The 142,120-nt window shown below is 44.6% G+C and overlaps 15 protein-coding genes across 17 annotated transcripts; 10 read left to right on the top strand and 5 right to left on the bottom strand.

Annotated features, from left to right (window-relative positions):
• Positions 1 to 22,836: 22,836 nt before the first annotated feature.
• Positions 22,837 to 24,185, bottom strand: LOC128298204 (fork head domain-containing protein FD4-like). Its single transcript, XM_053033949.1, has one exon. The coding sequence runs from the start codon at positions 24,183 to 24,185 to the stop codon at positions 23,013 to 23,015; it is 1,173 nt and encodes a 390-aa protein (XP_052889909.1). The 3' UTR covers positions 22,837 to 23,012.
• Positions 24,186 to 59,720: 35,535 nt separating this feature from the next.
• On the top strand, positions 59,721 to 61,004 carry LOC128298156 (fork head domain-containing protein FD4-like). Its single transcript, XM_053033897.1, has one exon. The coding sequence runs from the start codon at positions 59,721 to 59,723 to the stop codon at positions 61,002 to 61,004; it is 1,284 nt and encodes a 427-aa protein (XP_052889857.1).
• A 24,835-nt stretch (positions 61,005 to 85,839) lies between these two features.
• Positions 85,840 to 88,845, top strand: LOC128310208 (uncharacterized). Of its 2 annotated transcripts, none has more exons than XM_053046793.1 (4): positions 85,840 to 86,377; positions 87,495 to 87,679; positions 87,818 to 88,019; positions 88,293 to 88,845. In XM_053046793.1, the coding sequence occupies exons 1-3, from the start codon at positions 86,098 to 86,100 to the stop codon at positions 87,980 to 87,982; spliced, it is 630 nt and encodes a 209-aa protein (XP_052902753.1). In that variant the 5' UTR covers positions 85,840 to 86,097; the 3' UTR covers positions 87,983 to 88,019; positions 88,293 to 88,845. The 2 variants fall into 2 exon arrangements, with proteins under 2 accessions (XP_052902753.1, XP_052902752.1); XM_053046792.1 differs by having other exon boundaries at positions 85,842 to 86,377; positions 87,818 to 87,919.
• Positions 88,846 to 90,098: 1,253 nt separating this feature from the next.
• LOC128298583 (alpha/beta hydrolase domain-containing protein 17B) lies at positions 90,099 to 92,489 on the top strand. Its single transcript, XM_053034352.1, has 4 exons — positions 90,099 to 90,409; positions 91,131 to 91,766; positions 91,841 to 91,973; positions 92,045 to 92,489. Exons 1-4 carry the CDS (start codon positions 90,396 to 90,398, stop codon positions 92,126 to 92,128), a joined length of 867 nt encoding a protein of 288 aa, XP_052890312.1. The 5' UTR covers positions 90,099 to 90,395; the 3' UTR covers positions 92,129 to 92,489.
• Positions 92,490 to 93,801: 1,312 nt separating this feature from the next.
• Positions 93,802 to 103,454, top strand: LOC128298916 (endochitinase). The gene is made up of 8 exons (XM_053034725.1): positions 93,802 to 94,022; positions 99,688 to 100,362; positions 100,435 to 100,632; positions 100,688 to 100,981; positions 101,042 to 101,502; positions 101,839 to 101,903; positions 102,030 to 102,630; positions 102,702 to 103,454. The coding sequence occupies exons 1-8, from the start codon at positions 93,939 to 93,941 to the stop codon at positions 103,309 to 103,311; spliced, it is 2,988 nt and encodes a 995-aa protein (XP_052890685.1). The 5' UTR covers positions 93,802 to 93,938; the 3' UTR covers positions 103,312 to 103,454.
• Positions 103,455 to 104,137: 683 nt separating this feature from the next.
• Positions 104,138 to 105,444, top strand: LOC128298915 (endochitinase-like; the record flags this gene model as incomplete). Its single annotated transcript, XM_053034724.1, has 2 exons — positions 104,138 to 104,757; positions 104,838 to 105,444. Coding segments are annotated over 2 exons (1,227 nt in total), but the record flags the coding sequence as incomplete, so codon positions are not given.
• A 727-nt stretch (positions 105,445 to 106,171) lies between these two features.
• Positions 106,172 to 107,685, top strand: LOC128298912 (endochitinase-like). The gene is made up of 2 exons (XM_053034720.1): positions 106,172 to 106,806; positions 106,868 to 107,685. The coding sequence occupies exons 1-2, from the start codon at positions 106,172 to 106,174 to the stop codon at positions 107,493 to 107,495; spliced, it is 1,263 nt and encodes a 420-aa protein (XP_052890680.1). The 3' UTR covers positions 107,496 to 107,685.
• Positions 107,686 to 108,528: 843 nt separating this feature from the next.
• Positions 108,529 to 110,006, top strand: LOC128310669 (endochitinase-like). Its single transcript, XM_053047365.1, has 2 exons — positions 108,529 to 108,659; positions 108,744 to 110,006. The coding sequence occupies exons 1-2, from the start codon at positions 108,614 to 108,616 to the stop codon at positions 109,940 to 109,942; spliced, it is 1,245 nt and encodes a 414-aa protein (XP_052903325.1). The 5' UTR covers positions 108,529 to 108,613; the 3' UTR covers positions 109,943 to 110,006.
• Positions 110,007 to 110,799: 793 nt separating this feature from the next.
• Positions 110,800 to 118,737, top strand: LOC128309617 (protein starmaker). Of its 2 annotated transcripts, none has more exons than XM_053046052.1 (12): positions 110,800 to 110,827; positions 111,374 to 111,482; positions 113,420 to 113,506; positions 113,568 to 114,184; positions 114,471 to 114,965; positions 115,023 to 115,214; positions 115,381 to 115,809; positions 115,956 to 116,277; positions 116,374 to 116,546; positions 116,918 to 117,109; positions 117,184 to 117,447; positions 117,517 to 118,737. In XM_053046052.1, the coding sequence occupies exons 2-12, from the start codon at positions 111,422 to 111,424 to the stop codon at positions 117,925 to 117,927; spliced, it is 3,243 nt and encodes a 1,080-aa protein (XP_052902012.1). In that variant the 5' UTR covers positions 110,800 to 110,827; positions 111,374 to 111,421; the 3' UTR covers positions 117,928 to 118,737. The 2 variants fall into 2 exon arrangements, with proteins under 2 accessions (XP_052902012.1, XP_052902011.1); XM_053046051.1 differs by having other exon boundaries at positions 115,023 to 115,256.
• Positions 118,738 to 118,810: 73 nt separating this feature from the next.
• On the bottom strand, positions 118,811 to 119,416 carry LOC128309618 (protein Abitram). The gene has a single exon (XM_053046054.1). It carries the CDS (start codon positions 119,414 to 119,416, stop codon positions 118,853 to 118,855), a length of 564 nt encoding a protein of 187 aa, XP_052902014.1. The 3' UTR covers positions 118,811 to 118,852.
• Positions 119,413 to 119,815, bottom strand: LOC128309619 (COX assembly mitochondrial protein 2 homolog). Its single transcript, XM_053046055.1, has 2 exons — positions 119,643 to 119,815; positions 119,413 to 119,571 (listed from the first exon to the last, which is right to left on the bottom strand). Exons 1-2 carry the CDS (start codon positions 119,721 to 119,723, stop codon positions 119,413 to 119,415), a joined length of 240 nt encoding a protein of 79 aa, XP_052902015.1. The 5' UTR covers positions 119,724 to 119,815.
• A 321-nt stretch (positions 119,816 to 120,136) lies between these two features.
• LOC128297847 (Golgi SNAP receptor complex member 1) lies at positions 120,137 to 121,371 on the top strand. The gene is made up of 4 exons (XM_053033553.1): positions 120,137 to 120,286; positions 120,357 to 120,628; positions 120,720 to 121,012; positions 121,088 to 121,371. The coding sequence occupies exons 1-4, from the start codon at positions 120,268 to 120,270 to the stop codon at positions 121,188 to 121,190; spliced, it is 687 nt and encodes a 228-aa protein (XP_052889513.1). The 5' UTR covers positions 120,137 to 120,267; the 3' UTR covers positions 121,191 to 121,371.
• Positions 121,372 to 121,585: 214 nt separating this feature from the next.
• Positions 121,586 to 123,372, bottom strand: LOC128298599 (tetra-peptide repeat homeobox protein 1-like). Its single transcript, XM_053034369.1, has 3 exons — positions 123,361 to 123,372; positions 121,941 to 122,336; positions 121,586 to 121,876 (listed from the first exon to the last, which is right to left on the bottom strand). The coding sequence occupies exons 1-3, from the start codon at positions 123,370 to 123,372 to the stop codon at positions 121,586 to 121,588; spliced, it is 699 nt and encodes a 232-aa protein (XP_052890329.1).
• A 3,632-nt stretch (positions 123,373 to 127,004) lies between these two features.
• Positions 127,005 to 128,160, top strand: LOC128298626 (tetra-peptide repeat homeobox protein 1-like). The gene is made up of 3 exons (XM_053034396.1): positions 127,005 to 127,019; positions 127,093 to 127,769; positions 127,848 to 128,160. Exons 1-3 carry the CDS (start codon positions 127,005 to 127,007, stop codon positions 128,158 to 128,160), a joined length of 1,005 nt encoding a protein of 334 aa, XP_052890356.1.
• Positions 128,161 to 132,263: 4,103 nt separating this feature from the next.
• Positions 132,264 to 132,739, bottom strand: LOC128298624 (larval/pupal cuticle protein H1C). Its single transcript, XM_053034395.1, has 2 exons — positions 132,728 to 132,739; positions 132,264 to 132,593 (listed from the first exon to the last, which is right to left on the bottom strand). Exons 1-2 carry the CDS (start codon positions 132,737 to 132,739, stop codon positions 132,264 to 132,266), a joined length of 342 nt encoding a protein of 113 aa, XP_052890355.1.
• Between the last annotated feature and the right edge of the window lie 9,381 nt (positions 132,740 to 142,120).

Below are 142,120 nucleotides of genomic sequence, written 5' to 3'. Positions count from 1 at the left end.
ATAGATAATAATAAGTAATGTAGATCTTAAGAAAACGTGGACATAACACCGTTGGATTGGTTAGTCACGTCAATTATTTGATATAGCTGCATGTCTTCACATGCAAAAAATAGGTCAATTTTTTTTTTATTTACTCAGGAACGGCCAGACCGTATTGCTAGGTCAAATTTTTATACTAAAAACATTAGTTTAACAAACATGTGGAACATTTACTCAGAACTAACCAAGAATATCTGACATCTTTGCTTTGTAGTGATCTTGCAAGTAACTCAACAGAACGTGTCTTTCCGATGTTCACTGTTGGACTTTGGCTGAGAGGTGTAATGCCGCGTAATGCCTTGTCCAATAATTCATCATAATTCAAGTTCAGGGGTAGTCTCTTATCTGTTGCTATGACCTATAAATACTAAGCTATATCCTTAGTATACTACAGGAAGCATTTGAGTTGCTTCACTCCATTGGAGCATCTTCTACGTCTGGTATATCTATGTCTAAGTGATTCGAGAATATACCCAAATTGCAAAACCGTGATGAGAACCTTTGGACGTGCCACAGATGAGTCCTCGTCTATGGTAAGTGTGTAAATACTCTTATAATATATGTTCCCCAAAGTTCCTGTTTTGTTCTTCGACAGGCAGAAGGAAGATTTTATACGGAGTGTCACAATATCAATGCTATGTTTGGAATTGATGTTGAAATTATCAACGACTTCGTAATAAGATGTCGACTTCTATACCAGATTAGCCATCTGAGATCCTAGAGTACTTGTTTAGGAATTCTTCAAAATTGCGATTTCGAGTTGCTATTCAACCCTTTTTAAAATTTCTGATACAAAGAATAGCCCCAAATCAATATAGATTGGTTTTTTGACTCTTACACAGATCTGGATGTTGAATATTAATAGATCATTCCTAACATTTCTGAACTAGACACTGAACTTTGAATCTAGACTTCTCCAAAAACCAAAACGCAATCCACCAATCTCTCGTTTCTCTGGTATGCGCATGCATCGCATACCACGCCGCAGAGAAAATACACATCATCGGCAATTTTCAACACGAATGCTAACACGGTGGAGCAGCACCGAACACGGGCCCCGAAAATGCGCATACCCTATTGATCCCCTCCATAAGATGCATCATAACCCGAAACCCGTCGGAAAACAAATTATAACACTAGAAACAAACAAATAAAATATTAAAAAGCCAAATTATACCATGCCGACCCTTTAATTAGGAATCGTTTTCTCGTTCGTTTGATAAATTGGATTTGAGTCGCGCACCACAAAAATACACACCGCTACAAGAAATGACGCTAGCGCACGCACACACACGCACATATATATCGGTCATAATTTGATTTTGTTTGAATAGTGAAATCGGACCTCTTTCGGGCTTCGATTGCCCATCATGTCCATCCTGGTGCCTTCGAGCGATCACCACACTCGCGGCTCACATTCACACCCTCCTGAACTGTAGGGTCGGGGGCTGCGAGTTGGAAATGGACAGGAGGCGACACACATAAGCCTTTTGTGTTTTGCCGCATATCTTCTATTCCAGGTTTTCTCCAGCACATATCTGCGGGGCAATTATTCATTTCGGCTGAGCAGTTCTCGCTGAGCGTCGATTTCCTAAACAACCGACCAGATCCTTGGTACGTCCTTTGCAGCGGTTTCCCTCCGCACCTTCGCCGTGCGCGCCAAATGGGAGGAAAATCGAAAATTTAAATTAGAACCGAAGCCTATGATCACCGCAGGGTAGAACCGGTGAAAAACGGAACACCGAAGAACGAACAAACGAGAGGATCGCGAGCGGTTAAGTAGTGGGGGCATGGGAGAAGCATGAGGATCAGCGATGGGGAGGCAGGAGGTGACAAAGATGCTGAACCATTTAGTTAGTGCTTCGGGTTCCGAAAAGGGATGATGATTACTGTTGCGTGTTTAAAGGTGTGCGCTGTGTGTTTCGTGCACGTTACATTCTCTGCTTCTGCCTCGTATGGAAAGGGAACAATTTCAGGACGATAGGCAACACAGACACGGAGTGCGGTAAAGTCGTAAAACAAACTGACCGAGAGTTTTTAAAAGCTTTAATTTTCGGTTTTTGGACGGCGGTGAAGTGTCGGCGACCGACACCGGCCGGCTTTTCTTTTCCCTTGCTGTATCCCCCCAGGGGGATGAAGGTTTGTGTGTTTGTGTGTGTGCTTGTATGACGGCGGCCGCGCGGTCCCTTTTTGTAAAGTGTGAAGAGTGTATGTTTAGCGCACCGAAACTGGGGCACTTCATGGGCGGAGTGGCCGGGGGACGTGATCACGTGGGGAGGGGATGTTCCGCCCTGCGGGCCCCATCGGGAATTCGCTGCCTGATCAAGCGAGTTGAGCGAAAAGTGCTGAAAAGACGGATTGACTGACCTGTTTGTGTAGTTGCGAGCTGTGCGCGAACGGAAGAGAACGCTTCCACCGCCAGGGAGCAGACATTTTCGCCAATTGCCAAATGATTTTGCCGCGTTAACTGGTCAAAAGATCGAACGAACGCCAAAACCGGAAAGGACATGGGCAGATTTTCTTTGCACGGGGTGCGGTGCAATTTTTCACCACCCTGTGCCGATGTGTAAAGTGCGCGCAAGGTGGTTGTGATATATTTGGCAAATAAATTTCATACATTGTATGTATTTCGGGATGCACGAAACACCCCACCACCGCGGTATGAGCAAATGGGTTGTTTTTGGGGAAATATAAAAATATAAAATTGCCCCGGCACGCTCTCTGTAAGCCAATCAATCTCCAGTCAGGGTTGCAGTCTGCAGCCGGCCACACAAGGGTGCTACATTGGGCCTTAATAGGCGGACAGATGGACCTCGGGAGGTGGGGGCAGGGTGTCCGCAGGAGAGGAAAGTCAAATAAATTTTCTCTTAAAACAGCACATTGCACAGTTTTATTGACCGAAACAGAATGCAATAAATCGCACCGGAAAGCACCGGCACTCAACGTGTTTGACAGAAGAAGGAAGGAAGAAGGTGTGGCCATACGTTTGAAATTGGATTTGGTTTAGAATTTGTATTAAATAAAATGCTAGAAAAGTTACTGAAGAAAAAAACTCAATAGTTGATTTTCTACAACATTTCTAGGAATATTTATATCTTAGCAAGAATATACTATTCATTCAAGTGAAAAACTATTGGAAAACATAAAATCATAAACATCAGTTAAAAACATGAAAAAATGGGAAAAAATAGTAAAATATATTAAATCTGTAAGCAATTGTTTAGTAACAAAATATTAAAATAAAAAATCAAAAATCTCAAGAAATGCTGAAATTTTCCATTAAGGAAAATCATCATTTTTTAAAAATCAGTGTACATCAAAAACCAATAAATACTTTAAGAAAAGATCATATGACTTATAGAATACATTGTAAATAACTGAATAACATTAAACTATCATTTAAATAATTTATTTTCAAAAATAATGCTGTAATATCTTTTCGACTATTAAAAAAATACCAATTTGTGAGGTTATTTTCCTAATCATTATACATATTCTGTTCTAATTTCAAAATTACACAAATTGCATTATATAAAAAAGTAAAAAGTATAAATCTATTGCGTATATTCTACTGCGTATTGCGTATAAAGTATATTCTATTTATTTTATAAGACATTTAATGCAGAAAGCAATACGATTTTACCATAATATCACAAAACTTCAATAAAATAAAATATCCATTGTATATTGAAAAATACTCCCAGCAGTAGTTAAAAGGAATAAACGTAAACCCAAAGTCATGAATTACAAAATTATTAAACTAAAGAATATTATGTAAAAACTATAATATTCCAAAACTAATACTATATGTACTTATCTAAACGTTTAAATTAAAGTATATAAACCGAATATAACACAGATTAATAAAGGTATTTTACAAGCATATAAAACTAAACAGATACACATAATTCCCGTAAAAATGCATTTATAATTTCATTGTGATTGTAGTATTGTTTTCCATTAGCATTACATTCCTGGCACTATAGAAAATAAATATTTATCAAATCATTTCTTCTCAGTGTTGTTCAGAGAGTGCTCCACAACAAACCACAACACCATGTCCACTACTATCAGCCACTGCAGCAATGATTTAGGATGAGAAATAAAACTACCATACGCTGCAGATGGTGTAAGGTGGCAAATATTAGCTCATGCCTCATGGTACCACCCCATGGGCCAAAGTGGGCCATACCGCAGTAAAACCCAAATGGAAATGTAATGAGCCATCACCAAAAAAAAAGAGCCATTCCGTACCGTACCTTGCCGTTGCGGCCCAAGTCAGTCGGCACATCATCCCTCGGCTACCGCAGGGAAGTAAGACGTTACCGATTAGGCACGGAGTATGATTAGGGCTATAATGTCACCCACCCAACAGGCGAAAACATTTATTTCCTCACCGCCGCGGCACGTGCAGCCGGCGTACCCGGTGTGCTGTTAGAGAGCGAAAGAGAACTGTGGCCAGCCAGCAGCTCATAAATACTGATGGTGTCGAAAGAAAAAATCCAACACTGGTTTCGGCGTAAGCGTAAGTACCATTACACACTCCCGTCCCAATAAAACACCGCATTGCGTCAGGGAGGGCGGTGGCGGCGGCGATGATGATTGCGTCAATTTGTCACCGATCTATGGATAAGTGTCCTTTTGCGGGAGGGTGAGCTCTTCGATACGAGTCAAATGCATCACACCCGGTGCGTGCGTGCGTACGTTCGTGCGTGCTGTAGGAAAACGTTTTTACTAGCAACATTTATTTGAACTACGGCACCGCAATGCTATGGGCCGGAGACAAAACCACAACCACTGTCGGATAAAGTCCGACAAATAGATTGCTTTTTAATTTGGTTCCAATTTTGGTACGGTCTCTCACTTTCTCTCTCATACCGGTGTGAGTGTGAGGGGACGCTATTAAATTGTGATTAAGTGATTAAAACACAATAATGCAAATATTTTCCTATTTTTTCCATGCTTCAGGCGCGACCTCCCACGGGGAGCACAATTGTGCTAAGAGCAAAAAGCTGACCCAACGAACCACAACGAGAAGCCAGAGGGACCACAGATGGAACAATCAGAAACGATCATGGCTATGATGATCCGTGTGTTTGATGATGAGCCTGATAGGTGTAGGCAGCGCCATTCGTTGTATGGAGTTTCAACCGCTGTCCGACATTTTCCGATGCATGTCAAGCGTTTTTGAAAGCGCAGGGAAAGAGAATGAAGATAGGAAAATGCGAGGGAATGGTAATCATCTAAACGGAGCGCACAGCTTGTTTACGGCAATCATTATTATTATCAATTTGATGTTTACGCATGTTGCGTTTTTCCTACCCAACTACCAAAAAGGAAAAATGTTCCCCATGTACCCTTCGTTTGCCTTCCCGTTTTTGTTCACACTCTTTGTTCCGTTCCTCATTAGAGCTTATTATTTTAGTTCTGCAGAGCGATTACAACAAAACACAGCACACGAACCTGCGAAAGCAAAGTGGGTTTTACTGTTTCGGTGTGCTTGGAACAGCTAAACTGATGTTGATTAATACATTCTCGTTTCGCAAGATGAAAAAAAAAACATTACATATTGTCTATTAGCTCAGCGTGTTGTTCAATTCGACGATCGCTATTTAATTTGGTTAAATATCATTTAATGGCGTTGAGCGTTAAGTACGTGTCTTTATTATTGTTGTGCCCTGCCGTACAACACACGCTTATAGCCACGTCAAAACAGCATGTATGCTTTGCGCTGTGAGCTTTTTCTTTAGACAACACCACCGAAACGCTACGAATTGTGAAGAATCTTGCTTCTGCTCGCTTCACCATAAACGGTTCCACTCGGACGCCCAAAATCTCCTCGGCGAATGGGCGAGGCTTGAGGCGGCCGACAGGGGGGGTTAAGTAAAAAAGCACCAACAATAAATGTTGGATTATGGTTGGTGTTTTTTTTTTAAAAACTCTACAGTAAAGCGATCATAAATTGGCAAACCACACACCTTGATTTTTCCTCCGTTTACGATTCTGCGCACTGTGCAGCAGTGGGGCTTTTGTTTTGCTGCGACTGCCATAAGCCCCGCGCAATGGTTCTGCACTCTCTCTCCAGGCACGGGGGTCGAATGTTGTTCAGTTTTATGGAATGGCTGTTCTTTTTTTTTGCCAACCTCCGGATCGTGTACTTTAACGCTGGAAAGCAGCACCACAGAGTGTGTACACACCGGTCGGAGCGATGTTGGAGGTGTGAAAACAAAAATACAACTCTAACAGAAGCTCATAAAATCACACGATATTGCTTACGGTGAGGGTGCTTCTTGGATGTCCGTGAAGGGGATAGCCGTGAGGGTGAGTAGGCGTTGGTGCGGTCACTCCGTACGAAGATCACGATCGTTGGTCGCGCTACCACCAAGGGCCCCCGGAGGTGCTTTACTTTTCCTAGCAGGCGTGCAATTCGCGTCCGGCGACCGTAGGAGTTGTATAACAAACAGGCATCAGCTAATAAAACAAACTGCCTGTGCGAGCCGAGATGGTTCGCTCACTACGGGTCCGGACTACGGGCGAACCAACAAACGGTTGGATTCGATTAATGAATTAGTCTTTATTACGTGCTCTTCTTCATGGGCCCTGGTTGAAGCCCGGCCCGGGGAACCCATTGTTTACTCGTTGACTCATCGCAAAGCCCACCAACGGAGTACCGGAGCTGAAGACGCGCTGTACGGATTGTTAATCCGTCAGTCCGTTGGAGTTTATAGCTTCTGAGACGGAAGCTTTCGCTCGGCAAAAATTGCCCGCAAAAGTTGCCAACAGTCATCAACCGGTGTCCGTGGACAGGTCGCGGTTATATGACCCGAATGTGTCGTCGTGGCGAGCTGCTTCCCACCAAACTGGGAAAAACTAATGAACATCACAATGTTCCTGTATCCGGAGATATCCGGCCAGTGATTGACTGAAATCAGGACACAGGTTGGCAAATTAGGCGACGATCATGTGATGAAAGCATAGTGAACAAGAACCCACCATCACCGCGCGTCACTTATGAGGCGGAATTATTGAAACAATGGGATATTGTGTGAAATCATCTGGGCAAAATTGTTACGCATCAGCGTTCTGGAAAGTCTGATATGAGAGAGATCTACGAATATTCATATTCATTCTTCATATTTGACTGCAGGGTCGTCAACCCTAACCAATAATACCATACAGGTGGTACAAGGCTATGAATTTTCAAACGTATTACCAACACTTTTCAGTCTCTTCTATTCGTTTATACGATCGAAGTATTACCTAATAAACTAGAATCGATAAAGGAATGTTCTAGAATTCAGCTTATAGACGGTAGATCTGGCAGTTGTAACATGCTGGATACAGCTTTGACATGTTTATTGATCTGTCACTATAATGTTTCAAATGTCTTAATCGATTGTATCGTATGTTTGCTTCATCTGTCAAAACTCTTGAATTCGTCCTTTATTGCCTACTTTTATTCGCTTTCTATTCTTCCAAACATAGAATAGAGCTTTGGGGAGATTTGGAAGATTCAACAAAAAGACTTGCTAAACAGGTCTAGTGTCTGCAGGATTAGTCCCTTTAAATGCACCATTTCCACGATTATCTCAATTAATATTCGCTTTAGTAACATACAATAATAAAAAATATCCAAAAATTCCCCATTTTTGAGAGAAAAATATGAAACTTTGGCCAAAACTTCAACCACGCCAAGCATACAATCATTGTCTTTTGACACGAACCCTGAGCCCTTTCATGTAAACTACCGATAAGCGGCCAGATAGCCGTGGTGAATCGAGCATAATTTTCTCGTTTGTCACATGTTGTGCGATGCCACCGTCCACCGGTCGCTACTCTCGTGTGCATGTCTTCAGTTATCCGAAATCGTGTGACCTTCTGCTATCATACACCTTCCATCTTGTAATGCCGCAAAGGAGCAAGAGAGAAGGGAAGACAGCCAGCGAGCGAACACGCACCACGGTCCACTCATTTTTGCCGTCGGCCCAAATTAAATTATTATATTTAAATGCGTTTATAAATAAATTTTACACTTCAACTGGTCATTCGACGCGGTCATCGTGTACGGCATCATCCTTTTGCGGCATCCCATTCTGGAGATAAAGTATGTGTAAAAAATGGAATAAATATTCATCGGCATTACATTTCCCCCAACTCGGCTGTGGTTTTGCTTGGCACATTTTAATCACCGTACTACTGATATACCCGCTGCACAAACACAAGCTTAAGTGGTTGATTACGGTGCGTTGCTTGCGAGCTCGGATCGATTCAACATTTGCTGCAAATCGGCCGGATTCGATGATGGGTCTAACAAATGCGAACCCCAAACCTGGCGGTATCGTTTGCCATCACAACAACCGCAACGTGCGGCCATTTGGGCAGAGTGTACTCAGGGTGGAGGAAGATCCATCCGCAGCAGGACAATTACTTTCGGTCAACATAATTGGCATATTGGTTTGCCCGGATGGCGGCTTCCGTACTCGTTGTGGTGGGACTGTTTGACAGTTGTGAGCCTTTTTTTTGGGTTCGTTACAATGCTTGAAATTTAACGATCTCTTTGACACCTCGAGGCTCAATTTACGATCGAGGGTAGCGCAGGCAGGGTTCGGGCAAGACATTCCCCGGCCAGCTACCGCAAATTAATAACGCAAATGAGCGAATCGATCGAGATCGGAAAAAAACGCATCATTTTGAAGGGTTCATTGCATTGGCCGGTATCATCGACAAGCCGATGGCAGTTTTATGGTTGATTTTGTGCGTTCCTTCGTGTTCGGTTAGCAGATTGTGCCAGCAAACGAGATCGCTTCGGAACGAAACAGATGGGGATCGTAGCGATCGTATTTTTCCCCTTGCGATGAGTAGAATGCGAAGGTTAGTGTGTGCGGTATAATCGGCTTACGGGCGTCAGTTCTGTTTGTTTGATGCCAATAAATGATGTTGTCAACATTACTTCATTTTTCTTTCAGTGCTTCTTCATTTCTTGTAGGATTATTTTCATTGTTACTGCATTGTTCCTGCATGTTCATATTATTATTTGATAATATCTCTTATTTCTCGAATATTTCTACCTCAAAACTACAAATTAAAAAACCAAAAAGAAACACATTTGTGCCGCTAATGACGTGTAATTGCATCGTAAACAAAAGAAAAACGAAACGTAAGCAATAAAACGGTACCATATCTTTAGGCATCCTATCAACAAATGCCGAACATTCATTTTTATTTCATAGCCACCGTTTAGAGCGCGGGATTCAACCCCAAACGCGACGGGCGTATGTGGACAAACAGAAAGTCGGCAAAGGCGCATAAAGATAAATAAAACAAAACCCAGCGCGCCACAACATCGAAACGCAAATACACCTGAGGCTCCACCTTCAATTCGTGGTCGGTGTATCGAGTTTTCCAACTGGTTCGCAGTTGGTGTAAAAACGCCGAGAAAGGGGGGTGTAAAATCAGGTGGAGCTTACGCAAGCTGACCACGACGGAGGGGGGATGATGAAACGGTGCATTAGAAAGGACGCTTAGATATCGTACCGGTGTGTGTTAGTGAGGGCCCCGATACATACGGAGGGTAAATTTAGAAAACAGATATCCTTTTCTTTCCTTTACCTCCCGAGGGTGGTTGGAATCCCCCCCCCCCCCCCCCCAACCCCCGCAAACTTACCCACTCTTGGTACATATTTACCATGCGTGTGGGTATATGTGTGCTTTTATTCCCGATCGGCCGCAGCAGAGAAGTAAATAAATTTATGGTCAGGAATTATTTAAAACGTAAAGATAATAGACTTCTGTGCGCTGCAGTTCGATAACCGACCGAAGCCATTCGCGGGTGGGATGCTTAAGGTGGATAATTGATTTAATTGATGTTTTGTTTCTTGAAACTGTAGGTTCTAGGCCTTATTGTTGTGTGGTGAGTTGTTCTGTTTGCTGTTTGAAGTTGTGGTTCAGTGCAGCAATGTAGATACTTTTGTAAAGTAAATTTGTTTAAGCAAACATTTGAGGGAAGGAATATTATTACATTGGAACAGCTGTGCAAATTATTGAAATTATTTTCAAGCTGTGCAGGTTGTATACGTTTGTTTAATTTCGATTAAATTGTATGTGAGGAATTTGGAATCACGCAGTATATCCTGCAATCTTGTGCTATCCAAAGTGTTCGTCAAATTCTTTACAGATCCTTTTTGTGTTTAAGCTCTGTATTAATTGCGACTGTCCTAGTTTAAATTATATTCAATTCAATGTCTCATGAACTCATGAACTATATATTCACTTATCGTCTTCCAAGTTTATAGATGTATTCTTATCGTGTTTTTTTATATGAGCCATGACATAGCTGAATGAAGGCACTGTGTTTATTTTTAAATAAGATGATTTGTGACTTGATTAAGACTTAGTCCATTCTAGAAAAGTTAATTCTGAGGTATCTAGTACCCTTCTGAGTATAGAACTTTGACGGTTTTATCTTGGAGTCAGAGATATTACAGATTATTAGAGAGACTACAAGTTTAGTCTACATAATCTTAAGTAATTTTCACACATAAATGTTTGAAGAATTCTTAACACTGTGCAACAGATAGCGTTACATAAGAGACCCTTTTGCAATGTGTTATCAGTGATGAACGGACCCGATTTGTTCAAGTGTTCATTTTCACATTTTCTTAGCAGTTCCTATTATGGTTAAATATGCCTAAAAGACGTTTTTAGTTAACAAGATATTAAATAGAACTCACAAAGAAGAGAGAAATTCTTCAGGTGTGTCTTATCTGGGAATCAATTCTGCGAAGCTTTAATGTATCGTTTTTTTTTCATAATAAGTATGGCCCGTACGTTCGCAGTCATTAGCTTTACAAGCAATAGTCAAATGATATTACAAGCATCATTAAAAATATTATACAATTCCAGGATTTCGATTGATGGATGACTGCGGTGATTGTGATCAAAGTATTAATTTAATGGAATTTTTACAGCAAAGTCATTCTACGCCATGAAGATACAAACAAAGAGATATATGCAAAGAAACAAGGAGTTTCGTAGAAAGCTACAAAATCGCCAAGTTATTCAATGACTCCTTGAGTTTAAAGCAAAAAGAAAAAAAAGTTGAACAAATAATTAGATTAAAATACGATAGTTACAGTACACGTTCGAATTATCTCTAACCGATGTTCAGTCGCGATCAAAGCTTCTTCAGCCTGCTATTCTTCGGCGCAACAGTGCGTTAAATAAGTAGCTCCCGATCGTATCTAGCTCCGTGGGTCGTGGTCTACCAAACCGCCGGCCACACTTTAATCGACATGCAAATCCGGTCGGCTTCCATGTTCCGCCATTTGCTCCGGTGGTACCAGTGCTGTTGCCACACGAGCAAATGAAGCACGGCAAATTACTACTTGCCCGGTTGTGTATGCCAACCTTGCAACTTGAAGCATGATAAATTGGGACCGGCCCCAAATAGAGTCGCCATCACCGTTGCTTTTGTGGCCGCCGCAATGTTGACGTTTCAATCTACACGAACCACCTTCTACTATGACAGGTATCTAATTTGCATCCCATCATGTACACACACACGCTCTCGCTCTCTCTGTCTGTACAAGATAGATTGGTGCATACAGGAGCGTGCTTCTGCACCTGAGCTCAACTTCCGATCCGCTGATAAGATCGAAAATGTCTGCAATGGATGTGGGATGGCGCTAGTACTGGTTTCTTTTTCTTACTCGTAAACAAGCTTAACGCCATTTTCGATAAAGCATATCGATCCTCTCTCTCTCATTTCCACCTCATAATGACCCTCCTCGTCAGTTCCATGGGCGCTGTTAGACATCAAAAGATATCGGTGCCAGATCAATGGGATGGCGAAAACCAATATTGATTTCATGCATTCTTCCAGCATGAGATGACAACGCATCCGAACGAGAGAATGAACGATGAATGGTGTCCGCGGATACATTCCACCCAAAAAAAAAAGAAGCTAAACAAACCAGAAGGATGAAGGGATATAAAAATAAACATACCGATCGAATGGGCCCGATCGAACGAAAGGAAGCCAACATGAAAGCGAAAAACTCCGAAAAAAAAAGATGAGTTGACAACCGGCATGAACAAACAAAGCATAAATAATAACAAAAGTATTAAAGTATGCTACGGATTCTTAAGCGATTCCAAATCAAACCGGACCCCGCCAAGGCTCGAAAAGCGTGGAGAAACGGTTCCTGAGAGCTCCCAATGGCCGTAGCGTGTGTGTGTTTTTTGTGTTCCTCTTTCGGGCGTCTCGGTTCTTTTCGGTGGACTACACCGGTTGTGCGCACGGGGCAGCACAGCGACAAAACCAGTTATGCTGATTGTGCTGCCCGTTTGCTGCCGCCGATGTGCCGCATCAGCAAATTATTATAATCTTATAATTTATTTTAATAATTTTATTACATTTTTATTCCGATTTGAACGGCGATTTTCGGCGTTTTTGTTCTGTCATCTTCAATCGTTTGGACAAGAGGCTTACGTGATCCTTGTGTGTACAGACGTGTTTGCGCTTATTTTTGTTGCCAGAGCGCGTAGGAGATGCTTGACCAGGTTCGAACCGAACTTTAAAATGAAATTTAACAAATAGAAAAACAAAACAGGAAATTCTTTAGATTTTTGTCAATAAAATTTAATATTTGAAGTAAAATAACAAAAAAGAACGGTTTGAAAGCACGATTCTCCAAGTCCAAGTCCAGTTGTCCAAAACGTTTAGCTCAAATGAGATCGTTCATGATGCGGTACGAGCTGTGGAGCTGTCTCTTTCTATAAGTAAAAGTACATCACAAGTGAATGATGCGATGCGGGTATTGTTGACAGGTTATAACAGAACAAACCAAATGTCCGGCCTGTCAGAAACATAATTTAGTAATTATGTAGCGAAATTAATTGGCTATTATATTCCGTTTTTCCGTCACTTTGTGGCTTCTTGCCAGCTCTTGCCACACTGCGGTACTGTCAACTGAGCATCCCTACCATTGGGAAGGGGGATTTCTCGCTCGGTAGTTAGGATAAGTATCGATACTTAAGGGACGCCGCTACCGTGGGTCAGTTTCAGTCAGGAAGCTAGAAGTTGAAATAGGAAATAAGGGATGTTGGGGTGAAGTTGTTTCATTATGACGCTTTGCTTAGGAAGAAACCCGCCTTGCGGTCTAAAGTGGCCTTTCGTTTCTGGAGAGCTTTGTTCCTCAAAAATAAAAAAACGGGCACCCAAACTACTAATCTTCCTCTATTTAAGAGCTGAACCTGAAACATATACCCTCATGCAATGCGATGCAACTGCCCGGACCGGACGGTAAATGATATCTATAATCGATTACAATTTAATAGACTATCATCATCGTCAATTGTTATTACTTCATTCCGTGCCGCAACGTGCTATTGCCCCGACCGCTCAAAAGCCCAACGTTGCGTGTCATCGTGCCGTTTTGACGATTTTGTAAACACGTTTTTAAAAAACATTATGCTGTTGCGGTTACATTCTGGCCGGATGATAGATGATGGGTGGTGGAGAACATGGTGTGAGCCATTCTTGCACGTCGGCTAAACGATGCAGGGAAATTGAATTGGACCTACAAAGTAGCGTGTGTTACTCATTCCATGTTCAATGTTATAATACTCTGTAACACACTCTTGGTGTGTGCTAAACTTAAGATTTTAAAAGAATAAAGGTGATTGAGTTACTTGCGAGATGTTTAAATTTCCGCGAATATATCTCGGGGACTAACCGTTATTATCTTCTACAATAAATGAGATTCGCAGAGATAAGATGATCGCAGGAGGCGATTCCATTCGGTGCTGGATTATCCGTGCTGCGTGGAAATTACAACCATTTGATATGTAAATATTAAAGGCTGTACAAAATCCAGCTCAATAAGCTATGTTTGTGGAATAAATCTACACACTTTAAAGATACTCTACCAATCATATATTTAAACATCATCTCAGTAGAACGTCAATTATCTGAGATCTGACTGACAATACCCGCGGTTTCGGATTATCCGGTCAACTTCTCCAAAATGACTACATCATAATCGTGTCCAATGTTTGTAACGAAATTTTGAATAATTATTTTTAGCGTTGTGTTGAACTCAACTGAAATTTTGAGCAATTATTTGTAACTCTTATCCTTGTTCCTACTCCAAATATTGCAGGTGAAGAGTTTATACACCTACCCGGAACCCGTCTGCTTATGCAGGTATTCCACTGTATATTTCATATAAATTTCATATAAATCCTTCCAATATTCTAGTACCTTTAGCAATATAAATTAAATACATTTCATATGAAACCTATATCCCTATATTCCTATATCCCATTACCTTAAACTATAAGTTAAGAACTTTTAATTACGCGTAATATTTTCCACGTAGATTCCAATCTAATTGCACCGGTTAGGCGTTAACTTTTAAATACAGAATGAAACAAAACCACATCAATATTGATATTCCTTCGAGGGGCCATTTGTTGTAGCGTGTTACGAGCGGCCAAAGCGAACGTCGCTAATGAAAATGGCGCGTAAAACCCATCCCCGTAAGCCTCTGTTGTCTGTTTGCGGTTATTTCATTTAACCGGCCTGCCAATTCGATCGTACAGTAGTTTGGGATACATTTAGATTATCCCACCCGCTTCTTCGCCGGATTCCCGGTCCCGGTGACTCATAAATAGTGGGATTATAGCCGCGTTCGCTGCAGCTTCCTCCCTTTTTCCGTTACGAGGGGCGAAAAAAAAAGATGCTCACAAGAATCGGACGGCTTTTGACGGACTAACTCTATTAACCTTTCAGCGAACGTTTCGTCCCGGCGTTTGTTGCATTGTGGTGCCGCTTGAAAGAATTATCGTGCGCCAGAGCACGGCCATGATTCAACCCATCCTCGCCCACCGAGAAGTGGCAGGTGAAGCTGTAGCCTCAAAAATGTTAATAAAAACAATCCTCCAACGCTTCACCATTAAAGTAAACAAATTGTCAGCAAAACAAGCATCGCAACCAAACGGACACAGAGGGGGTACCGGCTGAAAATTGGCCGTGCAGAAATATAACTCAAACAATGTACTACGCTGCGTTAGTAGTAACGATCGTGCGAAGAAGAAGAGGGGGTTTGGCGAGGATCGTGTTTTGGGGGCAAAGTTTTGGGCTTTTTTAAGTCTCCACCATCGTCATCAGCACTTCATAAACATCGCGGCCCCGTCGATGGAGACGGTGGACCGCAAAAGCAAGAAACCTGTACAAACACAAGCTGCATAAGGCCTGGGTGTACGGAGCAAGTCCTTTCGCAAGCCGTTTTGTATTTCGCCTTTTTTTTTTAATTTTCGCACCACCAGGTCCGGGTAGATAAAGTTGACTAAATTATTGTGCAGTAAATATCGATAATTTAATTAAAATTTTGACACCAAATTGAGGAATAAATTAGTGAAATTACGATCGCGGTACGGGCAGCCTTCCTATTGCTTCCGTTGGGTTGTGAACCCGCGGTAAAATGATTTTCCGAACCGCGTTGAAAGATGTAAAGCTGTGTTTGCAAAGGGGGCCTCCACGAAGCGAATTCGACACAGGGCGTTGTGTTCGCGGATGGAAAACGGTTCCGTACGGATGCAGATTCGCGGCGTTTGAACTGTGTTGACCTTGGCTGTGTGCGCCTGATCTGGCCCCAAACATCAATCTTTGCTCTCCCGTTGGCCGCAAGGGGGGAACCAAAACCCGATCTATTGCGCTCGTCACTCGTCAGGCCGTGAAAATCCCCGGCACGGAAGGCAGTGTTTGCTTTCGTTCGAGCTGGGTGGTGGTGTGTACGGGTACAACTGGGCGAAGTTTACGATCCCACAGCCGCTGGCGAACCCGGGTGTCATAAAGTAGCCATTTCCAATCGCCAACGCTTGGAGCGGGGTTTATGTTTTTTTTCTCTCCACTTTACAACCCGGCGAGTCGGTTCGCGAACAACCGGTGAGCCAGAACTATGCGGAACGAAAGTTACTTTATCGGGTCTAATTTTTAGTGCCCGGTTGTTCAGCGGAAAAACATGTTTGTGGGCTTGGGAAGATTTATTCTTGCTGTTGCGTTCTACTGTAGCAGCAGCGGGATGGAAATTATTTGTTCTGTGGCCTTTCGTTAACCGTATGCATTGCTGCACGGGGCGAATTGAGTTCTTTCGCTGCGGCACTGAACTTGATTGAAATGGTAATCGGAGGCTCGGAGCAGTCGGATTCGGATTACACGACAAACATCCAGACCCGGGCCCGGCTGGACCAACACACCGGCAAAACAATTCAATCGGCCGGAAAATGTATCTCCCTGTGCACGCAGAGAAGCGATGTTCTGCGAACATTCCTACCGGTCGCTTTGGTGGATATCGAACCACTTTGAAGCGCACCGCAAGTGTGGTAATGCGGTCGAAATTGCAGCAAACTACTGCACGGTGCAGCAGCATGAAATTCAAGTTACGGCCGGACAAACGCCGTCGGACGCCCTCCCCTGCCAGCCAATTAGATTGCTTTATTAACCTTCGAGGTGGCGAGCGAACGACACTTAACCTGGGTGAACGGGTTGCCACCGGTACCACCCCACGCCCGTCCGTGAGATGTGCACCGTGGTTGCCCTTTTCTGGCCAGGTCTGCACACGTGTACGTGTGCGCCAGAGCCCTTTCTATAAATCATCGGTCGGCGTGTCTCTGCGGCCTGCCGAAGGGAGGTGTGACACTGACATATGGGCAATTGAGCGGGGTAATTAAACGCGCTTAAGCGCGTTATCAAGTGACAACCATTTATCACCTGCCAAGTGACACCTAGTGGCTGCACCGCGACACGGGTGCGTAACGCCGGGATGAAGGTTTCCGCTCGATCCCGTTCGGCCAACGTTCCGGCACAAGTGGTGCGACCTTTCTCTATGTCCAGTGGTTAGCAACAAATGAAAAAGTCCACCACTTTTTGGTACAAAATCAAATTTGCTATAAATGATTTATTACATCTTTACACTTAAATCTACAAATGTTTATTGCAGTTAAGTGTAGAATTCTGTTGAAGATTTGAGGACTGTATCACTTTGATATTGTAGATATCAGTGCCTTCAGCGATTATTCACAGATTATTATTTACTGCAAGAGAAGTAACTCATGGGAATCGTATTTAAGTTAAGAAATTACTTGTAATTCTTGTATCAAAAGAATTATGTTCAAGCGAAGAAATGGATGTGAGGTTTTGTTAAGTAAATTAGGATTTTTACAAGAAGCACCAGAAAAATATTGTAGATATACGTTTAGCAAATTAAGAGCGGTATTTTCTAAAGCAACAACCGAAAAATCTAACTCAGTATCATCACAAGTTAAAGTTCATTAATTGGTGGGATTTGGATTCATTAGGGATTTGGTGGGATTAGCTTGAGGGTTGTTCATTGCGAGCTGTGCAATGTATCAATCATTAAAAAAAATCGTGCATTTGCCGACCACTGTCCAATTTCGATCGCCTACCTTCACCCTCATTCCGCGGTCCGCAGTGTGTGTTGAAAAAAATGTGTATCTTTCGAACTGTTTGGCTAAATTTTTACATACGAACCCATGTTCTGCCTGCATCCCGCTTCATGATTGATCCCCACCCTCTCGTCTGCGCGCGCACGAAAGTGCTATTAATTAACATTTTTTATTTGATTTATTCCCTCCCTCTCGCTCGCTCGACGGCCTGACGGCGTGGAACGACATAAAGAGTACCCGTGGAACGACATAAAGAGTGTACCGGCGACTTATCGAACCGTTCCAATCTCATTTATGAGTGGTCGCGTTTGTTCAACGATTTTATTGCGACCGTGCGGCGTGTTGCGGCCTCTGACGCAATGAAGTAGTGGTAGGCCGAAGAGAGGGTGTGCACACCCTTCCAGTGAGCGAGAGCGACCGATTTGATTTAATGACTTGTTTATTTGCATATTTATTAATCTCATCTATTCGATCTATAAACACACAATCCCATGGGCTGCGATGGCGAAAGCGGCTCCATATCCGAGCGGCGTCCGAGGGTCCGAGATCGGCAGATCGATCGGATTTCGTCGATCGATCGATTCTTGAAAAGTGGCAAGCAATCAGTTCGCGTTCTCGCATGCGGTGGAACCGCCCGTGCGCCGCGTTATGACGGCCAATTTTCATAAATTTTTCGAATTAAATCGATCCGCCGCTGTGCGCTGATCGCGGGGACTGTGGCTTTGATGATGCTGCGTTGGGCAGCGACATGAGCTGGGCCGTCTCTAATTGATTTCTCGTTTCGGGAGATCGTTTGATGCCCGGCCACGATGATTGAAAGCCGCGTATTAGCGGGCGATTTAAAGTGAGTGTGTACGTGTGTCAGATCCGCGGGAGACTGCGTCACTTAAAACGATCATCCGATAGGCATCGTAATGTGAGTAGCTTTTGGGCGGTCCTGTCAGTCAGCCGCACCGTGCTGCGATGGGTTTCATTTTGCGGCCGCGGAGGCTTCCGTTGCAAACACCGATATATACGGCAAGGTGTTGCTGAAACACCTCGAAAAAGTCGATCACTTTGTACCGGGTGTGCTCGCTCGATGCGACTTTAATGGGCCGATTGTAAAACAAACTTCTAGCAAAACCCCATTTCGATCCATTTGGTGCGGAGATCGGTGTTTTTTTTTGTATTGGTGATACAAACGATCACGCACGATCGAAGCAAAACTGAGCGCGGCCCACCATCGTCCGACCGCGGTGTACAAGTGCGCAAGTGTGCACACGGTCGAAGATTTATGTCCGATAATGCTAGGGTTCAATCTGGATAATTAATTCCTCCCGATACCCCACCGTTCCACGTCCACATTCTCACTTTTGGTGTTGGGGCGCTATTTAAATAAATCGCATTTAATTTGTTTTCGCAATTGCATTATCGCGGGCAGAGCGCCGAGGTGTGAGCGCTACTACCCTTTGCTTGTTGCAATGTGCTGCTGCTGCTGCTGCAGATGTTGGTGGAATGTAAATAGTAGTAGGGAACTGTGCAAATGATCCACCGGGCAAAAGTGCCGTTGCTGTCGTTGGGAGAGCGTCGATACGTCAGAGAGACGAGGAGTCGGGTGCTATCGAGCAGGAAAAGGGTAAAGAATGCACAGAAATAATAAGACGTTTCACAGCGACCCGCATCGATATCAGGTGGTGAAGATTGTTGCTGTTGTTGCTGCTCCGCCGTGAAACCCCATTCTGCTGTTTAATTCGTTACCGGGAAGAACGCGAAACAAGTGTGAAGTTGTATCGTTTTGTAAACGTATGGATGTTCAGTCACAGACGCACACACTTCATAATAAACAACGTAACGCCGCAGTTCTGTAGATTTTGACGAACCTTTCACACACTGCGCGCACGACACCACAGCTGCAAGGCTTATTAATCGGAACGCGTCTCATTACACGCGCGCTATCATTCTTATCCTTGAGTCTGGGCGTGTAGGAAGTAAAAGTAGATTGTCACGTACATCGCGGTCGTCCTCGGTACAATTTCACTGCCGCGGTGCAGGTCGGGAATGCAAATTACCAGCCACGGAACAACAGCGATATCGATATCGTTAACCGAGCTAGAGGAAATCGTGGGTACGATCAAATTGGTGACTTACAAGCCTACGCCGGTGCCGGTGGAAACAAACACGCCAGTCGTTGTTGGCTTGGGCGTAAGGTAATTGCTCTGTGTAAACATTGAACCTTGCTAACTGCTCGGCAATACGGGGAGTCAGCAATTAGAAGTCGATGCGCCGCACAGCTAATGATAACCTTTTCGTGTGGGGCGAGAGCGTTGGTGATCGGGAAGGGGACGGTGATGATGCTGGGGAACTCGCCACAATCGGAAGGTAAATTTAACGATACCTACTTATAATTGTCGATCGAGTGACAGGTTTTGATCGGATTCTGCGAATGTGTAAGGTTATGGGTTTAACGCTCATGCATTCGAACCGTTCGTTATCGAACTCGTGATTGGTTTAGGAAAAACCGTCTTATAGAAGTAGAAGTAGTCTTTTGACTTCACATTTGACTGCTTAACCGTTTTAGGTTTTGTTTGCATTGCCTTATATTTGATAAAACTCTGTAAGTTGAATAAATAAACATCGTCGAGGAAGAGAGCAAATCCGAGCTGTCAATTTTTGAAAAAAGGCAGATATTTAGTTGGAAGTATGAGAAAAAACCAGCTTCATTATAAAAAAAAACAAGGGGGAAACACAGGGGGGACCGCTGACCGTTTTTATTGTTTATTGGTTGTAAAATAAGAGGAAATTGTTTGAAACGCAAAAGCTCTCTTAAAACTCTAACAACTTCTATTAACAAATCCTGTTGAAAATATCAACTGAATAATTTCATAGATTTACAAGAAATTCTGTAAAACATATTAGCAACATCCATTCTGTTGGATATATTTTAAAAATATTGCCACATTATTTAGACATGATTATCAAATATTCTGAAGAGCAAAAAAAAATGATTCATTGTGGAAAATGTTGAAGTACTTAACCTCAATAAACTGGCATGATTAGTCGAGACTTTTCCGTACGCTGTATATGGATTTCTGCTAAAATCTAGGCATTTTCTGAAATATATTTTAAAGGATGACATCATCCTTCTTTTCAAAAGTTCTTTTTGATAATTGTGCAAATAATAGATATAAATACTTGTTTATTTATGTTGTTATACGCAATTTTCTAAAGTTAAATAGCAAAAACAAATGATTTAATTGCATTCATCAACAAAAGTTTCGCTGCGGTTGGGAAACAGTAAATATCAACGTTGCCGGAAGTGAAAAGTGTGGCAAAATAAACAAAATCACTAGTCAAACATTAAACCCTCGCCCGTTCGCCGATCCCCCTCGCACCCGTTCCGTTCCCACATCCAAACCAACGCTTCGGTTGCCATTTGCCCTTAACGAAACATTGTTTACCTTTTAGACAGGCAGCAGGCAGTTGCATAAAATCAATTCGCAAATCACGCACACCCTTTGCCAAACTGTGCGCCTTGAGTGTTTCTTGTGCTCCAGTTTCTGCTGAAGCTTACACCCTTTTCGAACGCCGTAACTTTCGGAGTACCTTTTTTAAAAGGCACAATGACGTGGCGTTTGCAGGTGCAGAAGTTTAAAAGTGATTTTTTAAACAGGCTTATCGGTTTTTTTTCTATGTTTGATAATGTAATCTATTGTAGAGGATATCAAAAAACAACATACTTGTCATATAAAATTGAACAATTCTATTCGCAGCATGCTAAATGTTTTACATGCTATTTCTTATAGAATCATTAGCCATTCTTTATTCGCAAAACAGTGCGTGTATATACATTTTTTTGCACCCAACTCTAACTCCTTTTCAACGGAGCATTCCACCCGAAACCAGACCATTGTGAACGTGTGCCTTCATTGATTGATCCCTTCGTAAACGTTCATGCCCTTTTCACGCACGTAAACCGTTACCGTCCTTTAAAAACTCGTGGAAACAGCGTTTTTTTAGCGAGTATTGGTAGACTGCTACCCCTTTTCTTTCCTCCATCCTTTTGCCATTGCACTGAGGCAAGCACGGGTAAGAACATTTCAAGAATGTCTAAAATAATGAACATTTCGCTACCCCCTACCGTGTTTGGAGTACCAAGGACAAGGATCAGCTGGTAGTAATAATGGCAATAACAAAAAAGCAAGGGGGTTTGTCAGTTGTGATGTGGGCGTCATGTGAGGTTAGTGTTTATTTTAAAAACATTTCTAACACCGGGGTAAAGAATTATCTGTTTTGTCAAACGGCTGAATATTTTCTGTGCATTATTATCGTGTGTCTATTTATCTTTCCATCGTTACAATGCAGGGCTCGACGTTGAATGAATCGTGTGAAGCTCCATTCATAACGTTTCAACTTCATCAACGGTCCGGTCCAGGTGACAATGAGTTTGTCAGAGAAGTTTATTATATTTTGCTTGGCGGAGAAACAAGGAACTAAATGAATGATGATGCCACCAGCGGTGTCATATTACACCCAGACCTGCAAGGGTGCAATTGAAACGAGTAACACATCACTTAGGGTTTAACAATGTAAGCGGGTAAAGATTAGACTAACTGGCACCCAGTGAGCAATGTGACAGGAACAAGGTAATGATGAGGCAGCAACCATATTGTCCTGCAGGGAATTAGAATAATGTCCCGGTGGGCATACAAAGTTATGAGCGCCTACATTCATGACTATTGGCAATTATAGAGTGACAAGAACTCATGAGTGTCGATCATTCAAGGATCTGTTGAGTGATTTCAAACAGACAAATAAAAACAAAATATTCGAAAATGTTTTAATTAAGCAATTAGAAGATTTTGATGTCTTCAATAGATATTTTAGAATTACAACAGATTGCGAGTGTGTGTTACTCATCGTTTATTGGACATTTTATCTTTTAGAAATCATTTGTTATTTATCCTACGAAGAAAATTCAACAAATGTTTTGGTCCATTCCTTTGGAGCAAAATCGTTCTCATCTTCTCGCATCATTTCACATCAGATTTGAAATTTTCAATTTATGGTAAAATAAAATATATAATTAATTTGCTTCAAAGAACAATAATAGAAGAAATGCGAACCAAGAAACCTCCCAAAACAAATGAAAACAAAACAAACAGAACGAAATGAAAAACTACCGACGGGGTTCGTCTCTTACCTCCATCGCGAGGAATAAAATAAAGTTTTATTTACGGTATACATTTCCCGGTCGGAAAACTGCTGCTGCTTAACTAAGCACTTACAATCGAGTCAAAAAATAAGATCTAATAATAATTACGCAGGAAAAAAAAACATCACAATTCAGTCCAACGGCCCAGTAGAACCCGGGTGAGCACCATGTCTTCCTATTGCCAATTTGTCGAGGTGTGGGAGATGTGGTTTAAAGCTGGTTCACTACCGTTCGATGTAACGAGATGGAGCTGGTTCTGGTCCACTTCTAACGAGATCGTTCCCCCGGTGTTAACGCACCCAAAAATAAACCCTTAAGCGATTGCTAGCGACGGAGGTTCGGGGCGCAAACCTTGGTGAGCTAGCTCGTGCGGATGTAGATGGTGCGATGGTCCGGTGACCGCCGTTGCCGAGGACACCGGCAGATGGGCAGGGTAGAGATGGTGCAGATGGTGCGGATGGTGATGGTAAGAGGCGCCCGCGTGGAGGAAATAGGTGGCAGGCGATTGCATCTTCCCGAGCGGTAACAGTAGCGGATGTAGCGGCACACTTCCCGTGTAGGAGCTTCCGAGTGCGGCGGCTGCTGCTGCCGCGGCTACGGCTGCTTGATGCTGTTGGTGCTGGTGCTGCTGGTGATGTTGCACGGCTGCCGCATACTCGTTGAACGCGGTCAGATTGCTCATCAGCTGCTGCTGACTTAGATGGCGAAGGTGTTCCAACTGTTGCTGTTGCTGCTGCTGGAATTGATACGGCTGCGGACGGTCCGTACTTTCTTCGGAATCGGACGAGCTGTCCGGTTCGATGAGGCTTTCGATCGTGAAGGATCGCTTTGGCTTGGGGTTGCTTACTGTCGTCGTTGCACCGCTGACCGCTGGCGGTAGGGAAGCCACGCTGACAGGTGATTCGGATCCGCCGCCGCCACTGCTGACCGGTTGGCCAACTCCGGCAATGTCTTCCGGTGGTGAGAGGGGCGGTGAGATGGGCGCATATACCATGCTGGGTGAGAGGCTGGATCCGATCGGTTCCGATAGGGGCGGATAGTAGGCGGCCGGGTCGTGATGGTACGTCGGTGCACCACTCTGTGCCATGAAGAAGCGGTTCATGTTGGCGAGGGCGATGAATTCTTCGTTCAAACATTCCTTGTCGTTCTGGTGCAGCTTGAAGCGTTTTCGCCGACGGAGCAAGCTGCCGTTCTGGAACATGTCGAACGCTTTCGGGTGCAGCGTCCAGTATGCGCCCTTGCCCGGGCGATCCGGGCGCCGTGGCACCTTGATGAAGCAATCGTTGAAGCTCAGGTTGTGCCGGAGCGAGTTCTGCCAGCGTTGGGTGTTGGTGCGATAGTACGGGAACCGGTCGGTAATGAACTGGTAGATGTCGTTTAGCGAGAGCATCTTTTCCGGCGACGACCAGATGGCCATCGCGGTGAGGGAGATGTACGAGTATGGTGGCTTCTGATCGCCGTACGAATCACGCGATGGTCGTGGCATTGTTTCGGTGACTGGACAGCTCACAAAACACCGCGCACACAACAAGACTAGCAGCAGTAATAGTGGATTTGGCACACACAGACGAATTGCACACTGTTTTACGAAAACTATTCACGGACACTCTTGTATATTATCTTGCTTTTGTTCTCACACTCCACACGCTAAACAAACGCACACACAGCCCCGGAACAGTCTGTAAAGCGAACTCTTTTTCGGGAGGATAAACTTCCCTATTGCGGGTGGATTTATAAAACACGATCGATCAGCTTCAATGTTCGGCACGAAAAAATAACTACTGGAAATCCTCAGTGGCCGTGCGCAGCGAACGCTCTCAGGTTTCGACGATCCGTTCACTTCTGTTTCTCGTACACAACTGACGAATCGTGCAGCATAAAAACATAACGTAACATACATAGAACTGGTAGGTGAGTAAGGTATATGAATGGAAACAGAACGCGTCAGCCATTCACGAATTGGAAGCCGAGCCCCTACCACATCCATTCATGCAGCCATTCGCGCGCCTTGCTGGAAGCTACGCCCACTTTCACAGCAGGGTAGCTTCCCCTTCCTTTTTTCTACCCCCTCGGGGGTGGTTAAAGGAAAAATGAAAACTAAAAACCCTGGTAACAGCGCAAGTGCAACTCGGACTGTAGTCTCAGGGCAAATACACGCTTTATTCCATCAAATATTTGCCTTTTTTGCAACCTTCCTTTGGAACTGTGTGGTGGTAGTTGTGTGCGGTGGAAACGACGTCGAAACAACACACATAAAACCACATCTCTGAAGGAACGTTTTGCGGGGTTGAATAGCGAACGGGAGAAGGAGAGTAAAAAAAAACGAAGTTGCTTAAGTAAATTACATGATTAATTATGAATTTACGTTTTATCGTGGATAATGATTTGTAGAAAATTTAATGATTCTCCTGCTGGACGGCGCGCTCCCGTTACTGTTACAGCTGCCGTCGAGCGAAGGTCGCACTACTATGCGGTTGATTTTTTGTATTGTTTTGTTCGTGTGTGTAGCCTCCTCATCACGCGGGTTTTTGGTTTTTGGTACGGACACCGATTAGGTCGATCCAAGTAGGAGCAGATTTTTTTTGTTGCTGATGATGTGCATCATGCTAAACGGAATCGCAGGCAAGGCAAAACAAAACAAGCCTAACACACAAGGAAAAAAACCTTAAACATCTTTAACTGATCGTTTCAGCGCATACACAACCTCTTAACGTGTATGGCGCGCAATTGAATTGAATTTTCTCTACCACCGTACCAGGAGCCCACTTTGGTACACATGAGCTGCTTCTATTTGAATTACGTGGTAATTACCTGTAAATTTAAAATCAATTAGGCTCCAAACGGGGCTTCTCCTTGCATCCACCCTGCCACCACGGCAAAACCCTCCCAAAAAAAACCCCAATCGTATGGTAATTTGGTAAGCCCTTTTTCGAACAAATGGCGCGCAAACGATACGATTTATTCAACCGTTAAAGAAAGCGAAATAAAAAAAAACGAAGGATAAATTAAACGTACTTAGTGTGGAAAATTCTACACCGAACGAACGAATATATATGCGTGTTTGTTGCTTGTTCGTTCTTTTTTTTTACAAATATTTAAATTAAACGCTTTGAGTTTGCCGACAAAAGCAGTAAAACAAAACGAAAAAAAAGAACACAAGGATGCTCATTTGTTTTCCATTAGTCGATTGGATACAGTGAATGGGAGCGGGGGGCAAGAAGAAAATGGCGAAACTAAAACAAAAGCGCTCTGCTCCAGCCACCCCATCATCCCGTCCAGTGTTCCACACGGCGCCCACGGACAACGGGGGTTTTTGGTGAGTCGAACAATGAACCGCATTCGTGCGCCGTTTGTGGCACAATCGCAAACAGGTGCCATTTTATTCTTTTTTCGGTGGAATTCTTCTTAAGAAAATGAAGTCCACTTTGCAGAGCATGTGGAGAAAGTTCATTTCATTCTTAAACGGTTGAGATACAAACAAAAAAAATGCATGACTGAAAAGGAAAAATGGTCGTTTAATTGTACTTTTCTTTGCTTGGGTGTGTTGAACCATTCAAATACCGCATGCTAACGATCGATCGTAAATATTTACAATGTGGGGATTTTCCCGCATAAAACCAAACTTCAGCCATGTAACGTTTGGGTCCCATTTGCCAGCGTCCGGAAGGTACGTAAATGTCGCTAGATAAACATGGCCGGGTAGAATTATTAAAAATCAGCATAGGAGCAGTTATTACCTCCTTCCGTCCACCTTATTGCAGGTGGCGACAACTTAACACCGGGAATTTCCATTTTCCAGCGAAAGAAAACAACAAAAAAGTGCCCTCCAGTGCCATTCCGTTGATAAGGTGTAGCATACACTCCCAACGTGCGTGGTACCCAAGGACTTCAGGTGTGTCTTTTGTTTTTCCCTATTTTTTGTGCTGCTGCAATACGGGGGCGTTAAAGGACACAGCGTAATGATTACCCCTAACCACCAGGGTGCTCATTCAATATTGCAACGTTTTTATTGGACATCGGGGGTTTTCGTTAATGGCCGAGGGGTTTTGTAACGATCTTCGGAAAGCTACCGGCGCTAGATCCGGATGCATGTTGCGGATCGGCAATAATGTAATGGGTTTCAAAACCTTTACCAATTCATTCACAAATCGACAAACGATGGACAAATCGAACGTACCTGCAGAACAGTCTGCACATGTCCCAATTTTACAGCCATCTGGTCGGTCCAGACCAAGGTGACGTTCTGTGTCACACCTCCAGAAAACGGAGCTAAGTTACGGAGCTGTCCTTTGTTTCTTTGTCCTCCCGCCAGGCCACAATGAGCAGAACCGCAGCAAAGATATTCAATAAATTAGAAAACTTATCGTCGTTGTGGTCTGTTTTTCTTTTGAGAACCATTTTCAAACCTTCTCAAAATATGGGTCCTGCCAACCCACCAGGAAATTGGGCGAATTCGGAAACGGAACGGACCCGAGAACCACGCTTAATGGACAAAACATTTCTTCCGCCAACACGTCACCCACCCAACCCACACCATTCGGTGCGCTTGGTTGCGTTTCGATTCGTTGGCGGTGGTTTTTGGGTCCATCGCACTAACACGGACCGTTGCACACGTGGACCGCCGCCGCGGTCAGTGTCTAAATCTATTCACAAGTTTGAGGTTATGTTTTGGGCGTGGGGTTTTCTGCTGCTTTGCTTGGGTGTGGAATCAAGAATGAGGTGAAATATAACAATATCTGTTGCCACTCGTGCCCGGTCTGTGCAACACACCTTTAAGATTTAGTTGGAAGTTCTGGAAGGAACCATGTGGCATCTGCAGAGCGCAAATGTGCATATGCGTTATTTCCAGGAACTCTGGAATTGTACGGTAAATCTGGCAAATCCGGTACTGGCCAGCCGACTGATGAATGTGAAAGTAGCCTCGAGCTTTCGGAGCACATTAGAGACATATTCTACGGCTGGCTAGCAGTTCTGGCTGGGTGTGCCCATTGTAATGCAGTAAAGGTAGTGTTACAGTTCTGATTCAACAGACGGAAAGACAATCGAATTGCCCTGAAGGAATCAGCCAGGGCCCACAATTCCGAATGTTTTATTCAAATCGTAAATAAATGATTCATACCAGAGACGCCAGACGGTTCCATCCTTCCAGAAACGGTACCAAAACGCGCTCTTTTGTGTGGTGTGTATTGACAAATATTTTGATTTCATGTACCGCACCGTTGGTTTCGGAGTGGTTCTTTGTTAACTTCTGCCCATTCCGTCCCTTTCGAACCGTGACAATCGCTGCAAGCCATAACTGATGTAATGTAGCACTGGAACTGCATTCGAATTGATTTCATCTGCCCGTCCAGGCAGGACAGGCTCATCACCCTGGGCCAGAGTTGTACTAATTACACGCCAAAATACCCATGGCTAATATGTGAACGGAATCGGAAGCTGCTGCAGCTGTTGCAACACACACACTCTCTCTCTCCCATCTGATTTGTCCTTCCGTTTCGGGTGACTATTCACTATTCATTCTTAACGAGAGAGACACAAAGAGAGGCTCCTGTTTTTCGTGGGACCACCACCAATCTACACGCATCTTACGGATGTGAGAAACGAAATCAATGCGGCTACCAATTTTCAACAGCCGTCAAGTTCTAACGAACCAGCAAAATGACCCCGAACCTGCTTCTCGACGAACCCTGCTGCTGCATAGTTGGCCGTGAGATCGATCCACGCAATCGATTCTTCGGATTCATTCCCTTCGCTTCTAATCACGCCAAACGAAGCATGTAAACAGGAATTCCAGCCCACTTCGGAATGGATAGACGGCTACCGATCGGCCCCCGCCGTAGCGATCGATCGAAATTGATTCAATTAGCTGGTCTGATCGGGTGTGAAAGTTCTTTGAAATTTTTCGCGCCTTCCCAACAACGCGCACACACATTGCAACATGCGCAAGGAAAATCGCTTCCACCGCGGTCCATTACAAAGCGAGACGCAAGGAACCGGAACGGGATGAGTGAGCGACCGCACAACAACAGCGTGGTGGTGAGGAGGTTTTGTCCCTTTTCGGAAACCCGCCGACCAGCGTAAGGGCGAGGATGAAGAAGGTTTAGAGGTTCGAAACTTAATAGCATCGTGATTTTTTAATGGCATTTTTATTTGTGGCACTAGCCGTTGAAGCTTTTCTCTTTATTTTTCCACCCCGAAATGGGGGTTTTTCCCACGAGCGAAACGCGAAGGAAGACGCTTTCGTGGCGGTGCCGAGAGAGCGAGTATTGCTATCGATTGTTGTGGCGAGTGTTTGGGCATTGTGAGTTGTTTGTGGATTGTTTTTATTTTTTTTTGTACCACCATCTAACACTCGATTGGCAATGCTTTGTTCTTGGCCGATTGAATTCTTATTGTTGTTTGAAGGCGACCATTAAAGGAAGCATGGATGAGGCACACTTGTTTGGCGCTGAAGGCAGAAGCGCACTCACAATATGGCCGCGCGATGCAAGCGGCAACCAGCGGTGGAGCATTGCGTGACGGTGGAAAAGTCATCATTGCCATTACGATCCCAGGCGGGGGAAGGCGACGACAGATGGGACGAGACCGAGTGACGAGCTTAGAATATTGCTCTGGGAATGGAAAAATCGGGGCCATCAGCACATTACAAGAAGCCGAACTGCTACAGCGCGATAGTGTATTAGTATCGCTTTTCACGGAATTCGGTTCCAGGTCGGTTCGGACGACGATTGACATGGGAAAATGTTTGTCGTTTCGTGGAAAGTTGCTCGAATTGTTTTCTCGTGCGTTGTTGACGTTTGTGAAACAACAAGATCGGGAGCACAAACACATGCGTAGGTGCAAACATGGGAAAAAATCAATCAAAGTTGATCGTGAGAATGTTAGATCAAGCGTCAAATAAGTGGATCAGTTTTGATTGACTCCGGCATTGAAATAGGTTCAAGGTGGCGCATACGACTTAGTTTAGTTTTTTTTTTCGTATATAAAGTAAGCTTGACTACATTTGGAACATTTGTGTGAATTTTGGAGTTAAGTTTTGGAAATAATTTAACTACTAAATGATGACCATTTATCATACTTGAATGTAGTGTTTTGAAATATATTGAAGTTTTAACAACCATTTCACTTTAATTACTATACATAACATCAATTGTGAATGTCTTTTCAAAGTCTTAAATCTTCAAAATGAGTAAGCAGTATGATATATTTGAAGTGAAAAGAGTACTTTTTTCGAATCTTTAATTTAATTTCCAAATAAGAAACATTCTAATCATTCTGTCGAGTAATAGCAGACAAAATAAATAGAATGTGTCCCAACTTTAATCCCATCATATTATTTAGGACAATATTTTCCTCGAGCACATGATTGGGAAACAAAAAAATCCAACAGCCAGCGCAATGTGTTGTGAACAATCTCGTATTGCAAACATGTTGCACAACCATACTATCTTATCAACTGAACAGACGGAGTCAGAAATTACACCATTAACGATTCGAGATCATTTTTATCTTCTCATTAACTTCTGCCACCTGTGCTAATAGCCGTTGACGAGCGAGAACTTCTGTCAGCAAAAAGGACCAAAGGAATCCTCAACACCATTAAACCTGAGCTCCAGCTACATTTTGCACAGTATGATGGCAGTGGAAAATGAATACAGAAATAACATATTGCTAGCTGGTGTGTTGAGGGAAAATTTAATAAAGGACCATCCCACACACACACTCCATTACCGATGTTTCGCTTCGGGCCGGGCTCGCCAAACCATGGCAACGCCACACCGCCGCCACAGCCACAACGGTAGGGCCCCGGGGCGGCTTATGCGAGATGGTGTCGGTGTCCTTTGAACAAATATATGAAGGTGTTATTCAGGTAATTAATATCATGTTTATAGATGTTTGATGATGATCGTCCACTCGTTTCGAGGCTGTTTTGTTCGTTCCCTCCATCCCGTCCATCCCGCACCATCCACTTCTTGCTGCTTTGTGTCTACGGGGCTTAGCTTTCATATTTATTCGGGCTGTGTTTCGAAACCATTCCTCATGATTTTTTCCCCTCCACTCGCACACGGTGCCGTAAAGTATGCGGGAAGACCATAGGAAGAAGAAATAAACAGATCAACAAAGGGAAGGCATTAAATTGGTGGCAGCGGTGTTCGCGCTGCGTGAAGGAAAAGCCGCAAAAAGGGCCGATCGATCCAGCAACATCATCAAGAAGTCCATCGAGCTCTGGGGCCATTCGGGTAGGGGGTGTGTGTGTGTGTGTGTGTAGGGTGACGACTAAAAGTTGTTAAACGACCTGCGTTTTCTCATAAGTTTTTGCCGGGTTTTTTATCCGCCCGAAAGGAGTCGAACGTTGAATCGGCTCGGTAAATATCTCCTGCGGTGCGAAGCGACCGCTCTCAAATCGTTTATATAGTCCTGATGCTCACGGCGTGAGGGATGTTAAATGCTGCGAGCACTGTTGAGCTTTTGTCTCGTTAGTTTCTGATACTGAACGAAAGGTTTTCTTTTTTATGGTGGAGGGCGACTTCCTTGCTCTCGCGGCTTCCAAAAAAGTGTCCAGTAGGTCTGCTTTTGTGGTCAACCACAGCGGAGGTTGCAACGCACGGTCCCACCGATACAACCAATAATCGAGATCATAATAATCATTTGTTATCTTTTAAGGGCTTTATGCACCGCCGAGTGCGGCATTTGTCAGAGGCATGCAACGGCAGGCATCAACGTGTTGACGGGCCCGAACTCAAGACGCGTTGATTGAATACCGAATGAAGGATGCTCTTGAGAACTAGCTGGCTATTAATAAGGTTATAATCACTCTTTATGTAAGGAATGTTCTTGAAAGTTTGAAGCAAAAAGAAACAAATCATTCGCTGCTGTAGGTTTGCCTGTCTGTCGAACAAATGAGAAGAAATAGACATGTTTCCTTGAATAATGTATTGTTTGGGTTCTCTCATATGAGCTTACAATCATTAGCTTATAATCCTTTCAAGATGATAACTTGAGAACAAGACGAGTGCGTACGAAGCTTTAGGCTTTAATGCAGTGTCCTCCAGAAATTGCCAATCTGGGGTTCATAATATCCTTTAATTTCCGACCTTAAAGCTCATTTTCGATATGACGACGCCACACATAACCTCAAAGTGTAGCAGAAGCTATTTGAGAAGATTGTGGACAAAGTAACAACCTAGTTCTTTCGACAGGCAGAGGTCAACTGTTCAAAAAGTGTCGGTATAATTGTTACAGATCTTAGAGGTATCTGACCAGTAATAAAAGTCGAAGCAATTTAATTAATAGTAATTTATAACCTACTGGACAGTGGGTAGAAGCGTCGTCGAAAGACGACGGGTTAGGTACTTAAAGTCTTTCTTCAAGGTCATAAGCGTTGCCAAGATCCACACCAAGTTTTCAAAGAAGATTTATCGGCGATCAAAAGAAATGTTCTTCCACTCAGGACTTTCGGAGATATTGGATATATTCACAACATGTCTTGGAATGAGAGTGATTTTGGGTAAACCTTCAACGGAATATCTTCTCCAATATTTTTGCGATCAAAGCCAAGGATCAGTCAATCACCAAGGTCACGAAATAAAACTAAACCTAATGCTACCATTTACTTCTACTTCACTCTTAAACGACATTGATTAAAGGCTGCTTGTGTGAGACCACAAGACAGAGCATTGTTGCATTTATTTAGAATGCTCAATAAGATTAATATTGTGCAGAAATTTATTATGTCTAATGTCTAAAATGCACTCATTTTATTAATTGTTGTGAGAAGTTTACATCATTATTTCAATTTATATCCACGAGAGATTATTTCAAGTGATTTTTGAGTGATAAATTTAAGTTCTTTAACAAGCCCTCGTATACCCACCCTGCATAATGTTTGTAAAGGCAATGTATGTTTATTTATTTCAACTCTTCTTAGTTAAACTCGTTCCAAAAGTATTGATTCCCATGTTCCTTTTATGGCGCGGATATTAAATGTTATTTAAATTTGCGCTACACAAATTTGCTCAACTGAGCAAGCCATGGAGCAAAGCATTCCTCAGATCAACCCAAACCATTCGCATTTGAAATCCGTTCTAGTTGCGCATTGCTGACCGAAGGGATCATAAAGTAAGTACTCACAGTTTAATAAACTCATTCGACATGGGTCAATGCCAGGGCTAATACCACTATCTGCATTTCGATCATGGGTTACAGGGATCGTTTGAAGCATGTTCCAATCATTCCCTTAACAACCCGTCCTGTACGCGCACCCTCACTCAAGCATAAAACCGTAGCGCATCGACAGAGCTACGAGGGCAACAGATGCATCCCAGAAGCGCAAGGTTGACGAAGCCATTAAAATAGCACCGCTCGTAAACCACACACATCGTGAGCAGGAGCTGGAGCAGGCCCATGGATGATGCATTTATGCCCGCCATAAGGAAATCGGGTGCACCAGGAAGTGGAGCAGATGCAAGTCGGTGGTAACGGTCGAAAAACTGACGGACACACACACACACACCGCAAACCACACCGATCGGGCCGCAAAAATGAAGCGATTGAGGCGCGTATAAATCAGCATCAGCAGCGTTCTGTTTTCTGTTAGAAGTCATCCAGTTTGCATCGCGCGGTCACGGCAGTCGATGAACTGTGAAAAATCAGACAGCACTAAATGTCGTTTGGGCATTGGATGGTGAAGAATTTTGCTGCTCATGATTTATTGATGGTGCGCGCGGGGTGGTTTGATCCTCGCAGTAGTAGCGCTCAGGTAGTCTCGAGTGTTTCAACAGGTTCGCCGCCGCGCACGAAAAGCGTTCAAAGTTAAATGATCCAAAATATTTGTAGAAAATGATTGGCACTTCCGTGGGTTGGTGGTGCACCGTTGGAAATAAAAGGTGGCCTCTAATGGTATCGGGGCGTTCAATCGGCCAGCGTGTATCGGTGCATCCGATCGAAGGTTAACACCATCGTCACCCCCAGAGCGGCCTGGTGCGCCGACAGAGGCCGGCGTGCTGGGTCCCGAGAGAGCAGGTGAAGCTAATTTTGCTGTCTGGTTTTAGTGTTTTCTTGGTTTGACGAGTGGCACTGAATTTGACCTGAATCCCAGATCGTGTTCCATTTTTTGCCCTTCTGCAGAGCCTGGTTTTGTCTGACGGTTTGTTGCCACCAATTATTGTTTTACAGTTGGTGTCGATGGATGTGCATATTTACAACCTCAAACAGATCACAGTTGAGCACAAGACTGACACAGTAAGCTGGCTTTCGTCCAGATAAAACAGTTATCCCCGAAACATTGATCAAGGTTTAGATATAAAAAATACATCGTTATATGTTCATGATTCAAGAAATCGTTTTTATTCTTCATTCTACAACTGCAGAGGGCCTCTCAATCTGTTTCACCGCAAAACAGATATTTATAGATTCATTATCAATTTATGTTCCACGAGATTTCAACACAAAATTGATGTATGGTCATTGACGCGACCGCTTTCTAGCAGTCGAGAAATAAGCTCGACTAGTGTGGCTAGTGGCCAATAAAAGCTTGTAAATAACTAGCCACACATCCTGGCTAATTGGCCAGCTCGGCCACCTCCTTGCTCCTCCATCATCATCCTCCCGTGACCGACCGATCAAACGATAATACGACCGCGTGTTCGGGGCACGTGTAAAAGGTGTTTTTCAGCAGAAAAATAAAACAATCGATTTCATCGGAGAATTCTAACACCTTTCAGTCGGGTCTCGTCGCACAGCAACACACAGCGCGAGATGCCGGGGCACAGAGGGCAAATTATTGTAATTAGAGCCACGCGGACCCGTCATCTCTTCATGGAAGGCGCTAGGTGCCACATTCTGACACATTAACACCTGACCTCTGCCAGCTTAGCTTGGTGCACCCTTCGCCCTTATGCAGGTCGGGACCGGATCGCGGGGGTAGTAGGCGTAGTAGGCGGAGGCGTACCGTTTCCAACAGCCGGTTTCAAATTACGACCGAATGGTTCCGATTATGTCCATAAACTCGGAATTGCAGAGCAGCGGGGTTGGTTTTGTTTTGCACTCCGTTTTCAAGAGAATTCCAGCTATAAGCGATCCAGAGATCCAGAGCCATCGCGCCGAGTTCTATCTCTTATGATAGACAAATCAGCACCTTGGCGGCTTGTTTACCACATGCAGGTGTTAAATCATTGTGGCAGTTTCTCACCTCATTTCTCACCTCTCACCCAACACCCAACACCCCCTCCCGCGTTGAATGCTCCCTTTAGCAGATGAATCCTTCATCATCCTTCCGTGCGGAGATTGTGCCATTTCCATTTGCCTACACACGTTTGATAGCGGCCTGCTCGAAGGCAAGAGCAAATAAAAGACCTCTTCTTTCCGTCTGCAAATGCGACTCACTTCGGTTTTTTGTTGTTGTTGCTTGTTTCAGTGTGAAATTAAGAACAGATCTGACGCCCCGATGCGCCGTGAGCTTAGAGCGCAAAGAGACGGCGGCGGCGGCGGCGGCAGAAAACACGCAACAACCCAAAAGGAGATCATTTTCTTCAACACCTTTCGCATGAGCTCAAAAGGATAGCGAATTTCTTAGAATTATCTTCCATTATGGTCCATCCGTCGGAGACGCAGCACAACGATCGAGTGTTGCGCAGGATCTGGAGGGTGCGAGAATACTGATTACCGATTCTTTTGCGATAATGTTGTGCTTTCCTTTTCGTTTTCGCTCCCGCTCGCACGCTTGGTTAGGGTTTCTGGTAATAAGATCCTTGTTTGATGTAAACTTACGACCGAACGGATCTCGGTAACATTTGTTCGGCCAACTGCCTGTACTGACCCCCTCAAGTACGGCTCTGGGGAAGGATACTTGGAAGGCAAGCGCCCGAAGAAAAGAAACCGTACACGTTCGGCCGGCAGCGAGCGTATGATATTTGATTTACATCGCATAATTGGCCGGTTGCCGCAAATGGATGTTTTCTTTTCATCGCTCACGCAACGAGCTGTGTAGTGGTTCGGGAATGTGCGAAATTAGCCGGTAATAATAGTTTTAATTGAACAGCAGTTTTGGCACCTTTCGGTTCGCAGTACCGAAGAGTCCCAGAGTGCCGGGGCTGTTGTGTGCCAGTCGCCATACACCGCACAGCATCTGTCATTATGCAAACGAACCCCCTCAGAGTACCCACGTGTACAAGCGGGTGGTGGCTAAAGAGCGAAAAGAACTCCAAACGTTAAAACGGTCACCAACATTGTTCTGTGACTGCTGCTGCTGAAGAGTATCCGACCTGCGCACCGCTTTGGAACACGAACGAAGGCGATTCGATCAGCGTAAATGTTTTGCGATCGAGTTGTCGATATTTTACGATCACGTTTGAACGAAGCACCCGAAGTTGTGGCTGTTGGTACAATAAAACCGCTTGCGCATCACCACCATGCTCCCTCCCTGCCTGCCTGGTGCGGTTTCTTGCGTCCTTTAATCATCGATTGCCTCTCCACTTGCGTTAGCGATTGATGTTTTATTGACTAATAAAGTCTAAAGCCGCATCTCAGCTCGCGCGCATTTGACCGTGGCTGCTCGTTTGCGCTTCGGTAAATATGTTCGTGCCTGTATAAATAAAACCGTTCCAAGCGGTGAGTGCAGTTTAATGCTCGGTTGCAAAAAAGGGCCTGGTTTTCCACAATGTGCCAAACAAGGAAAAGAGAGAGAAAGAGCTTTAAAGCTGATGAACGTTTTTAAGTTGGTCTGATCGGTGGTATTAATAATTTTGTGAGCACCATTACATGCCGTACTCGGTCCGATCCTTGCGGTTTTGGTTTCGGGTCGAATGCGGATGATTGGATAGAACGTTTACTGCCAACGTTCGGTTGACAGCTTATTGCCGCTGTTAATGCCGTTTAACCGCGGGCTATGTCAGGCCGCTGTCAACGAGTACCGTACTGAGAGCCATCCTTTCCCGTCCTCTGCTCAGCTGCCATAATGAAGTAAACCGTTTAATGGTGGAATTTCTGCCTAAGGATGTTTGATGCAGCGAAGCAAAGCGATATTCGTACGGTAGCGTCTAAAAACTTAAGATATGTAACGTTGGATGCTAAGAATTCGTTATTGGACAAAGGAATAAAGGGGTTTGAGATGTTTATGAACGAGAATGCTGGTTGCCAATAATAATAAAAGTGTTCTGCGAACTTCCTAGAACCGGAGAACCCTTTTTCGGACAAAAATCGTACAATAATGTCATTTAATGGTCAGGGTTTCATCTGATTTAACCCATTGAAGAAATTTGTCAGTTCAATAAGATTTATGCTGTGGGTTCTTGTTCAAATCCATTCCCAAGATCTTATCCAAACAACTCACTTCTTTATTTCCCCCTTCAATTCTTCAGCTTCAGTTCCTAAACGGAGATGTTCGGCAAACGATGAAACTGCAACTCCGTGCAAGAATGAAAGTAAGATCAATACAGATGGGAAGATCTGATAAGCGCTTTAAAGCGTCAAATCACCAAGCTTGCAAGCGTTTCGGAGACCCTTTTGCTGGCTGCACACTAATCCGCCCAAGAAAACAAAACAAAACAAAATGTTTTGCACTCTTTCTGCCATCCTCCCAACAATAATGGTCACAGTGTGGCCAGTTGTGGTTGGATTAGCGCTGGTTGAACGTTACTCGGTCGAGAACTTCTGCGAAACACCCCCCTCGAGATGACCCACCAGAAAGGTAAACAGGATTACTACATTGTTTGTTTGGATAAAGTAATTGTAGTCAAAACGTACTACAACAACCGAACTACAAATTGTTGCAGAGCTTAAGGATGGAGTGTACAGAGCGAAGGGATAGAGAAAAGGGGGCGTGAAAAGAGGTCTTTGTACGAATTCGTGTTTACTTCACCATTGCCAAAACCACACTCACATCCTGCTCAATCTTGGCTTATCGGTTGGACCACATCAACGGGCACGGAAGCACACAGCTGTCTTTTTAAGGCCTCTACGTGTACAACAGGCAAAAGGATTAAGAAAATTAATTCTCGCCAGAGCTCGGCAAGGCTCGCCACATTCAATGGAAAAAGGCTTTCTTTATTTTTCAATTACGATCAAAGGGCGATCTCGGACCACTTCGTTGCCTTCCGCCGATAGAACCCCTGATCTGGTGCATCTTTCCGGTGGTGCTCTTTTATCGAACATCTTTCTCCAATTTTGGTGGTCCGCCGCCGTGGATGATGACCGTGAATAGAATGTTTCATAAATTTATCACTTCACCAGTTCCCGATAGCCATCGTGCATAAATTTCTTCATTTCACCGCAAGAATCGTCACGGGGCAAACGTTTTATGTGCTACAAAAGCTCAGTCTCAGTCAACCGCTACAGCACACCGACGAGGATCTCGCTTTCCGGGGGTGCAAAAGAAAATGGGAAAAATCCTTATGGCTTTTTAATTTGTTCCGCAGCCTGTTGATTTGACGCCCTTATGTGTGCACCCTCATTATCGAACACCCGAGCGCGCAGGACTTTCGTACGGTTTTGGGCGAGGGACAGCGTGCAGCAGCAGGCGGAACTGTCGGATGTGTTAGAATATAAAATAATGACCACGTTCCGCCAGTTCCGTAGGTGGGTTTTCGGCTCACCCTTAGAACAAGCTGCGAGCGGCACACCTATTTCTTCACATCAAACAGCGCATCAAGCGGCATATGTTCTGCCCATACCCAAGGACGATGGTGTCGAGAGTAGTTAAAACATTGACAGATCGGACTCATTTGGGAAGGTTTAGAATCCTTGATCAAACATCCCCGCGGTGTGAACGTGAAGCTTGTGTTGATGTCATATGTGTTGCGTTTCAGAAGAGGTGAGGAGAAGGTGCCCGAAAAACCAAAAAAGGATGATCCATCCTTGAACCAGAGTTCCTTTCAGCCTCGACCGGCTCGACCTGCATCGTTGGTGGTATTTATCACAGCACCTTCACCTAAACCGACAACATTTGCACCGAACGAGGCGAGATCCGCCGGTGCGATCGGATTAGTGTCATTAGAAGTCACAATTATTGTTCTGCAATTTAATGTCAGAAACATATGAAGAGGGACTGCGCGCGGCAGGGAAAGACAAGACAGCTGGAATATGCTCAAAGAGAAGGAAAAGCAAAATTCGATTCAACCGATCGCAACACCTCGTCCACAGCAACGAAAACCTAGATCATCCATTTTTCCACCCTTGGGAGCTTCGCTCAGCTTTTCGTGTGCTGCAGCAGCACGATGGCAAATCACGACCCGGGTAGAAGGTTTCTCACACGAATCCCATATTCTCCCCTCGTTCGCTTTAATTGACGCCGACAAGCGGGAAAACAAGCGAAAAATTATCTAGTTTAAAGTAATGTGCACACTTTCCGGCTGATCTTTCGCTCGGTCGGACTCGGGGGCATGCGAGCCGAGCCGTGCGGCCGGCGCACCCACCTGAAGGCACCACCGCATCATCCAATTTCTATATTTTATCAATATCGAAGCAATTCGTGTGGAACCAATCGGTAAATACGGGCTGATCGAACACTTCTGCCTCATTGGTGACTGGAATAATAAAGGTGCTGATCGATTGAATCGATCGCACACTGTGCGTGAGCGTACACCGTGTGGTGGTCATAATTTGCTGAAGAGAGTTTCACTGCGAGGTACCGTAAAGCTGAGCATGAAGTTCAAGAACTTGCTCTACTTTTCGATATAATTTACATTACAATATTTTTTTGAAAAGTTTCTATAAAACACAACATGACCAGCACAGTTCGCCTAATGTGCGCTGTACCGCTCGTAATCATGCGAACGTTGTTCTTGTTAAGGAGATGCTGGAACCATCAACGCCAACAACGACCAATCATCCGTCCTAGGGTAAGGTAATTTTCGATTTCAAATTTGTTTGAATTCTTCACGGCCGACGTGCTCTTATTTCTACTGCAATATGTGTTTTTCTGCGCATTATGTCAGGCTTGATGATGACGCTAGAGCGGAGAGATCCTGTCGGTGCGATATGATTGTCATCGCAGGCGCGTGACGCTCGTTGACAGTCACCTACCAGCATTGGCATATTTGCACGTAACGGGAGATCGTAAGCGACTTGCCACAGCGACTTCCCGCAACTTTCCCACAAAGGCGAGTCATTTTAATCAACTAAATCCCTCTTTATATTGTAAATTCCCAACGAGGTTGAAAGGAAGGGTTGAAGTTGTAAATATTTAAAAAAAGGAAAAACCCGACAACAATGTAACAATTTGTGCTGGTTTGTATGCGGCTACGTGGAGCTAAAAGTTAACTTCAAACGCATGATCAAAACAAGCCGGTACGTGCATCGAGCAACGCAAACCGATTAATCATACAAATTACGCGTGGTGTTGAACGACGATCGCTGCTAAACAACGCCGCATCAAACCAGAAACAGGATAGACACTGTGAGTGAAAATGGTCTTACGGGCCCCCTGTTGGACCGGATCCATGTTCCGTGTCCATTTGCCCGATAAGAACAAGTTTCCAACCCTCCCCCCTCCAGGTTGCCCCCTGGCAAGCGTCACCTCATACGCACGGTGCATCATCGCTGTGATGCGATCGAGTTGCGTGAATAATTACCACAACCTGCACATCGAACAACATCCATCACACGCTGTTCGTCCCTCCTCACCTGCTCGCCATGCTTCCAATGTAACCATTATTAATGCGGAATCGCTTATGTTGCGCAAATGATTGTACCGCAAAAAGGGGTGGAAAAGACTACGCACAGACACGGTGGCGGTGGCGGTGTCGGCAATGTTGAGCGTTTTCTTGTTTGTTTAACCAAGCCATGCGATAATGGTATCACACTGTTGACTGATGGGGCTTTCTCGGGCGTGTTGGGCATTTCTTTCGCCTTATCGAGTATCGGTGGGACCTGAGAGGCCGGGCCGGACGGAGTATAGAAAAATTGCACTGTTGGTAGCTAAATAAATAATGCATGTACGACATGCATGTATGCATGTCACGAACGGCGGTGAGCTTACATTTTACTCACCCATCATCCAGCTTTTCCCAGCCCTGGCTGAAAATGGACCGGGCCACGCAATATCGAGTACTGGATGAATGGCCACCAACAACAAAACTGGTATAAAGCTACTTACACACATGCTGGGGAGGGTGGGTGGGGGCAGCTGAAACTGATAGGCGAGTGAGTGCGAGTTTTTGTGTGGTTGTCCGTACTATACAAAACGTTTTGCATAATTACGATTAAGATACGGCAAAGCAAATAGATTTACTGCCAGCTTGAGCGCATAGGGTTTGTTTTAGTAAAAAGTGCGTAATTTATGTGCTTTTTTCTCTCTTTTGCTAGTAATTATACGCTGGTGGCACGAGAGACAGCGTCAAAAGTGGCAGCGTTTTTTTTTGCGGCAAAACAGTGCGTGCTGGGTGTGTGCAAAAATGCATATTTAATTAGAGCGAAAGCATGAATAGTATCACCGTGAGGTTAATTGCAAGCTAAATATAGCAATGACGGCATTATTTGTTTTGAATAACGCGTTTCGCTGTTGACCGATCGAGCTAAATTGTTGTAGAACTTGTTAAAAAATGGAGCAGGTGTAAAGTAAAAAACATGACAACAAGAAGCTTTATTATACCAACTCGAAGCTTGGTTTTACATTGTTTAGCCATCATTGTTTATGTTGTTTCGTGCACCTTCTTCCAAGCTCTGCAGGGACTCATTTTCGAAGGATACAAACTAACAAAAGATACATCCTGCCAGCAGCCTATCCAAACATACTTGAGTCGGAACGTTACACAGTTTACTTAGGTAGCAAATGGGACAATATTTATTTTAGCAGCATTTCGAGCATTTTGAGACGTGTTTGGAAAATAAAAACCGTAAATAAATAGTTTTCAGGATTCGGAACGAGCTACCTGAATTGCACATTTGAGTGGTTCCGCGAAACACCTAACCTTTCGCTGTGTTTTGCTTTAAACACAACACAATTTTGCTTTAAAGCACTATTTTTGTTTTTCGGAAGAAAAGATTCAGTAGCAATTCTTGCCTGTTTGGAAAAAATCGTATGATATGTATAAAGGCCAGGTCGAACTATGGAACCAAAACTTAAGGATGTTGGGTTCTATAAAAGCCTATGCAACAGGTCTTATTTGTCAGTAGTCAGTTGTTAATACTACCCATTATCAAGTAGTAACTGTCTGTAGTCGTATTCGGTTAGATTCACGAGAGTAACGTGACAATTCTCATTATTTCAAACAATAAAATAAATTTCCTTTTGTATTAAAGACTTCAATGTCTAAGTTAAAAGTTTGCCAACAGGGGTACCAATAGTTGGTAAAACATTTCTACAATAAAAAAACTGATACTAAATTGATATAATAACATATTGTAAAATTTGAATCCTTAAGAAAACACTGATAAAATTATAACAATCAATATTTAATTTAAAAATGAACAAAAGAACACAACAACGAGTAAAGCGACGAACCTCGTCTTGGTAACTTTTTTTTTTGTCACGTCGTCGTCCACAAAGTTAAAGCATTCAAAACAAACTCGTTCCACTTTTCTGTAGTGGTTCTCCCTCCATCCAATGCGCCATCATTGCGTGCACATGTGGGTGGCAGATCGGTGTCAGTCGCATAAAACACCACATTCTCGCTATCAAACAAAAACCCGACGCCCAGACGGCGTGCATACACACAAACACCTAATAGACCGTTATTAACAAACAAAACAACATAATGTATTTGAAATAAATTCGATATCGAACGTATGGTAAATTTCGAGCGAGCGAACGATCGTTACGCTCGTCGGGGGGTAACTCGGATATGGATCTTTGCTGCGATCGTTTGATTGTGGCGTTTTTTTTCTTTACGCTTGCACACCCTGGTCCCCGTGGATGATGATGGTGATGATGATGGTGGTGTTGAGATTTGAAAAGCAAACTGATGCAGAGCAGCGCGAAGGTGGATGATGTAAGGGTTTGACGTCACAGCAGGGAAGAACGTTTGCCGCCAATGGAAGATTAATGTTAACGGTGTTCAACCACGGCAAAGAGGGTCTGTCTGGCTGCCCTTCTGGCAACGCCTAACAACATCGAAAGACTTTCCGCTCTTGATGTTACAATACGGCCGGTTACATTCATCAGTGAAGGTGCTATTTGTGTCCGTCTCAATAGAGCACAATTGAAAACGCGTGCTATTGTATGCATTACACAAACAAGGTTATAATTCGACAGCAAGCTCTGTTATAAAAGAGGGGCTAAACCGAGGTAATATTCTAGTTTGAGAGCGAATTAGGTGAACGAATAAATAATCGGAAACATGAATAGCGGTAGGCTTGTATTAACACTCAAGTGGTCCAATGGAAGAGCTCAAATTGTACGATCAGGTGTCCATTAAAAGGTTGCCTACAAATTTATTTTATTGTTGCGATTCGGTCAGTCAATCGATAGTAAAATGTTGTAGGACTCTTTGTATGAACCTTGAAAAAATATCTCACCAATCATTATTCAAGAAGAACGATATCGAGATCAATCATTCTCGACCGAAGTGATGCAAGAGCTATTTGTGTTTGTGTCGGGTGGGATCATTTTAACATTGTTTATTGTGAGCGATTCATATTTAATAGCACAACCACACAAATGCAAATTTGAAATCGAAATTTGGTTTAACTTTTACCCAAATTTACGCATCTTAAACGGCAGCTTAAAGATGATCCATCCGTCGACGGACGGTCCTATCTGCATAAGCCGTATTTAAGCCACCTCGTTACGAACACTTGTAATTATTGAGCTTCATTCCTCGCCCAGAAAAGAATTGAACTCGTTAGTTACAACGGCAGTAATTGCCCAAAAGTAAGCACCACCCAGCAACCACAAGAGTTGGTTGGTTCCTTTTGCGCCCCAAACGCCCCACAAACTCATATTTCAAATGCAAAACCCGCACCCGAGCAACACCCGGTTGAACCCCGGCCGAACAACTCACCGCCACAGACTGGGCGTCTCGCGAAAATTAACATTCCACAATGGGTTTTCAGGTTTTATGGAGCATATTTTATGGCATTTGTTCTGGGCCAGCCAGGCACTCGGGGCGGCTCGTAAGCCGAGCGCGGTTCCTTAGCATTCGTGCGGTGGCGGCGGTACATGAACGCCGTGTTTGCTGTTGGGTCGATTTTTGATCAGTTTTCTGGATGAACCTTTTACGCCGTTTTCTTGCGTTTTCTCTCCCGGTACCGGGGCCGAGCAGCAGCAGCTGCAGGGGTTTTCTTCCATTCTTTTCGCTTACTTTTGCAACCCCACCATACCCAGTGAACGCGGTGCCGCGGGATTGCACTTTTAAAATTTTAAACGAATCTTCACACTTTTCAATTTCGATCTTAACCCCGTGGGTTTTGCTGGGGCTGGGAAAACTGAACCACGAGGAAAATAAAACAACACAAAAGGGGGGCCAGCAAAAAAAAATAAAGAGCCCGGACAACAATTCGCCTGCGTCTGCGAACGTTTGCGCTTGTGCGCGTGAAGTTGTTAAGCGCTCAGCGTCATCGTTTCGCGGCGTTTGGAATCGTACCAGACAGCAAGGCAGCAAACGAGTATCCGTGGTGTCCGAGCCTCGGCCTCGGTTCCCGCTCGCATCCGATGATGGGATCCGCGTGTCGAAATGCTACTCCATCAACCGGTACAAACGATCGAGCCCCAACAAAACGAGCCACCGAAAAGGATCGCGCCACCAAAGCGCGGCAAAAGCGGACCCCGCAAAAGAGCAAAAACCCGCTGCACACGGGGTTACACCGAGATCGGGACGAGATGCAATATAATGATAATAATAAACATATTTCTTACCTCGAAATCATGCTTGTGCCGCTTCACTTTTCGGTGGCCACTTATGCTCGTGGATGCTGCAGCGGCTCGTTTGCGCGAGATCGTGCGGTTAAAGAAGAAACGCGAAACGCCGAAAAACAAGGGAAGCACCACTACGAGACGATCGCTTCGATTTTCCTTCCCTCTCTCCTTCCCTCACCCACCCGGTTGGTTCTTGTTCTCCCCTTCACTCCTTAATGTTTTGCACGCAAGTAGGCATACTACGCACCGAAATGGGGTGAAGGTAAGAAAATGAGGCAACAGCACCACCACCACCAGCACCAGCAGCAGTGCTAAATTGGCCTTCACCGAAATAAGGGAGTCGTTGGAGATGGGGAAGAGGGGGAGACGGTGATCCGGACCGGGGCTAACGAGTTTGGTAAAATAAACACCACAACACTTTAACGAAAATTTCACATTTCCCACTTCCAGTTTCGCAGGCGCGTATCACAGCCCATGTGTCCCGGTCCCAAAATCCCACCGAACGGGGGGAAATCTTCAATCAGGCAAAGGGAAAATTAGGTTGAAAAGAAAGGATGCTTCTGGCCATTTTTCTCTCACCCCACCGCGTACGTTTGGGCCGAGGAGTGGTTTTTTTTTCTTCTTGTTGGCGGATGAGTGTGTATGTTAAAAAGGGCCCCCATTTGATAGTTACAGCCAACTTGCCGCCTTGCGCGGCTTTTTGGCAAAGGTGCATGTTTTCGCTTGTACGATGTTTGTATACGCTTTTTTGGAGCTTTGGTCGGTTTTTGTTCGTTATTATTGCGTCGACTGCATTCGCCCGGACACGCCATTCTTGTTTTGGTCTCTGTCTTCCCCGTTGTTGCACCGAACTGCGAAGAGGCCCGCTGTGTTCGGGGGGTTTTAATGTATGCAACATTATGTGCGTGTTTGGGTAATATATTTTTGTCTTTAGCTAAATGGTAGATGTTTAAAGCGGAGCAATAGAGCGAATGATACGGAAATGCAAATGGCTTCGGGACGATTGCAATCCAACGCAGGTCGTGGTTGAACGGTGCGTAATTTGATACAGATTTTCAATCAACTCAACAGTCAATATCATTTAATTTATTTCAATCAATTTCTTATTTATTAATTGCAATGTGATGCCGAGTAGTATATTGTAGTATTTCTAGCAGGCATTTCTTGCAACTGGCTTGTCTAATCACGAGCTACGTGCAATACCACTCACATAAAAAAGCAACATAACATATTTTAAGGAAGCTGAGATATTTAGAGGGACTAATCATGTTCTAGCAAATTCTTGATAATTTGGGAAAGGTTTTTCAAAACCATAATGTTATCCGTCACCAAGCAAGACTACATAGGGAGTGTAAGTCCTGGTGCTTTACACACCAACGAAAAAACATCGTTCGAACCAGGTTTACGTGCTATATGCAAGCGTCTAATGCATAATGATCAGATCTGATCCTAGATATCATAACTCTGCCTTCAGGAAGCCTGCCAAATCAAAGCCGCTAGGATGCTTATGGAAAAGTGATGCTGATCTCCTCTGTATCCTTCCAAATTAAGTACATATCAACCGAAGTAAAGCTGTATGCTTCTGAGATCTTCTGTATTCTTCAAACTTTGCCAATACGTCAATGCAGAATTTCTGAGGAAAGCTGGTATTCTCTTGAGTTCCATACAACATACACACCTTCAGAAACGCCTTTTACAGCAGTTTATTCGTTTTCTCATCGCCTGATATAGCAGAACAAGGTGGTACGTCTTATTGGACACGAATTTTAGGATATCAAGAATTTCTTGGTGAATTTACTCAGAATTTACTATTCTCACTCAGAATTCAAGTATTTTCCCTAGATTAAGCTTGATGGTCTAACACTAACAAGCTACAATTCATCAACTATTACTGCAAGTTCAGCAGTAGCAAATATCGCAAAAATTCCTCAGTTTTTGAAACTCTTCTGAGGTTGAGTTTAACATACTGTGTCCCTCTCTTCCACTCTCTGCTGAACATGAATATAAACCTACAATAGACTTTATTTTGTGCATCATTCCAAACAAGTGCACAAAAAATGCATGATCAGCGTTACGAAATGCATCAAATATCCAAATAGAACAAATCGCTCCGTTTCGCGTACCATCCGGCATAACACTCTCCGAAGCGGCATTCCTGAAAGGTGATCGGGCAATATTTTAGCACTTTCAGCCGATTTATTCACGCAGCAGGAGGGCAAAACCGATGTATAAAAAACTATACACACACGTGCAGAAGAATATTACAAATCGATTCCACACTCACCCAATTCGATCCTGCACCTGAGGTGCGTGCTCTATGTACGGATTCTGCCGCACTACCGACTGATCGGTTGTTTGCTATAGGTTGAAAATTAATATTCTATTGCCTTCCTTTCTCTCTTCCCATTACCCTTTTTCGTTGGCCCGAGGGTTGATTTATGGAAAAGTGCGAAAAGATCACTCACTTCGGTGTCGGCGATTGGGGCAAGGGTAGAAAACAACAGAAATCTATGATATCGGGCATCGGGTTGTGCCTTTTTTACTTGGCACATCATTTACGGCATATTGCTTTCATCTCACCAGGATCAGTTCGGATCCTACAATAGATTAATCAAATAACCGATCACCGAGCAGTTCGGAGCTGGGAGAATGCAACCGGTGGAGTGGACCGAAGCGACGAACAGGGACCGGTTCAACTCGCACTCCACACCACACCCGCGACACCTCGAGGGAGCTCGATCGTAAAAACATACACAACACAACACGTTTATGGCCGCCGCCACTCGGAACACTCCCGGTCGGTCCCGGGCACTCATAAGTGGCATCAGTTATTGCCTCTTCGCCTCGGTTCGAATTGTGCCGACCGAAAATGGTCGCGGGGGTTATGAGGAATGACCACGTCGTTTTATTATTGGTTTTTGAGATTCCCGGTCCCTACGGTGTCCCACACCCACCAACTCCACATCATCGTCCACCCACCGTTCCCGGTTCTGTGCCGGAGTATGAAGTTGAACATAGCTGCGCGCGTTCGCGCTATATGTGATTCGATTATCATAAACCCACTCTTTTATTTTCATACATTCACGATCGCTTGCTCGCGCGATCCTTACCCCATTGTCTGGGGCTGGGTTTGACGATCGTTTGGTTTACTTTTCCCCATCCCATGTAGGTTGGTGTGTTTTGTTTCTTCTTCTTCTTCTTTTCGGCTGTCTCTCCACCGGTTTGTGCCGTTTTCTCTGCTCGCAAGTCATTTCACTCCCGTTCTTGGTCAAATGGTTTGGTGATCACAAAAAAAAAACCCCGATCGGAAAGGATGGGTTGGAGGACGGGCACAGCACCCAGCGACCCGAAAATACATATATTTCATTCGCAATAAAAGGTGTGATGACTTTAAAGTACAAATTTTCACAGCAGGAGGCAGTTGCGGTGCGGTGTCTTTGAAAAATAAAGTTGCCCGTATGTTTGCCGTTCGGCCGTTCAGTGTGATTCCGGCTGCTGCGGCATCTACATTCCGGAAAGGCTTTGATGCTCGGCTGTGGTGTGTTTGTGTGTTGGGTATTGAAGCCCGTGTATCGGCGTTTGACACCCGTCAACGGTAAGTTTTATTTGCTAGGAACAGAGTAGAGGATCGTTTTAATCGCGCATGAAAACAAATATGACGAATTGTTTAAGTGGAAATTGAACCACTTTGGATCAAGCGGTAGTAGGGAAGATACAACTTCTACCTTTTCGATTTGTTCTGTTTGACATTGTAGCAAAGATAATTTTAAATTATATGGCAATAGACAATCCGATTGGTCCGGAAGTTCTTCAGTATAAGTAGAAAGCTGCAGTTGTTCTTTGCATTTTCACGAAGATCTTTAAAAATATCTAGTAATAATTTAATATCTGAAATGTATCGAAGTTACCAATTAATACCCACGAATTTTCAAACACTTTAATCTCAAAGGACTAGAAATCCAGAAGACTTTAAGCAAATGACTGCAATTTTGGCGAGAGAAGAGATGTAAACTCTTTTTAAAAGACTGCAATGAAAGTTGGTATGAGAAGGTATAGTTTGATGTAGTTTTGGAGATTTAAGTGCTCATTGTAGAGCTCAATGACCTTTACCTGATGCAATGCTTAGAACTAACCCCACCTAGCTTTAATACGCAGCTATAAATTACCATAAGCACATTTCTGATCTCTCTGTCTCTCTGACCATTGCCAATCGAAACCAACTACTACAAAACCGTCCTCAGTCCTCGCACGAAACCCCGCACCAATAATTTATTATCGTATTTACATTGAAACCACAAATCATTTATTAACCGGCAGCGCAAACACTACCGATCCTTCAAACGTATCCACGTACACGATCGTCCAATCTTTTTTTAAAAAAAAGGACTGCCTCGTGTCCATTTACGGTCAAACCCCCGTCCGAACGCTTAGTTCGGTTAACCATTCATCGCTGTGTGGCACGACGGACAACATTCATTGCTCAAAGCCACAAAAACGTGCGTGAGCAACATACGTGGCCTCGGTCCATCATTAGGTCGGAGATCTTTGGAATTGGAATAACCGATGCTGTATTACACACCTCAACAATGGCGGGTTTTCGGCGATTGAAGCACGCCGAACAGTGTATCTTCTCTCGGAGCAGCAGCCAGAACACGGCAAGTGGGAAAGTATTAATGCAGCTAATTATTCGTGATTTGTGCTGGAAGTTTGGCAGACGATTTCGAAGGTGGTGGTGATGTGGTAAAGTTTTTCTTTCTTTAAGTTGATATGCTACACACCGCAGCCTTTTGTTAAGTGTTAATTCGAGGGAGCAATTTGTTAACTAGAATCTTGTTTAGAGACTCGTTTTCGTAAAATGGGGAAGGGGGTTTTGCTTTTACTTCGCTGACCGGCAGGCAGATGGAGTGAATGAAATGTACAAACAGGAGAAAAAGTATCATGAACGATGTTTTTAGAACCGACGTCATACAGAAAAGGCTCTTCCGTTTTGTAAATTGATGCCTTCGTGGAACGGAGTTATTGTTTAAATAAACTTTATTGTATAACCACAAGCTCAAACATGTCATAATGTTATCGTGAGGTTATCTTATCTTTAAAAAAAACACAATATCTCAAGGATTTTTAGATTTGTAATAATGAATTCGACAATTCATGAACAACAGTGCATGAGAGTCGTCACACAGTCTAACAAATAAATACTGAATGTCTATAAAAGTGAATATCTCATGGTTCCTTTTGTGCTAAATGTCCCACTGCCAACCACTATGTGTTTTGATAACTTAATAACATTGTAGCAGAAAAAAAAGTAATCTGTTGTCAGTATACCTATCACGAATTTGAAAGTTGCTGCAAAGGTAAATACAATCTTGAAAGCAAATGGCGTGATACCGTCACGCGATACAATGTTCCGCCAAGCGGCTAACGATAGCCTGTCCACAACAGCGTATGCAACTCCTCCACAGCCACAGATACTGGCCAGATCGCGATAAAAAAAACCCCGCAGATGATCATCAGTTGAGTCGAGCTAATCAGCAGCCGGTTGGGCATGATTATCGACACAAGTACCAGCGTGTTGACCGGACGGTCGGGCAGCCGCGGCGGACCGATTCCTAACAAGCCCGTTCGCGTTGACTTTCGCGTGTTCACTCTGACCAACCAGAACTGATCATCCGAGTGCATCGAGATGCCACTGGAAAAACCATTTTCTCGATTTAACTTCTGCGCTCACGTGTGCACAGACCCGGCGTGCAACGGACGAGCCGTCCTAAAGGAGGCCCTTTTAAGGTAAGGAACGATGTGAGTACGATGAGCACAAGAGAAGGGAAGGTGGTACGGGCGGGATGGACAAGATGCGAAAAAGATCTTTCGGTGGGATTAATGCGTTCGGCGGCTCATAAACGAACTCGATGAAAGATGATCGATCGCCTGCCTTCAAGGGGTCATTTTTCGGATTACTCGCGGTTTGCTCGCGCATTCGCACAGGCGAAATATCCCTTACTGCTCCCGCCCGTGCCCGTGTCCCCACACGCGCCCGATAAATGACGCCTTTCCCGTACACCGAATCGGTACCCAATCGTGTGGTGTGAAAATCAGCCAAGGAAAGGCCGAAAGAAAAGCTGCCCCATTCGCAAAAGGTTCGCTCGTGATTAGCACAGTTTAAAGTGCTCTCGGGATGCTTTGCGTTTGGTGAGGCTGTTGCTACCTTTCTTCCCACTTCAGCCCTCCCTTTCCACTTACATGCGGATTTGGCGGTGTTTGAACCACGCGCACACTCGCGATCGAATCGCGCACCGGATTGCCGATGTGCTAACACTTTGCTGGAGAGTCGCGGGCATGCACACTATTGCCGCGAAAAGTGCGACCCTTCGCAGCGGACGGTGGTTGTTTGATGCTACGCTCGCGTAATGACAGAGTGCCGGACGACGGGCGAGCTTTCACACGTTTTCCCAGGATGGCCAGGACGCGAACCTGCCATCGACGATACTTCTGGCCACGAAAAATCATTCGTCCGTCCTTAAACCGTGTGCGCGCAGCAAACGTGTCGGCGGTAACCGCGTGTTGATTGCAAACGATCGGCACGATCGGCGGCTTCTTGTAAAGGGTTTGCCCGATTCCGGCCGTCCGCGGTACCAGAAGGTAGCCGGGAAAGACAAAAGATTTCTCGCATCGCGCCCGAACCGTAGCGCGGCCGTTCGCTGTCGTGCGCGAGCTGGTTTTGTGCATTTCACTTCAGCACATTGTTACAATTAGACAACAATCATCATAAATTAACGATTAGATTGTGAACCCGGCGCGGTTCGGTGCAAAAAGGCCGCCAAGAACGCCCTCCCCATTTTGAGGTTCTGAGGGGTTTCGATGTGCTTCCAACGGTTTCTGGAGAGCTGGCGGGCGCCAGAGTTCGTAGTGTCAATAGGGCTGCAGCAACGCAGGCCTTTGGGGTTGGCCTTTAATGAGATTGACTCGAGCAGTCGAAGGGCAGCCGGTCGTCCCTCGGGGCAGCCGGGCATGCTGGAGACTGCCGCCCGGGCAAGGTCTATATAGTTTATCATTAATTATCTAATGATAGATCGAGCGCTTTCGTTTCTGTCGATGATTCGTCCCGCTTAGACAGCTTTCGACAGTTTCGACACATCGCACTGTCGGGGTATTTTTAGTCGATCGATTTTCGATACTGATGGCCATAATGCAATATGACTGACTACAGGGTGCAGGGGTCCGGCACGTCACAAATGAAATTTAAGAATTGTGAATTGTTTCAATGAAATAGATGAAAATTGGTCTAAACGTTAGGCAGTCGTAATATACAAGTTAGAATACTGAAAATTGTAAGCATATTTATAGTCAGATGTTGAGCTTCTCCTGTGAGTTCAACTTATTTATGATTTATTCCGGTGACAGACTGTTGTATATTGTTGTGATGAAGATACTCCTGATAGAGCATCAAATGACTCGGATCTTTAAAGACCATGAGCAGATTTCAATAATTTTGAAGTGTTTAACAATCATCAAGATCAGAGATTGGTAGAAAAATCGTCTGCTCGTCGGCAGGACGTTGATGAAGACGATGGAAGTAAGAACAATCGCGTGCTGGCTTGAAGTATTCTAGAAGAATTCGTGAATGGTGATAATAAGGATGATGATTTCTTCACGATATGTGACACTGATAACAAAACCTAAGAGGCATTATTTCAGAATTTTGACAGCTTGGGAAATTTTCATTAAATTTTACATTAATAACAAATGTACTTAATACCCAAAAGCAAGCTAAGAACGAAAAACGGAATAAACCTTTCTCCATTTGAACATCCTCATAAATCCTTCGTACATTTGATACATCTCATATCCACTAACTACCTAATTCATCAGCCCCCGAAAGCACTTGCCACGACGGCAATAAGTTCTCCGGAAACGCTTCCCTGTCAAAATATTGCATCATTTACGATGAGTTATTGCCGTAACAGCATCGCACCCGGAACGGCCACAGTGCAAAACCCCGCTTGCTCTTCGCCCATCCGTCCACTTCCCCTACACTTAGCAGGAGGAACGCAGCAAAAACCAAAAAAAAAGTCACAACCCCCGACACACAACTAATAATCCTGCTTGTTAAACATCGATAATCAAATTATCCGGAAAGGAAAGGACAAACTTTTCTGGCTATCGTGTTCACCCCGTGCTTGTTCACCCCTTCGGTTTCCGAGCCGAGCCGTGCAAAATTAGTCGCGTTGGAAAATTACCGACGCACACACGGTACGCCGGGGCAGGATCGAACTCGAGCGCAACGAACCCCATGATAAATCAGTGTAAATTTTCAATTATGACTCTTAATTTACCACAGCACCAAAACCGATGCGACACAGAACCAACCACTCTCTCGCTTGCTTTCTCTCCTTCCCAGGGCGTGAACAAGTGACAGTGGGACGGTTGTTGCGGTGTGGAATTTTCTTCCAGAGCGGAGTTTTTCCGGTTCCATATTATCCTATTCGAAGGATTTTCCGTTTCTAGTCTACTGGGATGAGTTAGGAATCGTTTACACGGCCCATTTCAGAGACCGAGTAGAAAAAAAAGACGAAACATTCAACTTCCGACCTGTATGTGCGTGGAAAAGCGCTATTGTTTAACGTTTTCCTTTTTGAAAAGGGAAGAAGAAAAAAAAGCAGCGGAAACCGATGAAGTTCAATTTTTATCACATTTCGTATACACACTAATCCGGAACGGGCGAGTTGTTGGGGAAATAAATATTTACCCCGTTTCTTTTATACGCCTGTCGAAATGGATGAATTCTTGCTTTTCCCTCCCTGTGACCGTGTGTCCGTGTGTGTCTGTGTGTGTGCTTCACGGCATTTTATATACTTTTCCTGCACCGGCACCGGGTTTCGGGGCCCGTCATCATTGACTTTGCGTATTGGCACACTATTTGGTGCTATTATTAATTTCCCTTTCGGCGTGACGTCGTTTCCCCCTCAGCTTTTCGCAGCGATGGAAGGATACCGTTCCAAATCCGGAACCTGTGTGGATACCATAAATCATCTTCAACCGTAACCCTTTTTCCCTCGATTGTCTTGCCGCTTCCTTGCATTGCCTCCACCGCACACACACAGTGGGCAGTGTTTGTTGTTTCCCTTTTGTGCGTGGCGTTGCATCTGTTCGTTTGAATATCTAGCAGTTTCGTGCCTCCTTTCGTGCGCGGCTGATTTTGTGTGTCATTTATTACCGTAATATAATGTTCCGAAGGAGGGAAATGTATTTGGACCGATTTCGGTAAATAATAAATTTGTTGTACATTGTGTTGAACACGATATTATGTGTGCGATAGGGTTGGGAAAGAGTACAAGCCCCGAAAGCATATCAAATGGCGCGGCATGATCGATGAACTTGGGCGCTATTTGTTGCAGGAAGCGCTAGGAACCTCGCAAAGTACAAGACCAAACGTTTGTATCCCTGTCATCGAGTGTGGGTCCCACAGCACGTAGGACGTATCCTTTCGGACATTTCCGACGCGTTCTTAGCACGAGAACCCGTGTCTTTCCCTTTCTATTGTATGGTGTTTATCGCTGGGTAAAAGCTTTCGTTGATTTACCTTTTCGTGGCAAAACAAAAGGGGGAATGAATGTCTTGTCCAGGGTTATTATACATTCGCATAAACGTCGCGCATAAATAGCTGCGCTCCTATCCACCGCAATCTGTCTCATCGTCGTTGCGTGTCGGAGCGTTACAACACTTGCAACATCTGCAGCAGGTTCCAAAATACGTTTGAATGGGCTGGTTGTTAACGTTCTCGGAAAAAAAGTTTTCCTGAAATGGATGTTTCTGGATGGTGCGAAGAAAAAACGTTAAGAACCTGCGTGATATTACACACGCTTTCAATGCTGAACGGGTCAGAAGATAGAGGAATTGAGTTATGTTCCCTGCCTGTGAGCGAATTTCGATGGTACCCGGCAGCAGGAGTTAAAACGGACAACAACATTGATAAGATAACGAAAATTTCAGGAATTTTTAGTCCCCCCCAGATGGATATCCGCTTAGGGAGCACAGCGGAATGGTTTGAGAAAAGAGTAATTTCCACAGCGATCATGATGATATGATGGTGATAGCTTAATAATCCAATTATTAGCTCCAATTCGATGACAATTACAGGCGATGGTATCGGGACGCCGCCCGGGACCAAACAATACATTTTCCCATGCAATCTAAATCAATAGAACGCGACCGAGAGACAAAATGACCGGGTCGTTTTTGTTGGTAAGGTCCAGCAAATTGCCGATATCAAAACGCGATACAGGCCGGCTATATCCGGCGTTGAAATAACCGCAACCAGAGCGCGCGGCTAGAAAGCTCGCTTTGATAACGAGCGACCATGAGGGAGAAAAATTAAGTTATTATAAATTCATTATTGAACTTTGCCGTGCCTCTGGCAAAAATGGGGTTATAAACTCTGCTGGGAGATGCCCGAAGGCAAACGTAAACGTGCCGTTGTTGGGATTGTACTAATACTTTGTTTATGTGTTCGCTTTGACACACTACGTGCTGTCGTATCTTGCCGTGTGTATGCTTTTGGTGGTTAGTGTTTAGATTGTTCAATAACTAATTATTGATGACTGATGGGAAATGGACACCGTCTGTGGCAGCTGTTTCTACTCTCACACGACACAATGGGACATGCAATTTTGGATTACAAATGTTTCCTATCATTTGTCGTTAAAACAAACGCATTTCATTTAAAGACAAGAAAATGTTTACATTAATTTTAATTCGGTTCTGGAATAACGAGTCTCGGGTTACCATTATTCTGACTATAAAAACACGAACACGTCTTGTGAACAAGTAGAGTGTAGTGTTGGGTAAATCTTAATGATTCTTTACGCTGAATGAATGACTTTGTGTCTCTATTCAAAGATATTGAATATTAAAAAAGAAACTCCAAAGAATTTTTCGGTTCCAACATTTTATACCAGTATTTGTTTTTCAGAATTATCACTAATTATAAACTAGGATAAGGCTAAACACTTTTTCTTTTTCTTTATCGACACAACAACCTCAAGAGGTCTAGGTCTGCCATATTTGGCTATCTTTGTCTCTATTTACCCGATTCGTGAATGATTCGTTAAAAAATTAGAATTACTGGAGAATTGCTATCTTATCCGACAGACGAAAACTAACAGAATGTTTAGTATAGTTACGGTGATATACTTTATTCACATATATTTCAATATTGTCATTAATATTTGTATAAAAACTCAACTTTTAAACTATCCCCTGTCCCTGACATGTCAACAAAAGGTTCTTAAAAATTTCGAAAATGAATAAATCAATAACATCATTTCATTTCTGTTCCATTCATTTAACATCTGTTCCATGCTTCGGTGATGATTAAACTGATCGTCTATTGTATACTTAGAAATTAAATAAAATGTGTTTTCCCAATTATTTTAATATGCGCCATTCTTGAATCAATGTTGAATCATGACTTCCCATTGAATGATTACTAGATAGTATAGTGGCTCGTACAATAGAAAGAAAAACCAATCTGCAGCATATCAGAACGGTAAACTTTCCCAACCACACCAACCGATGTAGTGAAGAAAGGCTTCAATTTAATCAACACTCAGCACCTGCCATCATTCAACACCGATGGGACCTTAGCCAAATCAAACATAAATTCCATTCCCACGTGAATCCACGCGATGCGGTCCACGACAAAGAGACACGACATAACTAGCAACATCCTCCGATCCGAGAGGGAAGAGATTTAAACAGGTGAGATGATGCTACTTTGTGTTACTGTTTCGAACCCACTGGATACCGAGCATTGTGTGGCCGAAAAGAATGAAATCAATGGTTCTCAATGGGCAGTGATACGGACCGAGCGGTTGATGTCAAGAAGTTCTTTATCGGCCTAGCTACTTACCGAGCGTGTTATATCGTCAGGCTGGTGCAACAGATTTCCCGTCAAGTGCGCGGAGAGAAAAGAAAGGAGAGAGATGGAGGGACAGAGAATAAACCGCAACCATAATCATGATTGCTCATTCATCTTGTTTTTGATTGCGTCTGGTGTTTGAGCCGACAGCATCCTGTCTGCGAGCTCGTCTTCCACTGCACCTGGGCACTAATCATACTTTTGATGATGAAAAATGTGCCATATCAAAATCACAATCTGGGTTCTATCGCTCATCAGACGTTTTATTCGCGGTACTTCATGGTTATGCAAGCAAGCATTGACATTCAGTCAAAAGCGGGTCTTGAACAGTGTTCAGGAAGACAAGACTTTGTAGACAATTGGTTTAAATAAAGAATAACTACAGCCGGAGAAATATGGAGTTGGGATTTGATTAACAAAGCATATTGCTATATTGTGCTGTTGCTTCGTTGAGAAATTAATCGAAGAGCTCCCTCTGCTCAGACTGCACTGGGGTGCTTAGAATTCTATGAATTTGATCTATGAAATTCGTAACATAATACATTCGTGAGAAAGTTCGTGCAGTAACAAACGTAAATTGAAACCATTTCATACGCAAAGACACACAGAGAAAGCACAACAAATTCCTACGGTTGTGCCAATCACTGAAATTGATAAGAAACATACATCCTTCCATTTCGTCGCGTGATAACTCTCATATTTCCTCACGTTACATTCCACACAATCGGCCATGATTTATGGCGGTGCAGCGAAGGGAAGCAACATATATTTTATTGAATATCTTAAAAACGCTTTGCTGCAGCAGCAAACCCAGCGGAAACAATTTCACTCGCACGCCCATTCGATTCAGCTTGCAAAACTATCCTAGCGATGCATTCCGAAACGCTTCACATACACCGGAGAATGGAAACCGGAGTCGGAATGTCGGAATGTACAAACATTGCCTCTAAATCACCGCCAACAGCAACAGCTTCCCATTTGCCATCCAGCCAGCCAGATGAAACCTCGCCCGCCGAGGGAAATGGCGAAAAAAAATGATAGAAAAGAGGAGTCAGAATTACACGCTTCGCCGATTCGGCGGTTTCGTTTCGTTTTCGTGGCGAAACGGGAAGAAAATAATTCAATTAAATTTTCTGTCAATTTACCACGAAACAAACGACCGGCAAAAGCAACGGCCACCCCTGCAGTACCACTATTCCTGCTACGCCCTGCTTCGTACATCCGGACGTCCGTTTGTATTATACCGAACCCAACCACGGGACCGACCGGGAGATCTATCCATTCCAGCGCACATCATCCCCGTTCGTTTCGGGGCTTCGGTTTTTCTTTGTGGATCGATTTCGCGGAAAATGATCCAGCGGTTTCTTGGCGAATTGTGGAACTCGCACTCGCTCACGCGCGTTGTCTCTCGTTCTTGCGCTTTATAAACTATTTGATTTATTTATCGCACTCCATCGCTAAATAAATGATTATTCTAGCTTGTGGCACGGTGGTTCTAAAGAAGCAACAACAATAAACGCAAAAGCGTCATTTTTCCACCCCTGGTTTGGCCTGCCTGGATGGAACGATTGCGTGTTTTTTGCGAGAGAATGAAGGGAAAACGCCGCCAACGTTCACCACCATTTTTCTTTTACCATTGGCGTGCGTAGCTCCGCCTATTTAGCTGTTTCCTTTTTCAATATGGTGTGCGTGCTGTTTTATTTACGTTTTTCTCACCCTTACCCAACACACAGCACGACCGAGGCGCCATACATATATATACAGTGATGTACAAAACTAAATATTATCCAATTGGAATGAATTCAAAAGGGGGAGAATTTTTACAAACACTTTCAAAGAATTATATTTCATAGAGATTAATAGAAATGTAATTTAAATCCGAGAATATTCGGTCGTTTGATTGAAAATGCCCCTTCACCCACTCCGGGTGTTTGAGCTCGAATGGCAAACTTAATGTTATTATTATTGTTTTTTTTTATTGAAGTTGAACTAAAAAGTGATAAGATAACGTGAAATTTCTTAAACTTTCTTCAACTGAAATCGATTCCGTTCAAAAGATTCCCGATCTACCTCTCTCTTGCGAGACATATCAACTCAGCATACTTTCCAAAAATGATTCCAACATTACTGATGGACCATGAAAATCCTGGGAAAAATTTCCAAACTTACAAGTTAAATACAAGTAGCTTACTTGCTTTACCATCGAATGACACAAAATTACACACAGAAAAGTAAGCAGCTGTCAGCCAGCTAATCACTGCACAACAGTTTTGTCCATCACTGTCGCTATTGATGCTCGATTGTACAAATGTTTAGCTTGCTCGTCCCGGTCCGTAGAAGCTTCGTAACATTAAACGAAACAAAAAAGAACACCAAGATGTTGAAAGTAGCTTTTCATTCTGGAAAAAAGGGGAAGCAAAATGTAAACACAGTTCGGCGCTCGCGCGTCGTGTGCTTACACACCAACACATTATATACTTCAGGGTGCACCCTTCTCTCCATGACGAACCCTGCACTCCCTTCCCGCTTTCTAACGATCGAATCCAGGGGGTTGCAAGCATTTTCCGTCGCAGCCTACCACCGTGTGTGCGGTCTCTTTTGCTCCTGCTTGCGACACGGTGAATTCACGCACACGTGCATTTTTCGCATGGCTACAGCAAATCTCATCCCCTAGCGGTGCGCGCCTGTGTGCGTGGCGTATCGTTGCGCGCAACTGCATCTCCACCCGAGAGGAAGCCGCCTCACTGCGCTTAACATATCATTCCGCATTTCAACACCTTCGGTTGTTGATTTGATAAAACAGTCCAAACAGTCCATACAAACAAGCGTCCGCGTTCGCGTTCGCTGCTGCCGGTGTTTGCGGTGTCGAAACTGTTGCGAAAAAGTCTTTCCTTCTCCGTGGCGCGGAACCGTGATTGGTGTTCGGTGAGTTCTAGCGAGAATTTTAAACCAGCCACAGCCATCGAAGATCGTTCAAGGTGGAAGAAAAATGTGTTTGCATCATATTTATGTTGTACGAAGGTGAAGGTGAAGAGTTCCGCGTTAAATAGTGCTTTTGGAATTCTTGAAAGTGAGTGCACTGCCAAATTCAGTTTTATGTCTTGTGTCTAAGTAAAGTGAGCGTCTCGTTCGATACAAACACAATGCTGGCGATGTGAAGATGTTCGCCTCACTCGTGAACGTACTGTGATATACATAAAAAAGGGAACATAAGGGAAGAATAAAAATGTGTCCATGTCCAGCAAACGATTTAACAGAACAGTGAAACAGTCAAACAATCAAGTTGTGTAAAATCAGCAGTAAAAGAGTGATTAAAAATGCCACGTCCATCACGTGATACGTACGGCGATCAGAAGCCACCGTACTCGTACATCTCGCTTACAGCGATGGCCATCTGGTCTTCGCCGGACAAAATGTTACCCTTGAGTGATATCTACAAGTTCATCACCGATCGGTTTCCGTACTATCGCAAGAACACGCAACGGTGGCAGAACTCGCTCCGGCACAACCTTAGCTTCAACGATTGCTTCATCAAGGTTCCTCGACGTCCGGATCGTCCGGGCAAGGGAGCGTACTGGGCGCTTCATCCCCAGGCGTTCGACATGTTCGAAAATGGAAGTTTGCTAAGGCGCCGTAAACGCTTCAAGTTGCACAAAACCGACAAGGATATTCTGAACGAAGAGTTGGCAGCACTGGCCAACATAAATCGAATATTTCTGGCACAAAACTCGGCGGACGCGTACTGTCCCGGTGCGACCACGATGTTACCGGACCCGGTGGTACTGCATCCCTCCAGTTTGATGCATTCTCCACCGCTCGAACCTCATTCCCCACTGCCGGCCGTGGCCCCCCTGTCACCTGTGTCTACCGGCGAGACTACGCTAATGTCCGGGACAACGCGAACTCCCTTGCGACCGAAGCGATCGTTTACGATCGAAAGTTTGATCACGCCGGAAGAGGAGCTCGTGGAACGCCGCAAAGGAGGAGCGCGGATAGAGCGGGAAAGCAGCCGATCGCCGGGTTCCAGCCCCGCCCGGTCCATCAGCAGTGTGCGGGACCACACCAAACGCTCCAAAAAAAGCTCCGACGATAAGTTAAATCTGTTGGAATCGCCAGACCGCTTGCCATCCCTGCTCTCGATTGCTGGCCATCCAGTGCATCATCATACCGCCGCCGCCGCCCTACATCATCATCCCGCGCTGCATCACCAGCATGGGCCCACACTACCACCCGCCACCAGCCTGCCGGGGGCCAACATTCCTCCCTTTCTGCAGTACGCACATCCGGCACTGGCCGGGTACGATCTGCCCATCCATCCGCTGCTGATGATGGGACCGTTGGGTGCAATACCGCCTCATTACTTCCACCACAGCTCGTACCACAGCTTGGCCGCGGCCCATCACCAGCACCATGCGCATCACCAGAACCACCACCACCACCATCATCCTCATCAGCACCTTGGGAGCAATGGGTCTGCGATAGGGTCCGGTTCCGGCAGTCGATCACCGAGCGGTTCCATTACGGAACCGGACAGTCCCCGATCGGGTGGAGCTCCGACCGATCTCAGTCGACCGCTCGGACCTGCACTGAGGAGTGTTTGAGGCGAGCTCGCGACTATCCCCTACCCTGTTCCTGTTAGTGCTCTAATGTGGCCACACCCGGAAGGCTGTTTTGTTGAGTTTGTATTACCTTTTTGGATAGTATTTTATGTGCATTCTTTAGTTGCTCATCCCACCCGGTACACGAGAACGATTGAGCCCAACAATAATTGAACGAATGTTACAGAAACTATGCGGCAACCTCGCGTCTCACTGAAGAGCCCCCTTATCGGTTTAATGATAATTTCTTTTTAGAACAATATTCCATTCGTATATTGGCCAATCGTTCATCACAGCCAATGAAGAACAAGCAGAAGAGTAACAGAATGTTCAAGCGTGTTCGGTATGAAATACAAAGATTTACGTGTAAGATTTAGCGAAATTCAACTGTACGTGATTACTTATTTAAGATCTGTTTTTACTGCATAGAACTGAAATAAACAAATGTCTATAACAAATGCAAGGATGAAGCATGTTCTATGTATTTTGTTAAACGCGGCTGGAAACTATATAATACCACAATTATTACAAAATTTTACATGGTTTTGAGTTCATATTTTAGAAGAATAAATTGATACTGAAATGATAGTCGCAAACGATTATGCCGACTTCTAGTCCGAACACCGATTTGAACTTGCGAATACTTTCAGTAATATAATACATTTCTCAAGAAAATAGATTTTCTCAAACTTAAACTTTTGACTAAGAAAAAATGATTATTTTTAACAATTTTTTAAAGAAATCAAACTATGCTAATATATTTATTATTTCTTAGTTATTCTTCTTTTAGTTATTTGGCTTTTCTAGAAGAGACTTATTTCATTCTTTGATATCTGTAATCTTTCGAATATTTCATTTCAATCAAATACTGACAAATACAATCAAGTTTTTTATAATTGCTTAAGGAAAAAGTCACTCTTATATGACATTCAGTAAAAATGGATTCAATCTAACAATTAGTGAAAAAGCTGTCGAAAAAGATGTAACAAAACAATGATTTTCTATTCCCTGATGGATAAACCATTGTTGCTCAATTGACAGCCCAACTTAACCTGTGTATGGCACACCACCATTGTGTTGTCCGGACCGGTCGTCCCAGAAGCGGTGAGATTGTTGTTTTCGGAAGTGGTTACGCCCCTGTGAGCTGAAGGGGGATTAGTTTGTATTATTCCAAACACGGCCAAACACAACCGTTCCATTCTTAATCGTTGTGGCAGTTTTCCTTTTTTGCTCATTGTTTGAGAAAAGTTTGTTTCTTTTACATTTTCCCTTTACCGGGCTCTCTTGGCCCTTTGAAGCCCTTGATCCTATTTTGTTTCATTTGTAAGTGCCTAATGCCATTCTCATAATACATAATAGTTTATAAAAAAGTGCTATTATGCTTTTAATAGCAAACAAGAAAACGAAATGTGTCTCGGTGTGGTAATAATTTTACCTCAAGACGTGTCGCGAGCGTTCTAAACGATGCAAATCATTTTCTAAGCACGCTTCCGATGATGCCTGTTAAGCCCCCCTACATTGAACATCAAAGCCCTCCAGCGATCGATAATTAGGTGTAGCGCGATCGATAATTGAGAACAGCGAACACGAGCCACAGCCACGAGAAGCTGCTCCACAAACGAGAACCAACGCTCAATAGCCAGAATGTCGGGACCCAACGAACATCAACTTCGATAAGACGAACGAAAGAGAAAAGCTCCTCCAACAGAACACCGGCCCCGAAAGACCATCAGCTAATTAAGCATTTCCACGGAAGGAACGTAAGGCTAATAGTATCATCACTGAGAAGGGCAAAGAGAACTAAAAAAATAAAGGGTCCACATCTCACCGGGCCGGATCGGAGGTCGATCGGACGCTGTAAACGATCGCACGAGATCCAGCCGGAGGGGCGTGAAATAAGCTGCTTCATTTGCTTCGCTCCCAGTGGAATTCGTCGAGTGTCGACTGTGTTTGGTGGAGGCTTATGGTCTTGTGAACTTACATCGCTCCGCGGTAGCTTTCAAGCGAAATTGTGCGCTGTCATTCGTCGATCGTTGTCGATTCGTCCACGCGGTAGACGGGCTGTCTGGCACTGTTCCGCGGCACTGACACTTGGATGCTGTGCACCGCCGCGAGCAGAGCTGCCTATTGAACTAGGGCGCGAGTCGATCAAGATGAGGATCGTTAATAGACACAAACGGTTCAGATCCACCCCCTATTGCATGTTCTCCGCATCTCCCGGTACCAACGAATCTCAAAAGGATTGACCGCACACCGCAGCATGCCGCCGACTTTTAGACTTTTAGACGACTTTATGCGCTATTTTCCATCCTAAGAGTGTGTGTGTGTGAATGGGTTGATTTTTTATTTCGGGATCCATTAAGTGATTCGGCTCTATTTTCGAGAGTAATTCAATTTTGAGGATATTAGGATTCGTTAAAAGGTTTCACCTCTCGGAATGGGCCGGTACGAATGCAGAAGGATTGTGATGCGCCCTTGTGATGCCTAGTTTTCCAACATTCCACGACACTGGGCTAGACAGATTGACGATGCTGCCCAACGATACGCGGGCGCAGGATTCGATAGACACCGGATCGATTGAACCGTCGGATTGCAGATGAGTTGGCGATAGCGTTGAAGCGCCCAAGCGCATGGTCATGTTACGCTATGTTAATCAGCGTATGAAAGAAGGAGGAGAGATGCTGGAACACTTCCAGAACACATCACGGGGTTCAAATCACTCACAATCCGGGGTGTGAAGGAGAGGAGATCCGGGGTGCAGCAAGCGGAGTAACGTTATAAATCAGAAAATGGTCAGTAAACTAACCGTCCATGATCCAATTTTGCGCTACTTAAAATTCCACAACCACTTACGAGTGGAATGGATGGTGGTGCGCTTCGCGGTGTGCTCGACGAAGCATAGAGAATATGATTAAAGGTGTAAAAGTTTACCAAATCATTTGTCCATTATCGATGATGCCACACAGCCGCGGCCGGATTGCTGTTGCGGGTGAAGCTATGCATAAAAGGGCTCATTGGAATGCGCTGCTGGTGTGTGGGATTGTTTCCGATTTTGATTATTACTCTCAACGCGTTGCTGGTCAGTTTACACGGTTGCATGATGTGTGGAACTGATTGTACTCCAGAGCGCACGTAATTTTAAAGCTAATTGGTTTAGCTTATTGTGTGGAAAAAGGGGTTTCTTATTGTCACAATTATTAACATTTCACAGGTCGCAGGTCACAATATTCAGTTCAAGTCATGTTTTCTTAAAACATACTAAATAATGAGATTAATTTAAGTTGCTTTGCAAATGCTATTTACTTTGAATGTACTACAAACTAGCTTGATATCCATTGGACTTCCCCAAGTTCTAATTACTTTTAATTTAGTTATCATTTAATTGTTTTGGAATAGCATTATCTCAATTTTAAGACAATTTATATAGAGACCGATAACATATGCGTTTGCGTGTAGTGTTTTGTGAATCTTCGATGACGAATCATTCGCATCATACGTCAACTCTCAAAATATTAATATTTATCTTTAGCGATTCTTGAATCCTTAGAGATTCATGAATGTTCAGAAACGTATCCATCCTCAAATATTGAAGAATATTTTGAGATAGCAATTCAGAGTTCTATCCGGTTTAAAAATTCAGATTCAACCAAGAGATTCAAAATCTCCAGAGATTCAAGAATATTTACAAATCAGGTTTTAGAATCCCTCATTCGGATTGAAGATTTATTCACATTCAGTAATCCTTGTAAAAAAATAACCCAGGGCTCGTCAATTAGACACTCAACATATTCCAACGAAAGAAATAAGACATTTTTTCCACAACTTTCATTTATTTATTGCTTTTCCAAGTGCATCTACTTAGAAACATTATGTAAAATTTTCATCTGTTTTGTTCATAAATAAATTCTTGTAGATATAGTTATGACGAAATTTCGTTAAAACATTAAAAATGATCAAAAAAGGCATTAAGTATATACATACTCAATTCACAAATATAACTTTTTCGTACATCATCTTAATTTCTTTCGTAAAAATTCTTCCACACTTATTTCGCGTAGGGTCAATTAATGTAGCAAATTAGCTATGGGTTGTGTTTCATGAAGTTAGCAATAATAGTTTTGTTTTCCATAGTGATTTTATCCCACAAGCGAAGAACGTACCGTATAACCTTCCGTACGAATATGGCTGCAGATTCGATGCGAACGTTTGATAAGCACCTCGGTGATCGCTCCGTGGACTTTATGGGGGCCAGTCCTTAAGATCGAATCGCCGGAAGCCAAAGTAAAATATTTGCCTTTGTATTAACGAGCTCTGTGAGCGGGTCGATTTATTTGTGCTTGCTGTAACTAGCGGCCACATCCTCATATAAAAACACACCACCGCCTGATTAAGGTGTGCGTACACACAGGGCCAGAAGAATATTAGATTAAAGCGGTAAACACAGGCGGGAAAAGTTCTTTCCAACGCAATAAATAATGAATTATTAATTAGTTCCGTTGTGCTGAGTGTGGTGAAAATATACCGCCAGCATAATGGGTGCCCTCTCTCTCTCTCTCTCTCTCTCTGCCCTAACCACAAAATGTAAAACAGCCGTATCTTCGGCCACTTCTTAGCCGGACGCACACAAACACACATAAATGCAAAAGGCACCATGGGCGGCAGCAAAATGAAAGTACACATTCTAACGCTTTGATGGCCAACATCGCCACCAAGGGAAGCAGAAGGAACCTGGGGGGGAAAAAAAACTGCGCACAGAGGTCAGTGGTGGCTAACGAGAGCAGCTGAAAATCTGCCTTTTGTGAATGCGTTTGCGACGCTAAGCATAGCGGTTTAACCGCCGTCCATGTTTATGTTTATTATTCTATCCCAACAACGGCGCATCGCCCCCCAAAACCACTCGCCCCTCGGTTCGTCTAATCTAATCTTGCACCCTCCATTTTGGATGGCTCGCGTAGAGAAAAGTGTAAAGCAAGCAAATAGCCAATTGCCTAAACATGGAAAGTGTATTTACTGCCCACGCGGGACGTTATGTGCGGGAAATTAATTTGAATTTATTTTTTAATAGACCAACTGGAGCTTTCTTCGCAGCGATGAGGGGGGAAAGGCAGTGAAACACAGGACGAAAGAAAATAAAATGGGAAACAACATTTATATGCTGTGTTTTGTGTGGTTAAACACAAGCTGCTAATGGGATGCAACGTCGTGGTGTGGTGATGTGAATTGAATTGGCAACGAAAGCACTTTCCTTCTACTGATCGTAATATTTTTTATTACTTTTTTCGGGGAGTTTTGGAACGAGGAGGGGTCCTTTTCTACCGAAGCAAACGAAATGGAAATTAAATGTAAATGGTAAGTAATAATATATGTCAAACTAATGAACGTCTAATCCAACTACCGAAAGAGTCTTTTAAACACTGGATAATCCACTTTAATTATTTTAATTGTGTTCATTCACATCAACCAAGACTTTTATAAGTATTTCGCGCTCTTTTCATTGTGTTGAAATAATTTTAAAACAGTCAATATTTCCAAAATGTAAAAAAAAATCCCCAAATGTTTGTTTATAGCGTTAAAATTGCGTGATGAGCACCGGCACACCATCTTGTTAGCGAAAAAGCACTCCCAAACACACTCCTAGTAATGCGAAATAGCGAAATCCCAATTATGTTCATTTTGTTCGGGAGCCAATCCACTGCCTGAAGCATTCAATGCCTCTCAAGAGCACTCCAAATGTCAAAAGCTGACACGCCATCCCGTGCACCAACAAAAATGGTTTGGCCGAGATTGCTATTTGTTTTGTCTCATCAAATAGCTATACAAATAAATGTCACGGAAGCGTTTTGTAGTTGTATGGTAGCGTTCATGCGCGCGGGCACACGAACAGAGGATATCGATTGGATAATAGAAAAGACGAATTCCTGCCAGGGCACCCGCGGCCACCCAACTGCCACGGATGGATCGCTGTCAGAAAACGTCAAAAAGGCCTGCCGCCGCGTGTACCATTTCCACTACCCCATCACCGACACTTCACCTAAAACGCCGAGAAGGGCGCGAAACACGATTCCTTCCAAATGCGAGAAACATTCCAATTAAATATGGCTTCTGGGTTTTCTGTTGTGCTTCCCCATCCTTTTGCCCCATTGCCCAAGCCCAGACTTGCTGTCTGAGTTTCGTTTCATTTATTTATTTACCAAATAGATTTAAACCTGCACCCTCCTTTCGGGATCGTTCTCGGAATAAAAATGGAACACTCGGCAAGGAAAAACAAAGGCAACGGTCGAACACTTTCGGTACGCACGCACCCCCGCGGCAATTGCATAACCAAGGCGTCCGGGGTGCATAATCACCCACCCGGTGCCGGTGCAGTTCTGTGCTAAACCCCCCACCATCACCAAATGTAGTGAAGGAACACAGTTTGCACAACGCTTCCGGTGCCTCTTCCGGTTGACTTCCTCGCCAAACAGCAAACCAAGAATTTGAATTTGGTCATGCACATGACGGATGTGCGGGATGACACCATTAGCCCGGAAGGTGGTAGTACCGGACCTCATCAATACACCGGTTCTAAGAAATAATGACTGTTTGGCGCAAAAGATGAGCCCGCCGGAGGCACTTCCTTCGCTGGCCGCTGGAAGCAAAGTGACCAAGTGTTTTCGTTGCCAGTGGGGACATGCAGCTGCATCAGATTCGCTCCGTAATTGCATTAAAAACCTACAATTTGTTTGTGGAATCGTTCAATTTGTTTGTCTGCGCTACCGTATCCGTGCGTCCTCCACCAATGGTGGCGGTGGTCCTTCCTGCCACGAACTATCCGACCAGCACCGGAACTAACTGCCGTGTTTTCCTCAGTTTGTACAGGCTCCTCAGGCGATCCGCTCGTACTTGCAACTACACAAAAAGTACTCTTCGGCGAAAGTACGATCCCTGGCCAACAGGACAGAAGACTCCCCTGTAGCCCAACTCGTCCATCTGTTTGTGGGAGTGTGTGTGTTCTTTTCGCAAAACCCTTCCCAGTTGTTTTACATCCACTGGAGGGATGAGTACAACGGCGTGGGGGAAATTATTTACATAAACGGCCCAACACAACCAACAGTGCGGCGGCTTCTCTGATGCTCCGTGCGGGAGGGATTTCCGAAAGGAACTTTGATGAAATTGCCGACCCTTCGGATGGGTCGCAAACGGTGAGCCACACGTCGATGGTGTTACGAAACAAAGTGCAAACGGATTCCCCAGTCCAACCCTTCGTTACTACGTAGCGTTGAACCATACTTGACCCGGGGTCGGGTACAATGTTGCAAGTCGCATACAGCACTCTCCTTCCGCCAGAATGCTGATGTTGAGCAAATGTTTAAACTTAAAGGATTTCCATCGAAATTTGCCAACCGCAACGAGCGGGAAGCAATTGGGGTTCATTCGCAATGAACATCATACGCGTCTGCAAAGTAAACAGCGAGTTTGTACGGTACTCGTTTTCATCGGAATCGAATTCGAGCAGATGCAAATTGAGGCTACTTACAGAAATCGATAACGTATTGATGTAACTACAAAGGTAAAGTTAACAACACGCCAGAGTGCCAGAGTGCCTCTGCTTGGAAGTATACTTGGTTTATGATTTATTATAATAATGTGTTTTAAAAATCATTTATTTTATTGAAGAAAAAGTAGGATTGATTACAGCAAGATATTGTTCTTGAACAAAAATTTCACACAATTTTAAAATTACAATACCAGCCAATTTCGAGAGATCACTCAACTGTGAATGATAGTAACCTTCCGCTGAAGATGTGTTATACAATTTTGGATCTCCTGGTATTCTAAAAAATGAAAACAACATAATTATGTCCCAACTGCCATGTTCTTTAGTGAATAACGAGGGATGAAAAATTCATTTGAGCATTTAATGTTGAAGAGAGTAAGGGGAGAGCTTATGAGATAACCGAAAGAAGGATCCTTAATATCAAGGATCGTAAGTTAGCTATCCAGTTTAATTAAAGCTGATGTTAAACTTCGACAGTCGCAGCTTGTGAGGCATGAATTATTCCAAACTCTCCATTACGAAATCGTTTAGCTCTGAGCTCAAGAAGAAAAGGATTTCATATGTTGATGACATATTTTAAGAGTGATGTTCCACGAGCTCAAGAATTCATTAAGGTTCCAGTGAGTTGCCCACATTATTGGAAAAAAACACCGTCTGAACATGAGCATGTGATGTCATTGATGCCGTAATCCTTCAGAAAAGTCGGCGTGTCGGTGCATTGAAGGCTTGATCGTGAGGACTTTTACAGTACACCAGTCATTTTTACTATTAAGCGACCTTGCGTCTGATTACTTATCAGTTAACGATATGAGCAGCCCATTTAGCAACAAGAAAAATCCCGAAAGAAAAAAGTACATCATTATGCTTTCCAGACTACCCAGCAATTAAAAGGGAAATTTTATCGGTAAAATGTGCCATTCAGCTGCGTTAAACAAGTGTTACTTTCACAGAATTCCACCGTTAAAACACTGATTAATATGAATTGTCGAATTAAACATCCGCTCAACAAGTCAATTCCCGTCCCGTCGTCGAGGGTCCTCACCCCGCATCTTTGCCAACTCGTTTGGTAAAATCGCCAATACCAAACCCACCTTCGGAAGCCGCCGAGTAACGTCTCAACACAACAACACAAAACCGATTAACCGAAACTCGAATGACGAAAAAGATTGATCAGGTTTTCTTCGCGCCTTGATCGCCGCACGGTGTGCTGGGGTTGAAAAAAAAGGAAACCAGTTCACAATAATTAAGAATAATGATCGATAATTGGGCGTACTGTGGTCTCGGTGCGACCTGACGGATGAAGGTTTATGTATTTTCTACTGCAGCATTAATGTCCCTCTCTGCGTGCCTTGTCTCCCTACCTCATCTCACTGACTCAACCTCCACAGGACATTGGGAAAAGCGTGGGTAATGGAAAAGGGTTGCCGACGGCTAGGAATGGTGATTTTTTGGGGGCTCGCAACGCGTGGGGAATGCCCACAGCTCGGTACTACGCTCGCGCTCAACGATGTTTGCTCAATGGACTATTGGTAAGATAAACAATGGCTTATAGCTTGTCATTACACGGAGTACGGCGGCCGTGTGGCTGGGAACCGGGTGGTGCGTTTCTTTGATCTGAAGTAAGGTGCGTACCAGCGCGTCTAGGCCATATTATGCCTTCGATCGTCCACCTCTGCACGTATCGTCCCGATCCGGTTGCCCTGGAGACTACAAAACCTGGCACGATGATTTATGATCTGTTAACTCCATTTCTCACTCTTACGATCTAGCGCTCCCTCTGCCCCGATATGCCATTGTTGCTGGTGCTTGCGAAGCGCACTAGCCGGGACATTGTCTAGCGCAAGAGCCCGTCCGTTGTTAGTTTTATTGGCCATCTCGAATCTTAAAGGGGCTCTCTTTCCCGATGTACCGATGGTGTTGTTTTACGTTCTTGATCATTTCTAGCGTAGCGAGCCTCGGCCAAACGTCAAAATAGGCGGCTCAGAGTGCGCATTTAATGCCGTCAATAAAATGCGTTGCTGTTGCTACGAATTTAGATATTAATGCTCGAGCATGTGTATATGCCTGACGACGAGCTAGCCTTCTTTATGATGGATGGATGGAATCACGAAAAGGAATATGAAACGCCTGTCCGGGCCCGGGCAGCATTTGTTGCAACTGTTTTGTATAAACTCGCTTTATGCTAACACAGGTGTCTTTACAGGAAAGGACGCTTCCATTTCGGGGCGAAAGCGTTCGCGCAGAAGTCGATCGATGACCGCGTCACTCAATTGCTTACGGGTTCCAATTATAAGATCGTTTGGATGGTACGCAAAAATGTTGTTATTAGTTGCAGCGGAACGTTTTTTAAGCAGAAACCATCACTTATGATCGCACGATCATAAGGAGCAATGCGCTAAATTGTGTGACGTTAGATGCATGATGCGTGTAATAAAAATGTGCGTCAGAATTATTGGTGTTTAATTCTATCCTTCAGAGATTGGGACTTCTCCTCCTCCTTGTTGAATATTTCCTTAAGCATATTTAAGCCTCCCATTACCATCACGTCAAACATAAGCTAGGAAGCCGGACAACCCAGCCTAACCACATTGAATCAATCAATTAGCCTCTTATCGTGATTTTACGATCGGCATTTAAGCGCTCGTAAGTATATTAGAGGACAATAAAAAGGGTCTCATTAGGGGCAGATAAATGGTACCTCTTCCCAGTGTTCGTTCCCAATCGGAAGCGGAACAAGCAGATTGCTGCCTCAGCTCTGCTTTTGATAAGACACACACGCTCTACCATTTGGCTACAAATATGCGGTATGCAAATTTGTTGAAGTTCCTGTATCATTAAGGGTGTGATGCGTCTTCGGGTCGCTTTTCTCTAGCGAAAGGTACCGAAAGATGCTAGAATCATGTGCGAAGAAATTCGGCGTGAAGCCGCATAATAACAAGCTGCTCACTTCCCATCGCTAGCTAATGCGTTGTAATGGTACCTATTATATTTAAAATATATCCCCAATATCGAAAACCACCCTCCGTGCGTAAGCGCTCGTCCACATGCACAATGCGTGCATCATCCCAAGGCCTCCTGTGCCGGTGGTTACGCATTGCACATTATATGCAGTTATTAAATTGTAATCGGAAACGCTGCGAAATGCATTGAAGCCTTCCGCAAGTGCCTATCTCACCGGTGGAATCGGTGTCAGAAAAGGTTTACACCGCCACCAGGCCACAATGCCACCCCGGTCGGTGCGTCTTCGCCCAATTTCTCGCGGTAACGAGATGATGGTGGGTTTGTGTACATTAATTGCCCAATTGATGCAAAACGATATGCTGCTGCCGCTTTTGGCGATGCATAAGTTTTATTAGAGTCGTCTCTAATTTCTATGATCGAGGTGAGAGCCAACTGATTACGGTTAATTACACATCCTTGAGCAGCCGAATTTGCATCTCCCGGGCAGCCAACTATGTTGCTGCTGGTGCGTGAAACCGTACGTGAAGCAATGGGAGACGCATAACATTTTCACTTAACTTAATTAAAATAACATTTAACGCCACTGTAAAGCCATTGTGAGCCCGCCATGTCTAGGACTGTTCTTGTGGTACAATAAGTGTAATTAAAATTGATTAGCGTAATTACCTGTTGCTATCTGGTAACGCTCCACAGGCTTTCAGAACCTATTGAGGCCATCATCGGGGGTTCCATTTTTAATCCGCTGATTGCAACTATCTGCGTAAAAAGTAGCACTAGTTTTTTTTTGAATATAGAGCACAAAAAAACGTCTCTAATCCATTTTAGATTGAATACGGTATTTTTTATTATGCTACTGTATGAAGGCCTACATGGCCTACAATATTGAATTACTATCACCGTTTGTTGAATTTAAAGTACCAGATCTGTGGCAGGACCTTCCATAAAACTTTACAAAACACACACCAATTAGAGTATAAAATCGATTAAAGGCTAGCTGAATTACAAACTTGCCTTTTTTTTAGTACAAACTTTACAGTTCACCGTCAAAATACAAAAAACAAACCAAAGCACGAAATGAATAAAATATATCTGCACGGAACGAGCCGCGTCGCATCGCAGAAGCAACAGTAACAGCGGTTTGATTTAATTTTCCATTAACCCCGCAACGTAACTGGTACAAAAATAAACGATTAAAAATCAAAATATTTGAGTAGTCTTCCCTCAAAGAGGGGCATGTGTGGAACCTTGTTGTCCAAACAGTGGTTTCTAAGGTTTTGATCTGCCGGCGTATGGTTCATGAAAATGGATTACGATGTGTGGACTATGTTTAATTCATGGCTCGCGTTCCATTTTGTTGGGTGCGCATTATTTGTCATTAAAACCCAAAAGTTTACAACAAACCCGTTGCTGGTAGCTTGCTCGCGCTTTCCTGCACGTGTACGCGGCAATTGAATTGTTGCGTGTGGTTTATGGTTGATTGATCGATCGCGGAAAGCGAAGAAAATGGCAGTAACAGTATGAACGGTGTTGAACCGAAAAGAGACGATCAATTAAGATCGAACACGTTTGTGAAATATTTTATAAAGCTTGCTTGATTATTCTTTTAAATATGCTGAGTGCCTCTCATCCGGTGCCCTTTCTCTATTTGGAGAAGGAATCGTCTAACACCCAATGTGAATTGTATGTAATGTGAGCTTTAGTTATAAGCAATGCCGACGAGACTAATAAAACCTAAAGCTCAAAGTCCTTATAATACAATGCAAAGTCCGTACTTCATGAAATAAAAAAGGGCGAATGATGTGTAAAATGATGCATTTAGTAGATCTACTCCTTAATATGAGTCTATTATCTAGGATTCCGAGTTAAATCATGCTTTGGCTTGCAACTCTGAGGAAGATTCCCAATTGTGTAGGACTCTTAAGAGATCTGTTGTTTCTACTAGCACTACTGTACTATGAAACTGAAAATACAGTAGGTCTACAACTGACACAGTCATTTGATTCCAAGATTTGTGTTGTGAGATAATGAAAGAAGTAGGTTTAATTTTCTAGTATTCCCAATTCCCCAATGAAGAATTCAATCACAGGAAAATAATTTATAATGTTATAATAATAATAACAATATAATATAGTAATATGATAATAATAATAATAATAATACTAATAATAATAATAATAATAATAATAATATAATATAGTAATATGATAATAATAATAATAATAATAATAATACTAATAATAATAATAAAATATAATTATTATATAGAATGTATAATTTATAGTACTAATTTACGGAAATATAGGTAGAGATTGAGACCAACACCACGTGCACTTACTTGAAATCACCCAAACGAGTAACAATCCTTAGATCGTCACTCAGAGAAGGTACTGCAACGATAAGAACATTAACAGAAATAAATAATCACACTTTGCAATCACTATTTGGAAAATCAAAATCAAATCTAAATAATGAAAGAATATGAGTACTATTATTAAAATAATTTTCTTGAATAATGAACATTGGCTCGTCGTTATAACAAAACACTATCAGGCTAAAAGGTATAAGTAAAAGATTTCCTTTTGTTTGAGCATATATTCTATCTTCAAGTATTTTTACATTCCTTTCGGTTTCACGAAGACGTTTGTTAAAATTGATTTAAAGTTGATAAAACCCTTAGAAGAACATTTCCTTCAAGAGAATTTCCCACTTTCCACCAGCACGAAAAACAATTTCCCTTGTTGTCCTAACTCTGCATTGACCGCTTCCGATTACCCTTTATTGGAAACATTGGAATTTCCCCAACATTGGTTACAGCTTTTCACCCAAAAAGTTCTCATCAATGTGTGGCTCGTTACACACACAAAAAAAACCCCGACCATTAAATTAAACCCAAGCCGAAGACCTCCACCGGTGCTCAATCATCATCGGCATTTGCCAGCGGCTCAATAGGATGCCAATTGGGTCTCATTTTATGGGTCGTTACATTGCCGGGCCAAACTTCGACTTCGGTGACTTGGCCCATTTCCGTCTCCTCCCCAAACCCCACACTCCGTTGGTGGTCTGCGCACTGCGCTTCCGTAGATGCATCACGGCGGCCACCCAAGCGCGGGGTTTGTGGGTTTCTGTCCGGGAGTTCCTGTTCCCCCGTGTGCCCGTTCCGTTGCCCCCGTCAAACATCGACGATGCGCGGAAGCTTCTGTGCCGGTTCTGCATCTGCTCTCAAAAATTGGACACACGCAAGCACGAATGCAGATCCAGCGGCGTGTGGTGTTAGTATGCATTTCCCATTCGTCACCGATAATGAACCGTGCCCCTTTTGGTGCAGGGGTAAATATTTAACCAACGGTGTAAACATCGGCTCCCGCCTGCAGGACACACCACATCATCAAGGAGTAGTTTGTGCCTTTTGTGTGCGTGGCTTTTCTTGTAAGCTCACCCCGAAATGAGCTGTACGGGAGAAGGACGGAATGGAACATCCTGAACAGCCGGCTGGCGCAATGACTTCTTACAAGTGAGGACCCGAGAGTAACAATGCATCAATGGCAACGCGAGAAAAAAAAGGAACCGAAGCATACCTTCAAGACCTCGTTCGTTTCCCATTTTGTCGACTCACCGCTTATACGGTGACTTCCGGTAATGGTTGATAAATTTAAAATCATGTCCCAATTCGATTCGCTTGCTGCTGCTGCCACTGAATGGGAATGGTTCATTTGCCGTTTGCTACACAAAATCAACTAAACGTACGTGTCGTGCTGAGGTGGCGCATTTTCCCATCCACGACCCGATGATTCAGGATGCGTGAAAATGAGTGCAGTAGTCGTGAGTGGTGGGTTTCGGTTGCACGATGTCCACGAACAGGAACATTTAAAAAAAAACACACAAAACACAAGCAAAATGTCGTTCCAATTGTGGTGCGCCATGCGCACGATAAATTGAAACTCTGTTACACGGTTTTTTAGTTGTCAAAATACGATTCGCTACGACACGAATGTACACAGTTGACACAGAAGATTAATGAGTGGCACTAAGGGGCGCGCATGAATTGAACCCTTCGGAACCGTTCCGTCGTTCGGTGCTGTTGTCGCAAAAAAAAAAACAGAAGTAAACGTAAACTGTAAGCTGTAAAGTGCGAATTTTTCTCAATAATAATGGTCACATAAAATGGCTCACCAAGATCGCGCGCAATGCGTCATGAATTGATGAGCTACATCCGTTCCACAGGGCGACTCGAATCCCCTTCTCCCCCAACACTCCTCCGCCGAAAGGAAAACCCCGTTCCCGTTTTACGCAAATCGAGGGACCTTCGCGTCCTGCGTGTTTGATTTAATGACAACAGGGCAAACACTCCTTCGTACCTTTTGACGCTTCCGGCGCACAAAAACACCATCGTGTGGATAGACGCATAATGATGGCTAATTAGTCTTCTTTACTCTTTCAATTAGTGAACTGCGGGATATTTCGTATTTTTGTTTTTGTTTCGTTATTTGCTGCCACTTGACCACATTTTGCGTAGGGACAAGACGACTTTGTCCGCCAGCAACGCAACGCAACGCTCCCGGGCAGTGGAAGTTCTTGTTTCTTCACCAAAATCACACTCGCCGAGGTGACCGTGAACGCAACATTAACGGGTCTGCGAAAGCCAAAATGCGTTGCTGGTCAGCAAACGAGCGTAGTAGCACCTTGCCCTGGCTTGCTAAATATCCACAACGCTTCATTTTAGGACCGCACCACCATTCCCGGGGGGTACCGTCTGCGAGGTGGCACCACGTTGGCTTGACACAAAACGAAGCTGTTAAAGTTAGCGCGGTCGCACAATTATTGTGACTAATTATGAAATTTGTGGCATTTCCGCTTCGTGATAATACGGTTGCGGGTTTTGGTTCGGGAGCTTTCAGTTTCGCAAATATTGATCGTTCATTGATGGCATTGTGGAGGATAATAATTATTTTAAGCTGCCAATAAAGCCTCTAAAAAGCTGTTAATAAATAATAATATATTGCAAAACGGAGGCGCGAGAATTATTTGGCTTCATTTTTTTTTAATCTTATTTAAACAATTTCCCAAAAGTAAATATCTGCAAAGCATCCCAACTTACGACCGGGACTCTTCATCTGAAAGTCTAATTAAATATAATTGTCAAGTTGCAATCTCTGGTAAGGAATGTTAAGTGGTTAATGTTGAAAATGAATTCGTCTCTTTAGATCTAGAAGCTTTTGGGTTGAGATCCATGTGGACTTTGCCTTTTTCTTCTTTTCTTCTTCTTCGTGCTGATATGGCCAGGATACCAACCGTTTCTAGTAAACTCCCAATCTTCGACAAGCCAATCTTCACTTGACCCAGCCGACGAATTCACTGCGATCCTCTAAGAGTTGTGCCGAAGGCGTCGATGAGGAGCACCATTCTGGTGGGACCGTTAGGATGTCTGCTCATAAGAACCGCCATAAATGGTCCGCAGTACCCTCCGAGAGACGCAGTAATGGCGAGATCTTGACGTCCTCTGCCCATATCTTTCAAGACGTATCAGGGTACGATATATGCTTCATTTCGTGTCTTATTGGAGTCTTATAGATCTTAGGAGTTTGAGGAGGCCATCACAATGCACCTACGGATTTCGTTGCTTAGGTTAGAATCTGAAGTTACGATCGTATCATGGTAGCAGAACTCTTCTTCAACCTCAAGATCGTCAATGTCAATGTCAACCCAGACGTGTTCTAACACACGGTCAGAGCCTTCGCCAAGCAGGTGCTTTATCTTCGTCGAATTCTGAACAAGAGCAGATTTTTAAGATCAATTAATAAACGATCGTTGGGGCGACCCGGTGGCATGATGGTAGCGGTGCCGGTCTTCACACGAACGGCCCGGACCAAAATCCCATCCGGACCAATCCCCCATAGCAAGGACTTGACTATCCGGCTACGTGGTAAAATAAGTCGATACGGCCAGGCCGTTCTAACAAAACAAAAAAAAATAAAATAAACGATCGTCTTTACATGCTGCTGCTTATTCATAAACGTTTTGACAGACAGAGTTTTGTTTGAGTTGTTTGACGTTTACCTAAATCCTCTTAACGTTACACTTTCACTAAGTTCAAGCTGACTTGAAGGTCGTCACAGTAGCACTGTTGGTACATTGCCGAACAAGAATATCTTAGTTTCAGTTCACAAAAGAATACTAGTGCTCTGTTTGTACAACTTAACTACACTTCCAACATATCCATCCATACCATTATGGCTGACAGATTTCTAGCAGCAATGGTGGCCGTAGAGTCATCTTCAATAAATCCAGCGACAAGTCTGGAGAAATACATCAATAATTATCAACTGCCTTTTGATGAACTGAAATATTCCATACTGGCAGAGGATGAATTGCGAATTGCGTAGTGAAATGTATCCTATACCTGGAACCGTATCCATCTGTCGCATTGTGCATGTGAAAAGATGCACATTGCAATTTCTTGAACGTACAAATGTTTTTCACAGATTATAAATTTCTCGAACCTTTCGGTTATTCATAGACCAATTTTTAAACACCTTCCCATCGCTGCCATAAACCGGACCCGGCAAAAGACCATCGAGCTGTTAGAACCCAATGTACCACAGGGCACGTTCCCACCTTAAAAAAGCTGCCCTCCCCAAAACGATAAAAGATCCTGCTCGCTTGGGAAAGGAAAACACTTGCATACTGAGCAAACATTTATTCATGTTGTAGTAAAACATGAAGCGTCAGCATGAACTGACCGAAAGGGGAGATGTTTTGCATATCGTCCGCACGGGGAAACCTGCAGGAAAAGAGCAATAAAATGGGCAGCATTTGAGGAAACTAACTCCTTTCGCGAAACGGTGGAAATTAAGGCGGTAACGATGGAAGGTCGGAAAAGGTGTCCGGTTTAAGTTTTCCTCCCTAAGCTTATGTTCGGTTTGCGTGATTTGGGAAAATTTATCATTGAATTTATTAGCGCTACAAGAGCGGTACGGTTCGGTGTTGGGGAACGATGCGAAAGGATAGGCTTCTGCGGGGTATTTAAATCTGGACGATCCCATGTATTTTTTTTTGTGTTTTAATGTTTCATCTAACGAAACATATTTTCAAACAAGGCAACATTATTTGCAATTGTTTCACTATTTATTTCGCGCCGGTATATTCGGTACCTGGACGATGATTTTTACAAATTTAAATTATGGTTCTATTATGATGATGATGATGATGGTTGTGAGCGTACGGCAAACGGCAGTAGCCTACTAGGAAACGAATCTCTTATTAGACAGACGATCAACAGCGGTGACCCTCCTATCGGGAATAATACCACCGTCGTACGCGGACGCGGCTGTATGACATGACAATTACCGTCTAGCCCAGGACCGTGAGAGAAAGATTCAACCCGATTGATATCGAGCGGACAACCGAACTGTGATTTGCATCGGATCACGTCGACGATGCGTAGCAATTGAACGGCGGGAAATGATCATTTTCCTTTCCATTCCATCCACTCCATCGGCGGTGTGAACGACAATTGGTACCCCGTTGTGCTACTTGCCTTCCCCGCCCTTTGGGATGAGTTCCGCGTATCATCCTGAAACGTCATCCCCCCCCCCCCATGCATCTTTCATCCCGCTCCCCTATCCCACCCATCGGGCAAAAGCAACAGTGATTGGTCGAGCAATTGTCCGAGGAAATGGAAAATCATCATTCAGCAGAGCAAATACTTCCACGCGAGGTGTCTCGACGGGGATGTCAATAATTTGTAGCTGATTCGATCATCGCACACAATGCCCGAAGGTGTTTGGGCGTTCGGATGGGATTTCATGGGTTTTTGCGCTAATTACGAACCCCCCATCGGGAGGGCTGATCAATCAAGCAAGAAATCGGGTTTCAAAGTGTTTATCTTGGTCAAGTAACAGCAGCGGCCAAAGATCTCGCAAACGGGGTAGCTGCACCAGGGCGTGTGAATAATCGTATTAGTTACGACAAGCTGACCATTTAACAATCGTATTCGGTGGTTTGGGGTTTGGGATACTTTATTTGTATGACAATGATAAACGCGGGCTAAAGGCAAATATTTTTCTTTTTGTAAATTTCGTGAGGATTTCTACAAATATGCTTAAGTAATGTTGGATATTTGTTAATCTCAGTTTAGGTTTCGAGTGCTGCTAACATTTTGGTTCAAGCGCATGAATACTAACTTACTCAAAAGTCCAAGTAGAACCTTTTTTGTGGTAAAAAATTCATTGTAAAATAGTGTCATAAATTTTATTAGATAACTTTATTGATGATGATCATATTCATCATGGATCTATTATGTCAAAAAATTAAATAAAGTTGATGGTTATAGAATCGCTTTTTTAAAGGATCTTTAGATCATAAAGTGCACCAAAACAATGAGATCTGTATGGGTATCATGAAGAGAATCAAATATTCACCGTCGGGACCATCGATGAAATCTCATGCCCACAGATTTATCAGGGTTTTACCTAAAGGCAGTTCTTCCTCAGTTTGTTGGGGCTTATTCATAAGACGTATCTATTACATGGTGAACTCTTAGTTTCCAATTCACTTAAAGTCTAATTTTATATGTAAAATAGACCATGTTGTGTTTGTTAGTCAATTTCAATAACTAAACAGAAACAAAAATTTGGATTCAAAGATCAAAATTGTAGTATTTTGATAATTTTCACGTAGCTACTTATAACATAAGGAGTATGCCATCCCAATACGATGGCGTATCCCAGGCATGCATTGGTTGTGGTTGTGTACTACTTCTATTTCAAATAGATTTTACGACATTTCAACTCATTATGCGAAGGTTTTGAGATTCAATATTGTGAACCCCGGAATTATGACCAACGATAACATTAAATTTCCTATACTCAATTGAGAGTTGTGTAATTATCAATTCCACAAGTTATGTTCGTAAATTACACTCAAACAACAGAATAATGAAGCTCGATTATCAAAATCCACTTCAAACCATCCTTCCGATTCCATTGACCTGCTGTTCATCCTAACCCCAATGATCGTCTGTTTTTCTTCTCTTTTCCTTTTTACTGAAAAAAACCACACACACACAAACACACATGGAAGGACGAAGAATGAGTGCACCGGGCGGTTAGGAATCCGGCTGCCCAGACCACCGACGAAACGGAACGAATTGCAAAACTTGTACGCTTTAATCCTTGAAATTAGAGAAACCTCAAGTTGTTTAGCACCGTTTCACACCTGAGAGCGGGAGAAGATTACGGTTCTAGTTGTTCGCCCGAGCAAAGAGAAGGTGTTGTGGAAATCGTCCTTAAACTGTCGATGTCCGTCCTTTTTATTTTCAGTTGTGGTTCGGGTTCATATTTGAAGGAACTTTTTCACGGATGACAGTTTGACGGTGTAAGAAACAGATGTACGATTATTTGCTTGCCATGTTAGTGCTACTAAAACTTTTGATTTCAATGCATACACTTTTAACTTTCATTTAGTTATATTAATACAATAATTGCATTCAATTGACTATAGCGCATCAAAATATTTAAAAATCGGCTCAACTTTCCGCAACATATCCGGATTCATCACCTTCAACAATATGGGCGGTTGGGTGTAAAAAAAAAACATAATCCAATGCTGTTGTTCGGTCTCGTTATTGAAACAAACTCCGCCCTGGCGCAATAAATTAACAGCCCAGTCGAGGCGAACGATGCCCGCAGTTCGAGAGCCCGCAAGGATACTGGTCGGAGCGTCGTTAGTGATGAAAACGACTGCCATTGCGAAACGGGGATAATCGCACGTACGTACGGGCAAGTGCAACATGCAAAAGGTATCACTTCACCAGATGACCAGCCGAGCACGGTTGTGGAGCCGAGCAACGGCCACAAGCAAACCGAGGATCATGGCTTCGAAATGGTACGAAAATAAATAAAGTGCGCACAAAAGAAACGGCAGCATTATTCATTATGCTGTCCGGAATGGGGAATGCAGAGCATCGCACAGATTAACGTGGGCTGAACGAAAGGGAATGCGTTTTGGCGCTTGTTTCGCCACCACATCAGCAGCAGCCGGTCGAAGATAAATGCAGGACAAATTACTAAGCGCATGGTATGGGTGCAGCTTCGCGAATGCACTGGGCTACCGAAATGTATTTCCAACGTTGCGCTCGTATGTGCTGCCCTCCGTGTGAAGCTTTGCAAGCTTCTAATCGGAAAGCTGCTTCGTTGTTCTAAAAAGCTCAATGGCTTTGGTCTAAACCACGGTTGCAGTATTTTCGACCAGTTAGCATGAAAAAAGATATTTTCACTTTTTACAGCAGTTTTTGAACATTTTAACTGCCATCACTAAAGAGCTACTGTGCAACTCGCTTTGACTATTTCTTAAAATGGGTTTTTAATACATTTCTAGTTAAATATGTCATCTCTTTCAACACCGAACTAACCAGTGTTGTGTTTAATAAATATTTTGAGAAGAATGATTGATATAAATGCTTAGCGAGGATTCATCTAAATTTAAAGTAATAAAAATCAGAAGTCAATTTTTAAAAGAAGCCTCAAGAATTATTAATCCCAATAGATTCATTAATCTTTAGAGAAACCTGATTTTATGATTTGTATTGTTTCTCATTCTGAATATGTATTTTTAAACAAATAAAGTAAGTTCAATCAGATACACCCACTAACTTCAATGTTTTTAAGTTTGTTTAAATACTTTTATGGAGTTCGTACCATCGTAAAAGCCATGCATCAACTTCAGAAGAGTTGTTTAACACCAAAAATCTATGCGACTTTAATGTCAACACGCTAAGCCATATAGTTCTAGAGTGAATAACCCCTGATCATAGTAGGAAGCCGTAATCGGATAATCCATTCTAAATCTTCATTTCGATTGGCTTTTATGAGAATTAATGCCATTAGCACAGTCAAGCCGTTTAGATGACACTTCGCTGCTGCATGTGACTTTGACGGTTCGCGTATCACCGCCACATTATCACATTGGCTCACTTCCGAAAAGACTCTGGCAGTGTGAATTAATGAAAGAAAAATCAGCTTTCATTCGACCGTTGCAGTTTTGCACTGACAAACATAACAATGATAATGGCGCAGTATTCCCAATGCTCCCTTCTATCCCTAATTTCCTGACTGTTTATCATAGTACTACGTAATTGTAACGAAAATAACATCATCACAGGTAGTAGCGGTCCCAACCCAATAAAAAAAAAACATACACATCAGAAAATCAAACACAATGTGGCAGTAAAAATGAGCACGATAATTATTTAGATCGACATCAAATCCCACTCCCTACAGCGGCGCCGGTCCATCTTATCTACCTCACAAGACACGTTCGTTCGCTGGCAATCAGGCTCTACTTAACAATCACTTTATCAGCAGCAGGTGAGACTGTGCGATGATAAAGTGTGAAAAATAATGTCATCCCGTGAGCAGTGGATTGTTTTTCTTTTTTTGTACAAAAGGGTCGATGATGGGGTGCCCGTTACGGTGAATCGATTTTAAGTGAATTGCCGCCTTTTCGTACGTCCTTCAAATCAAATCTAGTGCGTGAGTAAGGGCATTCCAAGCCACACAGCAAGGGTACCGCCGCCATTCGCTAACTTTTGTTTACGTTCTTCATCATCGTTACTTGTTGCTCTTTCCCCGTGCGGTATATGTTGCATTCAGCACACCACCGTACGCTATTGGCAGAGGTTGTGACTGCTGCGTATAGTAAAGACCAGTTGCTTTATCGGTGGTCTTGGTAAGGTGACAGAATGCGCGCCCCCGGTAACTCCGGATAAACAAAATCATAAGCGCAAGGTCAGCCGAGTAGCGTCTAAAAACCAAAACAACGCAGCATAAGGGTCGGTGGTGTCGGTCGACGTCGTATAATCTGGCCGCGCTTGTGAGTCGCACGAGAGACGGCGGTGCTCGCGACGAACGGCACGTCAACACTTTGAGCTGCAATCTATGTGAGGAGGGGCCCTTCCACGGGTAATGGTGGTTAGACGAGGGAAGGTTTTGTTTTGGTACCGTGTTTCGCCGCATCGTGTCTTCTTGCTTCGACCCACGAGATGCACGATGATGCACCGTGCCCTGTGAGCATGTGTGGGGGGTCAGAGGTTTGTTTTCAGTGTGATTAAATAATTGAAATGACTAGTCCGACCACAGCAGGCGGATGGATTTAGCGGAGCGACTTATAAATAGCTACAACACGACGGTAAGCACATCTGGTGCGAGTTGCGAGTTGAGTCTAGTAATGTGTGACTGGGGAGGGAATGGTTTACAAGCAAAACATAAACAAACAACGCAAACCCACACAAAATCGGTGCTGACTCCAGTGTTCCGAGTAGTGCACAACACGCAATTCGGGGTTGTAAACACACACGGTAAACATCCAAGCAAACTGGCAGGTTCCGGTTTAACGGTCGATTAAACTATTTACTATAAACACCTACCACAATGTGGATGCTTCGAGTGACTTCTCGCACACCTGACCCGCCACCGACCGAACCATCCGCATCGATGCAATTGTAAACCAAAATGTTCGACCTAGAATTACTGCAAAACCAATGCCATTGGCTCGTGTCGTAAAAATTCCAACGCCGGCCGAGCAGTGCAGCAGGGAAATAAAAACTGGCCGCGCCTATAAACAAATGACCGGCGACGAACACGGTGGTAAAATCTAACAGAAAAGACAACCGCCCGAAGAAAGTATCACATATTTCTCACTAACGTCAGCAAACAATCACGAGAACAAACCACCCTCATAAAACCGGCTTCCTGCAGCAAGACGCTTGTCAACCCAGAAGAATGTGCTGCTGACGTACATTAGCGGCCTCACAGCACAGGCCCTCGTCCTACCGGCACCCTGCGGCCTTCCCCGGAACGGATTATTAAACTCAAACGCACTTATTTTTAGTCACCTAGCTAGTGGCGCGGTCGAACAGAAACCGGTTTTTGGGGGTTAGTTTTCGATTAAGGGAAATTCGTTATCAGGCCGGCCCCTGTCGAAGGTTATCGAAGTAAGCGCCGGGGAGGATATATTTACATCAGCAAACCCGCAATAATAAATCAACCACTGCCTCATATTGTTCGCGAAAGCCTTCATGCATGGGCAGTGATAAGTCGCAGTATGTTGTGTTTGGACGGATGATCCGGATGATCCGGAAGTGGAAATAGCTCAACCTCTTGTTGACGAAGGTTTTAATGAAGGGTTCTAAATTTGTTGTTTATAGCCACTCAGGGAAGAATAGATACGGCTTGTTTACTGGTTGATGATGTTGTATCTTCGCATCAAAAAGTTCTTGATTAGATTGTAACTTGAGATGGAATGGGATACTTGTTAACTTACTGAGATCGAATATCCCAAGGAACTGCTATTATTCACATGCCTAACAACTCATCATTAAACATTTCTCTGAATCATCTCTCGTCTTTATATTTACGCAAATCAGCGAGTGATGGGTTACGAATCAAGGCAAGAGACATCTTTGTTACCTAATCCGGCACACTACTGAGACGAACCGGTTCTAACCGAAAGGGGATGTAGGATTCCAGCGAATAGGTGCAGTAAACAAAATTAACCTCATTCTTTGCCGATCTAATGTAATATAAGCTAACGATCGAATACCCTACATCACATCTACCTTCCGCTTCCCAGGAATACTTAGTTGTACTGCATCCATCCGGTGCACACTGGCGTTAGTTGGTGTCCAAACAACCACACACCCACTTTCGCCCCGAACGTGCGAAGGGTATACAGCGTTGATAAGCTGTAGAAAATTTACGACGTTGCGTTATTACTTCATTGGCAAACTACGAGCAACGTTGCATCTGAACAAACAAACTCTCCTCCACGTCGCTCTGCCATTGTGACTGCAAGTCCCACTAAACGCTCGTCGAACTCGGTCCAACTCTGGGTACTCAACCCTGTCCAAAGCCCCCCCCAGGATATCTCACTCTCGCCCCCCTCGGGGGAGGGTTTGTTCATATTGAAGAACATAATCAACAAATCGTAAAATAAAAGGCGTACATCGACAATGGAATTACATACGAGATGTACACGAACATGAACAGAAAAAAGCCAACAAAACGAACTGCACAAAATTGTAAAGTCCCTGAAGTTGTTGGGGCAAGTACGAAAGGGAAACAATGCCCGAAAGTGGCACGTGCAGGCAGGCAGGAAGGCAACAAGATACGATAGCCACCGGACGAGATAGTGTTAGTAGTGGCGGCAGTTCACGCCATCGTACTCGGGCCCCGGCAGTTAACTCGTTTCGAGGGGCGAACCGCGAAGATACACACCATCAAAGCAATCAGCAGCGTTGGCGTCGGATCTCGCGAGCGCGCGCGGCCTGACCTACTCGATGGTCGTTCGCTACTACGCGCAGATATTGTACAGCGCTCGAGCGAAGTAGACACACACGCGGCTCTCGCAAAGAACAAAAACAAACGGACAGTGCCTTCGTGAACTGGACAACGCATCGTAGTGCAAAAACTGTGCGTACGAAACAACACTCACGCAAAATCAAGGAACTTTTTCATCGGTGAAAAGAACTCACTCAATCTACCACCACTCCCGGTGTGTGCAGTGCGCAGTGTGCAACGTGTTACGGCTCCACACAGTGTAGCGATGGGATTGCTTCGACGGAATAGCCTCAACATTGGCAAATGGTTTCCGGCCGGTGCGCAGCAGACAACCGCTGTGGCGCCGGCGACCGGAACCGCTCCAACGCGGGGCAGTTTCGGCAGCTCGGTCGCCATACAGAAGCTGCGCGAAAGCAAGTGGTTCGATGCCGGGGAGGAGCGCATCTTTTGCGCCGTGATCGAGAACGGGTTCATTGTGGAAGTACGCCGCCAGACGGCACCCGGTGACAGCTGGTTCGGTGTCGTGTCCATCGAGCAGAAGAAGTGTAAGTGGGTGGCCCGGTGCCGCAGGATGCAAACACCCGGGGATGAATTGTACGAGAAATAAATATAATTCTTCCCCCTTTGTGTTCGGTGGTGATCGCCCGTTTTGAGCCGCCATGAGAACATTCTCGTGACCGTGGAGGTTAATGGTGCGCTCGTGAAATCACAACCCGGGTTTTTACAACCGGTGCGGGGTAGAGTACCATCCGTTGCGACAAAGCGGATCACCGGCCAGAATGTGGAGGGACGGGAGGGGGGGTAGGGTCCTGCAAAAATATGCACGAGGAGAGGTGGCAATTCGTTGGCTATTTTTAGCACGCATCGTAATAGCAGCAGGAGTCGGTGCACCGGCACCAGATGGAAGCGACGGATCGGATAACGTGACGCCGTAAAGGTGTGGACTTTGAAGGACGCACCGTACTGCACCCGGTGTATGGTCGCGAAAGGCGGGTGGGGAGAGGAGGTGGCCACAGCGTTGTTTACAGTGGCAGGGAAAATAGTGTGACTCGTCTCGTGGAAAGGGAATGTACCATTTGGGGAGGAGAGTTTGTTTTGCCATAACCACATCAAAGGCCATTTGCATTGCGTTGCATTGAATCGGTGGTCAATGTTACTTTGCCCAACCCAACCCTTCCACCCTGTTTCCCCCCCTCAGACCAGGATTATTTACGAGTTTGTCTATGGTTGAAAGTGCATCCAGTGCAAATGGCTTAGTACGTACTGCACCGCTTCTCCTATCCAACAAACCGGGTGTTTTTTGCAACGCAAAAGTAATTGTTTGGTGGCTATTTTCTAGTAGAACAATTCACAGCAGTACGCTAGGAGGATAGGGTGTTATTTTACGTCTGGGTTTTGTGGCGACTGTGGATATGCTAATTAACGCTGCAGGGCGCTATGTGTCGGGGATCGTTTCCATTCTCACGATAGTGGAACATTTTTTTTTGTTGTTTGCTGCTGCCAGATTACGCTAGGAGGCACGGTTGGTTCTAAAACAGGTTATGTAAATGAACCGCTGTGACGACATACCTCACATACCTCTACGAAATTACGATCGTATTACGAGCGTAGCACTTGTGTATGATCTAATGATCGCTCCGTTTACTTCCAATATCTTTGCAGCGCCCAAACCAACCGCCGAGTGCGTTAAAATATATTCCGTGCGCATGAAGGAGAATGAGAAAAAGCCGATGAAAGTGTACTGCGTGACTTTGTCTAATCTGTGGCAGCAAGGCCATCAGCTGCGGATCAACAACGTGGCCGATCGCACAAAGAAAGCACACCCCGAGAAAGACATTCTCGCACAGGTAAGAATGCTTTGCCATTTTGCACAATTTTCCAGACATTACTGGAGCACTAGAGTAGGTAGAACCCAATGGCCAAAAGGATTCTGATTGAAGCTTTCTTTTCTGTTTCTGCTCTTGTCATTATCTCACCACCGACAGATAAAATACGCCTCGAAATGCCAAATGTCGTTCCACAACAGTCAACATTTTGCCGAATTTTGTCGGTACGGTGACCGACCGCAGGACAGCCGGAAGCGACAAGTAAGTGCGTTACTGAAACGGTTCGAGGACGCATTGCAAGGAGCGCACAACAGCTACTTCTGAGCTATACGACTCTGCCCTGCCCGGGAGCTCGCGAAAGGTTAAACCCAATGCACATTCTTTACTCTTGTTGGGCGTTGTTGGGTGGGGGAGAGGAGTTGCATTTTACCTTAGCTCTGGTGGTGGAATATGGAATACTTATCGTATAGTTCAGTACACGATTACATGATTGTAGATAACACGCTCGTACATACACCGCAAAACACTTGAGAAAGAAGCCTAAGCTCTTCCATTCCATCGCTTATCACTCTATCGCTTGACGATTGACACGTTCAATGGTTTATTACAATGTTCAAATGTTTCTCTTCACCAGATTTCGGACTGCGCCAAATGGGGTGGAATCAATATGGGGGCAACGCTCATCTTCATGGAGATGCAGAAGAAACAAAAGTCCCTATCGCATTAGAGTGCGCACTGTCGGAATAGTCCTGCGCGTGTGTATCGTCCTTGCGGTACCATAAGCAACATTTGCTCGTTGGAGCACTAGAACTGGTCCTTAGTGGTTAAGCATTTGCAGCGTAAGCAGAAAACCATGAAACATTATTGTGATTTATGTCACTTGGTACGTTTAAGGTACAATTTATCGAAGTGTTTTTGTTTTTGAACTTGAGGAACGAATGTGGTATTACGCATCTTAGCCGTATAGCGAGTAGTGTTTAATGTGTAGATTCTTAGGCATAAGTGAAGCAGCACTGAAACTGATCACCATGTTGATTGTAAAGGGTATTGTTGCGTTGAATCATTTTGTATCATTACCAAAGCCCAGCAGTAGTAGGCATAAGATGAACGGTTTATACTTTTGTGAAGAAATCTATGTACATGAAAATAAAATAAATTCTATAAATTTATTGAAATCAAGCATCGAACCAGAAGATGGTAATCCTTTCGTGGTTAGTCGTTTGTTCTTCAGGAGCATAATGTAGGTATCCTCTTCGATACTTTAACTGGTGTTGACCAGACCATATCACCACGAAACATAATACATAAAAGAACTTTAATTGACCGTAGATGGTGCTTTGTATGACTCAATCTCGAACGGTCCATTTAAAAACTGAAGCGTTTGTAAGCGTTTGTATTCTTTCATGTGTCAAAATTATATCGAAGCGTTTTCAGAAGCAATGGCCACAGCATATATAAGTAATCCACATTACAAAACACAATGTTACATTACCTAATCGTACTACTATTGTACTAGTTTTCCATACTTTTGCTACATTTTTCATCGCTAACAATTGTGCACGCGGTAAATGGAACACAAGCAGCGAATTTTGACTGATGAAACGTATCACGGACACATTGTCCATCTGTCAAACTTGTTGTTGCTTTGGCGTTTGCAATACGTGTGGCCACAACCTGAACGCGTAGTGATTAATTCTATGTAATCCAACATAAAAAAGGAACAGTAGTGCTGTTTTGTAGCGAAAAGTAGAGCAGGTATCTTAATGTAAGCGCAACAAATGTAAAACATTCTAGTGCAATATAAGAAAACCCACGCAACCAGCTGAAACACAAAGCCTACGCGCTTTGGAGTGCACCTGAAATCGTTGCGTACATCAGCGCACCCCGGGGGTGTGTGTGTGTGATGTCTGGTAGTGTAGAGAGCAGAGCCCGAAAAGGAAACAACGCACAAACGCATTATTCTGTGGCAGCGAACAAAGCGCATTCGTACCAAGGATTTGTTGCTACAATTCGTTGCTGCTATTTAGAGCCATTACGCAGCAGAGGCACCTATTAGTGGCGCGAGAGGAAAGCGCATTAGTCATACAGAAAAATGTCCCGGAATCAATAGATAAGGCTCTGGATGTGGTTTACGTACAGTGGTGTGTTTTTTCTGTTGTTGCTTTTACGTTGCCCCGCAAGCGTACTATCAGCGTTTCTTTTCCCGTCAACAGTACAGTGCGTGCGGGCGTTGGGCAAAAAAGAAATCCCAGTAGCATAGTGTTTTGAATGCAATCTCGGAACCCTGCGCGCTTTGCAGCATTTTTCCTTTCCCCACACACCTAGTCTGACAACAACTAGGAAGCAACCGGTTGAATTGTACACCGCCAGAGCTCGATTTCTCCCGAGTGTCCTTTTTTCCTCCCTCCGAGATCCGTGGCGCAGATGGGTGGTAGGCTGTGATACGACGACACGTAGACAACGCATGCTGCGCGCGTAGGAACGAAAGAGACCAGATAGTTGGCTCGAATCGATAGCAACGAATCGCAAACGTGCAAGCGTGGAGGAAACGGGTGAAGGATAAATTTCCACGGCTGCTGCGAATAATAGTGATCCAGACGGAGACAAAGCGAGAGAGCGAAGAAGAAAGGATTAACGAGGATATTTCGGCATTCCCAAGGATCTGTGTGTTGCAACTTCGAGTGGATGCAATCAACACCTGCACCGACATTAGTATAGCGGAAACAAAACAATAAGAATGAATGGGCTAAGGTAAGTCAGTGTGGGAAGGTGAGAAAAATGGGCTCACACGTACACGTACGGGCGATGAGCAGCATACGCAATCATCGCAAAAACATATTTGCCAGACGCTGGAAAAACTAGGGGAGCGAAAACACTTTTCTTTTCCCTGCATCGCTTTATCGATTATCCACTTCCGGCGATGCATCTTATCGTTATTAGATGTGTCCTTTTTGCCTTTCCCGGTCGTAGGTGGCACCCTAACAACCATGTGTACGAATCGATTAGTTTGAAACTCAAAGCAAGCCATGTACACTCGACGTATATTAATCTCAGTCACGCATATTGCTTTGATAATGTGTTGTGTGGTGGGTCCGTTCGTCAAGATTATGACGATCCGCTCGTGTGCACTGTGTTTCACAACGGTGCGCTAATTACCCCCTATCGGTCCATCATAAGACGATCTAATACGATCATAAACGTTCGCTGTTAACATGATAGTGCGCCATACTTTCCGGTTCAGGCATCAACCCACCACCCGTGGGGAGGTTTTTTGCCGTTCAAGCTAAAAGTAAACAGTTTGGGATTATTTGTGTAAATATTGTGGCAATATACACCCACCACTCGCGCAACGATTGCATGTGAACGGATATTTGTTGGAACATATTGAAATTGCTCAAAGTTGAAACGTGTCAGAGCTGCGTTAGGGAAATAGAATGTACACTAATGTAACTGTTTGTTCCCCGTTTTTCAGCTTTGGAGAACTGTGCTGCCTGTTTTGTTGTCCCCCGCTGCCGGGACGTATAGCTGCCAAACTTGCCTTTCTACCACCGGAACCGACGTACAACCTGACGCCGATCGATGAGTCGAAGGCGAAATATTTGCTCAGCTTCAACGAGCGGGCCGAGTGGCCGTACTCGGAGCGCGAAAAGGAAAACGTAGAAGGGTTCTTCACGCGCACATCACGCGGAAACAAGCTGTCCTGCATCTACGTCAAGTGTACGCCGACCGCGAAGTACACGCTGCTGTTCTCCCACGGGAATGCGGTCGATCTTGGACAGATGAGTAGCTTCTACCTTGGGCTCGGTTTGCGCATCAACTGTAACATCTTCAGCTATGATTACTCTGGCTACGGTATGAGCGGTGGCAAACCGTCGGAAAAGAACCTGTACGCTGATATCGATGCGGCGTGGCATTCGCTACGTACCCGGTTCGGGGTTAGTCCGGAAAATATCATACTGTACGGCCAGAGCATCGGTACGGTGCCGACTGTCGATCTGGCGGCACGCTACGAAGTTGGGGCTGTGATTCTGCACTCTCCCCTGATGTCGGGGATGAGGGTAGCCTTTCCAAACACGAAGCGCACGTGGTTTTTCGATGTGTTTCCAAGGTAAGTGTTGTGCAATAGTCGCCCGAATATGGGTGTTAATTAATTTCGGGTCCGTTTTTCTTCTTGTCCACCAGTATCGATAAGGTGTCGAAGATATCATCACCGGTGCTGGTGATACACGGCACGGAGGATGAGGTTATAGATTTTTCCCACGGGCTAAGCATCTACGAAAAGTGCCCAAAAGCCGTAGAACCGCTGTGGGTAGAGGTAAGTACAGGGGAGCCCTCAAAAGCGAACAGCGGCCCATTAATGATTTCTCCCTCGAAAAACCTTCACAGGGTGCTGGGCACAATGATGTGGAGCTGTACAATCAATATCTGGACCGGCTCAAGAAATTTATCGCGGTAGAGCTGGGCAACTGACAATTAAAGAATGCCTCATCCGGTCAGCAGCTCTCTTCTTCATCGTCGGCCGGAGCGGCAACAGTACCAGCCCCCAAGAGCCCACAGCGCCCGGCAAAAGCGGCCGGAAAACGAACCACTACGGAAGAAGCTCCGGCCACCACCAATGCATCGAGCACGAGTGGCACCACAGCAGCAACCGGAACAGCCGGTTCCTCGTCGCGTAGTGGTAGCGAAAAACTTTTATAGCACTCGTTACCTGGGTCAAGCGGCAGCAGCTCGTACAGTTGCAGCTGCAGCAAGACTGCTAACCGATCGGACAAATCGAAAAACGCTTCGCACACCCACGCGCATCATCATCATCAGCACAACCATCAGCCCCATTCGACGATCAGCAGCAGCATTCGGAAGGAGCTGGCGTCGTACGAGAATCCCTACCAGGCACCGAGTGGTGTGCGCAAGAAACCAACCAAACGCAATGCCAGCACGGAAAGTCTTGATCTGTTTGATAAATGTCCACCGGACGAATGTAGCTGTGGGCTTTATTCGCCCAGTTCGATTAATGGTGGGAAAAGTTGCCGAAAGTGTAGCGCTTGTGATAGTGGAGGTCCAGGGAAGTCTGGCACATCGTCGGGGACGCAACAGAAGAAGCACAACTCTTCCAAATTTAAAGATGCCTCCACGAGCCCGAAATCGTGCAGTCCCATGAAAACGATGGTAGCGGAATGTCGCAGCCCGAAAATTGAGGCCTCCACAGATACGAAGTTTGACTTCAATCTTTCCCCAAAAACGGAAAGCCACTACCGGCGACTCTCTTCACTGAGCATTAATTCGTCCGGGAAGCATGCGGCTACCGCAAGTCCTATGAAGCACTCTGGATCAGCGACAGGGGCATCGAGAACAACAAGCCCAAAGGTGAGCCCTCAGAAACTAACACCGATGAGGACATCCGATCAGCGCACGTTGGAAAAGTCCAACTCGCTCGGCGATAGCAAACCACCCCGCTTGCTTCGGAATACGCGCAGCTTATCACCACGGCCACCAGTACGTCATCAACATTCGATAATGGTTTCGGATGAGAACGATATCATCTCGGTCAAGTTGTCTCCGAACGAGGAGTACGATGATGAGGCAGCAAAACGGGGCGCTACGGTTAAGCCGGAAGTTGATAATGTGACCGCACCGGTAAACGGTTGTGGTACGGAACGAGCCAAAAAGTTGAGTGATTGCATGAAAAGTGCGAACGGCAATAGAAGTACCAGCTGCTTGGTGTACGTTCCTTCCGATCCTTGGACGCGAATGTCGGCAAGTAACTCACCACTACCATCAGCCAAGCAGCAGAAATCAAAGACGCTTGATAATAACAGCAAGTCGTACGGCAAACCTTGTCTGGATTACATGAAAAATTCCGACCCATGGGTGTGGCGATCGAATGTGAACCTCCCGGAACGGTTGGCAAAGGGTAGCAAAAAGCGTGCGGCCGGTTTACCGCACCAAACCAAATCGCTCACGAGCACCGTCAGCCGGGATGATTCGGACGTTGCCAGGCATCAGTCAAAACTCTGTCAGCAGCAATCCCTCGGACGGTTCGAAAAGACGCTTACCTTACCGGGCGTGGATGGTGGCAGTTTTGATGCGCGCAAAAAAATTACCCGACCGAAGCTGCAGCGTTCCAAATCGCCATCGTTCTACGAGGACCTCTTTCAACCACCACCGGCTGGCGGTGGTGCGGATCCAAACAAATCGCCCCAAACGGGGTCACTGTCGCTTGGGAAAAATAAGTCCGTCTCCTCGCTGAAGATGGAAAAGAATGCTTCCAACTTGAATCTAAATGGACACAACAGTGGCACAAGCACCAGTGGTCTTGTCAGCAATTCGAATAACACTAATCACAGCAGCAATACAAGCGTCAGCGGTAGCTTCAGTAGCTACAATGGTAATGGGTCACCGACCACCAGGAAGCAACCGTCACCGAAGCTGAGCATTCTACCTGCAACACCGGCAGTCGCCACTATACAGCAGCATTCTTCATCGCCGGTCAAGCATCAGGAACCGACGAAGACGTCGCAGAACTTGCTGAATCCGAACATGTTTCAACCGCGCCACAGCTTTTCGACACCCTCACAGAAGGATGACGAGCTGCAGCTCAACATACGGCGCTTGAGCGAACAGATGAACAAGTACAGCCATTCGTCAGCCTTTCCCTCCCCACCGGCATTCCTAAACGACACGATCCTTCAGCAGCAAGTCACAACGAGCAAAAAGGTGGGTGGAAGTGGCAGCAGTTTGACGGTGGGGGCCACGAGCACCGGCAGTATCGGTGGACTGAATGAAGCGTCCCAACGCAAAACGGCTTCCCACTCGAAGATTAATGAACCAATCCTTGAAACACGTTGCTAAACTGGCGGGACATTTGTAGCTAGCATAAATTAATTCAAAAGCACTTAGGCAACATTCTTAGGCGCGACTGGAATTTTGGACAGCAAAATGTTGTTGTACGATCTCAGGACGGCCTGTTTCACATTGATTTGAGCGAGAGAAAAACTGCAAGGAATTTTGAACGAATTGACACACGAGCGTTTGATTTTTATGCGATGCGACTCTTAAGGTGTGCGTGCCAAGTGTTTTCTTTTATCGCACCGCGCGCAATCACACACAAACATAGTTTAAAAACTTTTGAATGTTGGTAAGCACAAGACCGGTACCGGTAGTAAGGATTGAGAACAAAAACTAGCCAGTAAACAATCATTATATCATTCATTCATTCATAAGTCGGTAATTCGGGGAGCGAAATCGCAGGATAGCAAGATGTAGGGTGAGGAATATAAAGCATTTGTTTTCCCGTAACAGAGGCAGACATGTTTATTATTCATGGACGATGAACAAGGGAATATCATTAGTAAGAATTTTAGATTTTAAGAAATGGACGAGATAACTTGAACCAAACCAGAAGATGTTAGCAAAATTTAACAACGATCACTGTTGGATCGGTAGGCTAAAATGTTGAACGTGTGTGAATTGGATCGGAAACAAAACCTGATTGACTTTAATCATAGGAAAACGGCACGCATTCGTGTAACGCGCTGCGGTTAGTGTGATGACTGCCGTACAATTAGAGTGCCAACAGTACCCGGCGCAATGCGATTAACAAGCGGGTCGGAACGATTGATACTACGATACAAGTACGTGTGGCGGCACACCACACGAAGTATCCACAACAAGGAGTTCGGATGTGCAATAACGAGAAGTATCGTACTAGAGTAGAGAAACATCGGAAAACGGATGCGTTGGTTTTGAACGATTTAGCTTAAATTCTAAAATCCTTTCTGTCCCTCGTCGATAGGGACAGCAAACAAGCAGGCGAAAGTTAGATACACGAGATGCGAAGCAGATACAGTATTAGATTGTCTGATCCCCCCAGAAAACACGCGGGCAGACGTTGATATTTTGCAGTTTACTTATAAACGCACGCATGGAAGCGATTTTACTTAGCAACTCCACCGTATCTGGACTGTTTAGTTCCGCAATTGTTACAAGTGCGTTTGATGTTTTTTTTCTGTTTGCACATGTAGGAGAGCGTTCAATAGTTTTGGTTCCAATTTCTTGATTAGATTCACGGTTTACGCCACTTGATGAACAACACTGCTACACGAAAAGAAACAGTTAGTTCTAGTGCTTCGTTACGTTGATCTTTGCATGCGTTTTATGTTCATGCTAGTAATAGTTGGCCCCCAAATTTCAATTGCAATACACAATATTCCTATATCGATAGGAAGCGAAACGTTGCAGAAAAAAAGAGAACAATGGCGTCAGCAAAGGGACGTGCATGATTTAACAATAAATGACACTCCCACTGCCAAACATATAAAAATCACAGAACCCACGCACACGTTCCGTTAACGCATATAAATATCAGATTATCTCTAGTTCTCCAGTCATGCATACACCTTATTTCTCTCTAAAACAAGCACCCTTTCTATCGATTTGCAAATGTGAATGGTCATTGTAAATAAGTCTCTACTTACATCCCCGCAGTGTGTACTACACATCCTATCCATAAACGTGGTGGTCTGCTGTATCAGCGGATGTCCTTTCGATTGCTGCAAAGCTTATAAAAATGAATAACAATTAGGGTGACGGAATCAACAACAGGGCAGTGACCGTTCAGAAAGGAGCGGGCCGCTGCGATTGTTTACCCCAGAACCGCCTCTCCTAAATTATTGTACCAAATCTTTCAACCTCGACACGGGAGCACACACCCGGGAAACGTATTCTATTTCATGATTAATCAATAAATCTCGAAACGAAAGATTAATGCTTCCACCCCAATTCCGAAAGAACCGCATTTTGTGTTAGTTTAAAAGGAAAAGGAACCACCCGGAGGAAGGAAATTATCCCACACATAAATCACAAACAAAGTACTGTTGAACATGGCTCACATGTATATTTCAATCCTTTTAGTGATGCTGATGCTACGTTGTGTCTAAACTTAACTATTCTTAGGTATTATTTTTGGGTAAGTCATCAAATGGTCCCACGATGAGAAGGCGTCGGTTTTCAGGCGCCATTATGTTTCGAAGCGTCTGCCGGCTCCACACCTGCAACCGCAAAGTTATTAATGAGCGTATTCAATCCGGTTTCGGATCGGTTTAACGCTAAATTACCTTATGTTTCTTCATAGTTTCAATTGAAACACAACTGATTATAAAAAGTAGATCCTTCAGCAACTTTTAACTAATCACACACGCGTTCCGTAAATGAACAATGCGGGCTTTTCCGCTTCTTTCGCGACAATGATGTTGAAATGTCAGTTTAGTGCTGGCTGTCAAATCATCCACGACTAGCGTGCGTTTATTTCGTACGGTTGCAAACTACGACTGAACGAAGGTTGGTGTGGTGAAACTTGACGAAGCTGTTGATGTTTTGAATTTACGGTTTTTTCGTTGGGGTAGTCTGATTTTGTTTGGGCAATCACAATATAACTCAATTAAAATTATTTGTTAAAGAGATTTTTTTTATTAAAAGAAACACAGCTGCACAGAAAATGAGTTTACCCATCATTCAAAATGAAGAAAATGTAAAAAAAATTCTCCAGGGAATTTCTTTTGGACGAATCACGAAAAGATTGGAGGCCAATGTTACGGTCTGTTGTAACATTGCACTGTACGCCACCTAACATTCATTATCTTAAATAGTTTCTCAATTATGGTTTCTATTAATAACATCTTGAAGGGAATCAATTTGACGTGCAAGTTATCGAAATTTACCACATATATACGTAAAAAATGTCAAAGAATGCCAGAAATGGCCGACCAGTATGTTGGTCCCTTGAAACTGAATAACTTATATCATTTGATACGTTCTTTTGTCATGGTCATAGCAAGAAAATAACATTTTTTCTGATATTGAAATCAATGATCAATGATTCCATCATAAATTGTGCAGTATTAGTTCATGATGTAAAGATGAAACAAATGTACTCCAGCTGAGAAAGTTTTTAATTAGAATAAACCACTAAGAATAACCATCGATTCGCTGTTCATACCAGCGTTGAAGTTAGCGCAAAGAGGCATTTCCTGAGCATTTCCAATCACTCAAGTGCTGCGTAACCTTCTCCTCACTTTCCATCGATAGAGCGCAACATGCAAACAGAAGTATGCACACGCTCCGCTTCTTTGTATTGCTTCCAGCGATAAAACGGGGCAGATAAACACCATATCCCGCCCCGAACGAGTCGCGCATGATTGAAATGATGATTGCAAAACGAAATAAACATCGTTCTAAAAATGTCAAAACGCAAAGAACTCACCGCAGAACAAAAAAATAACCACTAATCTGAGCAGGTTTGCAAAAGGTCCCCAAAATCGATCGCGGGGAGTGTAGCACGTCCCGGTGCCTTCCCAACGGACCGGTTGCTTTTGGATGTTGGGCATTTGCCCAGTTTGTCGTCAATTCTTGGCCTGGCCCGCTTTGCACCGGACAGAAATGGTCTTCCCGTGTGTGCACACAACGGGGTAAAAACAGACCGGCTGCCCGGGCATCTGCGGGTGCGACAGGGAAAGAAAGAGAGAAAAAAGGGAACATGAACCAATCCAGATTTCGCGCAATCCCGAAGTAGCCGGGCATCAAATCCCGACAACAAAACAGAAGCCATGCCCACCCCGTCCAAAGACACTGCCAAGGTGCTGCCAGTATAAATACGACGGTCCGTTTGCCCTGGACAGTTTATTAGTGAATTTTGCGTCGTCCAAGCCGGATGGGTAAGTAGTGTGTGCCGATTCCCGATACCCGCCCGTGTGCGTTCGATGAATTTGTCCAGTGCGATCACACCGCGCACGCCACCCTACGGCTGTGCGCTGGTGCTGTGCTCAAGATCAAGTTCAATGGCAGAAGAGTGGACTGCGGATTAACGGTATTTGCTCAGCGGATGAGTCCTGTGTGCTGGACGGAATGTGCGGTGTGTGGCGCGAATTGAAAATATATGCGTATGATCATCATCATTTGCATAAAACAAACATAAACGATCGGTTAGACAATCGCAAAAGAAGCAAAACACAAGCGAAGCAAAAAAGGAACTTTTGGTGATTTCTTTTTCTTTGGTGCGGGGGTGGTATGTTTGTTGCCCCGCGTGAAGATTCCGATACGGATAATATCGAAAGGGGAACAGACCGATAAAAGAAACAAACAAAGAAGAACGACCGATGTGCGGTGTGTGCAGCTTGGCGTGGTTCTGATTAATGGCCGATCGTTAAGTACTTATGCAACGTTTATCGTCCCCCTTGTGAGTGATGTGTCGTGCCAAAAGCCGTGGGGGGATGAGCCGGAAGACAGAACGTTCGTGAGAAGCATTATGCTATTAAGTGGCTATTATTCTGACACTTCCATGCGGGGCGAATATCAGGTGCATCATGTGCGAACCACGAAACATACAGAAGAGATTACTTCAGTAAACTGAGGAATAATTGAAGTGCTCTGGAAGACAACATGTACAACGAAGTTTAGTGTTCTAAACGATCGTTTTAGATGTACAAAAGTCTACCGGTGATGTCTTAATAGTAGATTATTCTTATACAATAAGTTAACTCCACATTGCTCCAAAATGTCTGAGGAATGAAGGATAACTTCAACAAAACTGGATCCTCAAGGGGTCTTCAATTAACAAAAACATACTTAACATACTTCAAACTCCATAACGAACTCCAAATAAGCATGAACATTATACAAAAAAGTGTCGTTACAACACAAACATGACACAAAAGGGACATTCACAGTCATTCCTTTGGAGCGCTATTGTTTGCATGCGTGCTGCATTTAGAAAGCATTGCATTGTTTACGATTGATTAATATAAAGAAACAAAACCGTCCTATCTTCCTCTCTCATTGGCTATGCTGATCAGGTGTAATGTTAGGCCAGTCACGGATAGTGGTTCTTTGTCTGCTGGCGGTTCTTCCGCTTTTAGCAGCGCAAGGTAAGCATTGCGGTTCGGTGTGCACCCTTGGACGAATCAATCCCCGCTCACGGCGCACACCTTGCCATACACCAACACGTACTGATGAATCGTTTCGATCACGCAGGTCAGCAGGCACGTATCGTCTGCTACTTCAGCAATTGGGCAATCTATCGGCCCGATGTCGGACGCTACACGATCGACGACATCCCGGCGGAGATGTGCACCCACATCATCTACTCGTTCATCGGTGTCGATGACAGCAACTATCAGGTGCTGGTAATCGATCCGGAAATCGATCTGGAGCAGAGTGGGTTCCGCAACTTTACTGAGCTGCGGCAGAAGTTCCCGAACGCCAAATACCAGATTGCGGTCGGCGGTTGGGCCGAAGGGGGCAAGAAGTACTCGGAAATGGTGGCGGTTAAGGAGCGACGCCAGTCCTTCATCGCGAGTGTGGTGCAGTTTATGAAGGTGTACAACTTCGACGGTTTCGACCTGGACTGGGAGTACCCGGGAGCGGCAGACCGTGGCGGTAGCTTTGGGGATAAGGATAAGTTTTTCTACTTCGTCGAGGAACTACGGCGTGCGTTCGATCGCGAGGGACGCGGATGGGAGATAACGATGGCGGTACCGGTGGCCAACTTCCGTTTGCAGGAAGGATACCATGTGCCTGAGCTGTGCGAGAACCTCGATGCCATCCACTGTATGACGTACGATCTGCGAGGCAACTGGGCAGGGTTTGCCGACGTTCACAGTCCACTGTACAAACGGCCACACGATCAGTGGGCATACGAGAAGCTGAATGTGGTAGGTAGCGAGCTAAAGAGTTCCGGCGGAGTTGGACGCCCCTAACGTTTGCCTAACTGCTATCATCCGTAGAATGACGGTGTTCAACTGTGGGTCAATTATGGCTGTCCACCCAACAAACTGGTTGTTGGTGTTCCATTTTACGGACGAACCTTTACGATGAGTGCCAGCACTACAAATCCTATGCTTGGATCGTACATCAACAAGGAAGCAGGCGGTGGAGATCCAGGACCGTACACGAATGCGACTGGGTTTTTGGCGTACTACGAGGTGAGTTGTGGATAAAAACCTCGGGAACTTTCATGTGACGCTTCATCTTTTGCAGATATGTACGGAGGTCCAGGATGAGGAGAAAGGGTGGACCAAGAAATGGGACGACGTTGGACTATGTCCGTACACCTACAAGGGAACACAGTTTGTGGGATACGAGGACGAGAGGTCGCTCCAGCACAAGATGGACTGGATCAAGCAGAAGGGATATGCTGGTGCTATGACGTGGGCAATCGATATGGACGACTTCCACGGTTTGTGTGGTCCGGAGAATGCACTGATGAAGGTACTGTACGACAACATGAAGGATTACGTTGTGCCCGAACCGACAGTGACCACCACACCCAGGGTAAGTGTTTCTCCCCGCTTGAAGTTGCCAGTACGTTTTGCCAGTAATTTCTTCTTTCAGCCGGAATGGAATCGACCACCCTCGACAATGTCGTCGGAAGGAGATCAACCATCGCAACGTCCCACAACTACCACCAGCAAACCAAGACCTACAACAACGGCAACCGCGACCACTAGAACTACACGGCGAACGACAACAACCACGCGGAAGCCTACCACTATTCTTCCACCGGCCCCCACAGACTCGGAAGAGGACAGAGAACCAATGCCGATAGAACCATCCGTACCCGAGCACGAGGATGAGTCCGAGATCGATTGCTCTGGCTATAAAGATTTTGTTCCCTCGGCGGACTGCACCAAGTACTATCGCTGTGTGCACGGACAGCCGGTAGAGTTTGTCTGCAAGCCTGGTACCGTATTCCACACCGCGCTGAACGTATGCGACTGGCCGGAGAACGCTGACCGACCGGAATGTCGCACCAAGGCGAAGCTGATCGAACCACTGGCCGATGAATATGGGTTGTAATCAGCGTTTCACTATCACCAGGGCGTCACTGTATTATGCAACAGTTTTCAAAATAAATATCTCCATCTGTTCTTTCCCGGGGGAAAAATGGAGGGGAGATCCGTGTAAACAGTAACTGAGCAACAGGCTGCCCTTTCTTTTGTAAGCATTCGTCCGAAACACTCACAACTACACTGCGACACACGGCGATTATCGCCTACAGATTTTCCGGAACCTGTTTTGTATGCACCCGAGAGATGCGACAAAACCTTACCGGTTAAGCGTCATTTTATTGGTCTAGTTGACTGTGCCCGGCCCGGCGCGTTCACTAGCCGCGCTAAGGTCAGTCGTTGAACAGTGCTCCAGGTGATCACTTGTGCTCGTGCTAACAGATTACTCACACGGATGGCTTCCCGAGGTAAGTAACACACTACCGGTGTCGAAGTCGAAAACCCGTTTTCGTTGGGAACTCACACCCTCCAGTTGCGGCACTGTGCCAACATACGAATAACGCGTGGTGTCGTTTACTCTCATTTCCAAAAAGGCACTTTACTGATATCGCTGCTGGTTGCGTTCCTGCTGGTGGAGCAGCGCCACTGTCGACTGATTTGTCACTACACGACCTGGTCCCAGGGTAGGGCCAATCCGTATTCCTACCGCATCGAAGACATCCCGGGCGATCTTTGCACGCACGTGGTGTACAACTTTGTCGGCGTTGACATCGAGGAGTACGAGCTGGCGTTGCTACAGCGCGAAATCGATGTGGTGCAAAACGGATTCGGACGCTTTGTCGATCTGAAGCAACGGTTTCCCGATCTGAAGATGTACGTTGCGGTCGGTGGGTGGGACCATGGCGGTGAACCCTTCAGCAAAATGGCCGCGTACCGGAATCGCCGCAAAAAGTTCGTGGACAGTGTGGTGAAGTTTATGGCACGGTATGGATTTGATGGGATTGAGCTGGTGTGGCTATACCCGGGCAGCGTGGAGCGTGGCGGTACGAACAACGATAAGGACAATTTCGTGTATCTGGTGGATGATTTGAAGACGGCATTCCTGAAGGCTCGGCAATCGTGGGAGGTCGCCATACAGGTGCCAGCTGATCATACGCGATATGAAGTGGGCTACGATCAGGGTCTGCTTTGCGAGTGAGTAGCAGCGCGCGCCAGTCTCTGTGTTTACGGTGTCTAATAATTGTTGATCCATTTCCATCTCTCAGGAGTGCTGACTACGTGCATATAGCGGGGTACGATCTGCGTGGCTCCTGGACCGGATTCGCCGATGTGCACAGTCCACTGAAGGATCGCTCCCACGACCAAGGCATTTACAAAGGGCTGAACGTGCAGGACGGTGTTGAATCGTGGCTGAGGAGTGGTTGCGCCCCGAATAGGGTCATTCTTGGCGTACCCTTTCTCGGTCGGACGTACGTGCTACAGAATAGCAAGCAGAACGGTTTGGGATCGCCGACCAGCGGCCCGGGACCGAAGGGTCAGCACACGTACAGTGCCGGATACCTGGGATACTTTGAGATCTGTCCAAAGCTAAAGCAAAGCGGTTGGCGCACGTTTTTCGATTCGGTTGGCCAGTGTCCGTACGCTTACAGGGGTAACCAGTGGATTGGGTACGAGAACGAAAGCTCGCTGAAAGAAAAGGTAGCATTTGCCAACAGCAAAGGGTTGGCCGGTGTTTATGCCTTTTCGCTGGATCTGGACGATTACCGGGGTACGTGTGGCGAACCGTACCCTCTCATGAACACGTTAGCTAACTTGCTAAAGAAAAAGCACGACACTGATATAGTGTTTGCCTTTGAGCGTGGCGATAAGAAGTGATCGGCGCAAGGAGGTGTTTCATTTTTTTTAAAGACGGGTAAATGTGTTTTAAATGACGAAAGGGATTATTTTTACAAAACCTCTAATAGTGTGTTCCTATTACGAGCATTAGTTTAGTGTACACAACATATTATTTATTACAATAAAACATGCTTAAAAGAAAACACAAGTTAGTGAGTCATTGTCGCGATGGTAAAATGATTGATCGAAGCAGATGGAAGAAATGATTAACGTATCATGATCGCAAAGCCATTCCCCACCAGTGTGAGTGCCTCATTCATATATCACGAGTACAACTCAACAGCAACACGAACTATCCCAAACAATAACAATCGTTGGAGCGAAACGCAGAAGTAAGCGGGTATTTCCCGCTTGTCTTGGCCTTTTTCTTCCCAAGCCTGTATGCGTCATCGCATTGTGGGGCGTGCATCTCTAGGCGCGCGAGCTTTTCGAACGCATCACAACGCTACTTGGATCGGACAGAATCAAAGCAAACAGGAATAAACACTGTCGATGTTGGGATGAGCCGCACACACGAACGTGATAAGAATTTCGTATGGTGTTTGTAAGATCCTACAGATTCTGGTGTGCTGTAGCCGACCACACCTCTATCGACGCCACTCTGGTCCAGAGTTTGAAGCAGCCGACTACAGCTGGTAGAATTCGGAACAAATTCAATCAGTCTTCAACGACCTCTCAACCGCTGAGTTGATTCTGTTCGTAGCGTTTCTAGACATTCATCCAGCATGCAAGTGAAAAGTACGATTCTATCATTAAGCTGACACTCATTATTCTTATTAATGTGTGTTTCTTTTAAATACAAAAAACACTCTCGACAGGCCTTATCGTAATGGTGGCTGCACTACTGGCCGTTCCGTCTGACTGCATAACAAGGCCTCAACGTTTGATCTGCTACTTCACCAACTGGAGCCATGCGCGGCCGAACGAATATTCCTACCAAATAGAGGACATTCCGGGCAAATTGTGTACGCACGTGGCGTACACCTTTGTCGGCTTGGATGAACCAACATCGGCAGTGGTGTCGCTCAAACCGGACTACGATGAAGCTCAAAATGGGTTCGAACGCTTTCGTGACCTGAAGACACATTTCCCCCATCTCAAGCTGATCGTTTCCGTGGGCGGCTGGACACACGGGGGAGCCTCCTTCAGTAAGATGTCTGCCGCACGGCAATCCCGACTGCGGTTTGTCGCTAGCGCTGTGGCGTTTATGGAGCGACACGAGTTGGATGGGTTTGAAATTGTGTGGCTCTGGCCCGGTGCCCCAGAACGTGGAGGAAAGCCAGAAGATAAAGACAATTTCTACCATCTCGTTAACGAGTTGAGGCACGGATTTCAACGCGTCGGCAAAGGTTGGGAAGTGGCCATCCAGGTACCGGTGGATTGGGCACGTATAACCGTTGGATATCAACAGGAATGGTTGTGTGGGTAAGTTCTCCTGAGACGATCGACTATTTACCTCTTGGGAAGGTGAACGCTTTCAACCCAATGTTGCCACATCTTTCCAGAGCTGCCGACTTTGTGCACCTGGCGGGTTATGACTTGCGTGGCTATTGGACGGGACGTGTAGACAGTCATAGCGTTCTGAGGCGAAGATCGCACGATCACGACTACTTCTACACCTTCAACATACAGCGCGGTGTCGCATCCTGGCAGAGTAAAGGCTGCCGACCCGAGCAGATGGTGTTGGGTCTCCCGATGTATGCCCGCACTTACACACTTAAAAACTCCACCAACACTGAACCGGGCTCGCAAGCAAGCGGTCCAGGCGAAATAGGCCCAATAACGAAGGATCCGGGACTTTTGGGCTATTTTGAGTTGTGTGAGATGCTGCAGAAGAACAACTGGACGGCCGGGTGGGACAAAATGGGAGAAGCGCCCTATGTCTATCGCGGTGATCAATGGGTTAGTTACGAGAGCAGGACATCGCTGTCAGAGAAATCTAGCTGGATACAATCGATGGGACTGGGTGGCGTCTATGCGTACACGCTCGATCTGGATGACTATCGCGGTAACTGCGGCGAGGCTTATCCTCTTCTGCGCAGTATTCATCGCGCTTTGGGAATCGACACAAACGCAACAGATGAGATTGATTTTGCCATATTTAGAGAGTAGGAAAAACTTAATGCTATTTAACTATAAAAGTTTCAAAAGAAATACGCTTAGACTTTAGAAATCATCCGAATAAAGCCCGCAATCGCGTTCCAATCTGCTTCTCTCTTCTAGAAGACTTGTGTGAGCAGTTGGGAATTGTATTCCAAAAAAAAAAAAAAACATTAACCATAAAAGTGAACGTGTTTGGAAACACCCGAATTTTAATGCTTGTGAATTTCCTACTATCGAACACCAAAAAAAATCAACAACAACGTTGATAACCTCTAGCACGATTTTTTAGGATCGAAGCACACCACGCGTTTGAATCGGCGTCCAAACTGGTATCAGTGGTGGTTCCGTTATTATTACTCTTCTTCGCATCCCATCACCTTCTCAGCAACCGCGCACTGGCGAGGCGTGTGAGACCTTCCAATTCAAACTACGCCTCGGATGTCCAGCCTAATGCGCTCCCAGTACCGATCCAGACGCCTGCGGGAGTGAATGGGCTTTCAGCTCAAAGACGACCTTCCTTCGGCTTAAAAGGTGGTTCACGCGATGATGGCGCTAAAAAAATGTAAGTATCATCCCGCACCAACCACCACGAACGCTATGGTAGAGCACCAAACCTGTTTGGTCAGTTCGAGCATTGGAGGATGGCGCTACAAAAAAGCACACACACCGCGCGCACTAGAGCCGAATGATAACTTCTACTTTATTTGTGCCTTTTATTTTAATGTGTCTCAAAGATATGGGCCCACTTGCGGGGAACGTGGTGCTATTAATGCATCTGTTACTGCTAGCCCCTCGTACTACGCACTGTGCCGGTGAAGAAAGCCGACTGGTTTGCTACTTCACGAACTGGTCCCCGGACAGGGCGGGTGAATATGCGTTCAATGTCAATGACATACCGGTCGACCTCTGCACCCATATCACGTACACGTTCGCCGGTGTGGACGAGTATACGTTCGAGCTGAAGCCCACCAACCGGAAGTTTGACATTCTTCAGCAGGGGTACGAGAGGTTTGCCAACCTGAAGAAGGAGCACCCGGAGGTGAAGCTTTCGTTGGCGGTCGGCGGATGGGCGCACGGTGCTGTGCCGTTCCAGAAGATGGCAGCTACACTGAACGGTCGGGAAATATTTATCACGAGTGTGATCGAGTTTTTGAAGCGGTACGATTTCGATGGCATCGAAATTGTGTGGCTTTGGCCGGGTAGTCCGGACCGTGGCGGAACGAACAGTGATAAGGACAATCTGTATCTGCTGATAGCGGAGCTGAAGAGTGCCTTCCGGGATTCGGGCAACGAACACTGGGATGTGGTCGTGCAAGTGCCCCTCGATCGGTACCGGATAGATCTCGGATACCACCAGAACCAGCTGTGCAGGTAAGTTTTGTAAGGTAACGATGAAGGGAGGACCAAACTCACCAGCCTCGTATGTTCGTAGAGTGGCCGACTATTTGTACCTGACCGGGTATGATCTTCGTGGTTCGTGGAATGCATTCACCGATGTGCACAGCCCCATGAACAACCGTGAGTTCGACACGGGCGGCCTGAAGGACCTGAACGTTAAGGGAGGTGTACAGTACTGGATGAAGAATGGTTGCTCGGCGAACAAGATCGTGATCGGTGTGCCACTGTTTGGCCGAACGTTCACACTGGAAAACAGCGCCACGAATGGACTGCACGCACCGATCAGTGGACCGGGAGCACCGGGACCATACACGGCGGAAGGTGGCTATCGGGGTTACTTTGAGATTTGTGACGAAATGAAACAATCCGCATGGACGGTCGAATGGGACGAGCGGGGCCTTTGTCCGTACGCGCACCAGGGCAATCAGTGGGTGGGTTATGAGAATGAAATTTCACTCACAGAGAAAGCCAACTTTGCCAAGTTCCAGAAATTGGCAGGAATGTACGCGTTTTCGCTCGATTTGGACGATTATAGAGGCAAGTGCGGTGCTCGGTATCCGTTGCTAACGGCCCTCCGACAGGCGTACAAACCGAAGAACCCATGCCCAACGGATGATGGAAACGATTTCACGCTGTTCCGGGAACCATGTGACTTAGTTTAGTGCAGTGTTCGTTTGGTGTAGGTTAGGATTGTGAGCATAATGTGCCAAAAGCGTTTGGGCAGTGCAAAGCCAGGCACCTGATCCTGAAATGAACTACCTTGCTACCTTGATCTTATTTAAAGTGCTTCACGAAATGAATTATGATTGCTCTGAACATTTAACAAAAAAAAATGTTTCGCGATCGCTTAAATAGACGACCACATACATTGCCAACAAACCGAATGCAATAACACGCCGTAACTGCACCGTCTTTTCATGGTAATCCGAATCAGTATCAATATTGTCTAAACATGGTTTTGAACTTTAACATCAGCGCTTTTAGAGGTGTCAAACATCGGCAGCCGTACAAGGGTATGCAATTTACCCGTGAGCACTTTACCCGGCGTTTGAACAGTTTAAATACAATTTCAAAATACAATATAAAAGCTAAATAAAATTAGTTTATTCTGGGTTTTTTGAAGATTGTTGAAGAATGCTTTTGTCCACTTGTCGTAAGTGATAATATTGTTTGGAGCTTCATGATACATCAGATGAACTGTCAGGGGTTTGACATCACTGTATTTTTTTGTTAGTGGGATATTGTTATTGCTATTGGGCTCGTTATTGAGCTATTAACAAGCATAATCTCGCTATTAAAGAGCAGAAGGTACGATAGAACCCACATTCGAATGGATTAACATTTGTTTAACAAACATGTTGTATAATTCATAAAGGAACCAAACAAAACCAAATACTTGCTCGTCTGAACAAAAATAAAAATGTGCCTGTCGCACCTCCACATGCATAATTCATAATGCATTCCGGTAGCTAAAACCGCACCGTTGTCCACAAAGCGCAGTAAATGATACTGTGTAGTTTTGTTTCGTGTTTCGGTTACTTACGCGCACCGCTACAATCTGGTCGGTTTTATTGCCCAGAATTTCCCATCGGTTTACCAAGCAAACAGGTTTTTTCCAATATACCCGGCTTTACGTAGACGGTAAACGGTGTCCGAGACCGGGCTTCATACTATAGTGAGCGGTCCGCGAGATAACACGCATCGGACCCTGCGGTCTCATCGTCGTCTCGAATTCGTACAGCAAGATTAGGATGTTGGAAACAGCTCAGCAGTAGAAAAAATGGCACATTTGATTAAAGCTTTTCTGGTGTGCTGCATAGCGTTGGGTAAGTTGAATTATTGTTGACAATCGGTGCTCCAAGTCCGGTTCTAACGTGAGTGTCTCCTGTGTTATGTGGTTGGATTTCCAGTCGCCGAAACCCGTTTCGTGTGCCACTATACGACGTGGTCCCGTGATCGACCGGACGAAGGTTCGTTCCAGATCAATGACATCCCTGGCAACCTCTGTTCGCACGTCGTGTACAACTTTCTCGGTGTTAATGAAACATCGTACCAGCTGGAACTGCTGCAACCGGAGTACGATATCGGCGAGCGGGGTCTGGAGCGGTTTGCCGCACTGAAAGAACAGTTCCCACACCTGAAGCTGCTGATTGCGGTCGGTGGATGGGCGCACGGTGGTGCGAAGTTTAGCGAGATGGCAAAGTTTCGCACGCGCCGTAATCAGTTCATCGGCAGCGTGATGAAGTTCCTGCACCAGTATCGGCTCGATGGCATTGAGCTGGTTTGGCTCTATCCGGGTAACTTCGATCGTGGCGGTGCGGTAGAGGACAAGGACACCTTCCTTTACTTGGTGTCGGAGCTGGCCAAGGTGATACGGGATGAGTCGAAGCAGTGGGAGGTGGTGATACAGGTTCCGATTGACATATCCCGCATGGCTGTTGGATACCATCAGGAGGAGTTGTGTGCCGCGGCGGACTTTGTGCACATGGTCGGCTATGATCTGCGCGGCTGGTGGAACAACTTTGCGGATGTCCACAGTCCGCTCGCACCGCGACCGAACGATCTAGTGATGGAAAGCTTCGAACATGTGAATGTAGGCGACGGAGTGGATGATTGGCTCTCCAAGGGTTGTCCACCGCAGAAGGTTACGCTCGGGGTTGCTCTGTTCGGTCGAACGTATCTGCTGGATGATCCGCTGGATAACACCATCGGTGCGGTTACGATCGGAGCGGGTGATCCCGGCCCGTACAGCAATGAGCCGGGTTATTTGGGGTACTGTGAATTTTGCCACAATCTCACCAGCGACGAGTGGACGAAGAAGTGGGACGACGTGGGACTGTGCCCGTACGCGTACAGCGAAACGACGTGGATCGGTTACGAGAATGACCGATCGCTGCAGGAGAAGATCAACTACGTGAAGCGGAAGGGACTCGGCGGGCTGTACGCGTTCTCGCTCGATTTGGACGACTACAGAGGGTCCTGCGGTGAACCGTTTCCCCTTACCAGATTTCTCGCCAAATACCACGACGAAACGAAGATAAAAGATTGGCACATTTTCCCGACAAGCACGGAGAAAAGGGAACTAAACAAAACCGCCGGCGCAAGATGAGCAGCGGGAAGAGAATAGGTGGAATGTGAAGTATTCGTATTTGTTTTGCAAATAAAATAATATATCTGACTCTTTACATGTTTGTCGCTGTTAGTTGCGCCCAGTGACGATCAGCCGGTAGGCTATTATTTGTTCAAAACCGGTTATAATTATTCTGGGTTACTGCCAAGCAGCGGTGTAAATTAATTAACAGGGCTTGAGCAGGGTAACCCCTGCTCGTTAGGTTGGAATTCCATCTTTCAACGGAGAGCTAACAATTTGCGCTAAAGCACATAATATGTGGGCAGTAAAGACGGGGTACCGCAGTTCCGATAGCCTGTCAACTCGAGTCAACCTGCAATGCGTGCAGGAGATCCCTTTAAGAATAGGGCCCATATGATCAATATTGGAGTTTTCATTGGAGTATGTCACTGAAGATCCCAGAGACGACATTGTTGGATAAGAATCATGAGGTAGGTAAACGAAACGAAACAATCCACGCCACGTCATCAGTAGAAGTTGCCTTAGTGGCACAATATGTCATGCCAATTGTTAGACGAATGCTCATATCTCTGCCGGACACCGATGGCGTCCGTCCCCGTATTTCGCTAGTTGTGCTATTTTTTGTGTCTATCTCTAAAATTAACCATGGAGGTAGGATGCTCTCGCACTTTTGCGCATATATTTTAACTCTCTGCCGGCTTGCTGCTTGCTCTTCTCCGAATGCTCCGTGCGTCGTAGCGTCAGCGCCAACAGGGAAACTCGTCCGTCACGGGACGTGTGAGATTGGTTTTTGGGAAATTCGGCAACCACCTTAGGGCCGCAGCAGCAAACAGACTGGGTTGGCCAGTGAGTGAATCTTCGAGCATCGTCCGAGACGCACGTTGTACGTGGATCTACTTTGCGGTAAATTTTGTGTGTTTCTTCCCTGCCCCCCTCCAAGTACCATCAACCGTTTCGGGATATTCCACTGCAGAACGGTGCACTGGAAATTATACCACAACGCAACACGATCCATACGAAAAATGGTCGAAAGTTCGATTGATAGTAAACGGTGGTGCACATAAATTCTGACAAACGAAAAAAAGTGATCTTTGTGCTGGCTTTTGAATTACGCCTAATCGCGATCTTCGACCTTCATAATCATCCAAATCACTAGCGATGCTAACGAATGTGTTTTATTGTTGTGTAATGTGTGTTTTACTGTGTGAATTTCGGGTTTCCGTGAATCCATACGATGAAGCAAAAAGTCTGTCGCGTTGATTTGCAAAATTTTAAAAATAAAAGTGCAAACGTTGTGCGAATGTTGTGCGTGCAAGTGTTTGAATTGGATGATTTATTGAAATAAAAATGGCGGAAATCGAAAGCAACATGTGTGACGTGCGATATGCAACGTTGGCTTTCCCAGTGCATTAATATGAATTGCAATATTTTCTTGATGTTGTTTTACAGTCATATGTAAGTGGAATAAGGCGCGGTACCCAGCGAACGTGAGCAACGATGCGACGAATTTCAGTGTGGGTCCTGTTGGGCCTTGCGCTGTTTACCCTTAGCACTGCGGGTAAGTATGTCTAGACAAACTACTGCAAATGATCAGCTGGCAAGAATGCGAATCAAGTGCAGAACGAAAAAAAAGCAAACCCCCCAGACCGAACGATGCGTTACACTCGCGAGAATGTAGTGAAAATTGCAAGTTATATAATTTTATTATGCAACTTCTGCCGCTGATCGGATGGATGTGGTGTGGGTCTGGTGGGAATATGCGCGATCGCGTATCCGCGAAACCGAGCAGTTTTGCCGTGTTCGAAAAGCATGAACCGAAAAAAGCAGGGGGAGCTACTGATGACGGCGTTGGGCGGGTGGTTGGCCACCACATTGCCATCGCCGTGGGGCGCTACAGGGTCGTCCAAACAGGCAAGAGGTTAGGGATTTATTTTTAACCTATTTCGAACTCCTTCCTACGGGGGTTTTGCGAGCTTCTAGACATGGATATATATACTTTACACTAGAGAATGTGGCGAGGGTTTTCCCCGCACTGGCCGCAACTGCTTTGCCACACAAAACGATAGCTGCAGATTCGATTTTAATTTTCACCAAAATTAAAATCCCTTCTTTTATCTCACACCGCCTCGGATGGCGCTTGATCCGTGGCCATGATTTTGCCTTGGCGTGCCAGAAAAATTGTCAGTCTTACACGCTTACATGGTTCCCCTTTTTGGCGGTGACTGAGCGCTTGACAGGAGTGAACCATAATTTGACAGTGGCAATAGATGATCGAGTCGAGTGCGACCGTCGGAACAAATCGTAACGCTGCTACAAACAATGCTGCGTTGCTAAATCGGTAATAAATTCACTGTCGGCCTTGATGCCACGACCACCGGGACGGGACGTTTTGCCGCGTGGAGGGTAACTTCAATTACCGGCTTACTCACAAAACGGTAGGTGAATACATCACACAACCGTTTGGAGATGAGCTGCTTAAAAAGGATATTTTTAGGAGCCTGTTGTCATAGTCCAATGGACGGACTGGTGCTGGTGATGTTTTGTGAGGAAACGTTTGCCAGCTAGCTTGATATACACAATAAGCATATTATTGCTGTATTTTCACAGCATTTTTTTAACGAAATTCATTAGCTTTCTCCATTTAATTAGAACTACAGATAGATGTTGTTGCAACATTCAAATATTAAAGGAAATAGCTGACATTTGGTGAGGAAAATCGGTGTCCATCTCGATGAATGTTTCTATTCGGCTATTTGCCTAACAACCAAAAAGCGCACCAGGCGCACAAAATCATTCTTTAATTGCTCCTTTCTATAATTAACCGCCGAGAAGCGTAAAAAATGGTTAGCCTCAGATCTCAGTTTGATAATAACTAGTATGACACGGCTCGGTACGATGGAATGATGCTATAAGACACGTCGCAATCATTAGAATGTCGTGCAGACTGTAACTAACTACACACTGCATTAAATGTAGTTTTTTTTTGTTAAGATACGCCATCATCCCTTAAAGTTGCCATATTTGAAGAAAGTACCATGCGTCTCCATTGTACAGTACGAGTACGTCTTCAACAAAACTGCATTTGGTGATTGTACCGTTGGCGTCATTAGTGTCGTCTTGTATGATCTTGACACACATTTTCATGGTCCAGCGCTGTACCGTGTTCAACACGCGCAAGACTTCCATCAGGGTCACTATTTTTAAATAGAGATTAATATAGCATCGATGGAAATAGGACCGAAGATGCGCCATCTGCGTGAAATCAAAACGATCTCACACGACATCTGTAAGCGTACGCTTCGTGCTTAATGTAGATAACATTGGCGTTTTCCTTTTGCGTATCACTCCAAATCGTGATGCAATACGACACGCGAACGAACATATGTCATCGATGTATTTTTGCACATTCTACAAACGATGCATCATTCCAAACGGTTTGGGGCGTAATAAAACATGCTTTGTTGATATAACAACTTTGTCCCTCTGTTTGCACAGGATTACAGGTACAAGCTGAAGCACCAACCGAGTACGAATGCAGACCCTACATTGAGAGAGCCATTAAAGATCTCAAGTCCGAATCAGGTAGTAGCTGGTGACGACTAGAGCGCGATACGACCAACTGTCTAACGACCATCTCTTTCAGCGGAAGCTGCCGACGAAAATGCCAGTATAGAGAATACGATCGATGTAACAAGCCAGGAAGAGGAAGACAACACGGCAGCGGAGGAAGTGAGTACCGAGGAAACGGACACAGCTGCGGACGATGTTTCGGAAGAGATAACTCCCTCGGAAGAGGTACAGGAGCAGTTGTTCGCCGATAAAGCGGAGGACGCGGCAGTTGACGGAGAGTCGGAAAATGTAGAAGAAACGGAAGAAACCGAACAGGACGAGGACGATGAGGACGATGAGGAGGGAGATGGCGAAGATAACAACCAGGATGAGCAGAACGAAGAGGATGCAACTGAGGAAAATGTGCAATCCGAGGAAACCGAACCGATCGCGTCCGAAGAAACTGACCAGGCTGAAGACGTCCAAACGGAATCGGAAGAGTTGACCTCCGAAGAATCCGCCAACCAGGTGCTGGACGACAATGATGAGGACGACGATGATGAGGAGGATGATGACGATGAGGAGCAGAATGATGATGTAGCTACGGAAGAAGTCACTCAATCCGCGGAGGAAGCTACCGAGAGCCAGGAAAAAGAAGCTGATACAGCGGATGATGAAGATGACGACGATGAGGATGATGATGATGATGAGGTAAACCTAAATCTTACTGAATGAATTTGTCTCTTGCCCTGTTGGCATGGCGCCCTTATAAGAGCGTACCATGTGATGTTCATTTACCATCGGAGTCGTGAAAGCTTGCTGTACACCCAGAACATTCGACGCGAACCCACACCAATCTCGCTTGTTGTACCGTTTATTGCTACTATGATCATTCCGTGCTTGTCCTTCCTTACCGTCGGCTTTCTTACCATTAGTCATTGCTTTGTATCCTTACGTATGCAACATATTTATAGTACTTTCAACTTGATAATGTTAGGATGATGAAGACGAGACGCCAGACAAAGTAGACGATGAGACCAAAACAGAGGAACAGGATGATGACGAAGATGAAGAAGATGATGATGATGATGATGAAGAGGAAGAACATGAAGAAGAAAATAAGAGTGAAGATGATGAGGATGATGATCTAGAAGAGGAAAATGCTGCTAAAGGATCGTACGACGATCGTGAGCAGGAAGATGATGAAAATGTTTCTGCAGAAGATGATGAAGATGATGATCTAGAAGAGGAAAATGCTGCTAAGGGATCGGATGACGATCGTGAGCAGGAAGATGATGAAAATGTTTCTGCAGAAGATGATGAGGATGATGATCTAGAAGAGGAAAATGCTGCTAAAGGATCGGATGACGATCGTGAGCAGGAAGAGGATGAAGATGTTTCTGCAGAAGACGCAGATGCCGTCTCAGAGGAGGGTAGTGAAAATGACGAAGTAGTCGATAGTTCTGAGGACACCAATCAGAATGAAGATTTGGTAAGCCGTTGAGCATAGTATTGTGGTTTCGTTGCCTAACTGGTGCTCTTTCGTCAGGAAGGAACAAATTCAGAGGAGCAGGAAACTGACACAGATAACGACGATGAAGATGAAGAAGCTTTGACTGAGGAATCTGTGGCTAGTGGTGAGGAAGCTGAAACGGAAGATGAACCGACCAGTGGAGAAGTTGAAGATGATGATGAAGATGATGATGATGATGATGATGATGACAATGTGAGTGAAGAAACGGTACGTAATACAGCGGAAAGCAGTACTGCAACAAGCGAGGAGGTATGAGTTTTAACAGAGGTTCACTCGGTGCAGAAAATGTCCAAAGTCAGTGATAACTAGTGCTCAGTGTAAATGTTTATCAGACGGCAGTAGTGCATCGATTGATCCTTTCGTTTATTTACAGGAGAAAGATGGTTCTGAACCTGCGGCTAGTGAGCAATCTGAGGAGCAAGTGGTCGAAAGTGAGGAAGATGAATCAGCTCCGCAGGATGAAGCTTCTACGGAAGAGCCTGCTGCCGACGAGAGCAGCGAGGACGCAACCACCGTAGAGGATGTAGAATCAACCTCTCAGGAGCAGGAAGAACAAAGCGCTGAAGAATCATCCGATGTCCAGGACGCTGGTGAAGAGAGTGCCGAGGAAGCTGGCGCAGAATCTGCAGAACAACAAGCCGCATCTACTGACGCGGAAGAGGAAAGCGAAGAAGAGGTCGTTGTGAAGCAGGACGCGGAGGAATCTTTGGCCCAGGAAGGGGAAGAAAGTGTTGAGAAAGCATCCGAAGAAACCGAAACCGAATCACAGGAAGAGTCATTCCCCGAGGAAGATCTGCTATTGGTAATGAAAATATTGCTTTATCTATTTTATAAGCACGAGCTGTTCAACGATGGCGCGTAGCGATCGTTTGCCAGATCTCTACGCTAGCTAACTTGTAAGCGCTATTATTTCATACATCTTATCTGTCTATCTACGTATCTCACCAGGAGTACGAAATTCCGTCGAATCTTAGAGATACTACGCACATCTACGAACTGCTGAATATCAACGACGACGCACCTGCCCGGGAGAAGGCTCTGCAAGATACGGCCGACGTGATCTTGCGCGATCTCAAGCGTATCTACGATAATTCGATCAAACCCCTCGAAACCTTGTACAAGTATCGCGATCTCAGCAACCGTCACTTTGGCGATCCGGAGATATTCTCGAAACCGCTCGTGCTGTTCATGGGCCCGTGGAGCGGAGGCAAATCGACCATTCTGAACTATCTGACACACAATGAGTACACGCCCAACTCTGTGCGGACAGGTATGTATGGGCAGGATTGTGCGAAAACATTCACAAATTAGAGCAAGCAATGGCTCCGTTGTGGATGCTATTTGACGATCTTGTCTCCACCCGTAGGTGCTGAACCGTCGCCCGCATACTTTAACATTTTAATGCACGGTGACGAGCCGGAGGTTTTGGATGGTACCCAACTGGCCGCCGATTGGACTTTCTCGGGATTGCAAAAGTTTGGACAGGGTCTGCTTGACCGTCTGCGTGGTCAAAAGCTGCCCAACCAGCTGCTCGAAAGGGTAAGTAAGCAATGTCTGTAAGATTGTGATACTATTTCGCTACGACCACTACGGTGGCGAAGAGCACCATAGACACCGAACAGCCCTTGCGGCATTTATTACCACTTTGCGGGCAGCTAGCAGCTGTTGCGGTGTCGATCTAGGTTGACATTTCGTGCATCACGCACTCTGGCCGGATTGCGACAGAACTGCCCAAAATAGAATGTCTGTCTCTCCGTGCTATTTTTACGTTACGCTTCTCGCGAGTAACAAGCTTAACTTTCACTGCCAACGACTGTTTGCAAGCCTCCCTCTTCGTTACCGATTAGAGCTCTTGACCCTAGCTAACGTGCACTCATTCCGCCAATTCCATCCATCATGCGTCGTTGCAGGTTAACATTGTAGAAATTCCAGGCATTTTGGAGGTCCGGAAGCAGGTGTCCAAGTACTTCCCGTTCAACGATGCCTGCCAGTGGTTTATTGATCGAGCTGACATCATCTTTCTGGTGTACGACCCATCCAAGTTGGATGTTGGGCCAGAAACTGAAGCCATCCTGGACCAGCTCAAGGGACGAGAATATCAGGTAGCTTGTCGTACTATTGTGATTGTAAACCACCAGCACATTATCGATTTCTTCTTTTAACCCCACCAACATAGACACGAATCCTGCTAAACAAAGCTGATCAAGTGAAACCTGAGGAGCTGTTGCGAGTCCAGAGTGCCTTGATCTGGAACATTTCGCCGCTGATGTCGTCGGCGCAACCACCGGTCATGTACACGGTGTCTCTATGGTCCAATCCGTTCGAAGTTGGAGCACCCGTCCGTCTGCTCCAAGCACAGGAACGAACTTTGCTGCTCGATCTTGGCCAGGCTATCGATAAACGAATTGAGAACAAAATTGCCAGTGCTCGTCGATTTGCGGTAAGTTCGTGCTAGCCTTCGAACCGGTGTTCATTGTTAAGCAATTTGGATTCTTACCAAATTTTGTAGGTTCGCGTCCGCAACCACGCTAAGATGGTGGATTGCTACCTCACTACGTATTACAACCACAAGACGCTGTTCGGTAACAAGAAGCAGATTTCCGAGAAAATCATTGCCAACCCGCAGGATTATCACATCTACGAGGGTCTTTCGACGTTGACCAACATTTCTCGATACGATCTGCCCGATCCGGAAGTTTATCGGGATTTCTTCCACCTGAACCCTCTGTACGAGTTCAAGAAACTTTCCGAAACGTGCACATACTTCCGCGGCTGTCCGATCAACAAACTCGACGTTGCGATTGCGTACGAGCTGCCCGAACTGGTCGGCAAGTACAAGAAAATGTCGGAGGCTGCTCTTGCTAAGCTGGATGTACTCACGCCCACATCCGATTTCGGCAAGGGGAAATCGAATAGTTGAGCGAAAGGCACGCTTTTTGTACGATCGATAAACTTGCATTCAGTGCGTAATGTTAAAGTAGTGTAGTACGGTATATTCTTATTTATTTAATTATTTTTTTTCATTTTCCCTAACGAATCTTCTACTACTTCCTATCGTCGTAGCTTTAATGTCTCTGAAATACCTCAGTTTGGGGACATTGAAACACAAATCTGCGCTTTTATTATTTTCTCTTTTTTCGTTCTAATTCTTAGAGGTTTTAAGGTTGTATCGGAACGAACCTAACAAACCATAATTAATTGAAACTGCTTCTGCTGCTCACAAAGTGAATAGCTCGTGTTAGGGGATATTGAACCATAAGAAAAGTATCGATGGAAGGATGGGGTGTTTACCGTTTTGTTAAAAAAAAGTTATAAAATAACATACAGGTTGTCTGAATTTCTCAGACAACACAACTTCAAGGCGCGCACTTAGCTAAGCAATACCTTCCAACAAAGGTTACACTCTGAACCGTTATCAAAGAAAGAAGTGTGCATCGAAAACGAACATGAAGTTTGCCTATGTGATAAATGATGGCTCAGAGCATAAGAAGACATTGCAATGTATAGTTTACATCGAGGTACGCCAATGCAGCAGCAGCAGCAGCAAGGAGGATAAACTATACACAACCAGAGTGACGTTTGGAGCAATTTGTGACTCTAGACCAGACTGATTGATACAGGTAAACGCAATGCTACAACTCGGAAAACAGGGCAATACTATCGCCAACGTTCGAAAAGCAACCAAGAGAAAGTTGAATAAAAATTGTAAACCAATAAAGGTAATATACTGTTTCAATTTCAATTTCATCAATTAGTATATCTAATATTAGTATTAGTGATATCTAGAGCAAAGAAATTTGAAGGATTTGTTGCAAAAATTTAGCTATAATGTACGACAATATTTATTAGTTTTCCCTCATTTTGTGATACGCTTCTTCACTCAGCAATCTTTCCTTTAATGCATCACAATGTTCTGGCTTGGGCATTACTATTGCAACATATCCTTCTCCACTGAGGCCCATCATGTCCGGATTATCAACGATACGATCATTTACTTCCACCAGTTTACCCTGTACACAAGATCTTACCTTATAAACACTGTCGTCGACACACGTCACCAATGCCAGCGTAGAATCGGCCTGCAGGATCATTCCTCCACTCTTTTTTCGACCCGACACCTTGTTCTCGCTACGGTCGAATTTGCCTACTTCGAAGCTTACGCTCCGGATGCCCTTTTTAAATGCGACATGTTCTTTGGCGAGACCCACCAAACATATTCGATTGGAGTGGAATAATATCTGCTGGGGCTCATCTGACTTGTTGGCCGGTACGTTATATAGCTTCGTATAAAAGCGCTCTACAATTGATGGCTGATTCTCTATGAAATCGTTCACTATTGAGGGAACTTTAATGCCGCGGATTTCCTGCGATTCTTCTTCGTACCAGTAACCTTCCAGGGACGTCATCATCCTTGCTGTTCTTTCATCAGCTGCTGCACACGTTTCTGTTTTTCAAGTGCTTTTTCTCGGTTTAGTTTCTGGCGAGTTTTTCTTTCATTCCGCAAGCACACTATCATTTGGCGATCCAGATCATTGCAGATGCCAAGAAACTTGCCAAATTTATTCTGCAAAACAAAATGCAAGCAATTTACATGTGACGAACTGTATGTATTGTACGTGCAGCTTTACGCCTCACCTCGGAATGGCACTTTTTCAATTCTTCGATTATCAAATTGCATTCAGTTGAATGTAAATGCGGCGATAGATCTGTATGCATACCTTTCACTTAAACGCTGTAAAAGCACGTTCGTTGGAGGATTTACGAGATTTTTTGCACTGAACAATTACACAACTTTTGGTAAAGAAGCATTTCTTCAACAGTTTGTTATGACAGATCAAACCGGCAACCAGGTTTTACCAAACATTACTTCGACGGCCATCTTGGAAAACTGTGTGACAGTTTCTGAACATAATCTACCGCAGTGCATTTTTGAATGAATTTTATGCAGTTTTTTTCAATTTAAAATAAAGAACTATACTCCTTATCTCTTGAATTAAATCAATCGAATTGGAAACCATCAATAAGCTGTGGGAGGCTCTCAAAAAAGTTGTCTGCATTATTGAAATGATCCAGCCTGGTCGCACAGGCAGTGTTTGACATTGCTGCAATTTCTGTACGTGTGTCATTCTGTGTTTACGTGCCGAAAATAATTAATAAATAAGATTCGCAGCTTCCAGAGCAACTGACTGAAATAATAGTTTAAGTTATTTCATGTTAATTTGTTGTTTAGACATTTTACCGCAACATCGACCATACCAAAATGGGAACCGAGTGGGATGGTAAGTTCCTGTGTCGCAAGCATCGGGCATTGTAAACAAACTTTCTCCTCATTGCACTCTTTACTTTCAGCACTTCGGAAGCAGGCTCGCCATTTGGAAAACGACATCGATATGAAATTGATTGCCTTTAACAAGGTTGGCGTTGGTGCAGCTAGCTCTTCTGCGACGGCTAGCACCACGGACACGTCACCTCTGCTAGGGGACCATGTCTTTGAATCGCTATCACTGGAGATAGAGCAAATGCTGGACAAACTGTCCAACATTAATGAAAAGATGTCCGAGATTCCGAACAGCGGTGCAGCCGTCATGCATGTACTACAAAGACATCGCGAAATACTGCACGTAAGACCGTAAATCGAATCCTTTTTGCGTTGGCTTTACGCTTAGACTGCCGAGACTTAGCGGGTAATACTTGTTTGCTTGGATATTGTAGGGATACCGGCAGGAATATTTGAAGATACAGGCAAACCACACGACCCGCATGGAACGCGAAGAGTTGCTGCGAGGGTCTGGGTTGGGAACGTCGTCTCCCTCAACGTCCGGGTTGAGTCGTCGTGACATGTACCTCAAGGAAAACACCCATCTGCACAGTTCCAGCTCGCTAGTGAATGACCAAATCAGCATCGCGATGGAAACAAAAGAACATCTAACATCACAGCGGCAACACTTGAAGCGGTTCCAAACGCGTATGCACGATATATCGAACCGCTTTCCGCTTATATCAAGGTAGGTTGGCTTTAAAACCGTGCATGGAAAATGCCCTTCTTAATGTTTCGCTCGTTTCGATTCCATTTCGTGTAGCCTAATCCAACGAATCAATATACGTAAGCGAAGAGAGTCACTTATAATTGGCGGCGTGATAGCGGTCTGTACAATCTTACTACTGTTGTACGCATTTCACTGACTTTCCCGTTGTTCGTCGCTATTGAACTAAAAACATCGCTACCAGCGCATTTTATATGTTTCTTTTACTTTATCTTTCGGAGCGGAAGATTCCAGTCAAAAAGTTAATTCAAACCACGGTGTCTGTTGATGATGTGTAACAGTTTGTATAAAAAAAACCCCGCAAATAAATAATGTGATATTCTTAACTAATTGATCGGTGCACGGAAGGGTGGATGATGATATGATTGAATTTAGGAAATTTTACCGATAAAATAATTTATTTGTTATACATTATCCTACTTACATCTAGTGTTGCCAATAGTGTGATCATATTCAAACAGCAACCGTTACTAAAACACATTTGGTTGAACGAATTCCGGTAGTTTAATACCTATAGCTAATTCGGTACTCAAATTACCAAAGCTTGGCAGTAGCCCACGGATCGGGAGCGACTGCCGCAACGACAGGCTTTTCTACGATGTAAGGAGTATGCACCGGGACTGGAACGGGCTTTGGAATGGCTACCGGAACGGGTGCCGGTACGGGATAGCCTACGTGCTTAATTACGGGCACCGGTACAGGATGTGGCACGGCTACCGGATAGGGACGATCAATCGGCACTGGATAGGGCTTTTCAACCGGGACGGCATATGGTCGCGGGACAGCCACCGGGTATGGACGATCTATCGGAACTGGTACATGGACCTGGGGTAAGAATGATGGTGAAATTGTTAGAACATGGGCCTTTAAGTTCCGCTTTGATTCTTACTTTTACTGGAACTGGGTATGGTCTCTCGACTGGTACGGCGTACGGCGCCGGAATAGGAATTCCAACCTTCTTCGTAACCACCGTGTGCGTATGAGCATGGGATCCTAGATACGGGCCGCCTGCAAAGGCGGGCAATGCGGGGCCAGGTAGTGCGACTGGTGTGAATGGATCAGCCGCTGGTAACAGATGCTGATGGACGGGATGCGCGAAAGCATGGCCGTAAACTGGTGCCGCTGGAGCATACGCACCAAGTCCGAAGATTCCCCGTTTCTCTTTCTTCGAGGCTAACTGTTTGAAGGGCTGTTCGGCTGGTTGGTTTGGATTTCCTTTTGCCAGCCCGCTAATATCCTTTTCCGTTCCAGCGTAAACTAACGCTAAAGGTAGTACGAACAATATCTAGAGGGATGAGACGAGTTTAGACCAAGAGGCAACTTTTATTATAATTGTAAAACTAGGTAGCTTGTGTTCTAATAGCTGCGTGGACGCATTTCTTACGAATCCATAATTCAGTGTTCCTTTTTTGTTGTAATTACCATCGCGCTATATGCTCATTGTTAATCAATTTTGAATTTCCTATAACTTTTTTCTCCATAACCTGGCTAGTAAGTCCTGTGTAAAGGGAAAGTCTTGCTTGAGGTAGGGAAGACCAACACCACACCACTTAACGACCCTTACGAAAGCATAATTGTTTTCCGAAATGCTAATTTCCATAATAATCTTTCATGAAAGAGATCTGTTACTTTGGAACACCCAAAACCAGCTTGGTAATAAATCGTCAGCAACCAACCGTGACGGTGCTCAGCATTTTAGTCCACGACACTACTGAGTTGGTGCAAAAACCTTGCAAAAAGTTTTATTACAACACAAAAACAGTACTCTAATTTGCATCAAAACATGCTCCATGCTGGATGGCGCTCTTCTCCGTAATCCATCCTCGCAGAGGAACTAATGATTAATAGAACTCAGTTTTTAGTAGTATAGTCTCCATTAACGACTCTCTTTTTACTGCAGGATGCTTAGTTGACAACTTGTAAATGAATATTTATTAGCTGGTCCAGTTCAGACAAGGTTCTATTTTCTGCTAACGTATGGAAATCTTTCTTGAAGAGCGATTTATGTCCTCTTTCTACGCGTAAAATGTGTTTTGAAAGAGAAAAATACAAATTCGTTCAATTATGTCCTCCAATAGTTTGGAGCGACTCGATGGCTTTGTCTAATCCTGTCTAGTATGGAAGATGGTCAATTCCATAATAGTAATAATGACACCGTTCTACATACGATAATGGCTGCTAAATTATATTTTTTTCATTTCCCTCAACCTTGCACTCCTTTTAAATCCAGAAGAAGAATCCAGAGGACCATGTGCCTTTAAAAAAGGTAATAAGGGAAGCAAGAGACTTGCAGGTGATTTGTCACGTACCAAAAGTTTCATTTTGTGTGTGTCCTCGTCGAGTTCGAGATAACAACCTAGATATGAGGTTCGTTAAATTGCACTTCCACTGCTTGCACAGGACTGTCCTTCACTGATTTCTGTTGGCCAGCTTTTCGCACTCCCGGGAACGGAAGCAAACGTATGTAGATCGCGCAAGTGTTCCTTCTCACACGAGTACTTGACCGCTAGTTCCGTTTTTATGTCCCACAGATTCACACTTCGTTACACCGTCGCACACACATCTAATTGATCGAAAATCACCAGGAATCACCAGGAAGAGGGTTTCACACTACAGCTAACAGCAAAAAATCTTGCCCGTCTCACAGTTACCGATGCGCTGGCACACCTTTTAATCGGAACGTTCAATCGCGCATTGATCGCCAACGATCCGGTCGTCCGAAATCTTATACAGAGCACAAAGGTAACTCCCTCCAGAGGCAAACCCCCAGGGGAATGTCCAAATTAATTGGTCCGAGCCGAACCGGGCGTCGGTGCGCATCGTGCGCCTTGTTAGCGAAACATTTCCACCTAGGCAGGCATGTGAAATTGGGCAGACTCCTGGTGGAGGGGCACACCATTTGGCTGGCATGGCTGGAATGTGCGCGTTGTGGGAGGATGCCGCCACCGCTGCTAGTCCCCGGTGTGGTGTTAACGACGCACTTGCAACACCTGTCCATCCGAACCGATATCAACAGGCGTGACAAAGGCTCGGATGTCGGACCGTATTCAAATTGGGTGATAATCGTTCTGGGCGCTTTAGTTTTGCAATGCACCATCAGCTCCGGTTGGTACATGACCGGATACGTTGCGAGAGTGGCGTTGCAGTTTCTTTACATTTGCGGGAAGCCATCGGGCCAGCGATGGTGTAATGGTTAATTGGCGAATAATCAATTACATTTTGTGGCACTATTGTTTTCTTTTTTCTTTTGGTGGCCCTGGTTGCACTTGACCCGCATTGTTTCTTGCCTTTTGTCGCAATGCCTTCAGCGCAACATAATTGTGTTGCGTGATATTCAATGTCAATCGCTGGAATGATCGGGAGAATGAAATCTGGGTGATGTTGGAACATTGTTGCATATTGTGTGCTATTCTATAGGTATTTCTTGAAGAATTTTCTAGGATTTCTTGGGATCTTGGAGAGATCCTGACATCCATTTCTTAAACTTCTTGGGATATCTAACTATCCATATGCAACTTAAGTGATCGTTGGACTCGTCAATTTCACCAACTTAAAGACCTCGTTCAAATGTTCCATACATAAGACCCTTTTCCGGAGTCGCTTTCGGGAGGCAATAAAGTCACATGTTACACTTCCAACCTTCATGCCATTTCATTCTTGTTTGATTCTTTATTTTTTTTCACAAGCAAAAAATGATTCCATCAAAGAGAAACAAGAAAAAAAAATACAACCATCCACTTTGTTACATATCTTCATGGTACAGCTAAAGCTATTCATGTGGAAACAGACATTTGCAACTGACACATGCCTGGGAGAGTTCGTCTGGCGTATGCACTCGGTACGATACGAGCGTTCCTTCATCTCGGCGTGCAATATGCATCGAGCCGGCATCGTTGTGAAGGAATATAACCTTGAAATGTGTGACACTCTACCGGTGGGTTCACATATTTTATTGATCAAAGAATGGTTTGCAAAAAATGTGTTTCATTTTCCAACAATTTGTCACGCTTTGTGCAATGTTACAGATATTATGTGGTTTTTATTCAATTAAAAGAATCGTGGTACCTCCATTCTGGTAGGCATTTGTGGTTAATGGTAAAACATCCAGCCTTTTCGTTGCACACTGTATTTGTGGGGCAAGCGATGTATGCAAATAAAGAAGGAATTCTGTCAATGGTATGGCGTGAATCGAGCTGCTCAATTAAATTAATGCAGTATAATATCATTAATTGTATTTGATTTCCCCCCCCCAGTAGAGCAAAAATAATTAATGCTTTAAGCTACAAACAATGATTCTAGTTCATTAATTTCACCGACCTCTTTTGTCGTCTCTTCAATAACAAATCAATTGAAAGAAAAACTTCTTTTTCTACCCCATAATTAAATCATTAAAACATTCTTATTGTACGCGAATCAAACAAAAAACAAACAAGCTACATTCAGTCATCGATTAGTTCACCCGGGAAACACAGATGAAATGGAAACAGGAAACAGACGTGCGTACCCGAGCTGACAACGTCGGCTGATGTTGTAATCGATGATCGGTGACAGTGTCCCTTTTTTGTACGGGCCCGATTATGATACGCACAACGGGCGGCCAGGTGCGATATCATTCAGTAGGTGAGCGGAATGCATAAAAACGCACGCATGGATATGTGTTGTCCAGGTTCAGCTGTTAGGCCCCGCATATTATGAGGTTCCCACTTTCACTGTGCGCCACACGTGGGGACCACGTTCCACGTATGGGACGCGGTGGTGGGAAGCGGTACCAGTGCGTACGAACGCGATTTAATTTGTGAGGTGATTAATTGCGAAACAATTATTGACGTGGCGGCGTGTGTGGATCAATATTTGTTTCGATTAGTTATGGATGGTGGATGGGAAGAGAAACTTTCGTGCACATGATGACGAACAATGGACAACAGGTTGGGTATAATTTAAATTTCTACATTAATATAACAATGCGGATGGATAAACTTGAAACTGTTAATCAGATCTGTTGTTATAAATTTATTTTTCAAATACATTAAGTTATTATACGAAAGATTTCCTGGAAACATTTCGGAAAAACTAACTACAACTATTCCTTCTTTTAAATTCGTCTACATCTCGTACAACGAAAAAATGCAGCAAAAGTCAGCCACTCCAACTGCATGGGCGCTAAAGTCGGGCACTATGGCAACAGGTTTATGTCATTGCAATTCTGTCCGGTGCATACTTTGTCCGACGGCTAGGGGGTGAAATTTCCGCCCCTAGCTGCCCATTCACAACTCGCGCGATCAGATGCATCTGGAATAGTGCACCGGCCGTATGACGAGAAATTGTTCAGATCTCTAACTCATTCATCCCTATACGGGATCTAGACCCCGGGGTTGATCGTCACTGTGCGTGGTCAGTGGTCATATGACACAACAGTGCCAACCAGCCAAACCCAGTCCACAGTCGCCTTAACAGGCGACCCGTGATGCATCTCGGATATGGTGTGGTGGCCAGAGGTGGCGCGAGCGAGACACCGGGCCAACCGGCTGACGGATGGATGGGCTATCCCATCCCAACCCGGGTCTGCCGGTTGGACAAGCGGACCGCGGCTGTATGCAATAGTTTTGGTGGCCCGATAACGTACGGTGGCTCTGCAAAAAAGGGCTAGCCACACGGATGGTGAAATTCACCTAATTGGAGCGGTTATGACACGGTGCTCGCTCCCATTTAGATTCAGGAGACTTGCCCGCCAGATCCCGCCTGGTCCATGCTGGATCCCGGTACGGTGCGCCCTGACGTTTGGCGCTGGTGATGGAACGCAGCTTCCGCGTTGACGCATTCGCGTTCGGTTTGCAATTTGATATAAAAATACTTAGCTGCCACAGTTTCGACAGTAGATCGGTGGCACAGTTCGCGGTGTTTGGAAGGTGACTTCTTTGCAGTGGTGTCAGTGCAGAATACGACGGCAAACGACATGAACTCGGCAAAAGTAAATATTTCGAAGGAAAGTGGCGCGGCTAGTTTGGGTTTCTGATACGAATTGTTGCTTCTGTTGTTTGCAGTTGTTTTGCGTTCTTTTCGTTCTTGCGATTGCAAGGGTGCAAGGTGCCGCTCAGCAGGAAGGCGTTGATCATCAGAAGCGTGCCATTGGACATGGGTACGGGTTGGGATTAGGGCTCGGTGCAACGGCGTTTGGAGCTGCGGCACTGGCAGCACCAGGACTAGCTGCACCGTTGACGGCACCCATCGGAGGACCAATCATCGGAGCACCGATCGGACCGATCGGATTGCCAGCTGGACCAATCGGACTAGCCGCCGGACCAATAGGACTCCCGGTAGGACCAATCGGACTCCCGGCAGGACCGATCGGACTCCCAGCCGGACCGATCGGACTCCCGGCAGGACCGATCGGACTCCCGACAGGACCGTTCATTGGTGGAGCATTTGCACCGTCGGCCATTCCCGCGCTTCCAGCTCCCGGTCCGGTGTTTGCTGCCGCACCGCCAACGGTGGCCGTTGCACCAACGGTAACGCGTAACATTTTGACCACCGTACAACAACCCGTCCCCGTACCCTACCCGCAACCCGTCCCCGTCGACCGTCCCGTACCGGTGCCGGTGCACGTCACCGTACCCGTCGATCGTCCCGTACCGGTACCGCATCCGGTTGCCGTTCCCGTACATGTGCCTCGTCCTTATCCGGTTCCAGTGCCTCAGCCATATCCAGTCACCGTAACGCGGTAAGTGTTCGTGATCCGGAGACCCAATTTTTAAACCACCTTCAAAATTGGCAACTTTAATCTATCTTCTATTCTTAGAACCGTGGGTGTTCCAGTGCCACAGCCATACCCAGTACACCATGCCGTACCGGTACCGCAACCCATCCCGGTGCCACAACCGGTCCCGGTTCCACAGCCTGTGCCCGTACCGCATCCGGTTGCTGTACCACATCCGGTGGTGGTACCGGCGCCGGTTCCCACGCTTCCCATCGCCCCGTTCCCGGCCTACGGATACGGTGGTTTTCTGCCTTCCTATGGCAAGGTGTACGGGGGTGGTATAACGCTGCAGAAGGTGTACACCGGTCACAGTCACGGGCTCGGTTTGTTGGGATTGAAGAAGTATCTCGGTTGAACCGTTGCCAAAGAGAGGGATTATGGTAGTCATTTCGCGGTGTCATAACGTGTGCGGAAATGGTTTTAGACTGTTCGTAGGGAGGGTTCGTAGAAAGGAGTTCCGCCAAGGGTGATACTTTGTTGCTAGAGTGGTATCACAAAGTAACGATTCATATTTCGTAAATTTACCATATTAATAAAATATCTAGTGAAACAACTTTGTTGAAAATGATTTTCTTGTTGTTTACTGTGTAATTAAATTAATCTTTAAATGATGTTTTTAACCACTCCATGAACTCTGAGGAATCAATAGAATGCTTCATGGATATTCAATGATCAATCGCTAGAACTTCAAAACTGGAATTGGATTAGTCTCAAACCTGAGTATTGTTATAATTTTAAAACAATCTAATACATACGTAACATATAAAGTACAATTAAATTCTTTACAATGACTTCAGCAGTGTAATTAGGAAATGTACATCGTTGAATTGGGACAGTGACAAGGTCTTGAGCTTCAGCATTTGATCTAATACAGAGGTCTAGTAGTGTTCGGCAGTGGAGGATCAATCCCCTTGGAGGCCCAGGGCGGAATTATAGTTGGGGCCTCTAATTTTAAAAACGATGCAGGAGGGAAGGGGAACATTGAGGGGGCTTGAAATGAGACAAGGCGAAAAGCGCAGTAAGAAAGGGCCTACTCCGCCTACCGTTTTATTCGCCGCTGGGCCACCCACGAAATGATCGCAAGTGTCTTCATAATGAGCGAAGAGATCGGCCCAGAAAATCTTGGATTTTTTGACGCACGGACAACCGACCTAAAATTGGAGCATCAAACTTCATACGCGAAAATCAAGCAAACGATCGAAATTCACATAAATATGTGCAGGGCCACGAGAGTTGACAAATTTGTCCAATGAACAAATCAACTGGTCAACTGTGAAAACCACTATACCATAGCCGCGCACACAATTGTTTTCAGATTTCCGATACCAGGAGAGCATGGTTTCCCAGAGGTGACATCTGCAGCATGGGACAAATTTGCTCATCACAATTGCTATTGCATGCTATCAAACACGTAAGAACGATCGCTAATAAGTAATTTCAATAAATCGGAAAGCATCCATCATCTCGCTCAAACTTTCCGTCGGTTGGTACGAAATTCCATACAAAACCAGCTGTTTTCCGATTTCCGATACCAGGATAGCATCCACGGAAGAGGTAGCACCTTGTACAGCAATTTTGGTCGAAAACCGCCGAAAGGTATGCAATATTTAAACACTAACTTTCCCGTTGGTCGAGTAAAATTTTGCAGCAATTTTGCACAAAAACCGCCCAAAGTTATGCAATGTTTAAACACGAACTTTCCCGTTGATCGTGAAAAATTTCTTCGAAAACTACCAGTTTCCGAATGAATAGTACCAGGAGAGCATCCACGGAAGAGGTAGCTTCTGGTACTGCGCCGGAAGGTATGCAATGTTTATACACTAACTTTGCAACCAACTTGCAATGCAAGTTTGGTACATGCAAGAAACTTGCAAGATGGCGCCCAACTTTGTACTTGCATGCAACAAACTTGCATGCAATCTTGCATGCAAGTTTTCGCATGCAATTTCTTGCATGCAAGTTTGCATGCAAGTTTGCATGCAAATCTTGCATGCAAGTTTTCGCATGCAATTTCTTGCATGCAAGTTTGCATGCAAGTTTGCATGCAAATCTTGCATGCAAGTTTTCGCATGCAATTTCTTGCATGCAAGTTTGCATGCAAGTTTGCATGCAAGTTTGCATGCAAGTTTGCATGCAAGTTTGCATGCAAGTTTGTATGCAAGTTTGTATGCAAGTTCTTGCATGCAAGTTCTTGCATGCAAGTTCTTGCATGCAAGTTTGTATGCAAGTTTGTATGCAAGTTTGCATGCAAGTTTGCATGCAAGAAATTGCATGCAAGTACAAAGTTGGGCGCCATCTTGCAAGTTTCTTGCATACACTAAACTTGCATTGCAAGTTGGTTGCAAAGTTAGTGTATAAACATTGCATACCTTACGGCGCATTGCATTGCAAGTTGGTTGCAAAGTTAGTGTATAAACATTGCATACCTTCCGGCGCAGTACCAGGAGCTACCTCTTCCGTGGATGCTCTCCTGGTACTATTCATTCGGAAACTGGTAGTTTTCGAAGAAATTTTTCACGATCAACGGGAAAGTTCGTGTTTAAACATTGCATAACTTTGGGCGGTTTTTGTGCAAAATTGCTGCAAAATTTTACTCGATCAACGGGAAAGTTAGTGTTTTAATATTGCATACCTTTCGGCGGTTTTCGACCAAAATTGTTGTACAAGGTGCTACCTCTTCCGTGGATGCTATCCTGGTATCGGAAATCGGAAAACAGCTGGTGTGTATGGAATTTCGTACCAGCCGACGGAAAGTTTGATCGAGATGAAGGATGCTTTCCGTTTCATGCTATCAATGCTAGCTATGTCGTAGTACACTGACAGATTGTGTCGGTTATAACATCATTACCGGCTTGCAAACTTGCAGAAATTGTGACAATCGAAACACAACACAATACTCCACCACAATACTGTTCCGAAACACGCAGGCAGCACTTTTTCACAGTTCAATCGGGGAGAGAAAACAATAACACACCACGAGTATCGCAATGGCAATAGCTTGCGAATATTGCGTAAGTGAAAACAAGCATGGTTTCTATTCTAGCATCTAACGGTAGGATCATTTACGAACAGATGAAAAATTCCCGTTCAAGAAATAGAATACATGAATAGGTTGAAGTAAAAGGGTATATAAGGGTTCACGGGGCGGCCAGATGGTGTATTGGTAGCGCAGTCGGTCTGCACAATCAGGACCACGGAAAAATTTCATTTGGACCACCAAACCTCCGTACGCAGCACTGACTATCCAACGGGTAAATAAATTAAAAATGGTAGAAATGGTAGGCTTAAACATCCTAAAGATGTCGTGCCGATAAAGAAGAAGGAGTTTTAATACACTGCATACTTCTCTTGCGTAGCCGTGTAACCGGGCCGATATAGCTAATCAAATTAAAAAAAATTATCTAACCAAGGATAACCAATTTTCTACATTTTAATTACATTTTATGCTATACATTAACTTTGCTGCTAAATTTCCAAAAATCGCACAATCGGCACAAGTTGTTTGGGGCCCCCAACACAGCGAGGCCCTAGGCGACCGCCTACCCCGCCTACCGTTTGATCCGCCGCTGGTGTTCGGTGAATCTGACTCAGATTCATGAATCTGGATAAATCTCTGAGGTGAATGAATGAATCTGAATCTGTTGCCTCCCCCTTTCATTTTCCTCTCCCCTCGGTCATCAGTTGGTATTTCGCTTTAGGTCTCCAATCGGCATGATCCGCCATGATGCTCTGAGAATTCATGGATCGTTTGGGAGTCGATTCCTAAATTGAATGACTTCTCACTAAATATTCATATGAATGACTCTTAAAAGATTCATCCAACACTTAAAAGAGTTCAACACTATGCGCTAGCAATAGGATCTTAGGCAAAAATGAAAGAAGGAGCGAATGTTTTCAGATTGACGTCTGTAAGCAATCTCCAATAAATAATTTATATCTTCTTGACTTTCTATTCCACTTTTTATCCATTTATAAAGATGTAAGCTAATCCTGGGACAAATCCCATACCAGACCGAGTCCGCCATATGCAGAAACGCCTCTCAGTACTGTTTTAGATATTTATTCTATTCGACAATTGCAATATGAAATCGCAAACATCAGTATGTTTCATAAACCTTGAAGATCTCTGCATGTTATAAACCCACAATTGGGGATCGCATCTCATGTGGACCGACTATCCCAGAACAAAAACCGATTATTTGGTTTCATATAGTTTAGCCATGTTATCAAATTAGATCTAAACCATTTTGTTGAATTGGTTGCAATGGTGAACCAACAAACAGATTGCGTTGCAAATTGAAATTGAAATATTGTGTTCTTTCAGTCGTTCCGTACGCAAAAAGGAGTCTGATTTAATGTGATTAATGTTAAAATTTTGTTTTGATTTATTCACCTAAATGAAGCACACACGCATAATGCTAGAGTTGGTCGCTAGTGGCAACGGGTTCTGTATCCCGCTTAACGGCGGTGCAGGGTCGAGTAGACGGCACCGTGATACAGCGGAGCATGGTAAGCAGCAAGCGGAGCATGATGCACGATCGGAGCATGGTGCACGATCGGGGCGTGGGCAACGTAGGTCTTGGCGATCGGTGCGTGATACGCAACGGGAGCAGCTACGAGCGGTGCAGAATGGGCAATAACTGGGGCAGGAGCAACGTACGAGTGCGACACCACCGCCGGAGCATGGTGATATCCCAGCCCGAAGTGAATACCACGCTTAGCCTTCATCGATTCCATTGGCTGGTCTTCGGCGTAGACCGAAGCGACGAGAACCAGAACAGCGATAGCCTAAAACGAATACGAATCCAAAAGATATCACATCAAACATTCACAATCCTGCAGGAATCACACTGTCCACCAGCACAGCACCGAATATCATCGACACGGTGTAGCGATTGAACGCAACTTGAATTTGAACTCACCAAGAACTTCATGTTGAACGGATTGTGGGCTTGACACCAGGTGTACGGAGCTTGAATGTGCGAAGCTGGTGAAGTTTCCAGGTGAACTTTGCGAGATTTATGATGCAGACTACGGCTGCCGATCGCGCCTTATATACGCACGCACGAGACCCCCAAACACGCCCCAAAACAGTTGCACCATCGGAAGGTGCCCGGATCAGTACGGTGACCGGCGTGTCACCGTCCGCCCTGGCATTCCGCGTATACGCACCGCGCAATGAAAAGGGACAGGTCATGAGCAGGCAGGGGCAGGTCGCACGATTGCTCAGATCGTTCGCTTGCCACCACCAGCGCACCACGCGAGCGCACAAACAAGCGTCAGTTGGATGCTGAAGTCTGGCTGTCTGCGTGCGGTGCGATAAAGCGGTGACTCAAAAACGCAATGAACATTACCGAAGGGAACTGTTTAGTGTGTGGCGGATGCAGGCGTTGCCACTGGTAAATGCAATCCCTGATTTTGCACCGCAGCTTAATTAGGTTTACGTCCCACGTGCATGCACTGTCGTCAAGCCGGCCAAGAAGTAACAGGTCCGCCCGTCGGGTGGACCATGTGGTTCGAATCGTATCCTTTATCGATTTGTCGCTTTGGCAACAAGCAACCCAAAAGTCTCGAACCTGATGACGGTAATGAGAGAAAGTTTGCCGTATTATAGAATTAAGTTCTTATCGCCCTAACGCCATAACGTTCTGGCCCATGGTTGGACATGGTGCGACGATTGTAATGTTAGACCGGGTGGTAAAGTTGGGAAGTTTATGGTATTTTAATGACAGTTCCAGAGTGACTGATCGGATGCCGGGTGAAAATGGGACTTGAAAAGTTTGCAAGATTATATTAAATCGCTTGTTCGTTTGAAACGTTTGAATCGTCAAATCGTGTTGCAACTTGGGAGGGTATTTATTGATGTTCGTGCAGAGTTTTTGTTGCGAGTGTTTAAAGTTAATTGCCCAGCCAAATTTTAGCTTTTGTAACTCAACAATACAGACCGGATTGGATACAATTATGGACACTCTTATGTTATGCTGTAATTTCAACCAAGTGAGAACATAGATGTAGATCAAATCAATGGCCCAGAGGATCTTTTGGTATGGTTTAACAATTCTGAATAATCAATTCGTTAGTATGTTATATAAATTTTGGAACTCTTTCTTATTTGGTATCATACAAATAATCGTACTTATTTTAATTTGATACATTTATTAGGTCTTCGAGATATACAGTAAATAAAAAGGATTTACAGAGTTCCAAAATCTTACAAAATCCTTTTCTTAATCATACTTGAATCTTAAGGTATTTCTTGTAATAAGTATTTCCTTAAGTGATGAAGCCGGCCCTATTAATAATGTAAATATCCTTCGAAATACTTTAATATATAGCTTACTATAAATAGATAAGTTGCATGTTGAATGTGTAGACCAATCCATGCACTAGCGTACGACGAAGTTCTGACCAAATTACTCCAAAGAAGACTGAACTGTGGCATAACAACACGTACGAAGCTCGGCGTTGACAGGCTCCGTTTATAGGAAGCATACCTAACGCAAAATTGAGCCTGATGCAACCAACTCTCCCCAAATGCCACTCTAAGAACTTCGCTGCCTTTGAAGATGGCAAGGGTATAGTTTTTCTTTGTGCGTTATAGGCTCAGTTTCCCGCACGCTTCCCCGTGAATGGTATGGGCGAGTTTTTTTCTCTCTCTCGATTTCTTCCTCTTTTGTGATGCTTTCCGCTTAATGCACCTTTATGGAAGGTTGTGATCGCACGTGAGCTGCATTGCTTGCACGATCGTGCGAAAATTTCGTTCCCCTACCGCTGCTGGTTGTTGATAAAAGTGCCTTCGCTACGCACACAAGCGTGACGATGGCGCATAATAAATAAAAAAAAATGTCCCCAAACAAAAGTCTGCCTCCAAACAAAAGTGAGCAAGATTTTGCGCTATGATAAAAGGGCAGGCGCAGGGTTGTACCCCTGGCAACGCCAGGATAGGCAGGCTGGCTGACATTGACCTTAAACCGGCCGTTGTTTGGCTGTTTGAGCCACATCAATCAGCCTACCCCAAAAGCAATTCGGTTCGTGGCGATCACGGTACAAAGCGGTGGACAAAAAAAACACGTTTTGTTGTAGCAAGCCACAAGGAGGAACTCCTTTTCCAGTGCCACCGGGGTCCACCACCACAAACAGTGACATTTACATGCTCCACAAAGCGCACCACACCGTCTCGGTTGCCGTGCGGCGGCTTGTTGTCGGACGCACATGGACCCTACCACGTCACGCGTCGGCTAAGATGCGCGCTGTGCTGCTGCATCGATGCAACCGGCGTGTCCGCTTTTACTTGAAAAGGGAGTTTGGTGCGCGGTTGTTGTGCATGTGCGTCTTTCTTCATTTCCTTCGTTGATTGACATTCGATAAGTGGTCATGTGATCGGTGATCGGACAGATGCTCGCAGCTAATCAACGATTGAACTTATTGGACAGGAAAGCGATCGTTTCGCAACATTAGCCAACGGCTGCATAACACCTCCCTCGAATGGGTGGGTAGTGGAAATCGTCACAGCTAGATCACGGAGTGATCATTGTTTGATATCTCACAGCCACATCCCAAAAGCAAGATCAAACCATAGAATAAGAAGTAACGTTTTTTTCTATATGAATGAACAAGGTCCTCTTATATTACGCATTCAAATATCTTCCATTTGCCGATCCGGGGTTGAGCACCATCCACAGTCACACGGTTAGTGTGGGCGGAAGGTGTGTGAGGGTATGAGTATGATTTAAACGCCAGACAACTCGCACTAGACAATCTAACTGTACTTGGAGTATCGAGCGTAAATCGAGCGCAAAACAGGTTCTGATACGCGCGTGTCAGCACGCACATTAGCCCCCAACCCTGCCAGACATCTGGGCCAGTCAGGCGAGGCAAGTGTTTTGATCTTGCGCAATGTAGCAACCGTCCGCGCTCGCACAGCAGCCCGGCCCCCTACCCGTCCAGACCCGAGTGTTTTGTCTGGGAAAATCCATCCGAACAGTGTCACCTCCTGCTAGCCACACCAATCATTCCCATCCGGTCGGACGTGCTGTGCGTCAGTGTGCGAATAACTGTGAAGATCGCTGATCGAAGATTGAATTTGCCAAGAAGTTTATCTATGACCAGGACTTGCCAGTCATTGCTTTTGGCGAAGAAGTTCATATGGGAACCTGTGCGCAATAGGAAAAGCAGTTAATGAAGTGCTAGAACAATTATAAAACGATTTGTCAAGTGTAATTCAATCAGCCGAATATGGGTACTGTTGCCGCATGTGTAATGGCGCCCGCCTAAAGCGGCATGAAGCCTTTCGTAAGGACACCGGTTGACCAATGGCACCGATGAGGCCATCGATTTATACCGAGTGCAGCGTGGTGCAACGTGCACAGGAGTCTGTCCGGCCACCTAATCAATCTTGAAGGGAGCAATACAACGCTGCACGTGCGTGTGTGTGTGTGTGTGCCGCGAGCGAGTCTGCGACCTTTTCAGCGACCAATTTTGACTGTTGTGCATGGTTAAGAATGGTGCGAAGGTCCACGCACACCGGCGCACGGTAGAAAGCTCGCACAGAACCGACCTCGGGCAATGGAGCAAGCGCAACAGTGTCACCTTGCGTACAGGACGGTCCATACCGTGCCACCCACCGGTGCGACACGTGTTGAAACGGTGCGTGAGTTGCTGTTGTGCGTAGAAATGACAAACAATTAACCTCCATTACCTTGCCTTCAGGGGCGGTAGCCTCGAGGAGGATGTAGTCATCACTTGTACACCGGTCATATTTGATCTTGGATCGATTGTGAATAGAGTTGCCGATTTCAATAAAAATGTAAAAATACTTTTAAATGGTGTTGGTAAAACAAATTTATAACTGTTATAAAGACATAGTTGGGTGACCAGATTAAGCACCAGATGGTATTGGAAAATTCAACTTTATTTTCTTCTAAGTTGTGTTCCATGCCAGTTACAGTTAGTATGATGATTCATTGGAGCTTTCAAATGAATTCTTCCTACATTTTGACCTCCGAACGCACTTTCCTCCGGGAACCCGTCGCACAAAGCCCGGCCTGCAAACACATCCCGCCGTACAGGCAACCAGGCAGCTCACATCCTCCGTCACCGGTTTGCAACTCTCCTGCACGCAGGGACCACAGCAAGTGTATACCTCATTGCGGTTGCAACGTGGAGGTTTAACAGGAACGGCTGGTGGTTAAGAACAGAGGGGTGTCATTTTTGTAGGCAATGCAGACATTTCCCAACGGTAACACTTACTTTTCATTGAAGACGTTGGAATGCACCAAGGTGTCAGATTGATTGTTGGCAAAGGAAATGGTGTGAAAGCGGATGCAATGCAAACGAGCATGCTGCAAGCAACCACAATGCGCCACACTGAGGCAATAATTCAAGCTCTATTCTTGTTGAAAGTCTTGTAAACTAATTCTGTCCCATCTTACGCGTGATGTTTTATTCGCGATTTCAGAGATCCTCCAACAGTGCGTTCTGCTGTTCCAATTTGAGCAGGTGTTTTACGTTCCGAAAAGGAAACAGCTTTGCTTTTCTCATGAAAATTGGTGTTTGAATTATACGGTTTTCCTACTACTCCTAGGCAAATACGTACATGCCGCATGTCCGGGTTGGAGCTCGTGTAGTGTTGAAGAAATGTTTTTGTTTTCGGATGTATTCGGACGAGTAAATAACGATTATGGAAATTATAGTGCACGATGCATATTCCAAAATAACTGCTGAGTTGCTTTAAACATCTTCACCTTTTTTTCCAATTCGTGTTCCAACTGAGAAAGATCCAAATCATTGCGTAAAGCATCTTGACCGCGGAACGCAGCTTCCATCGGGAACTTGTCGCACATAACCCGACCTGCACACACATCCCTCCGTACAGGCAACCAGGCAGTTCACATCCTCCGCCAGGGTTTTGCAACTCTTCTGCACGCAAGGACCACAGCATGTGTATTCCTCATTACGGTTGCAACGTGGAACTGGCGGATGAAAACACACGGTTTTAGCAACAGAAACATTTTTCCCGGACAAATCTCACCTTTCTTCGCCGGATCCGATGGTTGACACACAGGTGAAGGTTTGGCTGTTGGGAACGGTCGTTTAGGTTTGATAGCGGATGCAATGCAAAGGAATAAGCAACAAGCAATAATAACCATGCGCCAGACTGAGGCCATGTTACAATATTGGGGCTCAATTCTAAGAACTGTGCATCGCAATTCGTGTGTTATGTTTTATTCGGATTTTTTTGCCACCGCTTAAAAGTTCGTTCTGCTGTTTCAATTTGAACAAGTGTCGCCACTGCTGAGGAAGAAACAGCTGGGTCAGTTGGGGTATGGTACTTCTAAACAAACACGTACAGGATGTTTGTCTGGATTGGAGCTCGCTGCAATGATGACGTTAACAAACGACTAACACCCGTTTCATGTTTTGCAAGAACCTTTCCTTCGGTTGTGAATCTTTCCCTTTGTTACCTAAAATCTGGACGAAGTTCCTACAGGATGGGAGGTCCTACAGGACGAAGCGGAGGAGTAGAAAATTTCGGTTGAACTTATATTCTGAACTACCAAGTAGTTACTTTAAGAGTAACCTAACTAATTAGCCTAACTAAGAGTTCTTCCAATGTTCGATGTTAATATTTAGATAAAAGATAACTAATAGAACTTCCAATTCATTTATCTCCCAAATCTTTAAAGCGGAAACTTTAGCCCAACGTATTGAGTCCCAACGATGTAAAATTGTAGGATGCAGGTCGTACCATCTTCCTCGTCTAACAGCTCGAGATCGGAATGCAGATTCCTCCGGGAACATTTCGCACATAACCAGCTCTACAAAAACATCCCTCTGCGCAACGCTTGCAGTAAACATTTTGAAACGGATGCGCGCAAGTTCTCTCCACGCATGAACCACAGCAGGAATAAATTTCATTAGTCCTGCATCGAGGCATTTTAACTGCAACTCCTAGCGAATAAAACAAAAATTGTGTTAATTATACGCATACTACTTTTCGTTACAGTTTGATTTACCTTTGGTTAACTCTGCTTGAAGACACCAGGGAGGAGGATTGATAGGGATTATGGCTGATGCGGTGTAGAAACATAATACACCGCAGGCAAGAATAATATTCCAAATAGATACCATGTTATGGCAATCGGGGACTTAATTCGAATTGCAAATGTTCTAAACTGAATAAAATGCCTTTTTGTGGGCAATGTTTTGTTCGATTGTTGCAACACAACACAAAATTCATTTGAATGTTTCTGATTGATCAGGTGTTTTTCGACACTGAAGTTGTTTAGTGTTGGTAAGCGAACACCTACTGATGTTTGTGTCAGAGGAGTTTTCTACATGCTTCTCAAGAATGGTGATTCTGAGTCCTTGATACTGAAAAAATTGGGTATTGTATCTACTTCACACACATACCATTCGCCATTCGTTACTATTTGCAAAATATGTGTGCAAATGTTTCGACACCACTCATCTATACTCCACGTTTCGGTTGTTTGCCAAATATGTATACTATTTGCACTGTCTGGAGTTTCCATTTCCGATTCTTTTTATCATTCCACTTCACCTGTATGACCTTGTTTGTCGATGAGGATCAGCAGCATTCGCTAAGTTTTCAATATACTCTGTTTGTACAGATAGGATTATACGGTTCGCTTGGGTTATATAAAGCAAAAGGTTGGTTCAAGAAAAAATGGTTCTAATGAATAGAGTATTGAGTGTCAGTATGAAATTTCATGTCGCTTTCCTTCTGTTGGTCGTTGCTGTCGTACTTGACGAAGTACATGGGCAGACCGAGGAGAAAACCATAATTTCCTTTGAACCGTGTTTGGCCTGGATGAAACCAAGTTTGTTGAAAATCGTGCTAAATTCTACAATTGTTTTGCATGTCGTTGGATTTTTTTTTTCGTTTCAGCACCCAAGTGCCCTGTCAACGAACGTTATACATGCTGCAAAACCTGCTTCGAGCGAACGTGTCGCACCAGAAACATAGCTGTGAAGTGTGCTCCACCTTGCTATGGTGGCTGCATCTGTAAAGATGGCTACATACGCGCCGTTACCAAAGGAAAATGCATCCCAATCTATGCCTGTGGACTACTAGAAAACATTTTCCCAGCATTGTAGTGTTAAATATAAATGTATGATACTAAAAGTATGATACTAGTACTTTTATTCTATAAATATGTGTTGTTTAAATTTAATTTGTAAATGGTATGTCATTTTCTCAGCTCCAATGTTTTGTGGAGATCTACAACCTTGTCTTGGTCATGATCTGTTATATTTGCATTCGAATATTTCCTGTAAATGAAGTCACTTATATAAATGGCATTAAGGTTGGCCTTCTCCAGAGCAGTCATGAGTCTGTAATAAATTATGTGATAACGTTCTTATGGTACTGTCATGATTGAACGATGAACTTAGTTGTAGCATTACGTCCTTTAGGATCATATCTCCACGTGTCATGGAGTGATAGTTATCCATAGCTACTTTGATGACCAAACTCGTAACATACATGTTACATCTAGATAGATCGTACGAAAAAGGCCAATATATTTGATATAAACCTAAATCATAAGGCGCTCGGTAGTTTATGTGGTTTATGTGGTTATGTGGTAAGATAACTTCGCAACGAATGTCCTATCTAGTCTACCATTACGCATGCTTTAACTCTACTGAATTAGGACTTAAGAATAAAGAAATCTGTTTAGGGGAAATAATCAATTTATCAATTCAATTTAATCGAAGATTTAACTAATATAATGTATACAGAGTAATACACACAAACTTCAAACGATAACCTTTTTATTTGCAATCAATTCTCAACAAGTCATAGGAACCAAACAATGCTCCCTTGCTTTGTGAGAATCTAAATTCATATATTACTTGAAATGCTGTATCTACTTGAAACAGACACAGTTCTTAAAACTCGTCACTATTTGCTAAATATGTGCAGATTCTTCGAAATATGCCAGATCGTATTGTTGCACGTCGCAATTGTTTGCCAAATAAGTCTATTTTCGTCCCCAGAATATCTGTATTTTCTATTTCCTTCTCCATGTCCTGTATGACCTTGTTTGTTGATAAGGTTCAACAACAGCAGCAAATTTTTGGTCAGATCGTGTATACAGTTGGGTTTCTAATGGTGTGGTTTTGCTATATAAGGCATGCCACTGCTATTGCAGTCAAAGAACTTAGTTTCCTGAACTGATTTCAATACTTCAGTATGAAGATTCAAATCGCATTCGCTCTATTGGTCGTTACTGTCGTACTTGATGAAGTACATGGGCAGACCGTTGACAAAATCGTACTTCCGTTTGAGCCGTGTTATGCCTGGATGAAGCCAAGTAAGTTGAAAATCGTACTGTATTCTACACTGTAGATCTTTTCAATGGGTTTCTCGTTTTAGTTCCCAGGTGTAATGCTAACGAATATTATACATGCTGCAAACCTTGCATCGAACCAGCGTGCCGTACTCAAGTCGTATGTGTGAAATGTAAGCCGTGTACAGGGGGTTGTGTCTGTATAAATGGCTACATCCGCGAAACTCCTAACGGAAGATGTATTCCATATGCTGCCTGCAGAACAATTGAAATCTTTTTCTAATAGATAATTCAATTATGAAATGGTCTCGTTGGATAAAAACAGTATGCGATATGTAATTAATAAACAAATGTTGTTTTTTAAACCTGCAATTCAAATGTAAGTGCTTAAAGGTGTCAAAATTATTTCAAAAAGCACTATGAAACGATTATTGGTAGTTAATTTAGTAGCGGCGACGGTATTACTCGACAGGATCAAAACAAAATCCCATTCGTACCTTTCCTTAGTAGCTGGGACTGACTGGCCGGTTAAGTGTAAAAAAAAGTTTGAAAAGGTCGAAACCGTGTTATCGAAAAAAAAGTAAATCATTGCGTTTCAATTGCGTTATTTCGATTCATCTGATTGGTCGTTTGGCTAAGGCCCTGTACCCTACTCTATTGAGGGAATGATTTTTGAAGAACATGTTGTTTGAAGAACATTAATTGTTTGTTTGCGCTAATGCGCCTAATGCTAATAACGATAAGATAACTTCGAATGTTCTTTCTCGTCTACCATTACGCATGCTTCAACTGTACTGAATTAGGAGTTAAGTGGTCCTTTTTCTTCGTTTTCTTTCGTTTTCGTCCGCATTGGCAGATCACTCTGGTGGTTCTGCAGCGGTCGACTTGCTTAATCGTATCCGCAACTAACACGTATACTTCAGTATGAAGATTCAAATCGCATTCGCTCTATTGGTCGTTACTGTCGTACTTGAAGAAGTACATGGGCAGACCATTGAC

This window comes from Anopheles moucheti, chromosome 2 (assembly GCF_943734755.1).
Source record: "Anopheles moucheti chromosome 2, idAnoMoucSN_F20_07, whole genome shotgun sequence".
NCBI lineage: Eukaryota > Metazoa > Arthropoda > Insecta > Diptera > Culicidae > Anopheles > Anopheles moucheti.
The sequence above is the reverse complement of the archived record's forward strand: the minus strand, read 5'-3'. Positions and strand labels throughout refer to the sequence as shown.

Excerpts from the sequence above, each read along its gene's own strand:
- LOC128310669 (XM_053047365.1), top strand. The coding sequence starts at position 108,614 with ATGGCACATTTGATTAAAGCTTTTCTGGTGTGCTGCATAGCGTTGG. Across the intron at positions 108,660-108,743 it reads GGTGTGCTGCATAGCGTTGG|TCGCCGAAACCCGTTTCGTG; the intron begins GTAAGTTGAATT and ends TTGGATTTCCAG.
- LOC128298599 (XM_053034369.1), bottom strand. Across the intron at positions 121,877-121,940 it reads CATACCCAGTTCCAGTAAAA|GTCCATGTACCAGTTCCGAT; the intron begins GTAAGAATCAAA and ends TTCTTACCCCAG.
- LOC128309619 (XM_053046055.1), bottom strand. The coding sequence starts at position 119,723 with ATGCATACAGATCTATCGCCGCATTTACATTCAACTGAATGCAATTTG. Across the intron at positions 119,572-119,642 it reads TGAAAAAGTGCCATTCCGAG|AATAAATTTGGCAAGTTTCT; the intron begins GTGAGGCGTAAA and ends TTTGTTTTGCAG.
- LOC128298204 (XM_053033949.1), bottom strand. The coding sequence starts at position 24,185 with ATGCCACGACCATCGCGTGATTCGTACGGCGATCAGAAGCCACCATAC.
- LOC128298916 (XM_053034725.1), top strand. The coding sequence starts at position 93,939 with ATGGACACAACAGTGGCACAAGCACCAGTGGTCTTGTCAGCAATTCGA. Across the intron at positions 94,023-99,687 it reads CAGCAATACAAGCGTCAGCG|CAGGCACGTATCGTCTGCTA; the intron begins GTAGCTTCAGTA and ends CACGCAGGTCAG. Across the intron at positions 102,631-102,701 it reads GATCAGGGTCTGCTTTGCGA|GAGTGCTGACTACGTGCATA; the intron begins GTGAGTAGCAGC and ends TCCATCTCTCAG.
- LOC128298912 (XM_053034720.1), top strand. The coding sequence starts at position 106,172 with ATGGGCCCACTTGCGGGGAACGTGGTGCTATTAATGCATCTGTTACTG. Across the intron at positions 106,807-106,867 it reads CACCAGAACCAGCTGTGCAG|AGTGGCCGACTATTTGTACC; the intron begins GTAAGTTTTGTA and ends GTATGTTCGTAG.
- LOC128297847 (XM_053033553.1), top strand. Across the intron at positions 120,629-120,719 it reads GACATCGCGAAATACTGCAC|GGATACCGGCAGGAATATTT; the intron begins GTAAGACCGTAA and ends TGGATATTGTAG. Across the intron at positions 121,013-121,087 it reads CGCTTTCCGCTTATATCAAG|CCTAATCCAACGAATCAATA; the intron begins GTAGGTTGGCTT and ends CATTTCGTGTAG.
- LOC128298583 (XM_053034352.1), top strand. Across the intron at positions 91,767-91,840 it reads TTTTTCGATGTGTTTCCAAG|TATCGATAAGGTGTCGAAGA; the intron begins GTAAGTGTTGTG and ends CTTGTCCACCAG. Across the intron at positions 91,974-92,044 it reads TAGAACCGCTGTGGGTAGAG|GGTGCTGGGCACAATGATGT; the intron begins GTAAGTACAGGG and ends AAACCTTCACAG.
- LOC128309617 (XM_053046051.1), top strand. The coding sequence starts at position 111,422 with ATGCGACGAATTTCAGTGTGGGTCCTGTTGGGCCTTGCGCTGTTTACC. Across the intron at positions 111,483-113,419 it reads GTTTACCCTTAGCACTGCGG|GATTACAGGTACAAGCTGAA; the intron begins GTAAGTATGTCT and ends CTGTTTGCACAG. Across the intron at positions 117,110-117,183 it reads TCAAGGGACGAGAATATCAG|ACACGAATCCTGCTAAACAA; the intron begins GTAGCTTGTCGT and ends CCACCAACATAG.
- LOC128310208 (XM_053046792.1), top strand. The coding sequence starts at position 86,098 with ATGGGATTGCTTCGACGGAATAGCCTCAACATTGGCAAATGGTTTCCG. Across the intron at positions 86,378-87,494 it reads GTCCATCGAGCAGAAGAAGT|CGCCCAAACCAACCGCCGAG; the intron begins GTAAGTGGGTGG and ends ATATCTTTGCAG. Across the intron at positions 87,920-88,292 it reads AGGACAGCCGGAAGCGACAA|ATTTCGGACTGCGCCAAATG; the intron begins GTAAGTGCGTTA and ends TCTCTTCACCAG.
- LOC128298626 (XM_053034396.1), top strand. Across the intron at positions 127,770-127,847 it reads TATCCAGTCACCGTAACGCG|AACCGTGGGTGTTCCAGTGC; the intron begins GTAAGTGTTCGT and ends TTCTATTCTTAG.
- LOC128298156 (XM_053033897.1), top strand. The coding sequence starts at position 59,721 with ATGCCACGTCCATCACGTGATACGTACGGCGATCAGAAGCCACCGTAC.
- LOC128309618 (XM_053046054.1), bottom strand. The coding sequence starts at position 119,416 with ATGATGACGTCCCTGGAAGGTTACTGGTACGAAGAAGAATCGCAGGAA.